Source organism: Zosterops lateralis (assembly GCF_965231275.1).
Source record: "Zosterops lateralis genome assembly, chromosome: 2".
In the NCBI taxonomy this organism is placed as follows: domain Eukaryota; kingdom Metazoa; phylum Chordata; class Aves; order Passeriformes; family Zosteropidae; genus Zosterops; species Zosterops lateralis.
In genome coordinates this window covers 90,687,239-90,789,438 of record NC_139763.1, presented here as the reverse complement: position 1 = coordinate 90,789,438, position 102,200 = coordinate 90,687,239, and the positions used below count along the sequence as shown (strand labels likewise).

General features: G+C 37.8%; 1 protein-coding gene across 1 annotated transcript; it reads right to left on the bottom strand.

Moving 5' to 3' along the window:
- Positions 1-1,681: 1,681 nt before the first annotated feature.
- On the bottom strand, positions 1,682-90,766 carry SPAG17 (sperm associated antigen 17). Its single transcript, XM_083855265.1, has 48 exons — positions 90,656-90,766; positions 82,190-82,330; positions 81,336-81,410; positions 67,370-67,501; positions 63,098-63,269; positions 60,802-60,996; positions 58,313-58,494; positions 55,527-55,682; positions 54,849-54,936; positions 53,776-53,864; positions 52,747-52,884; positions 52,550-52,663; positions 50,974-51,124; positions 49,097-49,327; positions 47,050-47,138; positions 46,276-46,398; positions 44,594-44,748; positions 39,969-40,048; positions 38,250-38,332; positions 36,740-36,973; positions 35,359-35,470; positions 34,698-34,823; positions 32,582-32,695; positions 29,974-30,206; positions 27,238-27,358; positions 25,118-25,446; positions 22,632-22,740; positions 21,157-21,338; positions 20,721-20,865; positions 19,414-19,568; positions 18,832-19,008; positions 17,924-18,042; positions 17,620-17,750; positions 16,283-16,410; positions 15,733-15,915; positions 14,008-14,121; positions 12,546-12,591; positions 10,796-10,889; positions 10,283-10,336; positions 8,852-8,954; positions 8,137-8,233; positions 7,167-7,262; positions 6,887-7,038; positions 6,259-6,425; positions 5,334-5,394; positions 4,045-4,189; positions 2,768-2,905; positions 1,682-1,789 (listed from the first exon to the last, which is right to left on the bottom strand). The coding sequence occupies exons 1-47, from the start codon at positions 90,746-90,748 to the stop codon at positions 2,769-2,771; spliced, it is 6,351 nt and encodes a 2,116-aa protein (XP_083711391.1). The 5' UTR covers positions 90,749-90,766; the 3' UTR covers positions 1,682-1,789; position 2,768.
- Between the last annotated feature and the right edge of the window lie 11,434 nt (positions 90,767-102,200).

Here is a 102,200-nt window from a genome sequence, read left to right as displayed (position 1 = left end):
ACTTAGGTTGTCTCTTACTACCAGTTATACAAAAGGCCAGCAGTTCAGTTGGTCATTCTCTAGGCAGCACCTCAGGTGTAACAACCACACCTCTGCTGTTGGTAAGTGACTTTGTCAGGGGATGATGTTCACTTGCCTCTTCAGAGTCTGGGTAATTCACAGGAGCACATTGTGCTCCATTTCCAGGTGGGTCTCAGAATCTGTAGGAATGGGAACTTCCATACAGCTCTGCCAGTTGTTTCCAGGTGCCCCTATAATTTTATATTTGTAGAGCTATGGATGAAACTTGTGATCAAACAGCTGCACTCAAACATGTCTCTCTCCTGACTTATGCTGTTCTATTTCATTTTATTCTGTTCTTTTCCTTTTCTACTCCCAAAATAGACCCTCATTAGAGGGATTACTAGGAGGAAGAGGAGGCACTGTGGGATGATACATTTTGTTGGTAAAGTCAGTTGACATCTCTTATCCACATTATCTGCTGCTGAAATGGGCCAACCTGCTGGAAAAACAAGTATTACAGATGGAGAGGTGGCTGGTGACACCACAGTGCACTGTCAGCTGATGTGACTGAGGAGAGAGATGCCAAAACCAGGTACCAAAAAGGGAAGGCTGACTGTGCCTCTGTTTACCTTAATGACAGGGAGATAGGTGTTATGGATGCTGTGTAATGAACTGCTGTTTGATGATCTCCTGGGAGGCCTGGCAGAAAAATCATGGCCACAAGCACATGAACTCAGACTGATGAGAAGGATGTAAATGGTAATATAGAAGAGTAGCTTGGGATGCAGAGTCATTTTACAACGATGAAAGGTATCCTCTGATCTAAGTTGGAAGAGGTGGAATTCTTTCACTTTTGTCTCTGCTGTCACTGGTATTAGGGAGGAATCCTTGGAGAAAAGGTCTTTTAGGTATTGGAAATTTATTCTCTGCCTAGCTGCTGACACAGGCTGTCCTCTTGAATTTTCCCTCTGGTTCTCAGGTTTGTATCACTTGTGATGGGTCTGTACTAATGCAGGACTCGGGTGGCTACTGACAGAGCCCAGCATGTGCTTTAAATGGAAGAGGTCTGTCCTGTGCCAACAGTCCTCTGATAGGAATTTTAATATCCTTGATCTTTCTTTTAGTCATTGCTGCATAGGTGGGAACAAGGAGGGGGAAAAGACCATCTCTAAGTGGCTCAGTCTTCCACTCTGAAGAGAGATGAGCAGATGAACATTTGCAGGTGCTCATGTGTGACTTTGAACAAGAGGGTACAAGAATCCCTCTCTTGTCAAGTGTAACTTCGTGTACTCAACCCCCATCTGGTATTTACAGCTTATTAAAGGTAGGTGAGCACACAGAAAGTTAAGCCTATGATTGTGAAAACAAACAGAAACTTAGGAACTACAAGACCAGAGTAGGTCAGCAGCTCCTGAAGAATCACAGTTGACTGTGTTGAAAGCTGGTGCATTCCCAGTACTTGAAAAAGATTTCAGGTGCCTCAGCACAGGTTATTAGAAACCTAATCCCTTTTAATAACAAGCTTAGTGAGAACCATGCAGCACTGCTCTGTAGTAGGATTGAAATACAGCAATCTTTCCACTGTTTGCATTTCAGACAGCCAAGTCAGGAGATTGTGCAACTTTTGGACCACCTTTCCCAGTAACAGGGAAAAGGCAAAATATTTATTCTCATTTAATCTGATTAAATAAATGAAAAAATTACACTGGATGTTTCCATAAGGTTGGACTAAAATCTACATATTTCAGTGTTGTTGATCCTCATGCAGATCTTCTAGGGCTTTAACCTGTAATGGAAGAGGACAGAAAATTAACATGAATGGAAAGAATAAACAAGAAGAAATAAGAAATCCCAGCTCCACCTTTGTACAGTTGTTGAACCAAACCCAATTATGTCCAGATTATTTGCAAGTGTTGAATGAGTGCTCTGATTGCTACAGACTGGCTTGAGATTTGGCCTTTTGCTCTTAGAAGGGAACAACAACATGAGAGAGAGTTCTTACATGGGCTTTAAGTAGATTAGGGGTATGCTTTTATTGCACAAATTGAATGGCATAAAAATCATAACCATACATTCAGGATGGGCAATCTGTTTAGGAATAGTCACTAGGTCACTGTTTGGACAGTGCTGTCAGACACATGGTGTGGTTCTCCGGATGTTCTGTACAGGGCCAGGAGTTGGGCCTGATCCTTGTGAGTCCCTTCCAACTCAGAATATTCCGTGACTCTTCATACAGACTGATTCTGTAAGGATACAGAAATGTGCTGTATGAATGTGTGCACAGGGTTGTGTGTATTTGAGCTTGTCACATTGAGGCTGCGCTATCTGTAAGACTCCTGTCCATTATTAGACTTGTTGTCAGTGTAAACGGATCACCAGTAAGATTTGGTTTTAGAAGGTGAAAAGTGTTAAAGAGAGGCTGATTTATTAGGGCTTAATTGTAGTAAATCCAGCTGCCAGGAGCCTCAAGGACTTGTTTAATGTGGAGACAGTAAGTGAAGGATTTGGGACAGGACTGAGGAGGTTCTGCTGTGAGTGCCTCCACCGAGCTGAGCAGTTGTAATAACCTGCAGTTCCCTTGTAGTGAGTGCTTTGGTTGATGAAACACCATCCAGTGTTTCCCTTCTCTTGTCACAGTTACCATGTCAATGTGATAGGTGCATCATTTGCATGAGTTTTGTTCAGGATGCCACTGATGAAATGAAGAGTAGGTAAAACCACTGTACTTTAATTTACAGCTGGTGTCACTGCATCCAGTACTTACACTAACTACAAGTCTTTCGTGGGAGTGTGATCCGTAACCGTGGCTTGGAGCTTGTAGGAAGTGCCTGGACTGCTGTTGCCATCCCTCCCTGGGGGAATCCTTCTGGGCGGCACTCGTACCTGCCACTGGATAACACAGGTGGAATACCACGCTAAGGACCTTTAACCATTTTGGTACATTTTGAAAAGTAAAATAATGCGTGAAGGTAGGAGTGAATTCTGGGAGTAAGGGTGTGAAACATCTTGAATCTGGACTAGTGGCCTCAGCTCAAAGATTAAAGGAACAGGTAAAATATGGGGGAAGGGCACATGTTTTGGAGGCTGGTCTGCAACTGTCTGAGGATTAGGTGAGTGGGAACAGAAGAGCAGCTGGTTTTGCTGCTATGCCACTGGTCCTGTCTAGCTCTGCTCTGCAACTATAGGCATGGAAGGTTTATTTGGGTCAATGCAAAGTAAATTTGGGGAGTTTCAATGTCACATCCCGAGCATATAAAGCCTCAGAGGAGTTGCTGTTAGCTGTTACTCTGGTCAGGCTCAGAGTATTCTGAAGTTCTCCTTTCTTTGGTAAGGGTGGTCCTTACTGTGAATGAAGTTTCTGGCATGTTTATCTGTAGCTTGCCTTGCTATTTCTTTTATAGGTTTCCAGAGGACCCCTTCTCCCAGACTTCTAAGTGTAAATTTGATTAAATGTTAAATAGAATTTCACTTGGAGCACAAGGGAAGTGGAAATAATAGCTCTTCTCTTTTACTATGCTGCTGTCATCAGTTGCAACAACTGAAAAGCTCACTGAACCTGCACAGGCTCATTTCTGACAGCATTCATGCACTTCTGTGCTTGCATCTTTGCTGCTGCAGGGATTGTCTCATTTGCCTGTGTTGTGTCGGGATGATACATCATTTTGTTTCTCATGAGGTTGTACCACCAGATGCTACCACAGATTCAAAAACGTAATAGTGTATTTTCATGAGGGGTGGTGGGAAAAAGTTCCTATTATTTTCATTTATTTTTTAAAAGAAACATCTTTCTGAGTTGCCATTCTTCCTTTCCCCACTTTTCAAGCCATGTTATTCTGATGTAAAATGCATTTGGCATCAGAATCCTAAACTGTTCGTTTGTTGTGCTTTTGAACACAGCCATTTGTGTATTTCTGAAAAGGACAGTAAAGCTTGCTACTGCAACAGCCTGCACTGGAAACAATGCCTGAGGCTCCCAACAGGAAGATGATCCCCAGGGTCAATGCTATGAGGTGTGTGTGAGAAATAAGACAACAAGGATATTTGCTTTCACAGGCAAGAGAAGAGTCTCAGTTTCTGTCAAGATTTCAATATCGTGGGAAATTTCTTCAGGGCCACCATCATCTTTCCCTCCAAATAGCATGGCAAAAATCTCTATCTCCAGTTCAACCTGCAAGCCTGCTGCCACCTAGGAGAGACAGAGAATGACTCACAGGTAAGGTGCAAGTTTCACACATGGTCCCCTCCAGCAGTCCTTGAAGCTGGTGGTTGATGCCCCAAGCCTGTCCGTGTTAGAGGCATTTGGACAGTGTCCTTAATATTATGCTTTAACTTTTGGTTAGCCCTCAAGTGGTCAGGCAGTTGGACTAGAGGGCCATTGTAGGTCCCTTCCTAATACTATATTCTGTTCTAAAAAGAACGGAAAGATAGGGAGGTGCAAAAGGGGCAGATGTGAGGAGAAGAGAATGGAAATTATTCCACCCATCTAGATGGATTTCTCCAAGGCCTTCGACACAGTCCCCCACACCATCCTTCTCTCTCAACTGGGGCCTTTAAAGATCCTTCCAACCCACACTATTCTATAATTTAAAGTACTGAGTTGTGGCTAAGACTCTGGACTAGGAGGTTTGATTTGCATTCTGGCACTGCCTCTCTGCACAAGTCACTGCTTCTTGATTCCATGCATTGGCAAGATATTGCATGGATGGTATTACATGGATGCCGTGTGGACTGTGGCCAGCACTATTTATTCAGAGATAACATGCAGGTGAAAACAAAGTCTGAACAAAGCCAGAAAGCATGAAAGCTTCCTACTTAATGGGGTAATTTAATATGTTATGGTGCTTTGCTAGATAAAAAACTTAAAGTGGACAAGAGCTGGAAGCAGGAGAAGAAAGGGGGGATTGAGGCAATAGTTTATTTACGAGGTTCAAATGCTGAAGGTATCAGGACAGGAAGTGAAGTCTAGGCATAAGATAGAACAGATATAACAAACACCCTAAGGAGAAGGAAAAACTCAGAGGCAGTGGTGAAGTGATCCTGTTAGCTTTGAAAAAGCTCTCTATAACCTCACTGCTTGACCTGTTGCTTTTCACTGAACTTAACATTTTTATCCCTCTGCATTCTGGCACAGGCTGAGACTGGAGTGCATGGGGTGCTTAGCTGAGGTGGCAGAAGGATAGTGAAAGGCCATCACTTCAAATAACTTTAAACAAAACTGAGTATCCTGGCAGCTCTATTCCCAGAGAGCTGCTGTCCCAGAAAGGTGCCCTGAGGAGCTTGAGGGCCAGCTGAGTCTAGAAAAACCCCAAAAGCTCTCCTGTGTAACCTACAGGTCCTGGTGTGTACATCACTCTCAATCCTGTGTATGGAGGTGGCTGCTTCACCCGAAACCTGTCAAAAAGAGAAGAGAATCAGTTTGCCACAAACTGTTTCAGGCAGGAGAAATCACATTTAGGAAGCAGACTGCCTGCTCTTCCTCTGCTTTTTTAAATGACAGCAGAATTTCTTAGCTCATCCTTTCCATCATAATGTACAAGTTGGACTACAGCAGTATTGCTGGGCTTCTCTCCAAGGCTCAGGTTTCTAACAAAAAACCCCAAAGGAGCAGATGAACGGGCCAAAGCAAGCCTTCAAAGAGTTTGTTAACACTGTCTGCTCCTTACAACAGAATGTGAAACAACAGCATTTTAAACCTGCATATTCAAAGGAAGCTGAAGTCCAGACAGCTTCTTGGCAAACACCTGTCGCAGACCCAAAAGTCCATAACAATCTGTATTTAATGTCCTTTGATGTGATCCTATTGTAGAAGGCATGATACTGATATGAATTTTGTGCAAATAATTTTAAATTAAATGGTACCAACTAAAGCAGAAACTTTGCTTCCTCATTTCTTACTGATTGTTTCACATCTGAGATTCAGTCCTTTTGTGAATGCAACTTCCTACTGTTCAGATTTTTAAAGATCATTAGATGACATATGACCTTTACTTTTGCTCTGGAACTTATCCTGTGGATTTCATTCCTCCCTGAAAAACGCTTTTCCAGCAGGCCCTTGCACCAGAAGCTGTTAAAGGAAAGGCAGTAGAAGATGCATTCCTAGGATATGGCTCCATCTTATGGAAAGTTCTGGCAGACCTATAAAGTGGCTGTCAGAATTCCTAAGCTTTCTCTGGAGTGGTGGCTCCACAGAAACTGTACTTGATTTTTGTCAGGATCTATTTGGTAGAAACCAGGGTACTAAGAATTCAAACTAACCTTGAGAAGTTCACACCAACATTCTTCATGATTACCGTGGTTGCATAGACGCAGCCTTCCTTTAGCACTCCAAATGTCACCCTGGGTGGGATGAGCTGGAAGCTGGTAAGATCCTGTCTTGTTGCAAGAGAAGATATGCTGACCTTTCCTGAGGCAGGATCTTCTATCTTTGCAAACAAAATATGAGACAAAGAGAAGGTTGGCGGCCATTAATTCAGGTAAAGAATTACTTAACCTATATTTGACTTCTGTCCACTCACCCTGAAGAATTACAAAAAGACATCCCAATTTGAGTAAAAACTGAAGCAGCATTTTGAACACTGTCTGAAAATTTATACTGGTTTGAGTTTTCAGACGTATTAAGCCACTGAGGTGTCCTCAGGGAAAATGGGGGAAGCTCTGCTCTTTTGGAAACAGAACTCTCATGTACGTGCCTGACGCAGAATGAGTTTTTCCCATCATTTGAGAGGAAAGATACTTCTAGAATTGCCAGTAAATATAAATAAATTGCAACTGCCATGTTCCAGTAAACAGATTCAAAATATCTTCCAGTATTACTCCAGGGTGAAGGTTTTATGGAAGATAACTCAGAGGATATGAATCTTGACAAGAAAGATGCTATTTTTACCTTTTTATTTGGTATAGTGGGTGGTTTTTTCCCCTGAAGGTATAATGGTAATATTACTTTCTCTTTTCTTGTCTGTCCTGTAACATCCACCATCAGACTTGGAACTTTATGCTGAGGGAGTGTCTCTTCTGCTCTTGCCTCCATGTTTAGGTCTGGAAGGGGAAGATTTCCAAAAGCATGAAAAAGTGACAGGTGGGTTAAATCTGTATTGCAAATATTGTGTCAAAAGTTATAAAACGATACCAAGCTGCTCCAGCTACATTCTGGAAGGCAGGTGTACCTGGTGTGCTGCTGGGACCATCATCCTGTTTGGAGAGATCCTGTAGTGGAAGGCCAGATGAAAGTGACGGATCACTTGTGATATCAGGAAATTCAGCTGCTCAAAGGAAATTAATGGAATACTGAGTCAAGTGCTTTTTATGATCACCATAATTTTCATACACATGTGAAACAAAATCACAGTCTTTGGCACTTTAATTTAGACAATCTTGGAAAGATGTCTACATGACCATGAGAGGCTGGGTAAATTTTGCATTTGGCATTTTGCTTTACTCAGCCACAGAGATCTCAAAAATGCCTGTTGTATGATTAGTCATTCCTTGTTCTCTGGCTAACTAAACTATGAGCCATAAAGGACTAAAAGACAATCCAGCACAGGTCTTATGGTGATTGAAAATGAGGAAATATGGAAATTAATGGGGGTCTGATAAAGCCCCACAGAGGACTGTTTTCCTGATATGAATCAGGAATGTGTATGACTTTTAATTTCACTGTATGATTTCAGTAACTTGTCAGGGCTCCTTTTCAAACAGAACTGAAGTATTCCTCTCAGTTCTGTAAGGCTCAAGCCTAAGATAATGATTCCCTCTTTCACTGCCTCCTGTCATGGAGTCACTGCTTTCCTCCTATATCCTCCAGTCTATCCTTAGCCTGCATGTTTCCTATTCCATATTGCTTTTGCACCAGTTCCAGCTTACCACTGAATTTCAGAAGGAAATCTCCCATATTTTTTCCTACAGTCACACCAGTTTTTTTCTAAACTTGGCTTCCTTGGTTCTTGCTCATCTACCCCTAACTATTGTTTATTTGATAATTTTTTTCTTGAGCGTTTTTCATCTATCCACTCCTCATTCATAGCCCAATTCTTCAGCTTAGCATCCAAAGCTGATGGTTCTTCCACATTCAGTGATGTCTGTAAGGGCTTCTTCCTCCTGAAGAAGATACAAAACCAATGCCAGACAGTCGATTACCTTCACTGGGCTCTCCTTCAATCCACAGAGGGCAAGTCTCACTTTCTTCTTTTTCAAGTGGAGGAAGTTCCTTAGACATTGCTTCCAAATCAGGAAACTGGAGAAAAGGAGGAAAGAGTGTTTAGGTTTCTCAATTAAACACCTAGGAAAAACAGCCAGCAGACACCCTCCTCCTGCTGCAGAGAGAAAAAAAAAAAAAAAAAAAAAAAAAGCAATGCAAAGAAAACAAATACGTAGAACCAAAATGGTGAGTATAAAAGAGATATAAATAGTTACATCAGGTTACAACCTGTATTTCTGAGTAGGCTTTATGTACTTACAGCATTTACCAGGTGAGATTACTGTAGGAAAGCCTCCAAGATCACCTCTAAATTAGGAATGTTGGTTTTACTTATTCCCTTTCTAATAAGCAGGGAGAGGGGTTTGAGGGTAAGTAAAAAAAAAAAAATGAGGTTGAGCTTTGTTCTGAATCAGGCTCTCTCCAGAGTTTATGTAAGGAATTTTATAGAGTTTGTACTCAGGGAACATGTACCATCTTCAAGATACACTTCCTTTACAAGGACATACAATTTCCAGTATTAATTCTGTCACGGCTGTTTTTTGTAATGGTTTCTTGAGATAAACAGAGGCTGAGATATAAACCCAAAATTGTCTTTGGGAATATAGGAGATACTAGCTGGCCTAACAAAACTCATCCAGTTTTCAGCTGCATTACCTCTTCTTGGAAAAAGTCCTTGCTGAATTCAGATTCAAAATATGGAGCAAATATTCGGTTTTTTATTGCTGCAAACGTAGACTTCTGTTCATCCAGTTCTTTCCTAGGGATGTTTTTCAACATTGTTGGTAAGGAAGACAAAGAAAAAAACCGCTGTTTTTCAGTATTATGCATTAAGAAATGGAACTGGTAAAGGCAAGTGGCATTTTTTCCCTGGTTCATCACAAGGAGTAACATTCTTGTAATTGGCAAATTTTTAAGAGGTGGATTGTGAATTGACTGGTCTGATCAGAATGCACATGGGCAGTGAGTTGCCTGCCATGAAGAGCTCCTCCTCAGAACATGCTCCATTTTTCTAAACCTCATGGAACATGTCTGGGACTGCCACTGGTGTCTTTGCCACCTTCCAAGCTAAGGTATTCCAGATGCATTGCAAAAATTTTGAATACAAAACTCATCTAATTTCCTTATTTTATCCTAGAAAGATAAACTTGACAGCTCTGTGGATACGAAAGAAGGTGTTCAAACTTCTGAAAGTAAGGTTGACCAGAGTAAAGATCAGTCATGTTGCTAAATCAGCTTGATTTAGCCCTGTTTTACACTACTAGAGTTTCACTGACTTGCAGGGTCTAACATCAGCTATGAAATTATCACTTCTAATCATACTGAGAGTTTTAACAATGGTTTTAGAGCCAGAATTGCACATGATGTTTTTGGGTGCTGGCTGTTCAGATTTATATACTTAAATTAATTTTAAAAATAGGACAAAACAGTGTGAAATGATATATTAAAAATATAACGCTGAAAATCTAAAATGCTTTTTTACTTCATGCAAGTCAGAACATAATTAAGAAGCAATGTAGAAAGCCTCATGTGGAGTGCTGTGTCCACTTTTGAGCTGTCTGATGCACAAAAGGGCCACAAAGATCATCAAGGGTTTGGAAGACCTTTCATGTGAGGAGAAGCTGAGAGAGCTGGGATAGTTTTGCCTAGAGAAGCTTTGAAGCACTGCCACGTGAGATGTGTCTGGGTTTCTATCTGAAAAAATCAACTTTTATTTGTGGAATGCCTGAATTTTAACCTAAAGCATCAGCATTTGAAAATATTAATATACAATATTTTCCACACTAGTGGCAGAACCAGAAATGAAACACAGGGATTCTGACTTCAGTCTTGTTTTGCATAGTGTAAGTTAATAGTAATTAATTTCCCCTCCCAAAACCTAACAGCTGTTAGGTTTTGAGGGGAAAAAAACAAAAAAAGAAAGAGACTAAAACCATTTACTCAGCATTTCAGTTGAGCAGAAAATACCCCATTATTTGAAGGCAAGCCACTGGACCATCACCCAAGACTTGGTGAAATCAGTAACATTCTTGACAAAAGTAGACTAAGCTGGCTCATAAAAGAACTTGATCCTACTAATATTATTACCTGTTCTGTTCTATTTTGCTTTTCCACTTAGAGGGTTGTGTTACTTCTTCTGGACTGAATCACCCAGAACAAAAACAGAGAGAGAACAATGAGAATGAGAAAACTATTCGTCTTCTATGAATACAAAAGTATTTACAAGATAACCCTGGAAAGAAAATGCTTTTTATGGAGTATGTTACATAAGCCCTTCAAGTGACTCCTGACTCAGACTTGCATGGTTTGCACAAAATAGTTTGCCCATATCTGCATTTTTATTAGATCATTCAATCCAAGAAACATCTAAAATCCTTTCCCAGCAAACTTTGTGTTATCTTTCAGATAAGGAAAGAGAGACATAGAGCAACAAAATAACCACAGGACAAGACAGTAAAACACCATATGTATCTATGGATCCAAGTCCCATTCCTAAATACAGTCAGTAAAGCACAGTGCCTTCCCTGTGCCAAAGGCTGCCCAAAGGTTTCACTCTTTGTGTCATTTCCATGTGCACCAGTCCTGGCTGCTCTGTCCTACCTGTACTGCCCATCCTCTCTGTATGCAGGGCTTCTCTTTTTGCGACCCTGGGCGGCAGGAGCCACTCCCTGCTCGTACAACTCGCTCACACGGGCTGCAAGGTGAAGGGTAGGACTGAATGGGCTGAGCACTGATAGGTGTCATGAAGAAAAAACATCAAAGGATATGTTTTTAATGCATCTTTCTGCCACTCTATGGCAACCTAACAGTTTTTGTTACTGTGAGGGAAAAGGCAGAAAGAACTTCATTCCAAAATCGAGATCAGAATATTAACAGATAAGAAATTGAATTCAGTATTGAAAGGACATGAATCAGTTCACATTCCCACTCTGCATTTTCTGACATATCCTTACGCTCTTTCAAGATACAAATACCTGTGCATAGGAAAAGTTGCTGACATTGAGCCACTTTCTAACTGGGATGGTCTGAGGTCTCTATCTACAGCTGAAGAAAATAACGTGGACTTTCAGGGATCCTTATTACATTTAATTTTCTTAAGCTTGCTTGTGCTTAATTGAGGCTGTGAAACAGCCATAATCAATATTTTCATGGAAGGAACTACTAGTTCAATATGTATCATGGAGAAATGCCAGTCTTTCCACATTTAATATTGTGACCAGCTCTGTGGCTTCATTAAAGAGTTGCCCTGTCCTCTGACATGTTTTATAAAGTGTGTTGTTTACTTTATACATTGAAGCTAAATCATGGGTCCAAAGAAATTTCCTTGGCTGAAAACAATTTTCTGTGGCAAAATTTAGGAAATGTGAGTATTTGAGAGATATGATCCTATTAGACTATGACAATATCTGTTAGTGTTCTGGGAATTAAGTAAGTTCAAACTTTAAAATGGGGTGCTGCTTTTTTTTTTTTTTTTTTTTTTTTTTTTTGTGTGTGTGTGTGTGTGGTTTTTTTTTGGTCAGCTTTTTCACCATAAAATATGATTCTATTTTTCAGTTTTTTCTATTTTTCCTTATTTCAAAGAGCTTTTCTTTCCCACTATCTTCTTCATTAGAAATAATACATTAAAATTGCAGTGCCATTTAAAAGGAAACTGTTCAGCAAGCATTTGTTGCAGCAGTTTCTGTTTACTTTGCGCAGTGTGAGGTTTTTTGACAAGTAGAAATATTCTTGACGAGGTATGAAGGGCAGAAAACACTTTAAAGATGAGCATCACTATGGGATGGAATGGAATGAGTTTTTAGATGGAAAAGGCTTATGGGTTTTTATAAAGAAACAGACATCTTAATTTTTATTTGTACATATTCAAAACATTAATAAATGTTAATAAATATCTTGTGAGAACTTTAACAGAAATTCATTATAAATTGCTCCATCTTTTCCCTTAGGTAGGTGAATGTAACCCCAACATGTGATGGTTTGAGATTAGATTTTTGAAGTGTAATAAATAACCAGGATTTACTCAGTTGCTTTGAAAAACTTGTCTGAAAAGTTGTTGCTTGCATAAAAGTAGCCAAGTATTGTCACAGGTCTTGTACCTAAGAGAACTCATTACATGTGGAAATGTGGGTCAAAATGTCAAATACATATGTCTAAAACCAGGAATTTTTTTTCAGAGGTACTGGATCATTGATGCTAACAAGTTCTAATCACCTGTGAGAGTCACACAGAAGCATGTACATAGCACATAGATGAATTCACCTTTATATTCCCTCTTTAAAAATATTATAATACTTTAAAACTTATTATGATATTTTAAATATAAAAAATACAGGCATTCAATTTTTATTACCTTTATCACTGAGCTTTTCAGTTGACTTCTCCCAGTCAGGGACGGACTGCAATGAAAGAGAAATGAAATGAGAAGTGAGAAATGAAATTCAAAATAACAGCATCTTGTTCAAAGGGTTTATATTGTAAATAAGTGCAATCTTGTTACCCCCATACATTGTCAGGTATTTCAGTGTGTTAGAAAATGTAAGCTGGGAAAAAAAAAAAGGAAGTACAATTTCCCTGTTCTAAACAGGTATTTGTTTCCTTCTTGATGGATCTTATATGGTTACTTTTTATTATACTTATACTTATATGGTTACTTTTTATTATACTTATACTTATATGGTTACTTTTTATTAGCTCAACTAAGCTAATTCTTTCTGCTAAAAATCTGAAGATATACTTGTATTAAACTTACATTCCCAACAAGTCAAATGGGAAGTGTGTTCAGGAATTTGCAGGCTTTGTTACTGAGGAGATCTCATGTGTCTGGCTTACAGTAAAGTGAATGAGGGTTAAGAGGCTCTAAAGTGCTTCCTTTACTCTCATGCTGTCTCTGAAGCAGTTAACTGGAAACCAGAGTTCCTGTCCCCAGGCAGTCTGGGTTGTTACAGAGCCACTGGGGACTTGGGAGCAATGTGACACTGATTCCTGGGTCACAGCAGGTGCACAGTGAGACTGCTGCTCACAAAAGGATTGTTCAGTGTGAAATCTATAACTGGAAAAGTAGCTAGGACAATCAACAGTAATTAATTAGTCACGGGACAAGTTCACTGGATCTGAGCAGCACGTGAGCTTCAGCACCTGGCTCTCATTGAAGTAGATAAATGTCTGCCTAGAGGATAGATGCAGATGGAGTTACTGACAGATCATTTCTTTGTCCCTCTTTCCATAAAAGCTGTGATTCGCTTCCCATTACCTATTCCTCTCCTTTTTCTTTTTGCCCTCTAATTATCCATGAAAATACACAGATGATATTAAAAAAAAAAAAAAAAAAAAAAAAAAAAAAAAAAAAAAGCTGCTCAGCAGTAATAACAATGTTCCTCCAGACTGTTTGTGTATTATCCCAAAAGCAGGGTTTAAATTCTTACTATGGAGGTGGCTGTGGTTGAAATAAAAGTCTCCCATGTGCAATGACAACAGACTGGAAACATTTTCATCCTGATGTTGGGGGATATTAAAAAAAGCAAATTACTGGAAAGTAATTTTGGTCTGTGTGTTTGGGAACATATCACTCAGTACAGCCAAACTCTTGAACTGTTTTGAGCATTGCTTCCCTTAATGGCAGCAGTGCCCAGCTGAATTTAGACCAGCTGAAGGCTGAGATGGCTCTGCTTTACCATTAATCTACAGCAGAACTGGCACTGTGCTACTCTGACATTTGCTGGTTTATTAATGGAGAATGTGCTTCAAGGCTCACAGTTCCAATGCAATGCAAGAATTTTGTTGAAAGAAGTAGTTAAAATTTTGATTTTTCTTACTGTCATGAGTTCAAGGAGACTTGCAGCATTCTCCTTTTCCTCTTCTGTTCTTGGTTCTTTCACATTTGTCTCTTCCAGCTCATCTTCCTGCTTTAAGATGTTGTCTATATATTCCTGGTGAAACAATGTAAAAGAACAAGAAAGATGCAGATGTAGACATTTACATTGATATAATCATACCAACTGCTACAGAAAAGAGCACTTTGGTTTTCCCACATTTCTTTAAACCAGTTTGATGGAAAAAAGGGTTTTAAACACACCACTCTGCCAGAAAGTTACATGCAGTACAGAACTTTACTAACAGACAGGTTTGCAGAAACAATCTGTTTCCAGTGCCAGTTCTTTTGCACTTGTTTATATCTCTTTAATCTTATAGGAGATGGAGAAAGGGAGAATAATATCTTGATTTTGCTCTGACAAAGTGAGGTGTGGCTAAAGATTTAAGATACTTAATTCTGGGAAAAAAATAATTAATTAAATACTGATTTATGGGCAATGAGGGTATTTTCATTCCACATTCATGCAATTATTACAACTGTTTTTTCAGTGCTAATAATTGCAGTTCTTCCTTCCCAGTGTAACAAACAGCATTTATCTTTCTCTAAAAATCAACAGTAGATCTGGGCGATAGAGAGACTTCCCTTGCCATTTTGGTGTGGAACTTTTCTTATAGAGTTGCCTTTGAAAGATCAGTATGCAAATTGAAGCATAATTTTTATACATTTATAGACTGAAAAACTGGTAACATTTCATTCTGATAGACTTGCATATCTCAAACATGTCTGAGCTGGACAGCTGTCAGTGTTTTTCTGTTGCAAGCATGTTTTCTTTGAAATGTAGTGTGGGGAAAAAAATAAATTATATAACTGGTTACAATATGCTACTACCTTCACAAATTTCACATGCTGTTAACTTTCAAATTCAGTCTGTGATGCCATTATAAAAATAGGTTAAATTAATATATTACAGGACACATATATTTTGTTATTCTCTAATTCTTAAGTAATACTGGGGGTTTGAGTCAAAAATCTCTTCTAAGAGAATATTCACAATGTGAATTAAATAAATGAATGTTTTACACCAACACTGAGAAGGATAAAGCTGCTGACTTTTGGACTCCATCTCAGAATACTGGCACAGGAGGTCCAGCTTGCACCCTGCTATGAAGTCACTAATGAGGGATGGCCACAGACTTTGTCAGAAGTCTACACAGCTATTTCCTAGACATGGATAGAGTAACAAAACTCAGACTGGAGCCTGGAAATGTTCTACATTGACTTATGAAAACAAATACATAACCAAGACCAGAGCATGTCTCAGTGACCACATTAACAGCACATTTATGGTGAGCTAGAAATTCTTGTTCAGCTTTATAGATTTAAATTCTTAAGAATTTTGGAAGGAAAATAAACCCTAAGCAAAATAAAAGTGAAGTAACAGATACCAATATTGACAGTAAGGAAATTATTTGTTCGAGTACTGTCTGTGATGTATACTGGATCTCAAGTATTTGCTCACAAACCGAGGTTTCATAAGAGGTAAGTAAAACAATTGAACTTTTTCAGAAGAACACTTATAGCACCTGTCTATGTATAAAATTATTGTTCTTCAAGTGTAGTAGATTTCTTTTTCTCAGGTATATACCACACATTTATCATAGCAAATTTGTCTACTTGTCTGTTCTCTAATCCTTACTGGAAGAATGAACAAATGTGGTTGAAATACCTTGAGGGAAAGCTGCAGTTTTTCTCTTAGTTCACCACAGAGTGGCTTATACTGGAATAGCTGGCGGATTTGCAGTTTTTTGGGACATTTTCGCACAGGGCTTGGCAAGGGTGCTGCTCCAATGGTGAGACCCTTCCAAGCACGCTCTCTGGTTGGGGGACCTCTGATCTCCCTCTGAACAGGCTGGAGCAAACAAAAAGAGCAAGAGGCTACTTACAGTACAGAAATACGCAGCTATTGGCAATGTGTCTCAGATGAAAAGCATGTGCTCTCTTTATAGAATCATAGACCTAGATAATAAAACCAGTAGATTCCTGGGAACAATTTATCCTAAAACATCTTCATCTGGTTAGATAAACTCCCTCTAAAATTGCTATATCCCCTCACTAAGTGTAAAAGAATGAGACCATAAATTCCCTGACACAGGCTACCCTTTGCTCTGTCTGCTTAATAAACGGAATCTAATATTCACATTGTTCAGAGCTTCATTTCACCACAGAGACCAGCATCTACTGATTTAAAATGAAAGACAGTTTTGAAACAATTATACCTTAGGAGGAGAAGATTCTTCCTGAACCTCTGTTTGAAGATATGGAGGAACAATACTCTCTGGTTCTTTCTTCATTACCCAGGGGGACGCTTCAGCCATAGGGTGGAGGATAGTAATACTAAAAACACCTGGTTTAAAGACACATTTTGCTAAGAATCAGTTCAAATTAAGAAAATTTATAGACAAGTGTAGGTCTCAGACCTACAAAAAACCCATTTACCTATCTACAAAAAATCTTATTGCTAACAGATAAAACTCCATGTATCTGTGGGTACAAATAATATCAGATCATTGAGTTGATTATAGAATAGTTGTACAAGTTCAGATTACTCAGCCCACTTTTAACAATGACCTGCTTATGCTACTTGCTTTGATTCTTGGTTAACAGCTCAGTTGTATAGTGTGCTACTATTACAAAAGACAGCTGGTTGTAAGTAAACTTTTTTGACTGGGATTTTGACTATGTAGGTATGCTCTCTGTCTTTCTGATCTTTTCACCTTCTGCATTTTTCTGTTTCCCTCCATGTCTCTTTTTTTTCTTTTTCCCATGGCAGAATTATTTCAGTTGGTTTCTACAATGGGGAACCAGTCATTTGTGTGAACAGAAGTACATCTAAAAATGTGCCACACCTTATAAGAGTAGTAAGTGGGAAAGCTGTTTTATGTCATATGCTTATGACATAAATCTATGAGAAATATGTCTTAGGACTTTATGGCTTGAAGCAAACTTCCCTTATCATCCCCTCATATCCAGGGGAACCATACTTTCCTCTCTTTTAAAGTTACTTTTTGTTAGCATCCACCTGTTACACCACAGTGTCTTTTATAGAAACACAACATCTCCAACTAACTTTACAATGACAACCAACAATTCCAAGATGTACCTTCTTGCATTGCTACTACAAGGTGGTTGGTGCCATGTAGTGTTGGCTATTCCACTCATGTCTTTTCAGCTTTTTAATACGTATTCTTTCCAACAGATAGGCTAAGGGTCAACATCAGGGCATCACTACCCTAATTGCTACATCATTAATGGAGATTGTGATACATTCAATTTTATAAATGATAAACACAAAGAATATATTTATTTGATAATCACTTTTATTTGTGTGACTGAGAGTGGATAGAGATATGCCATCTGTTTGTTCACTTATCTCTTAACAGTGCCCTTCAGTTAATTCTCTGCTTCCCAGAGTTCTCCCTCAAACTCCTTTCTTTCATTCCCAGAAGTGTGGACCCTTATTTACAGGGGTAAAAACATTTCCTGCCTAAATAAGAGTTTTGAAACTTTGGAATACTTTCTATTAGTAGTCTGTCAGAAAAGAGAAGTTTTCTACCTGGCTGTTCTTGTACAGGATCCTGCAAGACTGCAGTGGCAGGATCACTATAGGCCTCAGCCACATACTTGTGTACATCCTTTTTCCGCAGGAGCTCTGTTCCAGAACCATCTGGAGAGATGATGAAAAACCTGCGCAGCCAAACACAGATATGGGACTGTATCAAGAAAGCAGAACTCTAATGTGATGGCATCAAATGTGCAAATACAGAGTACTGAACAAAGGGAACACCAATTTATGACCCTTGTACAAATACTGTATAGTAAAGAAAAGAGTGTAAACCTATGGATGCAGTGCAGTTTACCTGGGGGCATGCTCATTATAAGTGATAGGTGTGTTAACCTCATCTGCTTCTGAACTGTCCTCCTTGCCATCAGAGCCAATGCTGGGAATGCACACATCTGTGCTGCCATCAGCCAGGACCTATAGCAGAAATTATGTGAAATTACTTGAGTTAAGAGATCCTCTTAAAACAGTGACTTGCTGGTGAACTTTAACATAACCTAGCCCAGTGAAAGAGACAGAAAAAAACATTTCATGCTGAGCAACTGGAAACTCATAGGAAAAAGAAATAAAGAGGAAAACTGAAAAGACAGTAAAACCATCAAAACATTTCTAGAAAGACAAACTGTGCCATAAATACTAATATCACATGCTGATATTTAATAATTGCCCAAGGGCTGCTACATGAAAATACTTACTCACTGGTCAAGCCAGGTAACTGTATATTCCAGACAGCCATTGATGTATACCTATGGAGTGAACTTCTACAGTATTTTCCTTCTTGAGAATACTATGTGCTTATTAACTAATGTGACATTAACATATTCAAACAAGATAACTAACAATGACCTAAAAAGGAATAATAATGCCTTTTTCAGGACATAATTTAAATAAGGGTGATTCAAAGGACAGTCCATGAACTGAATCTGACACACTCAGTTTTTAATCCTCACTTGCAGAGCTGATTTTTTGCTATACTACAAATCATGTTAATTAATGGAACTTTATGGGTGAGCTAAACTGTATGCCATGTGTTCTGTTTCAGTCTCTCTAAAAAGGGATATGTATTTAAAAAAATTATACCCATCACTTGGTCAAGAAGATATCAGAGACCTGACTTTAAATTTTACAAGGTTATAATTTGACTTTGAGAGAAGTTTATAAGCTAAAATCAGAATGCAGAAACATGTTTTCTTCCATGTATTTTACCTTGAAAGTATTTCCTTCAGGATCTGTCATTTCACAAATAGTGCTGGAAGTGTGTTTCATAATGTATCTCCCTGCTTGTTTCTTTTCTTCCTTGCTGATGAAATCAAAAGCTTCATGGCTATAAACCACTGAGCAATCTTCATCAAAGTAAAGAAAGCCTCCCTTGCTGGGTAAAACCTATGACAGCAAAAAGGGAAGAGATTCAAATCCTCAAAGGTGAAAACTTTTAAATAGAAGTACTGTGAAAATTAATAACAGATACAAATCAAGAGGACAACATTTAGACATTCAATACTGAATCATCCAGTTTAGAGGAATCAAAGGGAGAGAAAGAAGGAAAATGAGGTCCAAGAGGTATGCTGATCTGAGTCTCTGTCGTATTTAACTTCAGGGAAATTTAAGACTGTGATTTAAATATACGGTACATTTGTAAGTATCTAAACATTGGCAGAGTATGAAAGAGATGGATTCACAGGATTAGTGAAGACTGTAGAGAACAGAGGTAATCAAGGTGAGAGCTGCTAATGGCAGGGAACTTGGAACACTTAAATGTCATTGTCACAAACTAAAAATAACTCCCACCTGATACGTTCCCTGTGGCTTTGCTAGAATAGATGTTCCATCTCCAAAGAGAGTATAACAGGTACCATTCTTACAATTTGTTATGACAGTAGCAAACTCAGGATTCTCTACTCGTGTACCTTTGACCTTCTTTGTGATGGCTTCTGAGGGTGCATCTAAGAATTAATTCAGAACAATGAAACAGGAGCACATGCATCATGGAAATGTCTTAGGATTCAATTTGCCTTTTCTCTCATAGTGCTGGATTTCCATCTCCTCAGTGCAAGACCTTAATAAACTTCACAGCATCCTTTATCACATATTTTTATGTTATCTAAACAATACACAACCTTTGAAGTTCTGGACTACGAATTTGATATTGGAAAACCCAACAGCAAAAAATATCCGTAACCATCTGTAGCTGGCCAGGAAAGTACACTCTAATGTATCAAGTATGGTACTAACCATAAAGATCTGGGTATTTGTAATATACAAGTTGGATCACTGAAATTCTTTGTGCCTATAATACAAGCTCTAAATGTGAAGAAATTCCTATTCAGCAACACAAATCTTGGAAAACAAATGAAACAGAGATGTTAATCTGGTTATTGCCTTTCCATTGAAGAGACAGATCAGTTCAAGTGATTTTGACTTTTAAAATCCCACAGGGGGAAAATGTTCCTGAACATTTTCTGCTAACACAATAATGGTCTTTTCCTAGACTGTGTCTGAACAGTCCAGACACCCACACGGTAAATGTCCCCTTCATTTTAATTAAGGAGGGCAGGACTTGTCTTGCAAATGAAGCAGTCATACAGAATACAACACCAGCCAGAAGAATCACAGATGACCTTTAGCCCCACTTATTTCAGGCAGATATAAGTTTCATTTTTCTTGACAGGAGATTTTCCACAGCCATATTCAGGTATTTAGTATCTCCAAGGTTGTTGAGTCCATGGCTTCACTGGGGAATATAAGGATGCCTTGGTCCTTACATACCTCCTCAGTTAGAATTCAAAGCAGCTTCCTTGTTATTATTAGGCAGCTGGAGAGAAGGCAATGAACACACTAAAACTCTGGCACTGTGGTCTCATGGTGAAGGAAAACCATATATGAATGAAAGAAGGAAATTTAATTGCTTGCAACAGTAAAATTTTTGCACCAAATATACTGCTGAAAGAAAGCAAACAAACTAAGCCCAGACAGCACTTGTGGATTTGTTATCTAGGCAACTGGTATAAGCCACCTTTAGTATATATTTTGACAACTTTCTGCTTCACAAGATATGTGAAGTGCAAGAAAAGTAAGAGCTCCCCTTTTGATGTTACCTGTTTCCACACTACCCCTTCGTACAGAAAGGTCTTTACATTTTTCATAAAAAGTTGTGATCCTGGTACCATCAGCATACTCTACTATTCTGTTACCACGCGGCTTCTCAACAATGATCACTTCATCTTCTCGTACAGTCATAATCTGAAAGAATGAAGAACTTCTCATTAATATTGGCACTGTAATACTTGTGACAGCAGCAACAACAATATAAGGCATCAGGACTGAAGCTCTGAAGAAGTTTGACTACCACATCTTCATCTACTTCAGACACTGAGGAATCATGTTTTCTTCAAAATCTAAAGCTACTGCATTTCTAACAGTGCAACGTAGGATGTTTTCATGTTTTCAAAGAACAAATCCTACAACTTGTGTGATGGCAGCCCTGTCCCTTAGCTTATAGACAGTGCTATAGTCACACAAAAGCAGTAATACCGTTCCATCATCTGGGCTTGTGGCCTGATACATTAAGAGTGGCTTCAGATCCATTCTTGTTGCACCCTCTGTGCCCACTTGAATGCCTAATGGAGTTGTTGTTATCCAGGTTCCTGCCTTAGGCTGTGCAGACTCCTCCTCCTTGAGTAAGTGTAATAGAGTGTTCTTGTCACTGCGTTTTCCTGCAGAGACAAAAATTTCTGTATCAGACCTGATATTCTCTAAGGCAAAAGACAAAGCCAGTAAAGTGCAGAGTCGGTGAACATTGCTTTCGACAGAATTGCAAAATGAACTATTAAACAGGCTAGAAGAAAATTCCAGCTCCTGCTACTCAAAGACATGCTCCTGAACTAGCCTTATTTAATGTGCTTCCTTACAGAAAAAGTAAACAGCATGCCAATGCCATCACTCCTATGGTGTATCAGAAGAAAAGGATGAAGATCTCCTTATGAAAGGCAATTGGAGAGATCTTATTATGAATGTTATAGAGAACTCTCATCTTCTCTACTTAAGAAAAATAAATTAGACTAAGTGTATGCAAAAGACAAGAGCATAATCCAGAGAGCAGGCTGAAAGATTTAGAGCAAATATCTAGCAAAAAACCACCCCTAAACTTAAAAAAAGATGAAACTAATCACTTGAAATTTGTCAAGAAAAAGCAGAGGAGAAGAAAGGTGGGGAAGGTGAAGAAGTGATCATAAACGACAAGGAATAAAGGACATACACTGGTCACAGATACTGAGAATTCATATTAGAAAATGGTCAGAGTTGTTCTCATCTTTGTAGTTATATGAAGGAATATCCTAAGAAAACAGACTGGACTTGACTCAAAAAGTCTCTTTTTGAGACCCCTTTCTCTTTGGCAGCAATTTTTATTCACCTATTTCCAATAAATTGTATATCAATATGACAGAATTATTCTGTGTACTGAGTAATACTGTAGTGATCTTGGACTACACTCTGAGGTATAAAGTAAACATTATTTGGTTCTTTCTCAACCAAAACAAAATACAGTAAGAATGGCTGTATTACCACCAACCACAAGACCATACAATCAACTGATAATGACCATAGTAGGTACCTTGAAATATCTAGAGTGAGAAACAAAAACGTATCCTCTGTGAGAGAAGCATTTCTTAATACAAAGACTAAAAACTCTAAGACAAAAGTAAGGATTTAACACTACGGTAGTTACAAGGATTTCTTTTAAAAGACTTCATGTTCACTCTGATACCAATGAACCTCTTACACAACTTTTTTCTTAGATTAGAATCCTACCATATTAAGAGAAAAAGAAATTTGGAGTAGGAGAAAAATGATTTGCTATGAAGGTAACATAGCAGCGTGCAGCAGCTGAGTACAGATAAAATTGCATTTTCACACTGTCAGAATTTTCAGACTAAAGAAATATGCTCTTTATTAAGTATCATCAGCTTTAATAACTTTATATCTGTCCAAAACAGAAGAAATGTTACCTTTCTTAGTGCTGTTCTCAGATAAATGGTCTGATTCTGAAATCGTAGGTGGTGGTAAGACAGGACCAGAATCAGGGCTCTTACTCACTGTGCCATCAGCAAACAGAATCTAGAGAAAACAAGGACATACTAGAGGTTAAAATAAATTCAAACACCATTAGAAAGTTTATAAGAATGTGTCACAAATGCTATAGTTACTAGAATACTGTGGGTGATGGAGAGGAAAAAAATAGTCTCTCAGAATGAATACAAGAAATAAAGAAGCTATCTTGAACAGAATTAATAGAACAGACTATTTCATTACAATGATCACCTGGTCCAACTGCCTGATTACTTTAGGGCTGACCAAGTTAAAGCATCTTGTCAATGACATTGACCAAATTAAACACTCACAACCTTGGGGCATCAGCCACCTTTCTAGCAAACCTGTTCCAATGTCTGACCACTGTCTTGGTAAAGAAATGCATCCTTATGTCCACTCTGAAACCCACTTAATGCCCCTTTGAGCCATTCCCATGTGCCCTGTCAGTGGATCCCAGTGAGCAGAGATCAGCACCTCCCTCTGCACTTCCCCTCTCAGGGAGCTGCAGAGAGCAAGGAGGATGACCCTCAGCTTCTGTCTCTCCAAAGCAGGCAAGCACAGAGTCCTCAGCCCCTCCTGGGGGCCCCTGCCAGCCATTCCACTGGCTTTGTTGTTCTCCTCTGGACTCACTGCAGGACCTTCCCACCCCTCTGGCGTGGTGGTGCCCGGCCCTGCTCCCGGCACTCCGGGTGAGGCGGCAGCAGCGCTGAGCACAGCGGATGATCCTGCTCAGCTCTGCCCGGCTGTGCTGCCGTGTTTGATCCCTCCAGGACAAGGTTTGTGCCCTCTGGGCTGCCCGGGCACACCCTGCTGACTCTCACTGAGCTGCTGCCGCCAGCACCCCCAGGGCCCTCCCAGCAGGGCACTCCTCAGACTCCTCTCCCAGTTCACACTTGTGCCTGGCATTACTCTGTCCCATGTGTAGGATCTAACGGTTGGTTTTGTCGAATTTCATCCCATTAGTCACTGACAGAAGGAGTGCTATTTGCTGCAGTTCACAGATGTGGGGGGACTCTTTTAATAATAAAAAGGCATTATAAAAATAAGGATTATTCTTTGACTAAACGGTCACAGGTTAATGATTTTTTTTTGTAGCAATGATAATGCATATGTATTGACATATTGATCTGTACTGAGATATTCCACATGTCTAAGACTGCTATTAATTTTTTTTTGCCATTATGATAGTCAAGGAAAAGAAGTCTTGGTTATTTATCTAATTACAGCTGGTTTCTGAGATCCATTACACTCAACTGTTGTCACGCTTATTCTCTGTGTGTCAGATAAACTCTAGAATTACTCCAACCGTCCCTAAATTAATTTATAAATACAGTATCATGTAGAAAAGAAATGAATAACATATAGAAACAACTCTCGAAATTGTTACTGTAAGGAATTAAATATTTCTTATTTTTTGAATGCTTGTCATATGCAATAAATTTCTGATGATTCACAGACAGTAAGTTAATATTAAGAAGGATGCACTCAATCTTTTTAAACAAAGACTAATATAAAATCATGCTAGGCATATAAAATCTACATTTTTCTATCAGAAAACAATTTGTTGAGAATATACAGACATACAGCAGCTAGTTTCCCTGCATATTTCTGAAATGGATATATTTCTAGGGAATCCTGGCTAAATGTTTTAGCATCTAGTGTGATGAATAAATGTAAAGAACTTACACTAGGCATTGTGGTCCATTTAGACAGGAAAAAGAAATTCAGGAAATAAGGAATTATTTTGACAGATTCTGAGTCAAATTAGATGACTCTTCATCTGTTTGCTAACTACATGTAGAGTCTTAGAGTTAAAAAAAAAAAAAAAAGTTGCTTGTAGATTGATTACTGTATTTTCAAAGATAGCCTATACCACCTAAACCGTACCAAAATCCTATTCAACCTAAATATGTGTAAACAAAGCAGGTACTTAGGAATATACAGACTTTTTTTCCTGAAAATTCAGGATACCTAAAGGTATCTGCAGGACTGAAGAACAGTTTAGGTCTTTTCTGGATCCCATGTAAGTGTTTAAACTGAAAAAAAAAATATGGATGCTTTCATATTGCCAAAAATACTCAAAGCTGAACATAATACACGCTTCAGAAGCTTAAGTTTAGGAATGTAGTTCTCTGAACCATATTCTGCTATATCCTAATCACAAAGTTGCCTAAAATCTCATGCTTGAAATTTTCATACTTAAATCTCCCTAAGTTCTGACTCTGAACAAAGCCAAGAGTATTTTAGTCTTGACATGGCAGCATAATTCAGTATTACTTAACTCCTTCATCTATAAACTGGACACTTCTCAATCTCAGCAGATAAAAACAAGCTTAAGGGTAATCTTGCATCACCTTGAAATGTATTAAATTGTAATGCTTGCAATGAATTCTACTGAATATACCTGGGTAGATCCATCCATCATGTACTTTATGACAGTTCCTTGACTAGTGATGACTCTTGACACCTCTTGTTCTGTTTGCCTTGCCGGAGGTGAATAAAGACGAGAGTTCTTTACCATTTGGGGATAACTCTGTCTAACCATAATGTCCACAAAAGGCTGCTCAGCCTGTTTACTTTTGGCGTCTTCATGCTTTTTTTCACCTTCTGTAACCTGATGTTCTTCCTCTCCATTTTGCATAACCTCTTCCTCCTTTCCTTCATCTGCTTTGGCCTCACTTTCTTCTGCCATCTCTTTCCCTGCTTTAGTGGCAGTGGCTTCACCTTTCAAATCTGAAAGCAAACTTCGAATTACTTAATACTGCATAGCACACAATCAAGCAGTGCTACACACCCAGCATCATGGTGTCAACAGAAGATATACAACTTTAGCTGAGTAAAGACTAACCTTCCTTGACTGAGTCTATAATCCACAGAGTAAAAGACAGACTGATTTTAGAGCAAAGTTCAAAACAGTCACCTACTCAGAGACTCTGCATCCTCTTGTGAAGGTGGCTGTTTTTCCAATTGAAAACAAGGGAAATTTGAAGATGGATTTATTATGGATGCCAAACTTTTGGAAGACTAACATCAGGTGAAAAAAAAAACCTCAACGGAGTTTCACCAAGCTTGAATTTGTATAAAAACCCAAGTAATATATTCTGTCTGCCTGAGCAGGGAAGTTCCTTAGATTAAATGATGGCAGTGTTTGAGTATGCTAAGGGGTATAATTATGGTAATTTTATTGAAAGACTCCATGTAAGTGTCAGTAATTGCTCTGTTCACCTCAACTACTCAGCATTTCAACTTACGCTTCTTGCCAAACTATGTATGTTTGAGAACACTGTACATTCTTTACTTCATACCAGATTAATCAGAGTGCATTTACTGGGCTGTGCAGACTTGCTGTACATAGGTATTAAATGACATCTGTATATGGCTGTTTTTAAAACTAACTAGATGACAACAAAATTCACATTTGACTGCTTCAAAACCTAACAGCATGACTAAAAACCCTCAAGATTTACAACAGTTTACAATATGCAAAGATGAACCTAACACTGATTTTCAAAAACACTGGAAAAAAACAATTATTGCAGAATATTTGTTAGGCACAGAAGCTCTAAAGTATCTATATACCCCATCAGTCTTCTAAAGGAAACCCAATGATAAGGGCAGAAAGGCTTATTGTGTTTTCTCTGTATGTACTGGGTGGCATAAACCAAATGACTTCTGTGAAATGATTCCTGTTTGAAACTGATTGCACTTTTAGAAAAGCAACAACAACAACAAAAAGATTGTAAAACATTCAGTAGCAGAGACTCCATCACAGTCTTGGTTAGTTTTTCAATCATTCTTACCATTTATGAGTGTAATATTCTTACCAAATGAGTATAACTTAAATCTAGTATAAAGTCCTAGTTTTCAGTGTCAAGCCCCTGAAAACTGTAATAACTTTGTGTACCGTGTTTACAAGCTATCACCAAAATTCTGTTTCCTTGTTCTTCCAAGGCTGGCACCAGTCACTCTTTGACCTTTTCTTTGGTAATTCAATGGAGTTCTCTGCTGAAATGAGCTCATTGTAATATGCATCCTCTGATGCTTTAATCATTCTTGGCATTCTTCCCTTTCAAATTATTAACATTTTGACTTGGGGACTTAAGTACATATGCTTTCAAAGGAATTGCAGATACAGGTAATTTAACCATCTTCCCACTATCACTCAAGATTCCTCAATATATATATATTTATTAATTGAATTTGCTTGTTTTTCTTTAGTATTCCAATCTCTACGCATATTCAAATGATTATCCAACATGACTCCCAAGGGCTTTTTAGGGTGCATCTTCCTTTCCCTCAATCTTTTATGTTCAAGAACTTGTGATTGTAGATTTTATACTTGTTTGAATAAAACCATATTATTCATGTTGCAAATACTGTTAAATAGGTATTATGACAGACTTAGCATTCTGACATGTTAAAAACATTAGAGTTACATCTCAACTCATCAATGAAGAAATAATTTTCTTCTGTAGTCTCAGCTTCTCTTAAATTCCTTCCTTTGCAGTGTCTCAGAAAACTAACCTTGAAATCTTTCCCCGAAGAAAGTTAATGCAAGTCCATTTGGACAGGAAACATTCAAACTCGGAAAAGCAGGAGCATCTGACACTTCTTGTGTTTGGGGAATTTGTTCTTCCTTTTCAATCTGCAGAATGAAAAATTAATTAAGTTTTACATTTTAAAATAATAAAGAAAAAAATAGAGTTCAGATTTAGTCTGTACAGCTCCCATTTTAACAATACTTTTTTTTAAAGTGCTGTCTACCACTCATATTTGACATTTTCAGAGTTTATGGATTCAGAAGTGGAAATATTAGTTGTTTTCTTTGATTATGCTATCTTCTTTCATTCACCTTGAAGAATCATCCCCTCAAAAACCTGTGTAACAATGGACTAACTATGCCAATATTCATAAGATGAAAAAAGTTTTGAGTTGCAGACAGGTAATAGAGAGAACTTGTCCTGGTATTATCCCACATTCTTGCTTTTTAGGAATAGAAATATAGGGGGGAAATGGCAGATCTTTTGCCGCCTGTTTTTCAGCATAAAAGATACTGTATATTGTACAGTTAATTTACATAATATTACTGGTGATTAAGGCTACTCTAAATATCCTCAGATTGTAGTCACAGCATCATGAGGTAGAAGTCACAGAACAGGGCAGAAGTAACCCTCAGTTGTCATCTACTTCTCCTTGTCTAATGGTGAAAACAATAATCAAGTATAACTAAACTGTCAGCAAAAATTCTAATGTAATGTATTCTAAAATTTTCCAGGGCTGCAGGTTTCCTGGTAAATTATTCCAGGGCTTTTACCTTGATTAACCTTACTGACATTTTCCCATTGATTGACTTGAATCACTACTGCAAAAAATTAGTTAATTTCTAAATACTTCTGATGATGATTCAAGCTCACATAAGAGATGATGGGGTTTTTTAGGTCCTTATAGAAGGCTATTCTGTCTCTCAACTCAAGATCAAACAAACCCAAACCAATTCTTTTAAATCTTCCCCACTGGTTAAGTTTTCTAGATCTGTAATCTTTATGCTTTCCTTAAAACTTTCAGTGTGGCCCATATTTTTCTTGCAGCGCAATAGCCGTAACTGGACACAATACTCCAACTGAGACTCTGCCAGCCCTAAAAGAAAAATAACTACACATATTTAGCAGGGTATACTCCTCTGTATTCACATCTCAGTGGTCTTTGCCCTTTTCACAGGAAGATGGCATTGTTGACTTACAGATAGCTTGTGATCCATGACAACTCTCAGACCTTTATACAGCTGTCACTGACACCACTGTTATTCATTCTCTAGATATATAATGATTATTTATATATAATTGGAGAACCTACCTCCTTACTGAATTGCATCCTATTTTGCAGACCATGTCCATGTGAATTTGTCAAGTCAGATTTGGATTCTAATCCTGCTCTCTGAAACACTTGCAGACTCACACAGACAGGTGCTGTATGCACTAATATGGGCACTCTTTATCCAAAGTAGTTCCAAACCAAATAAAAGCCTTTTGGTTTAGAAGTTTAGAAGTCATCCTGGCAGATTTTTAATTTTAAGGCTATTTTTCTATAGGATTAGTTTGTGCCACACAATTGCTGTATGCTTTTGCTGAGTGCTGTTTAGCAACTCCCTACACTACTTTCCATACTGAAATTAAGTAAAGAGCCCTTTTTGTGCATATGCACAGAATCTGTTTTGCAACAACAGCCACAGTGTTACTTCAACCACAAGGTAGTAAAACTACTCCAGCTCAGAAATTCAGAATCTGCTTTCCAAAGATTCATTCATTCTTTCCAAAGACCTGTACTGTGATAGAAGTACTTCAGTTAAAGGAAAAAGTAACTTCCTCAGATTGCTGATCCCTGGTTTGTTATCAGCTGGAGAGACCAAATTATAGAGCAAGATTCTGCAAAACTGTCTTCACTGATTTGCTGGTTGGTTAGATTTTTGAATATGGGTTTTGGGGAGCACAAAAGATTCTATTTGGTTAGACTAAAAATTTAGCAGTCCTTGCAGCTGAGATATTAATAATCACAGAATGGTTCAGGCTGGAAGGGACTTTAAAGATTGTCAGGTTCTAACCCCCTTCCATGGACAGGGGCAGTTTCCACTAGATGAGGGTGCTGAGAGCCCCATCCAGCCTGGCTTGAACACTTCCAAGGATGGGGCATCCACAGCTTCTCTGGGCATCTGTTCCAGTGCCTCAACCACTTTCACAGTAAAGAGTTTCTCCCTAATATTTAATCTTAATCTTTCAGTTTAAAGCCATTCCCCCATGCACTGTCACTACATGCTCTGGTAAAAAGTCCCCCTCCAGCTCTCCTGTAGCTTCACTTAGGTACTGGAAGGCACACTCTAAGGTCTTTCTGGAGTGTTCTCTTCTCCAGGCTGAAAAATCCCAACTGTTTCAGTGTGTCTTTGCAGGGGAGGTGCTCCAGGCCCCTGATCACCTGCAGTGTAACAGCTGTAACTGTAAAGCCAAAATTGGCAAAAATATGTGGGCCATGGCAGACTTGCTGCTTTACATCATGGAGCCATAAAGGCTAAGTCCATTAACAGCTGCCACACGCACACCTGAGAACAACTGAAAGAGTAAAACATATTCTTAAGAGCACCACAAATTGTTATGAATTTGTAAAGGTACAGCTCAAACCCATCCGAGAAGAATATATGTTTTTTTACAGAAGTTCATGCATTTGAATTTTTGTTCGTTTCTTTGGATTGGATATTGTCTCTTTTCTCACCTGTTTTCCTTCTTGCTGTACCATATCATCAGGTGATGAAGGTGCTAGTTTGTTACGGTTTCCTTTGACAGAAGCTTTGGAAGAAGCTTTTCCTGATTTTCTTCTCTCAGACTTATCTCTTTTCCCTGAAGCTGGCATCATTGTAATAGGAGAAGCTGTTCTCGGAATTACAGTTGGAAGATGAACAGAAGGGATGTCCAGAATTCTTGCTAAGACAAGATCTGCTTCATCATCTAAGGAAGGGAAAAGCAATATTTTCAATGTAATTAAGTTTCATAAATGTGGCCACATTTTATTTTTAAGAAGATTTTATACACTAAATTTTACCTTAGAAATAATAACGTCAGAGGGGGAGTTTGTTATTTCAGATAGAGGGACTAAATATATAAGAGTATTTAGAAAATCTGCACAGACTGACAACTTATCAGCCTAAAAGACATCTTGAAACTATTGTTTCCACAAGCTGTCACTTGATCATCTCCTCAAAAATAAAAACCTACAATTTAAAAATTCTTTTACCTTCAGAATACTTAGAAGGGAGACATTCTGAATCTAGTATTTAGTAAATGATCACTGTGTTATTCTTTATCATGGGCTGATTCAGCACAGAGTGGCTCTAGAAATTTTGTACTACATAGGTCTATTTTACTATAATTCTTCCGAAAGATTCTAACGATCGAGACTTGATAAGACTCTTGCAATTCTTGAAGCCAAGGATTAGGACAGCCTGCTAGGCATGCCAACAGGAAGTATTCATGTTGCCTTTCAAAACAACTTCTTGAAAATAAAAGAAATACAAACTTAGATTTTCTGTAATTATTTCAACAAACTGACACTTCACTTTCATAGAAATTTCACCTATGCCTTTATTTTGGTTGCCCCTAAAAATGAGAACGTGGTATCTGAGGGTAACAATGAAAGGGAGTGGATCATCAAGACTGAGACAAAGGGCCTTTAGAAATCTTGAGAGAGATGTGAAATTCCAGAGGACTGTCTGTTAAGGAAAGTTTCCTTCCTTTTATACACACATTCACATGTCTAGGACATGGAATTGTATCTCTCATAATTTTGTCAAGACATAAAGAGCAAGAGCAGAGGTTCTATATTATCCAGAATCAAAAGCCCTGCAGGTCCTCAAGCAGTCCCAGCTTCATAAAGAGACAAGATTATTTCTAACATAAATGATTGGAAGTTAAGTTTTGATAATGCTGGAGAAAACAAAGAATAAATCAAAACTTGAAGAAATATTAACATTTCCTCCCCTCAAAAAAAAAAAAAAAAAAAAAAAAAAAAAAAAAAAAAAAAAAAAAAAAGTTGTATAAAGCTGAAAAACAACTTGAGGCCTTTTGTCACATTAGCTACCTTAAAAGGAAGATGAAATAGATAAAGTGTGAAAAACAGTAAGAAAAATGAGAATTAGAGAGTTTCCAGAAAACTATTTCAGTACTGCAGGAAAAAAGGGTAATTTGCACACAATTTAACTGATCAGTGGTGAGAAACTGCAGATTTCATGGTATACCCATCCTGTATTAGGGATGGATGGCATATGAGAATCATCTAAGAGAATATTTCTGGTCAGAATTTTTCTGAGCACTTACAATACAAAGACCCATGGGAATTTGGCATAAGCAAATAATCATAGAAAAACTGCAATCAATCAAAGAATGCCAGTTAGCAGTGCTCTAAAGCTCAACATGGCCAGGATTATTCTAATGTAGAATAGGATTATGGTGAATGTGAAAAAGCCTAAACATCACAGCTGACATGTAGGTGTTTAATCAGACATGTCTCTCTTTTATGACAAAATCCAAGTCTTTGCAGGCCACTATTGTGAATGCTCTCTTGGCCCAAGTCTAAAAAGTATTTTTTTTAGTAATTAATTTGTAAAATATATTTGAACAATTAAAACTGACTGTAGAGTTGAATGGTTTACCACAGTCCACACAAAGATGCATTCAATTAAATGTTTTCATATTTTAAGAGCTGCAAAATGCTGGAATTATTTTCTGATCAGAGAAGGGCTTCACTTTTATCCATAAAATGGTTTCAGTGGCCTTTCAAATGTAATGGAAACAAAAAGCTCTTGGTAAAAGCAGACACTGTTTTCACTGTGGTTTTCTGAAGCAATTACTTCCAGTTGGTGAATGTGTTTATTGAAGGGCTGAGAGAAATCCCTCATTTATCTGCACAACTGCAACCTAACGTCCAACTCCTAAAGTAAAATGAAAGTTCCATAATCGCCTATATAAGTTTACAAAAATATTATTTCTTGGAAAACTAAGAAGACTCCTCACCAAATCACATTTTCTTTGGCTCAAATTAATTGGCTGATTTTGCTGGGCTACTTAATAACAATACTTGCACTGCTCTGTTTTCACAGTAAGCAGAAAAGCTTGGAGACCTCCCTCTATTTTGAAAATTGAATCATAGAATATTCTTGACAATGTAATCTCATTTTGAGCCTTGCTGAAAATTCCCTACCATGTAGTAACAGCTGCTGAGAAAGGCAGAATTGTATGCAACAAATTATTGGGTTAAGGAGTGTATGAAGGGAAAAAAAAATTCTCCCTATGGTTCTCAAATATCCTATTCTATTTGCTTACTTTACCTGCTGTCTCCCCTGTAGGTCCATAATAGCTCAGAGACAGCTGGATTCCATTTTCCAAGGTGGCTGAAAAAGATCCAAACTTGCTCACAGCTTTCTTTTGATTTTTCAATTCTCCTTAAAAAAAAAAAAAAAAAAAAAAAAAAAAAAAAAAAAAAAAAAAAAAAAAAAATTAAAGATAGCAACACATACCAGAACCACTTGACCTGTAAACCAATGGCTGGTGTGAAAAGTGGAACCTCAGTGAGGATGACTAACCTAAACAGGGCAGGGAAAACCAACATTCCATTCATAGGGTACTATATAATAGTCAGTTTTGTGCAATGCACCTGTGGTTTTTTATCCAGAAATAGCATTCTAATTAGCTAGGTGTGTAAAAACAGTTTAATAGCAACAACTAGTGTAAAGTCTTATGGAATTTAAGCAGCAAAAGAACCTAGTTCTGGAGTTATGGATCTTTGGTTCTTGGCTGACACAAAAGTTGAACTGCCCATTTCTATTGCATGTGGCCAATGCACTAATAAACATCACTGTCCCTCACATGTTGTCACAGGCACAGGAGCCGAACTTCAATTATCCCTGAAGGCCCCTTCCAACTCAGAATATTCTGTGATTCTATGTGTGTCCTTTGAGGAGAAAGTAACAGAAAGGACAAAAACTTGAGAAATTAGATCCAAAGACAAGTCTGGAATTTGTAAAAGTGGATCAGGAGTCAAACTCACATAGAGGTGCAGATCAAGGTGTCATGAGTATGTCATGGTGAAAACCACATGAACTAGGCAAGATACACCTCCCAGACACTGGGTCCTACTTAAGCAGCTACTGCCTTAAAGAAATTTCTGTTGGTAAGAGAAAAACTTGGGATTTCCCATATGGGGAACAGCTTCTTAAAGTGGTGAGGAATAGCAGAGAAGATTACAAAAGAAGGTTAACGCAGGCCGAGCTGTCTCACAAACTCATCAACATGGGACACATCCTGAGACCTTGTCTGCTCCTATTTCTTGTCTGTCATTGCAATGCTTATTGCTGAATACTACCTGTAGGATGCTGTTTTGGAATTCTGACTGCTTTACACATTTACCATTGTACCACCCAGCCACTGTCAAGTATCAAAGTGGATTGATTCTTATCTTCCCTACCACCTTTCTGTAAGGTGCTCCTGTTTACATGTGAAGAAAGCCTCGTACTTGTGCCCAGTGAATGCAGCTTGTCTCAGATACACACTGGTGATTGCCAGCACTGTCTGGCAGACCCCAGAATGATACAGGTCAGCTGTCAGTGCAGACGAAAAAATTCTTGTCTGTGGAAGGGATTCTGTATTAATTTTGTATTATAAATTTTGTATTAAGACAACCTACAATTATATTGCTGGTAAGCCAAGGGGAGAATCAAAAGCAGGATGCTTTCTAACACTGGTGAAGTTGCAAAGAGCTAATATGTCTAAGTTATCCTTTTCCAATACTCTTCAGTTTGGTGACAGCAATTCCATAATGTTTTTGACAAACACAGACAGAAATTATTACAAGCTGGTTTCCTTCTTGAAAACACTCTCACCTGGGTTCAGAAAGGATTTGGATTCAATGCTTTCTGAGTATTCACAGTATGTCAACCAACAGTAGAAGTTGCTGGATTGCAGAAAGATCTATTTTCAAAGCAAAGGTCTTAAGGAGGCAGTAGTGCTATGTCATCCGACCCACAAAAGGAGGTTCACATCAAAAGAGGAAATCTTCCCTTGCAAGGGCAGATATTTACTTTGGTCACAATGGACAGGATTCAGTTTTCATCTTCTTAGGCTTTTTCAGGCCACTTTAAGACTCCATGAATGAGTCATCCACTATAGAAGAAAACTATTTTCTTAAGGAATGGTGATTTCCTTGCTTTGGAAAAGAGATTGGTTTGCACATGTTGACCTGCACTGTGCTTCTACATCTTGCTAAGACCTTTCTATACAGTACTTAAGTCAGCCAACTGGATTTTTACTTTGTTTCATGGCACACTGACTTTTCTTACTCTTTGCCATTAGTAACGATGTATTTTCTATTAGTTAATAAGTTTTGCATCCAATTATTAAATATGTCAAGCTATTAACTCTTTATATCAGTGACATCAATCCACTGACCTGATCTAATTTGCCGTTCTTCATTAATTTCTTGCTCTTCAGCTTCTTCGAAGTTTTCCTTGGGGTCTGTGATATGAATGAAGAAGTTGTGGTTGTCTTTTACGACTTTCACCTTTATCAAAGTCTCTGTAAAGCAATGGAATACTATTATTGCTTCCACCAGGCTTCAGAACTTATTTGCACCCAAATAAACAGTGCACCTGCAACTTTAAAGCACTCAAAAAAAGAAAATTGCTCATAACTGGACTGAATCATGTAGTAGAAAACCATGGTGACAGAATTAGGTTACTTGAGTTTAGACTAAAAATTTAAAAATTTCTTGATAATTAAATTTGAGAGTCTGCAGAAGAATCTGTTGCTTAGATATATTGCATTTGACTGGAAAAATAATTTGAACATTCTAGAAATATCATGCATCAGTTGCCATTGAACAAATAAATATGAACTAATTTTTCTGCATTTCTGGTTTTCTGGTACTTCATTTATCTATCAACTGTTAACATATTACAGGTAACTGCAAATATCAGTAGTGATAGAGCCTAATATGTAATTTCTTTAACTGAACTTTCACTGTTGAGACATGAAAAAGCATTTATGGATTAAGAAATTATTCCATCCGTTCGCACTGAGTCAAAGCAAAGCATAAAGAAAAAAGAATCACTTTTTACAAACTCTATCTTCTCTACTTGAATCTGTCCTCCATCAGATGGGAAAAGATATTGATTGGTTCCTGATACTTGAATGATATCATCCCCTGTATTGTAGCCATAAAACTGGAAAAAAAGAAGTTAAAATTATCTGTAAATAAGAAAGGCAGAACCCATTAAAGGTAAATGAATGAGAGATCATCAGGTTCACACTGTACTGCTCAACACCTTTTGCTTAGATATTTAACTAATGTAATAAAACCTTGAGCAAATATCTAGCATGCTCTTGCCATATCCAAATAATTTCCCAGTTATTAACTGAAGTAACTTGTTACTTTGTTGATGTGAAAACCTTAATGGAAACTGAAGAGTAGCAAGTAGATCAGTGGGTTAACATACAGTGTGAGAGAAAGAAAAGTTCTGATCAAGTACTAAGAGATGACGTACAATGCCATGGGATCACATAAAGGGCAGGTAAAGATTTAGCTTTCTACACTCTAGGTTTTAGAATTCAGATACTGTAAATCTAATTAGATTGCTATGGCTTCCAGAGTGCCACAAGATGGCAAAAATTACGTGACTGTATTTAAATAAGTCCAGACTGAAATGTCATCTGTTTCTGAGTTTGAAGTCTGTACTTAAGCAAATTTAGACTGAATTATATTGATGTATGGAAGTTTTGGATGCACGACAGGCTCTGCAAATATAAGGTGGTGCAAACTGCTGAAAAACTGTTTGAACAAGATTAGTGAAGGGCTCCCTCTGTTAGCGCAACAGGCAGAAAAAGGGGAGCTGCTGTCTCCATTGAACTGTCTAGACATGAGTTCCTGGGATTGCTAGGGACATGAAGCACAATTACAGTTTAGATTTCATGTGCCTTAACCTCCAAGGGTGAGCTGAATGCTACATTTCCTGTTGCGCAGATGCCAATGGAGTTACTTTCTGAAATACAGGAAAAATACGTATTTTAGATTGGGTCACTTCAAGAACATGAATTTTGAAAGAGGAAATGTAAGAAATGATGATTTCTAGTGTGGACAGTCAAAATTTCAAGTATGTCTAGTAGTTACTTATTATGGAAGATGGGACGAGTTTTTATGTTCCTCTTTCCTATCCTCTCCCACAAAAATCTCAACATGATTAACTTATGTTTGTGTTCATGTCATATTACATTTAAAAATAATTAAATAATCTGGTGGAGGATAATCTTGAGCATCAAGAACTGCTTTAAAAAAAATTAGAAAAGGATCTGCTGCTAAAATAATGAAGGCAACAAGAGCCAGTTAGGCTTAATTTGCCCTGAACTCAAATTTCACAACAGATAGCCTTGCTGTAATCTTGACTCTATATATAGTTAGTGCTTTTCTAATGTGGTATAATAATAGAACTCCTTACCTTATAAACTTTCTCAGAACATGGTTCAGGAATGCTATGATCCTCCTCAAGTTCAGGGGCTTTTGCTAACTCATTTTGAGATTTCTCTTCCGGTATTTGGTTTGATTCCTTCCTTTCTTTCTCTTTTACATCTGATCCTTTCTTTTTACTTTCTAATTTTCTTTCCTTTTCTTGTTTTTCTTCCTTTTCTTTTCTTTCTTCCTCTCGTAATCGGTCTTGCTCCATCTTCCAAGCCTACATTCAACATTAGGAATTAAACACTCTGTTTATCTTTGTACTACAAGAAATTTCATATATGCATGCTGAAAAGAGTAGAAGCAAACAAAACCAAAATAATCGACGTTCTAAGCTAAGACACATTTCCAAATGTGTCCTAAGTCTTACAATATTATACACCAAATTTTGGATAAAATTACTGATTCATTCAATCTATAGCAGCAGCCAGTGTTGACAGCCACAGGACATGAATCAGGTTCATAGAATATCTGTGTAAGATAATTCATATCTTACACAGTCACAGGAGAAGATTTTGAATCATTTGAAAAGTTGAATACTTTTCCACAATGTTTACCACCATGCATCACTGGTAGTTTATTCCCCAAATGCAACTGAGATGAAATGATTTTATTTTTTTTACAGAAAGAGGAATAAGGTGTCAATACCAAAATTATCAGCTTGCATCAGGAAGACATTTGAGATTTTCTGGAGTATTTAGGGGTTTGTAGTCCAAACATATGAAAGCAGAAGCATTTCTGGGAAAGAAATGGCAAGCATTGAGAGTTACAAGTCAGTGGTTAGCCTCAATTGAGCTGAGGCAGTTAACCTCATTTCCTATCTAGATTCCATATCAGGACTTGAATTGCACAGCATTATACACTGTGAGGAAGATGAGACATATTATGTCTGTGAAGAGTCAAAAAAATGCAGGGGAATACAATATCAATAAAGCCAGATTTGGGCAGATTAATGGATAGTACCAATGCTAAGACCTAAACAACTGTGTGCTTAATGCATACCTCAGCCAGAAATGTAAACCTGGGCAAGTCCATTAATCTGTAGTAAATGGTCATGGACTAAATCTGTAAAATGGGATTCTCTGCCATAAGGGAACTCTGAAGTACCCATATTTACATTCCCTAATTTCAAAGAGCTGAAGGCCAGTTGGGTACACAAGAACTCCATGAATGTGGATCTTAGCTTTTCATACCTTTAAAATCAGAAAACCTCAGTAAATAGTAGGATATCGTCCCTAACTTTTGTTTTCTAGTATTGCAACTATAAACTGCTTTGGAATGCCTTGTCTAACTCCAAACAGTCTTCCCTTAAGAAAACAACACAAGATGACTCACAATCAATAAGGAATAAATTAAAGAAAATAACATATACAAAGAATAACAAAGAGCAGAAACACTAAGAGGACTCAATCAAGACTGTAAAGAACAAAGGCTTACCTTCCTACGAAAGCAGTGCTACCTAGTCCATTTCAGAAACATACATATTTTTGCCTCACCTTCAGAGAATCTTCTCTGATAACGAGACTTTCTTCCTTCTCAGACTGAGACTCTGTTACATTCTCAGGTTTGGACATGTTGGCTTTGAAAAGTGAAAGGGAGAATAACTGAGGTTATAAATATGGGAAAACAGAATAATTTGTAAAAATAGGGGGGAAAAAAGATGTGCAAGTAAATAAAAATGTATATTTAAAAATAGGGAAAGTGTAAAAGTACAATAAAACAAGCCTTAAATATATTTAGAAATAAAATAGAAAGTCTGTAAGTGAGAAGATACTTGATTCTCATAACTGGGGACCAAATACAATAAATAATATATCAACAACATGTGAAGGACGGTCTCTCTGCACCTTGCTATTGAATGCTTTGCTCTGGCAGTAGGTTTGTTTTTAACTGAGCCAGAACAAGCTCAATACCAGAGTCATAGACATTGCAACCTTTCAGGTCAAAAAGCCCCAAATAAATGCTATCTGAACCTTCAAACCTCCACTAAAGAAACACTTACCATATCCTTCGTTTACTATTATGGCTTTATAGCATCTATGACTTATGAAGAGAGTATCTTCTAACAAGTGTAGTTTTATACTATACTTGGATACCCCATATTTGCCTTCTAAAAAATATTATTTCAAGTACAATATCAGAAACTTCTAGTCAAATTGCTTTGTATGATAAAGTAGAATTTGCAGCGTCAGTGAAATTGGAAACACCTAAGGACACTGTTGCCCATCTGTATGTTTCAGCTAGAGGTGATTATGTCCTTTCAGCAAGTGACCTACTCTATGAATCATAACTGCCACGAAGCACCACATGGGCAAGATTCAATCTAGCTCCTGTGACAGCTAGATATGTACAAATTATGATTTAGTAGTGATAACTGTACTTTCTGTTTCCAAACTATAATCGGAGGTGTTAACTGGGTTGAGGATTAATGTTTCTATTTTTGTAAATGCTAACTGTTAGTCCAGGGTTGTTTCAAAGTGCATTCTCAAAAAAGGTAAAAAAGCAAAGGTTAAACATAAACAAATCGTTGTTAATACCATTTAAATACACAAGTAGACAAATTTTGACAAAAGTTCTTTTTTGTCAATAGGGGTTTTCAGATTCTGCTGCATGCTGAACAGTTATTGTATGAACAGCTTACAATTTTCACTACCCGAAATGTTGATTGTAATTCAAGTTTGCTCTGCAGTCTTGTCAATTCAAGTTTCCAGTTTTAGCTTCTAGCCCACAGCTTTGGACTTCCAGCTTTTATCCTGCCCTTTAAAAAGGAATTTTCCTGAACCCTGTTGCCAGCTTTAACTACTGCTTACCCCTTCATATATTCAGTCATCTGAACAGATTCATATTTGTATGTAATCCTTAATCTCATTAGATAAGCACAGCTATTGAAAATGTAAATTGATACTAAGGGTGTCAGTTTTCAGAACAGAGAAAGATGCAGAATGTATAAATATATAGATTTAATTAATTCCAAAACAAATTTATGCCTATATAGATGTCAAAACAGGGTCATCCTATGAAAAAACATGCAATTCTGCTCTGAACAAATTTGTGTTTCAGCCCTTAGAGTGAAAAATTAATTTCATAGAATAAAATCAAAAGATACCTACTTCTGGCTTTCTTAGTAAAGCTATGTTTTTTGACAGCACTGGCCAACAGTCCAAGAGGGCCTTCTGCTGTGGCTTTTTCCAATATAAGAGACTCTATTTCCTTACCCATCTTCTCTTTTTGGTATTTAGCTTCTTCCTCTTTCACCCAGTCTTCAATTGAGTTGGCCACCAGCTCAAGATAGTTCCTGAAAAGCAGAATATCCCTCTATTAACAGAGCACGATTTTCACTAATGTGACTTCAGATCAAACAACATCACTTGGCTTCTCAGTGTCTTATACAAGTATTATTCTATAATCTTTGAGACAAGACTTGTATTTGACAGGATTTTTCTCAGTTTTTACAGGATCTGGTACTTTTGCCTGGTTGTTGTTATACTTGAAATTTTGGTTATCCTTTCTGCAAAGAAATATAAGAAATTTGTCTGCCAAAGAACACCTGCTCCTAAAGAAAAGTCCAGGAAATCATAAAACTTAAAGGCATTCAGTTCCAAAAGGTTCAGACTCATTCTCATCCTCACTGTTTTACCACTGAATAACTTGTTTTCTTAGTTGCTCTTGATGGATGTTGATTTTTAGAATATTTTTCATTTATTTGTTCAGAAACTGAAGTGTTACTGTATATAACACAAGCTCTTTATTGGTGTGACAAGAAAGATGTTTGGAAATTGTCATCCAAATCCAGATGAGAGAATCAGTATTCTTAATTCACACCATAACCAGCCATAACCATGAATTAAGAATACTCACAAGTAAAAATTAAGTTGAAGTGAGAACTGAATGACAAACTGATCCAGAGTCTGCTGCTGGCATCTGCAGTTGCATTGTCTCATCTTTTAAAGGTGTCTGAAAGACTGCTAAAGTAGCTCACTGTGAACAACTGCTTTCAAAAAAGGAGGAAGCCTTGGAGTCTTATATGCAAGTGCCACTCAACCCCTCTTTCAGAGTTTTATCAATTCTTGAAAGTAAAATTCTTCATGTGTGCAAAATTGAAAGGAGCTTTTGAAGAATGCATCAGATTCAGCTGCTGAATTTATTCAGCATTATATTTTGTATTTACAAGTTTAAGATGATTCAATTATATTCAAAAACTCTATGTGGAGTAGAGGCTTTTGGGTATGAACATGTAGACAATACAATCAATTCTTGACCTCATGTCAGTTTTAATTGCAGCAGTTTTTATTGCAGCAATATGTCCAAGAGAATTAACTTGTAGGTCATGTACACAGGCTGGAATACACAGTTCAGGTACAGCTTCAAGATACACAAGTCTCTCCCACCTTCTGCAATGTAGGTGGAGTCTGCTTTGGGAATCTTGCATGGAGAAACTGTTGATCAGTAGGGAGAGGGTTATTCTGTTCATATCAGAAGAAAAGTGTACAAGCTATAAAAACCTATGGTGTTGAAAACAAAAGGCAAAACTAGCCTGGAACATAGAGTTACCAGTACTGGAATAACTTGAAGATGAATATATGTTATAAATAAAAAAGAGACTATTCGTGTGGAAAATATTTTAGGCCAACGAAAGAGTCATTCAAAGTCTAAAATACACATTCTATTAATATGTATTCTGATGTCACAACTGCCAATGTCTGACTCAGAAGCATTTCTTAGAAAGGATTATTCTTTTCCAGTAACTTGTGTAATGTGTTTACTATGAAACTATAAACAAGTGTCATTAAGACTACCTTTGAGAAAAATAATGGTTTTGATAATGCCTGAATTCATTTGGCTTCCTGATAGAGTGGCCATTCATTCTAATCAGAATTAAAATATTTTATATACACAGTTATCATTGCAGGTACATGTATCTATGCCTTTGGATTCCCTTACTCAGTGGCATCCATTAGATTTCACATACAGCCTCCTGCTGCCTCCCTTTAAACAGTATAATCTCTGAATTTTTGGATGTTCTACATGAACTACAGGACCTACAGGATACACATAAAGAAGAAGGAAGGTAACTGGGATCTTCAGGAGGAAAAGCTGATGCAACATCAGAAATTTAATTTCCTTTTTGCATGGGAATTTGCTGTAACAGGACTCACTGCAATCAAAATGAAATTATTTTGTGATTCTGTAACCAACTGATTAGCAGATAACAGATTTATATTCCACATAGCAACTATGAAACAACCTCACAAAGATGGTCTGTAGTCTATAAGCCGTCACAATAAAGAAGTAACAAGTGAACACAAATAGAGAACTCTTATCAGAGAGATTGTCAAGCACAGCATCTATTGTGCATTTGTAACTCTTCTGTGATGAGTGTGATTCTGAAAGCTATACCAAAAATTAGAATGATAGTAATTTTAATAAAATAAAAATCAAGAATTTGTCACTAAATTCACTAGGAGTCCATTATTTCATACAAAGGTAAAAACAAGCAATAACACTCTTAATTAATAAGTAGAGTTTGTGCCTGTTTCTGGTGACTCAGCATGGTCTGGAAGCTAACTGCAGGCAATAGCTTGAAGCACTCCAGGTATTTAATGAGTGTCTTCCACAGAAGTGTTATGTTGCTTGGAAACATACACTAGTAAATGTTTATTATGCCTTGTCTGGAAATCTGAAATGATCTTTAGCAATAAAGCTGAATAAGGTCTGAAAATGTGCTGATTATTTTGCAGAGTATAGGCAGGTATCAATGTCACAAAACAGAACCAAAAGAGGACTGATAGCTCTTCAAAAATTCTAAGCAGCATATACAGCAGTGATGTTGAATATGTCTAGGAAGAAAGAGCAAAGCCAAACTAGCTTGTTAGCGTTCATGACGTTTTCTTTAGGAACTCCTTGCTGCTTTGAAACAGAACCTGGTATAATATCACTGGACAAAGAAGGTAGAAGTTATCTCTAATGTCTAAGCCTTGTTTCCAGGTGATGTGGAAGAGTAAGAAGTAGAAAGCACACAGTTATTTCATCCTCAACTGAGCTATAGTGCAGAAAACATGCATTTCTCTTTTGGACACAAAATTAGCAGCTTTTCTTTTGCAGGTATCAAGAGCCTTTCCCATCTCTCAGTTGGTCTTGATCTATTTCAATGAATGCCTTTTCAAGGTGACCAGCCAATCTGTGGTTTTACAATCCCAGAGATGAACAGTGGTTATTTCAAGGACAAATGCTTCCTGAGGAAGTCTAATACCCCCCTCTGCTCCTACAGCACCAATATGCTGTTGGGATGAGGTGTTACTCAGCGTATGCAAACACCAGGTGACATGATAGATGTGCTGGGGTGTGTGACCTGCTCTCTGGTGTTTGTTTCAAAAGTGTATGGGGTCTCCTATGGGTCTCATGTCATATGTGTCAACTCTGCCCAGAAAACTCAAATATACCAGGCAGCTGAAGTGGCACCAACTGCTTAGGTTTAGGAAACCTGAATGAGGCATTTAAAGTCCAGTGTCACAAAGAAATGTAAGAATGGCTGGCAGAGGAAAGAGCTCTGGGTGCCAACAGACTTCTGTGTTACAGCCCTTGAGACCACTGACCCTATGCTTGGGTCTGTCTGAATGCAAGACCCAGTTGTACTTGAACACACAATCCTCACTTATCTTTTGGGGAAGATTTTAGATGCTATATAAATGCAAAACCCCTGACCAGACATTTAGTGGATCTGCCCAATAAAACACAAAACAGCCAGCATTTTCTCCAAGGAACTTTGAATTTCTGCTGGTAAGTATCTTCTGGTCCTGGTCCTAGTCACTGCTAATCACAACAGCCTGTTTTCAAATTTAATGCCGGGAAAGCTGAGATGGACCTACACAGAGTTCCTTGACTGAGAGCAAAGATACAAAATACAACACAAAATACAGCTTCGGGAAGGCACATTTTTCCTATTTAGTATCCAAACCTGTTAAAATATATATAGGTGTCAACAAAAGTTTACTGTAAGAAATCCCATTATTTGATAAATGAGGCACTACACTTAGAAAAGGATACCTGCAGACAAATGGAGAGGAAATATTTTTATACTGGATAATTTGTTTGAAATTTTAATTGATAAATCTAATTAATCCATAGAGCACCAGAGTGACATAGTTAAAGATACCTCAGCTGCCTCTCTGTGGCATTTTTACATATCAGTACATGGACAGTTATTCTATTTTCAATCAATTATTTGGAATAGTAGTTGCATATACATCATCATTTATATCACTGCTTCAGTGCAAAAATGTGTTGCAAAATAAATACCACTAACAAAAGAGCTAATAGTGGACATATCAACCACTTGCACACCTCTAACTGGTGAGCAGATATTGAAAAGGATATTGAAAAAGATATTGCAAATGTGTTATTCTGTGAAAAAAAAAATTTGTTATTAACAAAGGGATTTGAACTTCTCTTAAAAAAATCCTATTAAATCACTCAATTTAGGTATATTTAGTTAAAAAACTGGTAATTATATACTTAGACAGAATTAATTTTTTTACATTCTTCACCTAAAATGTCCCCAGTACAATATTCTTGATGTGGTACTAATAATACAATTTTGTATGTATGTGTACATTATTTACATTTTTATTTTTGGTGATAAGGAGCAACATTCTGCATTGTTCATACTGCGAAAAGTTCAACAGAATTCTTTTGATACAGCACTGCTTTTGACCTGCATGACTTTCTTTCTCAAAAATGTGTTACATAGCCATATCTTAATGTCAAAGCTTTGCCCTAAGCACACCCATGGAGGCTTTAATTGAAAATGACTGAATGAGACAGGGAAGATAAAATCCATTACCTGAATCCAACATCAGAGTGCAGAGCAATATCCCAAGCCTCTTGGCACAGACGATGTTGATTCATAGGATTGTGAAAAACCATTAATAAAGAGTTATCTTGGGTATGATAAAAGGAATCAATACATCTATATTCTTGGGATGCTGTATGAAGAACCTGAAAACAAAAGAAATAAAAGTACATCCTCCCTGCAGAGGGTAGCATATGTGCTCCAGAATACTCTCCTACAATATGTACTCAAAGCATTTCGATTCCAGCAACCTGAATTGCTCAGGTAGGTGGAAATTGAAACTGCATTGCTATTCATGTTGAGAAGAGATACCAACTATGCTTCACCTTCTGACTGACCATGAATGAAAAAGTTCAGCTACATAAGACCCAAATGAATTAAAATATTAAACAATTACTTAAACAAGTTTAAATAATAAAATACTCAAATAAATAGTATATAAATCCAGAATTATCATATACCAGACGAAAAGAAAACTAATTTACTTTTCTTTATCTCAGTTGAGTTTACTTGGTATTCACTTTGCTATACCATGACCTGCACATCTTTGCCATGATCTACATTATTCCACTCTGCTCTATACTGCCCCATAATTTTCAATATTTATACTGCCTGCAGGCACAGCCAGAAGAAAGTCTTCTTTTAAACTACTATTTTTCAGAACTATGCAACTGAAGGGTCTAGAAGGATCTGTTCTATGATATTTCCAGGAACAAAGGTGAAGCTGATGAAGTTGGTAGATCCCAGAGCCCTCCTCTCTACCCTTTTTAAAGATCTGTAAAATGTTTCTCTTTATCCAGTCATCTGGGACTTCACCTGACTGCCATGACTTTTCTTTTAAAAAGCTTCTTTTTGGCTGCAATAAAATGCTATCTTTTATTACTTTTACATCAATATCTTTTTATTAGACTCACTAATTTTTAATAGTTGAAGTAGTATTAGCTATTTATGTTGCATATGAAGGGATTCCCCATGCATTGAAATGCATTACCAGACTTTTAAATTGTCACACTAAAGTGATGCTGCAAAAGTCCAGGCAGCACTTTCTTCACCCATGTACAGCATGTGTCAGGCTCAAATAAGAATTACAGCCTATGAAGATCAAGGCAGCACAGGAACTAAAAATCCACTCCTCCCAAGAGGATGCTTCCCAATTCAAGCCAACTACATTTGAATATATCTTTCAGATTTGTCATTCTGTCTTTCTGCAAGATCAGTTTTAGTGTTTAGCTTGCAAGATTTCTATAAATTATACTTCTAGCTCTTGAGAGGTGAAGTGCTGTAACAACCAAATTTTCTATTTGCCCATAAAATATACACTGCATAGGCATTTGCAAAGTACATTTTCACATCCACTGCACTGAATCCCAAAACTGCCACAGAGGATCACCCCTAAGGGCAAGGTAGTTTTGTCTCCACCACGCTTTCAGCTAAGAGACTTGTTGTCAAATAGGACAGCTCCAGTTTGGCCAAACAAGGAAATAAAAACCCATTACAAACGAAATTTTATATGAAGAACTGAAAGGTGGCTAAAGCACAATGAGTTTTGGTAAAAATGAAAGATAAAACTGAATAAATTACTGAGCAGAAAAATACTCTGAACTCCTCTACTACTACTTTATATAGTGCTCTGAGGGAGGACTGTATACATGAGGTTGTCAGCTCACAGATACCTGACGAAGAACATGTGGTTGAAAATGCTCTTCCAAACTCCAGTCTGTCAAGCAACGCCTCTGTGTCTTTTTTATTTCTTCTAAAGTTGGTTCTAGGCTATAATTTTCCTGACTCGCCTCAAACTACAACAAACCAAAATAATGAATATCAACATTTCAGTGACAGTATTAAATTGACTGTAATTTTGTTGGATTAATAGACAGCACCCCATGTTGCATCACAGTTAACTGCATAATGATGCATATGTGCAGACCCATATGGCACTGTTTAATAAAAGAGAATTACTCCCAAGCAAGTTTGGTCTTGGGCTTTTTATGACAAAATAACCTAAATACTTTTATTATTAGCTTATATGTCTTTGAGTTCTGTAAGCAATTATGAGTATTCAAACATGTCCTATGACATGATTTTAAAATTGCTATGTTTATTATGGGATGCATAGCAGACAGGTGATTCTGAAGATGCCAAACTACACAGTTTACTGTGTGATTGTTTGACAATTTCTTTTAAACTTTCACATTTGTATTTGATCCTTGATATTCAGGAAAACCAGCACAGAATTACCATTAACAGCTTCATTGAAACCCATCACCATGGAATTCAAAGAAAGTGATTTCACAGTGATTAAAAGTTATGTCAGTATTTGCCAAACTTCACAAAATTAACATTTGTGTGCAGCATTGCAAAGGAATCCTCAGTAACACAGCCTGGCATAGAGCAGTGTCATCTGTTGCCTCACGTAAAGCCTAGCTGACTCCATTTCTCACACTTGCCATATCTGAATAAAGACGATCCAATTCTACATTCAAAAGAGGACCACTGAGATCATCTTCTTCATCTTCATCACTTGATTCTGTATGCCCTGGAAATTGAAAGCAGAATTTAAAGAATTGTTCCAGAAATTTTAGCCCCACTGAGGGCTGAATTTCCTTAGTCTTCCCGACGAGATTGATATCAAGTTGAAGCTTCCTTTTGTCACACTTGTCCTATAAATACATGATCAGCTCTGCTATGCTTCTTTACTAAGAGAGCACTTCAAAATCTAGTGACAAGTTCCAGATAATTAAATCACATTTTAAGAAAAAGAAAAAAGAAGATGACTTTCTAAAACCCACTCAAATCATCCTTTCTATCTGACCCATGCCAGCCCACTAAAAATACTCTCAGAAGTATCCTCCAGATTTATTAACAAAGAACCATTTTTCTTCATACTTTAAAAAGCAGTCCTTTGCACAGATGACATTAAAATAAAAGGCAATATCAATTGTTTTGGAATTTTCACACATCTTTGACAAATGCAAATTTTAAATGAATTTGGTTTATACAGATCCATAAGCTACTGACAGAATATTACTTCTCCTGAGGATCTGACCAGTCATTCCATTGTTGCAATGAGCACCTGATATGAACAGCATCACATGAGGACTTTTATTTCTATATTCTCTTAATTAAAAAAAAAATCCTTTAAATAGAATTCTTTATTCCCTAAGTTAGGGCAGAGATCATTAATACTTGATCAAAATTCTCATATACAAGAAAATTACTCTTTCTGGTGTAAAATACACCACAAAGTATTTGTTTGTAAGTGTCTTATAACCAGCTCAGCTTCCAGACATACATCTTTATGCTCTGCTTCTCTTGGAAATTACTACTTTTTACTGAGTGCCTTTAGAAGATTGAAGAAACCTGAAAGCAAATGTTTTATCTTCCTAGTATTTGCTTTTGTGCTGCAGAAGTGCCAAAAATGTTGTGTTTTAACTGCAAAATGTAAGGTTGTGACTAGAATAAAACCAAAATAAACCAACACCCCAAATGTTCCCAATTCAGAAGAAAAGCAGGTAAGAAGGACTAATTTTTGTCTGCTCCAGCCTTCTAAGGAAAGGATCCCATCTAAGCTGCTTGCTCAGACATCTCTATTAGGAAATCATGGACAACATCACAAAGTACTGCATCCAGCTCTGGGGTCCTCAGTGCAGAGAACACATGGAACTGTTGAAGTGGGTCCAGAGTAGGCCCAGTGAAGGTAATTGGAGGGATGGAGAATCTTTCCTGTGAAGACAGGTTCAGAGTGTTCAGCCTGGAGAAGAGAAGCTCTGGGGAGCTCTTCTTCTTGTGGCCTTGGAAGAGACTTCCTAGTAGGACCTCTAGTCATAGGATAAGGAGTAATGGTTTTAAAGGAAAGGAGGATAGATTCAGACTAGGTATAAGGAAGAATTTTTTACCATAAGGGTGGTGAAACTCTGGAACAGGTATCCCAGAAAGGTGGTGGATACTCCATCCCTGGAAGCACTGGAGGTCAGACTGCACTATGAGAAACCTGATCTAGTTGAAAATGCCTCTGCTTATTGCAGAGGGGTGTCAGAACAGATGACTTTTAGAGATCTCTGCCAACCTAAAAAATGATTCTATAATTCTGTGGTCATGAACCTAAAGGTATAATTGCTTAAACTGATCTAATTTCTACTTTTCTTGCATCTTGAAAAAATAATCACTTGTTTTTAATGTTGCTTTTTGGCCAACACATCTCGTTTAATCAGGCCAACAACTTCTCCTTACGTTAGAATCTGCAGAAGAAAATGTAGAACTTCAGAAAATTCATTCTGCATCATCTACAATTGTTAATGCTGTATTACAAAATAGCCTTTGTCTTTATTCTAGTATACCTACAGAGTTACTCAATGTACAGTTATATAATACTTGAAAATTTGTTGACTTGTATCAACAGGAAGAAAGATCACATCCTTGCAATAGCAAATGATATGGTAAGACAAATAGTGGATTCAAATTCTTCATGAGTAACATAAACAGAAAGCTTTTTACCAGAGCCTCTTGGAGATTTCCCATTAAACTTCTTTTCCATAAGGAAGCGTTGTCTCAGCTGTCTCGCAAACATGGCTGGATTATCCCAAGGGATATAAGACACTTCAGAATCACCTCCAATCCTACATCCAGAGCTCTCCAGGAAACCAGAGTCACTCAGCTCACTCAGCTTCAGGCTTTCAAAAGTAAACACTCTGAAAGCTCTTTCTACTTCAGCCCAACTCAGAAGTTCTAAAAAAGAATTATAATCATTAACTGAAAACGTCCTTACAGCTCAGCAGAAAATAAATACAAGACTATTTAAGTGTATTGTTCTTGGCAACTCTGCAAAAGCCAACAGTGATTTCCTTAATGGTACTGGATCAACTTATGTGGGTGACATTTTACACTGCATTCAAAGCTGAATGCTTCCAAATTGCAAAATGATATGCCTATGTATTAATCCATCTTAAATGAAGTGGTTCCTACATCTGAATACCTTCTGGCCCATTAACTTTATAGAAATGATGTTGATTTTAAAATATTGAGTAGACTTTATCAGGCCAGTTAGCAGTTAGCTATTTTCAGTTCATGAAATGTTTCCATTATCCATAACTTCTCAAAAAAGTATCATTTTTTTCCTCTTCAGACAGAATTTTACACATAATTTAAAGAGAAGTATGCAAGGTGCAAAGGCAATAATAAATCCTGTTTATGCTTGCATGTATCCATGTCCATATAACAATGATAATCATGCAAAGGGCTGAAGTTTAAGATAAGTAGCACATTACCAAAATCACATAAAGAATATCCTCAGCTTGAAGTGTTTTTCTCTTTAGGGTGGTTAAGCACCTAAGCACATCATATATCTTGAGAATGTTGGATCTCTCATTTTCTGTTCAAAGTAATCATCTTTGATAAAAGCAAAGGCTTTGCTAGCTAAGTTACTAGTTAGGAGAGTTTGGCAGTACAGTATGGCCCAGTGAGGATCATCAAATTTAAGACCCATCAGCTGGAAGACTATAGCAATAGTGAATACTTTAATAGCTCACTGTCCAAAATGTACATACCAGCAACTAGAAAAAACACAGCAAAGTGTAAATTAATCCAACATAGGGAATTCAGGATGAAAGAGCTGGGAAAGTACCTTCAAATCCTGTGCCTTATATGATGACATGAATGTAACCAAAGGGATTTGGATGTTTATTTTTCTTAATAACCTACAGCAGACTTTTGATACAACCTAAGGGTATTTATGTAGTCTTTGAGATTGTTTCCCAGTGTATGTCATGGTGGCAAGCACACTCCAAGAAAAGATAACTGCAGAAGTGATTATGGTTGGAGAAGTGAATGTATTCTTGGTTTGATAAAGCGACTGTTATAAAGTAGTTTTATTATTAACACCAACAGCTTACACAGAATACTTTCTAAAAGCTCTACGTTGTTCCATAAAAATTGTCTACCTAAGATATAAGTTCTTTACCTCCAAAAGTGAGTTGCTAAATAAACACAGTTTACATCAGTGTCTCTCAATATGCATTCGACATTCTAGGATCATAATTGCCATTTTTACAGCTGGTTTTTTCCCTCGGATTTAGTTAGTGTTTGTATGTTTGCAAATATAAATAAATAAATAAGTTCCAAGATACTTCCAGCTCTTAGTTACACAATATTTAACACTCATACAGTCGTTCCCATTAGCCATGAAACTGAGGTCTGAAGTTAGGGTTAACTTGTAAGTAGGCTATGATTATATATAAGCAAGAATGTGAAAATATGAAATTCTGCAAAAGTTTTTTTGGCAGCTTAAAAACTTTGTCTCAAAATTCCTCCTATTTAAGAGGATCATCAACCAGAAATAAAAAGAATGGAAATTATATCAATGAAAATCATTTTACCAGTAGTAAAATAATGCATGAGCTCATGAACTCTGGCCAAGCGTTTAGTGTTGTTTTCAGTTGAAGGAGAGGTGAAATGGATAAGTTCTGTAAGAGACAGTTTATCCATCATTTCATGCTCAATCTTTTCTGGATTGAAGTTCTCCTGGACCTGGAACAAAAATCAAAGTACCAGAGTTAAAGTAAACTTTCACACTATCAACTTTCCAAAAATTATGTTTGAATAAAGAAGTCTTTCTACAGCAGAAGACATTAGCATGTTCTTAAGTCAGCTGGACATAAATTTGAACATGTGCCCAAAGTGTGGGTTTGAATCACAGTGTCAGATACTGTACGCAGAAAAACATTAGACACAAAAGAGAATGACTGACAGCATAATAACAGACATTTGTTAGAAGTTATTTGCCTGTGCTAGCTAGCCTTAAAAATACAGAAATACGTACTGATCTATTCAGACTGGCAGCAGGTACCTTCCATGTATCTTTCAGCTGCTCTGGGCTACTTCTCATAGTAATGAAATCCATAAACTTATTGATCAGTCTGTGATTAGAGGCATCCCTCTATATCCAAGGATTTATTTTTTCAGACATAGTGGTATCTTTCAGTTTCACTCTTTTTAGTATTATACACTTACAGTGCCTTTTTCTTCAACTGCATATTCAAAATGTTTGTCTTCTACTCTTTCCTCAAACATTGGGCTATATCCTGAATTTTCTCTTCAGCAAGTATATAAAATACATCAAGTGTATGTCTGCTAAGAGCATCTCTTATGTTGATTACTCAGTCCTTCCTTTTGCTTGAATACATCCAATGTATCAAACTTGAGTTGTTTCTGAATAGTTTTAACCAATGGTTGTCAAAGTATTCCCCAGATAATTTGTAATCCATGAAGCCAGGCAGAAACACCTTAGCTATGAAATCTAGAATTGTATAATCCCTTATATTATCCTCAATTAATTTTTAAAATTTAATGGTAAAACTACATCTTGCCTTTGGAAAAATTCAAGACATTCACAGTGGCTTTTTGATTGAGAAAGTCTGGGAACTCTTACTTTGCAATAATCCCAAACTATGCAGTCTCTGAACCTTTCTGCCTTAGAATCTGGCAGTATCTTGGTTACATATTGTGCTGCAACTATTTAGCCAACCTGAATACATTTCTTGTGTTTGTTAATAACTGCTATGTATTTTCTTCTTCTTCTCAACATTTTAGTATTCAGTCTAGTCTCCATGCTTAATCACCATTAGCAAGTTAGCAACTCATTTTCTGTAGTATCATCAGTGTTTAACAGCAAGTCAACATATCTCTCATCTATGCCAACGGCTAAACATTCTCATTAATAATCCAAATAGATCACTGAAATCAGTGTGTTTGTGCTCCATGTTTATGAGGTGTCCTCCATCAGTAACTCATTGCTTCTAAAGTAAACTAAACACATGTTGGTGGGTCCATCTCAGAAGAAAACAGACCTAGTCCTGTTTTGGAAAAACACCACTCCTCCCCTTGTAGAGCATTGAGCATTCATTGCCTGTGAACTTTGGAAATATTTATATATATAAATAGGTTGAATTGTACCTTCAGCAGGTGCAACCGCTGAGCCAGGGCATCATGGTAGTTAAATAAGAGAGGGTACTGGGGGGTGACAGTCTCTTGTTCAACGTATTTATGAGAAAAGTAGTCATACAGATTCTGTTTAAAAAGAAAAGGAAAAGGTATTAAACCCCAAAAATGAGATTTGTCATTTTAGGAAATGAACGAAAGACAACACAAACCTTTTTTTCACGCATAGGAAGTGAAAGAGAAGGAAGGACAGAGATTATATGATCTGCAATGGCACGATGCAGCTCATCTGCCTGATGCTCTGATGCCATCAAACTTGGTGGTGTAAGGTCTCCTTCACTTGCAATAACCTGGCAAATATAGTATATGTTAGCTTCCATCACAGTATGACTGCTGCTTAACTTTACCAGAAATACCAAGTAAATCCTGCTATAAGCTAAGCACACATCCATAAATTCTGTCAGGGAAGAAAAGACAAATTTTTTCTACAAGTAGGAAAAGTACAATTTTCCAAGTTAGTTTCTGCACAAAACAAAGATTAAGGAAAACAGAATTAAATGTTTTTCCTGTTGATTACTTTTGAAAGGATGAGATGAAAAATATTTCTAACTTGAAATGTTAAGAATTGTAAGGAATGCAGGTAATTAAAAACTAATTGTCTATTAGGTGTTGGACTTTGAGTATTGTTACCTGAGTTTATTTTCAGACTAAAAGTTATAAAAAGTAAAAAGCACAATATTATGCTGAAACTTTACTCCTAAAAGAAGCAGGATTTCTAAATCATGTTGTGTGTCTCTTCTAAATCATAGATTGTGCTTGAACTCAACAGAAGTCAGATTTGTCTAGCACTGACGCTCTTACATTAGGCTTGACCTAAGACCTTTGAACTGAGTAAATCAGCAAAAGTTCAGTATCAATAACACTGCTGTAAGACATGAGAAGTTGTTATTGACTTAGACAAGAAATTGCACTTTTCTCCTCATTTGATTATATCTGTAGTCTTCAAAAATTAATTATGGAATAACACTGAATATATGTATATATATACAGGGTAAGTGCACAATATGAAAGAAAATCAAAGTTTGGAGTTTTGACTCCATTGTATTTAACCTCCTTGCTCAGTGCCTCAATGCACAGTCTCATATTTTGGGTTTAAACAGATGGATTTATTGTCTTTGACAATTCATTACATTAGGTCTAGGCTGAAATAGCCACAAAAATTAAAAAGAGAACATTCCCACCTGTTCCAACATGCAGCTCAGCATTAAGGGTACAGAAAAGTACTCCTCAGGAATTTGACTCAGCAAGTCATTGTAGTACCTCATGTCCACTGGAAGAAACAGAATAGAAGTTTCTTCACCTAGTATATTAAGAGATGAAACATTGAGATATGTTTGTTCAGAAATGACAATTTATATTCCAAGACAGTTCTGCAAGTTTGTAGATAATACAAAATTGGGAGGAGCTGTGGACTCTCCCAAAGGCAGGGAGGCCCTGCAGAGAGACCTTGATAAATTAGAGGGCTGGGCAATTATCAACCTTATGAAGCTTAAAGCAGAAGTGTTGGATTCCGTGCCTGGGTTGAGGCAACCCTGGATGTACAGACTGGGGAATAAGATGCTGGAGAGCAGCACCATAGAAGGGGACCCAGAGGTCCTGTTTGATGGTAAATTGAATATAAGCCAGCCATGCCCTGGCAGCCAGGAGGGCCAAGTGTGTCCTGGGGTGCATCAGGCACAGCATCGTCAGCCAAGCAAGGGAGAAGATTGTCTTACTCTGCTCTGCTTTGCTCTGGGGCAGCCTCACCTTGAGTCAGGGGAATTTTAGTTTGGGTATTAGGGAAATTTTCACCCAGAGGTGTTTGGGCACTGGAACAGGCTCCCCAGGAAAGTGGTCACAGCACCAAGCCTGAGAGTTCAAGAAGAAATTTGAAAATGGCTTTGGACACATGGTGTGATATCCTATGCAGGGCTAAGTTGGACTCTTTTGAGTCCCTTCCAACTCAGAATATTCTGTGATTCTGTGAACCTTCAGGCAATATTTATTAAAAAGAGTCTAACAAAGTTAGAGGTTGAACAAAATTACAGAGATATTTTAAATCTGACTGTGACTAGGAACACATAGAAAATGTGATTTTCTAAAGAACTTGATTATCACCACTGCAGTTTTCAGACACTTCCACAATATGTCCACAAAGATTCACACCATCTTCAGCTCACTGCACAAATCATTTTGAGGACTTGTGCTGTCAGATGAATGAATGGTTCAACAGAGTGAACAACTACAGATGGATGTCTTAATCCTTTAAACATACTCCCTGACAAAACTACTGTTGGTGGAATTTCTTCTGATTTCCCTTTTTTCTTCGTAGGTGTCATTGGTGGTGCTGGTGATGGTTGTTCCTGAGTGAACAAAAGTTAACATAAAAAAATTAGAAAACATAAAACAAATGAGTATTGCACAAATAGGTGGGAGAACTTAATTTTGTTTAGCTTTGGTTACTCACCCTAGACTATATGCTAAACTTTTATATGGAAAAAGATAGTAAGAATGTAGTGTATGTTCTAATAAGCTACTTTCTTCAGCCTATTTAGGCTTTTGCCTACTATAAATAAAATAAAGAAATTTATCTTGCATAGAATTAATAATTTTTTTTGACAGTTCACAGATCTGCAATATTGCATAGTAGCTCTTTGCAGGCATATTGATTTTTTCAGACAAAAGAATGTATCATCAGACACTAAGAAATTTTTACACCTGTGATACTTTATGACTGTAGGATCCTTCCAATTTCTTTTTTCTGTTTCCCCAATGTTCAGCTATTTTTTCCCCATTTTTGGGCGGTTTAAAATGCTGAAGACAAAATAACAAATTTCATTCACTGAAAATTACTCACAGTGTGATGCTCCAAGGTGAATTTTTAAGTCAAAATTAAAGACAGGGAATTCTACCCTATAACTAGTTATTCTCAACAAGAAGAGAAGGGTCTTGCCTCAACTGCAGGTGGTGGTGTTGATTTGCTCTCTGGTAACACAGACACATTAAAAAACTTGGTGTTTTCCAAGTAGTTGCAATGCTGTCTTCTCCAGTCCAGGCAGTCATAAATCAAACAAGCAATGTGTTCAAACAGCACAGTACCAAACGCAAGCTATGAGAGAAAATCAGATACAAAGGATGAAGTGTAAGTATAAAAGTGTCATGTAACTTAGTGACAGGAGTCAGTAGCTCTTAAACCAGCAGATCTACATCTATTTATAAATTTTCCAAAATACTTTTTTCTCCACCAATTCAATATGTTTTATAGAATTATTCTAAAATCTCTTTCATTTTATTTGCCTTAACACTACCACAGCACTGTATGGACTGTATATTGCCTAAATGTTTTAGTTCTTATAAAGTCTAGCTTGTCTTAACTGTAACTGTTCAAGGTCTGCTGTCTTGCAGGTGGAACTTATGGGTTTTTTTGTATGGGAAGGAATGAGAGAGGAAAATTAAAGTATTCTGTAACATGTGTACATTTTTACTAGTATCAACCTGCAGCATATGTGCAAGCTCAATCATTTCCCTGCCCTAGAAGGATAAAAAATAAAACCCCAACCAAGTAATTAATATAACCTCGTATTATTTCCTTTCTTTCTGTTTCCCTTTGAAAACAAAGAAAGTCTTAAGAATGGCATTCTGAAATCTACAGTTGTGAGTGAAGGAATGTCAGCATACTGCCCAAATGTCCAAAGGGAGAGTGCTGTATCTGCAAAAGTCTGACAAGGAAAGAGTCATGGTTCTTGAGGTCATGTACTGTGGTTTTCACCAAAGCCTGGGAGGAATAAAAGGAATAGCAACTACTATTTTAAATATTAAATGTTTTTGTACAAATACCAAAACCCTGTTGGAGACCACATGAAACACTCAAGTTTCAGCAGCTTTAATGGATGTATTCTTCCCCTGTACATTCTGGACTTTGTGAAAAGGATGAAATTATTTTAACTTTTAGACAATTTCTGTAAAAAGCCCTTTTCTCAGTGATTCTTTCACTTTTGTGAAAGTAGGGCAAGCTGCTTGTACTAAGAAGTTTGCCTCTAAGAGGTGGCATCGAATGTCTCAATTTTAAGTTTCCTAAAATACAGCGAAGGAGCACAACTGACATTAGGCACTAAGAAAAATAACAAACCCTTAAGAAGTATTAAGCATCTGTTTTCATCAGCTCAGTGCTTCTTTGTAACACTGGGATTTGGCAATCCCAAATTACTGATAAGTTATGTAATACTTCTCTCCATTTTCATAACATCTGAAGGCTAGAAGAGACACTTGGGAAAGAAATTCTATTTGTGAAAGCATAATGTTCATTCATTATGTAATTATGCACCTTTGTTTTCCCAATTCAGTATTCTTCTGAAGAATGGGTTAGTACAACACCTTTTCATCCATATATTTCTTAAGGTATCATTAAGCCCATAAAAGTTTTATATAAAATATTGGAGTGTTTTCAATGGACAGTCTTTTAAACAAAACAAGATTTTTTTACAAAGTCACAAGCAACAAAACCCAGTGCAATTCAATGGGATCCAAGTAAAGTTTAGTAAAAGTAAAGCTTGGACTCAGAGATTCTCCAGCAAGTCCAAAAGAACAGACTTAAGTCATCCACCTATGATTTCAGAACTTACATGCTCTCCACCTGTTTCTAAAAAAAACTTACAAATTTTCTTACTTCTGTAGGGCCCATGAAATTATAACTCCAATCTGTTGAAATCTGTTTCTGTGACAGATGTTTTTTCCTTTATTTCAGCTATAATATAGGTGCTTGCAGGATATTCAAAAGTAGAAACAGTTCCTTGTAACATGTGATTATACGGAAGATAAAAACTCTTTTCCCAGAAGAGGCTTGGCGCAGTAAGATTATATAAAGAGTATAATGATAAGTAATATTATAAGGAGCAAGCCCACATGATTCCACAATTAAGGCATTTTCAATGAATGCTTTGGAAACCACTGTGAGTTGTTTGTATACAGAATCTACTGTACTATAAATAAGGGTTAGAAGAATGTTGTTTAAGCCTAGAATGTCCTTTAATCCTAATAATACAGACTACAAATGCAGTAGGTTAAATTATAGCATGTTGCCTTACGTTATTTTGCTTTAGCAGTTTGTATTTTTTTACTGCTTACACTGTAGATTGAAAAATTTTACCTCGCTATACATGAGAATCTAGGATGGAAAATATTTCTAATGACTCACTTTCTCCTTCAGTGCCTGGTAATAGTCCTGACTCAGGAGGCTATAATGAGTAATGAGTTAAAACAATGCTTTGGACAAAAAGAAGCAGTACTAAGTATGATAAAGCAATATCATGTATCATAAAGTATTCTTGCATTCAGACATTTTTTTTTATGTGACTATTCTGAGGTGCAGTAAGTAGGCCTGATGTTATGAAGACAAAAAGATAACTTCTCTGTTATTTCATGCACACATATGACTCTCAAATAAGATGCAAACTGGGTCTATAAAGATGCTGAATAAATTTAAAACTATTTTACAACTCTACTGCTGTGGCTACAATATTAAGAAGCTCCAAATCAGGCATTTTTATTCAAAGGAGTCCTTGTAAACGAATGCTGAATAAAATTGTTGGATACATAGGAAATAATTTTTGTTTAAGATTGCAAATGTACTAACTACTGCTGTTCTGTTTCAGAGAAGACTTGAGATTAAATTCCTAACGTATTCTTAAAAGTTACAAACCTTAAAGCATGCCATGCACTGTAAAAACAGAATGTACTGACCAGCTTTTCACTGTCTGACCAACCAGAGGGAAAATCACTTTCTTTAACTAGGTAATGAAGCCTGGCAACTTCAAAGAGGCTTGATCCATGCTTTCCACTGCTCAGAACGGGCTCCAGGAATTTCCAAAATGTTTCCAGCTCTTTGTTAGCCTCATCTTCCTTTCTTTTCTCTCCTTCTATATCTAAAATATATAAGTATTTGACAAATCATGGTACAATGTCTCCCTTCAACATAAAGCACAAATCATGTATTAGTATTCTCTAGCTATTGTTAAAATATTTCTATCCTCAGAGTCTCAGCAAATATCTGACACCCAACTTTGGGACTGAAATATACCCCCACCTTATATCTTGCCATCATCTTCTATTCCAAGTAGTGTCATTGATCCTGAAAGAGACCTGTGGGGGTCATCTAGGAAAACTCATCTGCTCAAGCAGGGTCATCAAAAGCAGACTGCCCAGGACCATGTCCAGATGGCTTTTTGAGTACCTCCAAGAATGAAGACTCCATGATTTCTGGGCAATCTGCGACAGCATTCAGTCAGTCTCACAGTAAACAAGTGTTTCTTTGTCTTCAGGTGTTTCAGTTTTGCCATTGCCTGTTGTCCTGTCACTGAACACCAATGAAAAGAGCCTGGCTTCCTTTTCTTTGCACATTCCTTTCAGACATTTATACACATTGATGAGTTCCCTCCAGGCTCTTTCTTCTCCAGGGTAAACATATCCAGCTCTTTCAACCTCTCCTCATATGAGAGATGCTCCAGTCCTTTGAACATACTTGATGGACTCTCTCCTGTACTGAGGAGTCCAGTACTGGACACAGAACTCCAACTGTGGCCTCATCAGTGCTGAGTGCAAAAGAAAGTTCAAATCCCTTGACCTGATGCAGCCTTGGATACCATTAGCCTTGTTTGCTACAAAGGCACAGTGCTGGTTCATGTGCCATCACCCCATAGTCCTTCTGTGCAGAGCTGTTTCCAGCCAGTCAGCCCCCACCATGAACTGGTGCAGGACTTTGCCCTTGCTGAACTTTATGAGGCCCCTGCCAGACCATTTCTCCATCCTGTTGAGGTCCCTCTGAAAACCAGCATAATTCTATGGTGATTCAGCCATTCCTCCCAGTTCTGAATCATAAGAGTACTTGCTGAGGGAACCATTCTGATCACTAATGAAGATGTTCAACTGGACTCATACCACCAATCCCCTCTGACACCCTCTAAGTCAGAACATTCAGCCAGTTTTCAATCCAACTCAGTGTTTGCTTATCTAGCTTCTTTAGGAGAAGACTGTGCCAAAGGTCTTACTGAGTCAGGAGCAGACAATATTCACTGCTCCCTCCTCCTCTACTGAGACAGTCATTTTGTCATAGAAGGTTATCAGATTGGTTAAGAATGACTTCCACTGGCAAATCCATGCCAAATAACCAACTCCTTGTCCTTCATGTGCCTGGAAATGTTTCCAGGATTAGCCGTTCTATCACCTTGCCAGAGACTGAGAAGAGTCTGAGTGGCCTTTAGATTCCTGAATCATTCCTGCCGTTTCTGAAGATAGGAGTGATGCTTTCCTCCAGTCTTTAGGCATGTTTTCCAATTGCTGCGTTTTATCAAAAGTAATTGACAGTGGCCTTGCAGTGACATCACAGCCAGCCCCTCAGTATGCCTGAGTGAAACCCATCGGGTCCCATGGACATATGTGTGTCCAGTTTGTTTAAGTAGTCCCTAACCCAGTCCTTTTCCAGCAAGACTTTCCCCCTGTCTCTGGGGCCTGAAAATGCCAAAGGCCATTCATGATCATAAACCACTATTTCTTCTTTCAAGGTTCTTTAGCCAGTCCTTACAGGGAGGCTGTTTGCTGGACTGAATAGAGTTTACTGGTATCTTTTTTTGTACTGTAGAGTTCATAATTCTATTCTCATGACAGCCAAGTCGCAGGGAATAGTCACCTCCCTTGACCTGCTGGCTATGCCACTGCAGCCCAGGATAGTCAGCCATCACTGATGACACATATTTAGCTTGCTGCTTACCAGGATTCCAGTTCAAGAAAGGTGTTATAGCCTGGGGACAGCTGAGTACAATTACAGGGCAATATGCTGTGGCATTTTCTTCTGTGGCTGGGGACACAGTCTCAAAGCAGCCAACTGTCCACTCTCCTTGAAACTACCAAATGAGCCAAGTTTTCTTACCAGTACACTTCCTAACAACTCACAGAAGTATGCATTTGATAAAATGTTGTTCTTTGGTGACTACTGTGGCTGCAAACTCTGCCTGCTTAGTCAGTCCCTCTGTCTACTACTCAATTTTTGCACTAGCAAATCATTTGGTTTGGTGGCCAACCAATGGCAATACCACTTTGGCACTGGCAAACACAGCTGCTCATAGGTAGCATGCACAAACACAAGGCATGGAGAGGGAGAAAACCACAGCCAGAACAGTCATTCTCTGGATATAAAATTATGTCCTTTCTACATTTTTTTTAAATGACCAGATTACCTGCAGATGAAATAGAAGGTCGTCTTTTAAGTTTAGTTGCTTCTAAGTATATCTGCAGTGGTGCGTAATTCTCAGAAGAAATTTGAATTACATTTGAAATGTTAATCCCAAGGTCAGCCAAGACAGGCAACAACTGAAGATTGGGGAAACCCAGAATGATAAAGTAATGATGAGCACCATCATCTGGTTCATCATCTGTTCAAAGCACAACAAAAACAGATTAGAGTAAGAAAATTCATCAGCTAAACAAAATAATTTTTTTTACTTCACTATATGGGATAATGCCAATGAAGGTCAGAGAAACAATTATTTTATAAAATCATTGGGAAAATTACATATAAATTCAAAAATTATGTGCATAAAACTCAGATCTTCTGCACCAAACCACCTAGAACAGAGCAGGAAGAATAAAAGTCAGAAGTAATAATTGTTTGGAGAAGGACCAGGAGAAAAACTGCAGAAGCTGATTATAATCAGAATGTCATAGCAGCATTTCTGTAACTGCTCCTCTCAAAGGAGTTTAGTGTCAGGACATATCCACATGCTCTAATGGTAGTTTAAACTATCCTATTTCATCCTGCATAAAGCTGGACATGGAGCATACATAGAATAAGTTACTGTGTCTTACATGAAAGATTACCCAAGTCATAATAATTTCAAAGGATTAGCTGCAAGTATCAGCTGACTCACTGCTGACTCCTTCCTACCCAGCAGGTTCATGTTCACTAGATGTACTTCTTGGCAAAATCCTCATCAGCTGGTAATACCAGCTCACACTAGGCCTTTGACAGGGGCATATTGAAATTAATATTGAAGCGCAGATAAGAAGTTTCATTGAATGCCTGTTCTATTTGGGCTTATCAATTATGTAGAAATATGCACATTTCAATATTAAAGCAAAGCATTAAGCATAATATAAGTACAAATTAACTCTCTAAAAGCTCTGGAGTTGTGTAGTTTCCTTTCATGCCTTATGGAGAAATACAGGTAGTAAGACAGGCATCAGGTGATTTAACTCATCCAGTACAATTATTTATCCTAAGTTAACAGAAACTGCCTGCTGAAGGTCCTGTATCTCTCCATCAATGCTGAAACACATAGAGTTTGTGCAGACAAACCTGCACTAAAAGAAAACCACAGGTTTATACTCTATTTAGCATTAAGATCCTTTCTTATGCTTACTGACACATCACATGCCCAAGTGCTTTACTGACTCCTCATCTTGTGGGACTCATTTATCCAAGGAAGGAAAAAAGGTAGCCTGGCACTGGCATCTGCCTGTGCTCAGATATATCATAAATGCTGCTACTACCTGGAGCAGCAGGCTCTCTGTTGCTTGTAATAGTAGCTAAACATACAATAACATAGGAACTTAGATAGAGACTGACTTAGGAAGTCCAGGATGTATATTGCATAAAGCAAAAATCAAAACCAGTAGAAAACTAGCTTATTATTTCACTTGTAGTACTGAAATTGAAGTACATAAATTTAAGTCTCAGTTACTGCAGGAAGAAAATATATAAGCACATACTGGACATTAAATAATTTTTTAAAAGAAGACAGGTGTCTGCATAGTCACTTACAGAGATCCAAAAATTCCAGTGTATACATGCTGAAGACTGCTTGCCATTTGAAAATTATTATTATGATTATGCTAATAATCATGACAAGTGGATAACCATCAGTCAGTTCTAATCATCAGTGATTAGTCCATATGCAAAAGAGGAAAGACATCAATGCAAGTAGTCTCAAGATTACTCAAAAGCAGAAATGTTTAATTTCAGAAAGGTGACAATGTATTAGGGATGAACAATAAAATGGTTGCTAGCTAAAGGCATGGTCCTTATTTTTTTATTTTTTCCTTTCTTTATACAGCTATATTAAAACAAATATAAAGAGGGGAAGCTTAGATTGGATGTTAAGAAATGTTTCTTCACTGTCAGGATTGATCTGTCATCTCTGTTTTATAGTATAAGGAGAAAGCCACCTTTGGATACTGACACATTTAGTTATTCTGAAATCTTTCTGTAGGCTAAGTTTTCTGTAGGATTTGAGGATTTGTTTAGCTACTTTCTTTTTCATCTTACATATGCCCAAACATTTTGATGTCGACATGCTACAAAAACTTATCTGTATTTTACTTCTTGGACTGCACAATCCATCCTAACCCGGAGCAGAACACAGTGCCCTCTTCAAATACAAAGTGGCAAAGCTTTCATAGAGCCAAATAGATCTTGACTTTACAACATGGAACAAAACAAAGTACTTCAAAGGTTTATCATCATATATTACATACCAATATATTTTTTCTCTTCCACTTGTCCTCGTTGTTTCAGTTTGGTGTCCTTTTTAAGAGAGGTTGGTGCTGCTGACTTTTTTCCTTTACTATCTTTTCCAGGTGTCTTACCAGGAGGTTTAGCCTTTTCATTCTCTTTCTGTTTCTCTTTTTCTTTTTGCTGCTGTTCTGCCTGACAAGACGAATAAATGAAGTTCTCATTATAGCCTTTGTGAAGAACAAAAGTCAGGTATTCAATTTTTTTAATACTTTTCCCTCCCAGCTGCTATAATATTCATGTGGTGGATCTGTCTTGCACATCCTGCTTTTTCCTACTCAAACACATCATTCAGTTATTTATATGTTTTTACTCAGTCATAATGCTAAGAGTTCACATTAAAAAGGAACTGCAAGAGGTAGGTAGATAGTATACCCACCAAACAAACAAAATGTATACAGGTAGAAAGATGAGTAAAAAATCCCTGTGCCTTAGTTACTTCCACTTGCACTTGCATGAACCAGAAACCTTCCTTGGACTGAGGGGAAATACGGCAAAAATTCAGTATCTGTTAATATCTTTAATATCCCTGTTAACACTCTTGACTATAGTGTAAAATGGCACCAGGACTATTTTTCTTTGATGTAAATATCAGTCTAATGCAAACTAGAACCAAGAGTTGTGCATTCATTTCACACAGGATATTACTCACCCATTCTCATTATTTTCAAACAAAAACACCTACATAAAGCTCTTCCCAGTAATTTAAGAGTACAGGATGAAAAAAGGTATCCCAAAGCCTCACACTACAAATCCAAAAAATTGAGAATAAGTCTAAAATTAAAACAATCAAAAAATATTAAGGTAAAGTAGGTTCTGGAAGAAACTCTCCACCTTATTTTTGCCCAGCAGAAATACATTTGAACTATGTGAAAATTATGTTTCAGGATTATAAAGCTAAATAAAATAAAATAAAATAAAATAAAATAAAAATATTAACTTAACTTACAGTTACAATCCTGCTGATGTCACTTTAAAGGCTATTAAAGCAATTAGGAAAGCCCTTCGTGCAAATGAGAGAGGGCTTTTAATGCTATATAGTTGCTTTCCCTCGATCCAGCTGGAATGACACCTTAAGTTTTAGCTTTCATATTTTCTAGATTTTGTACTGCATTAGTATGTAACTCTGAACTTCACATAAAGTGTTAGCAAGTTCTCTTCACAGTTTAGTTAGAGAAAACAATCCTTTTTCAGCCCAAGAACCAAGGACACCATTGCAGCTTCAGGCCCGAGACGTATAAACAGTGAATCGTGGAAAGCAAACTGGGAGGATGGGACTTCATAACCTGAAGCTGTAATTGGACAACCCAAATATGTAAATGGATCAAAACTTATAAAAGTGTGAAAACTTGTGATCTGTCATCCATCTTGGGTGTAGTCTCAGCCAGGCTCTTGTACTGCCCTAGGTGTGTCCTGTAAAGGCCTTTTAATAAATAAGTACTTAATTCCTTTAACACCGTCCAGCCTCTGTTTCAGGTAGTCTCTTTAGGCATCAGAAAAGCAGACTTTCCAGCTGTGGAAGTTGTACTTAGTTCAAATTCAAAATCAAACCAGAAAATCTTTTCCTGCTTTTCCCTTCCTTCTTGAATTTCATTTCTGTAAAATTTAGAAATGTCTTTGACATATTCCTGAAACTATTTCCATTGTGTAATGAAGGATTTGGAGGCCTTCATTATTTTCTTTCAAATTTGTTCCACCTTTGACATTTCAAATTAGAAATTTTGATAGTACTTCTTTGAATTCTAAGCTGAAGAACACACCAGACAGATGATACAACCATCATGCCACAAAGTTCACAATCAACTTCATCTATTGCATCTGAATCATTTTAAGTAATTCTTAAATAAGCAGAGACATTTCTGAACTTGCCAAGATTCTAACAAAAAACACTACTTGACCTTAATACTTTAGCAAGTAAAAGCCTTTCCCTTCTTGGACTATTTCCTTTGCCTTTCAATGTCATATTTCTCCTTCCCTACAAGGTGCAGCTTTTTCTGGAGTTTGTAATAATCCACTAACTTCTGCAATTTTGTTATTTTAAGCTTCACATTACAAAATTTTACTACCTCAAACAGTTTTCTAATTCAGAGACACACCTCTTCTGCATAATAGTTTAAATACGCACACGTGTCAATTTATGACAAGCTCCTGCTCCTAATGAAATACAAAAATTTACTAATGCCCTATTTTTGGTTATTTACATGGTATATTAGTTCTGCTGATCCATTCTATTAACTGTATCTATTTAGGAAAAAATCCCAAGGACAGATATGTTTGCTTTCTGAGAACTGATTTGTGAGTAAAATCTTGTTTTCAACACCCAGATTGTTGGCAACAGAACTTGCATTGTACAAGCTAGTTGGAAAGGATTAAAAATTTTATGGCAGCCAATTTAGAGATAGAACTCTAAATTAGAAGTCAATTTCTGCCCACTCTGTACTCCAGAGCATTCTCATATCCAAGAGCCTTCCAATTCTTGACTCTGTCCTTGTGTTTTCCTGTCAAACACTGATACAGATACAATTCAAAGGAGGTGACAACTTTTGCAGACAGTTTGGCTAAAACAGGGAGGTAAGTGCTAGAGACTCTTCAGCCTTCAACATTGACTATCCTCAAATTAACCAGGGAAATAAAATTACAGTTAGAAGACTAATTTTGCTAAATCAAAGCTCGAAAGACTCCATTTTAATATTGCCATTAAACTTCAAATTTTTGTTTGACACTTTACTTACAAGAATTGATTGCTATCTAAGAGAAAAGCCATTTCTTCTCAATTCACTATTAACAATCTATTCAATAGCTTCAGCCTCTCAATTTCTTTTCAGATTGAAAACACATTATTTTTCCCATATTCTTCATATATTTCTGTCATTTAAATTATCATGTTCCAATAAATTGACTTCTGTGGGAACAGGACACAATTTAATGAATCACCTAGCATTTAATGTTTTTGTGATTCATCCACCAACTACTCCTACAAATAAAATTGTTGCTAAAGAAATTTACAGACTTTCCAGCTATACAAAATCCATTAAACTATTTTCTGCTTGCATCTTTTACATACACAGATTGCTTAGATTTCCATGTCATCACACTCCACATTATAGCTTTTGATCAATTAACAGGGTAAACTTAGTGCAGCAATTATATGACTTTCTGATAATTAACTGACTTTCTTCAGTTTCATGAATGTTGGAAAAGGACTATAGCAAAACCAACTGTTCAGTAAGTTGTTGAAATGTACCACTGACAACTCCAAAAGATTTTAGAAATAAATCAGATGTCTGATCTGTGATCCTGTGCAAGCTTGGTGAAATTCCTCCTAGAACACATAAGCAATCTGTTCAAGACAATCTTGGAGCTAGTAGTGACAACCTTGGAGACAAATGGAAGCAAGTTTTGGGAACACTGGAAAATGTGGCACCTGGTTCTGAGAAGCAGACTTCAAAATATGTGCTGTATTGAGAGAGTTCAGGGGAGAGGAACGTACATAACAAAAAACGAACAACCATGACACATATTTGGGTTTGTTTAGTTAAATATGTAATAGATTCTGTAGAATGGAGTGTAATGTTCCCATACACAGGGAGAACTGAAACAGGTTTAAATGAGAGTAGGGTTCGTAGGATCAGAAACCTTTTCCAAATGCATGTGTTGCAGAGATGGTTCAGAAATATTACAGATTGCCATGGAAAAGCAAAGATGCAGCACTGGAAAGTTTCAAGAAAAGGTTCAACAAACATCTGCCAGGAACAGTTTATGTAAATATTATCCTGCCTTGATGCGAGAGGATGGAAGAGATAACTTCTCCAAATTCTCTCCAGAGAGGAGATTCATAACAAGAACTCCCTCATAGTCTGCTCTGTGTCTATCCTTGATACCTCCCAAGTAACAACCTCTCCTACCTTTACTTCAGCAGGGATACATTCAGCTGTTCCTAGCTCTGTTTTCTATTGGTCCTAAGACTCAGCTAAGCCATTACTAGCTCTCACTCTAGCAAAGACTTCTTCCAAAATACTTTTGCTTTCTTTTTCCCCCCACATTCTCATTGGCATTTGAGTAATTGAGAACTTCAACCACAAAATCTAATCAACTTAGAAAAATATTTCCAATCACATTTCTGTTTAATTACAGTTCTAGAAAGCCGAATATGAGAAGAAAGCTGAATTTATGGAAGCAACACCAGAATAGAAGTGTCTTCAAAACCGTAATGTTCCTAGGGCATACTATAGTACCTTCTTTTCCTCTTCTCTTCTGCTCTGGTCCTCCTGTTTGAGACAAAGCAATTGAAATTTCAGCAGCTTTCCAGTTAGTGTTACAGGAATTTCTTCACCCTGGTCCAGAAAGACTTTGGCTAATTCCATCACCTGCAAAGGAAAAAAATCACAACAAAACTACTACTCCCATAGTTTTAATACTGTACTCCACTCATATTTATTTGCATGCTGAAATGAGGAAGTGCTAGCTCACTTTGTACCATGTGTGGGTCAAAATGGCCACATTTCTAGAAAAAACAACATATCAGTAAGACACACCATTATTCTTTGGTTCCAAAGACCTCAAATAAAGTTATATCAACTATAGTATGAGATAAAACTAGAATGGAAAAAACCTTCTATGATTTATGAGAAAGACAACAGACACAGAGTTCTCACAGGAAAATGTAATTTTCTTTAGGTTTTAAACAAAGAAACAACATTAGGCAACTACATATTATAAAGTAATAAATTAAAAAGCATGTAACAGCAAATTAAGGGCAATAGTTTACAAAGTGACCAGTGTCTGAGGGACTAGCACGAAATGAAAGATAAAAACTTCTTGAAGGGAATTTGAGAGGGTCTGTCTTGGTGAAAACACACCCCCTCCCTGTGTAATTCTGATTCTGTTGGTATGCAGCCTAATTGGGGTGAAATAAGGCTATTGAGTTTTCTTAGGGTGATGACAGCAGCGGGAACATACAGCTGCATTGTCCAGATGTGTGGCATTGACAGGCTGTTTTATGGCTATGTTTTTTACAGCTTGTTTCCACTAAATTTCATACAACTCACTAACATCTGGGCCGTTTTCCTTGGAGCCTCATAACCACTTTATTTACTGCGAAAAAAATAAAATAACATAAAAATACTGTTAAAAAGTTGTTATATGTTTCTTTTCACTTGTGCTGTGTCTGTAATAAAGTTCACCTATGTAGGAAGCGCTGTTGAGGAATAATATAACCATAATATTTTCTTACTTTTGTTTTTAAGCAACCATCAGTTTTATTTATAACCATGGACCGAATTAGGTGTTACTCAAATGTTCTGACATGTTTCTCTTTTCTCCTCATGGAGCAATTACAGTTGGGCACATATGGCGTCAATTTTGCTTGCTAACACTGAGACAATGAAGGTGCACACTGCATCTCATTGAACTGTGTCTTGTCTAATGCAAGCATCACCATTAGCTTTGAGCTTCCATAGATTCTTGCCTAGTTTAGAAATGTTCACTTCTCACCTAAATGTTGCCACTAAAATGCTTCTCTGAATAAAGCAAAGCCAAATCAGAATCCGGACTATTTTCTCCCAAATTATTGTTTCATGCAAATGAAAGCAAGAAGCAGAAAAAGAAATGTCTTAAAGTTCAGGTTTTTCCCAAGTCACATAACAGGGAGACAAATCAAAACATGCATTTTAAAACCCTTCCAAAACAATCCTGCTCCTGAAACATTAATAAATCTAATGATCTTAACATACACAAAGGAAGATACATTATGACTAAAATGAGTTTTGCTTTGCATGTTTTGTACTCAAAATAAGACTGGTCACTAGCTCAACAAGCAAATTATAGAAGGCTTCTGGAAAGACCCACTGACATCAGAGCCACAGCAGAAAATCAAGGACATGTTAAGAATAAGATTTAAAAATTACCACAGACTGTGGGCACAGTAGAATCGACTAGTTATTAAAAAAAAAAAAAAAAATCACACAGATTTAGGCACACAAATCTGTGCTCTGAAATAAAGAGAGTTTGGTAGAAATATCATAGTCATTTCCCTTAGAGAGAAAAGTTCTCATAAGGTTTTCTTTTTTTTTTTTTTTCAGAATTGATGTTAACAGCCTCTGGAAAATGATGCTTCTCGCTGGCCTAATGTAGATGAGTTGCACATTTCTTGAAACACAATAGAGGGGAAATTGAGGGATTCTGGAAGGATTCCTGAAAAGTGTATATATAGTAACCCAGCTCAATGGCAGTTGCTGATTTATTGTTCATGGAAGAAGAAAAAAGTGCCTAGATTCTTAAAGCCCATTCTTCCTGAGAATTTTAAAGTATTTTACCAGTCAAAAGCAGTGCATAATCATTATTCCTACTTTGCAGATTTTGTAGAATACAGGAATGAATACAGACTTGATGAAGTAGAGTGGGTAGGAAGGACATATTTTCTTATGTTAGCCATGAGAAGTATAACCAAAACTATTTAACAGGAATACATTCCATGATTATGAAAAGAGGTCACACAAATAAAACAAGGACAGAATGAGTGCACTACATTTGGCAGTACAAAGAAAGCAAATATCTTTTCATGCAGAAATGTAAAATATGCTTTATACAGGAGGAAATTAAAACCAATCTTAAAGACAGAACATAGATCAACCCATGCACAGTAGATAAAAGAAATTAAATTTATTACACGTCCATATTTACTTTATCTGTGATCCTGTGAATTACGCAGGCACTTGGCATAAACATCTAAAACTCTACAGAGCCTCAAGTGAAAAAGAACTACCAAACAAAAACCTCAAGACAAAACTGGGTAGGAATACAGAAGGAAGTTTTTCGGATACTATGGAGTGGATTTGTTTACAGATTGGCTATACTTCATCCCACCAGTGACGATCTTTTTCTTATGTGAGAAACCATGGAAACTTGGATGGACAAACTTAGTTAGGTAGGGCCTCTTTTCCTTTAAAGCAAGAGGAAACTTAGCATTCCTCACACAGCAGGGGTCACACTGGCGAAGTGCAGAAAGGCCTTGGCGATGCAGTATTTGATCTCATATGGTGGCAGTATGAACCACGCAGAGATTTAGCTGTCTGGTGCAAAGGGCACGTATTTCCAGCCACTCAAACACTGCATGAGTGCTTGTAAGTGACCCTACACTACTGACAGATGTCAGCGCCACTGAGATAGCAGAGAGGTCTTAAAAGTTAGGGAAACATTTAAAGCCAGAGACTTTGGGCTATCATTCTTTGAAATGCCTCTTTTTCGAGATACAGTACCATTGTGGCTGTCAAATCATAATCAGAAAACCTTTGAAAAAAGATAAATCAGATTATAAACTTTTACAGCTTTAGTACTGTACTTGGCAGCAGTAACATTGCTTGCTATGAAGTGGTCAGCCCACTTCACAGCACAGTTCTCCCAGACCCAGAGTGAGCTTTCTAAAGCCCTGCCTTCCCTCTTGTTCTTGAAATTGTAAGAAACCCAGACCATCACATATGCCTCAGACTCACATACCACTTCCTAAAAGAAACAAAACAGTTTCTAGAAAAACCAAGTAAGTAAAACCCCTTAGTTACTGACACAGTTCAAGTTAATTTGAAGCAAGATAGTCATCAGTCAAGAGGCTCTGAGGATTACACAAGCAAGTTGGTAATTATTATTCAGATGTATTTTCCTGAGGAAAGTAATAAAAGGAAGGGAAAAAAAAGTGATCTTGACTTATTACAATCTCCTGTCAGTCTTATGAGTCCTGCACAAGCAACTTTTAAGAAAGACTAGGGGACAAAAGCTGTGTCATACTGATAATTGTTCTTTCTAAAGAAGACTTCTTTACACATACTATTAAATATTTCTGACTCTGCCAATGTCATTTCATTGACTAAAGCATACTACAAGCAATCATTTTGAAAAAATACCAGGAAGGATCTGAGTTAACAGAAATAACTTTTTTCAGATGACACCTTCAGCGTGTTGAAAGAATTCAGTTTCGCATATTAGACCTAACTTAATTTTAATTCTCAGAATCTCTTCTCACCTATGATGTCAAAAGACCACTTGCTCAATCATTATCTTTCACTAGTGAATTAATGACTCACAGTTCAAAGAGAGCTTAAGGACTCACACAAAAATCAATAAATCAATTGCATATCTGAGCAGAACTCTATATAACACTTATGTATCCATAAGGTAGACTGTAAAATCTAAGATAAGCTAAATGAGTAATCCTTGTTAATCAGTGAAGATGTATTCCAGAGAATAAAAATTATTAAAGTGGATTTGATGACTCCTTCTACCCCACAGAGTCCTTTTCAACTAAACCTACTGAAATGAAGCAATACTGAATAAATATGAACGTTGTTCATATGCCAAATATCTTCCTGTCTATTGTGAGAACATTTCTCAAAGCAGAAGCAAATGGCTGCTTGTACTCTAGAAAAATAACTTGTCACTCATATGAGTAAGTCTGTTTTTTGCCAAAACACAACACAGCTTGATCTGGTTAGCTGAAACCTATTAGAATTATCCATTGCAAGAAAGTCTGTTCTCTAAACCAACCTCTCTCTACAGAAAATCTGCAACCTGAGGGGATATTTTAACTGATTTAATCTCAGGGATGCTCTATGACAATCTTCTAACACACATGTACAGCATTATCTCAGGTACTTATTGTTTTAATAAAAACAGAAATGGTGAATAACCTAATTTCAGTAAAAATGAGAAAATACATAAAAATAAGGAGGGTTTTATTAAGGAGCTCATACAGGAGCTCTCACCATTTAGGATATGCTTCTCCTATGGCTCCCTGACTATCAGCTGCTATGAAAACCAGACTTTAAGGGATACAAATACCCAGTGATTGGAAAGATCAGGCATTAGCCCTGCTATCTCAGGCAGGAGTTCTGTGCACAGGGAAGGTTTTCTCACGTGACCTTTCATATATCTGTTTTCTTTTAACACTGATTGGGGGCAAATAGTTGAAGCAGCATTTAAGTGATTTCAGAAGAACCCCTACAGAACCCAGGCCCTTTAAGAAAAAGAGGGCAGGCCAGTCTGTTGTGATTTGTGCTCAGATGAAGGGATATATTTCTATGATCAAATACTGAAATGTTTACATTTCAGTGGGATGAATCTGCCCAGCAAATCTTTCCATTATGGCACAGAATATTTTAAGCTTCTGAGAAGTAAATTGTCTCCAGCAATTTCAACCAACTGAATCCACACAATGAACACCACAAAGCTAAAATATTTAGTCACGCTTCTCTAACATTGCATCTGGCTAGGAAGAGAACCCAATCAGAGGTAGAACAAAAAGATTAAGAAACAAAATTGCCTCATCAAACCTTGTGCTGGCAGAACCCATCCAGCTACATCTTGACAGAATTTTCTAAGCCACATCAGAATATTTGGGCCAGGTAGTTCCAATGGTCTTGGCACCACAAAACTGCACAGGATCTTTCCTTGTTTGGTCCAGCTTTGCAACAGGGCTTTTTTATTATTTTCATTTATTTATTTATTTATTTATTTATTTTGGTGACGGATTCTGGGATTAGTTTCTGTACTTGAGAAAAATGTCATACCCTTTATAGTCCTTAATGAACCTATTACAGTCCCCCAAGGATTTTGAAGACAAAAAAACAGAAGACAGAATTGCCTTCGGCTACTTCAGAGAGTCCCTCTAACACTCCAAGGATGACATTCTCACAGACATAATTGCTGTTTCCTCTAGTTACAGAGACATCTCAACAAAACCTGCACAGAAAAAGCAGAAATTTGATATTTGCATGTATGCAGCAACTCTTGTAATCTGTGAGGCAAATCCAAACTCTCACCAGTGTTCTAAAGCAGATTTTTAAATACATAGATGAATTTTAAAAGGTTACCAATTGCCTTTCCTAGAAAATAAATGGCCAGCAATTTGAGTATTATGAATGGCCTCAGGTCAAATAATTACAACTAACAGTAATAAAATAAAAATGCATGTTTCTAAAATCCTAGCTTTAGGGTTCTATGAAGAGTCATTATTCTGAAATGAAACTAGAAAATGTGCATGTCAATTGCCCCATGTAAATAATAGAACCCCACCTCTCAGACTGTAGGAAACAAAATTAGAAAACACAGATCATTTTCCTGCTCAAGCTCAAGACTTTTTTCCCCAATTTTAACATTTACAAATTCTGGTACTTCTTAACATGACACATTGTTCCTGGAAAGGGATACTGAACTGTAGACACTTAAATTGACTGCGAACAGCCACTGCCTGGTTCATAGCAACATTGGTTTCATCTCATGGAATAATTAAATCTGAATGGAAGGCATACAATTTGATAACTTAAAGGACTACATAGGCCACTTTATCAAGCAGTGGTATCAGATGCTCTTACAATGGCAAAGGCTGATGTAAATACATGCTAAACCTAAATTAACCAATTCTTTCCCTAACATCCTTTTAAGTAGATTGACCTAAATACTGGGAACCAGTAGGCAGAGTAGTTATACCCTCCTCAGAAGATAAGGCACTAAATAGCTCATTTAGTGGATCATTTATAAAACATCCTATATTCTGTACTATAAACTGGTAGGAGCTTGGTAACAGATAGAAAAGAGCTGAAAACAGATGAGTAGATAATGCCCAGAGAATGATTTAAAGTCCCTTAACCTTCCCTGAAGCCAGTACATCCCTAAAAGGCATATTCATTTAGCAACAATTCCCAAGTGTACAGATTAAACCTCTGAATATCCACACAGTTTAAGGGCCAAGTCCTTCTGCAATAAAATTCTCTTCACTTGCATCCACACAATAGCACTTGACAAAGGCTGACTGGAGAACTGCTCCATTTTATTATGACATTTAGGAGTGCAGTATAAAATTTATTTTGTACTGGAATGAAAAATAAAATTAAGTCTTTCTATCCTTCTAACCATTCAACGTGGCTGCCAAAGCTGTTTCTAGTGTCAAACCCTTTCATAAAAACAATGACACCAGATAAGTTTTGGCTCCTGAGCTGTTCCATTTTACACCAACTTCTAAAATTAATTTCGTTCCATTGCAATGAAAACAAAATCTTTCTAATTTGTATGAGGAAAAGAACTCTATTGACATGCATACATAGAGTAAGAAGGTTTGGTTTTGATAGGGCTATCTTTACTTTTGAGAAAACCTGATTTTGACCATAACCTTTGTTATGATGCTGTGTCATAATCCATACACTTACACAAAAATAGGAAAGTTTTGACTGTATATTTCCCCAAGAAATAAAAAGGCTTTCTTAAAACTACTCCTGACTAGCATTATGTGGGAAACCCTTTTCTTGAGTGCCCCACATCCTGGCAATTACTGAATTTGCTCTTCTCCCAGTGCCAGACAACTCTTCTGAGCTCATACTTGGTGAAAATATTCCTTCTCATAAGTGCTACATCTCTCTCATAAGTGTTATGACATTAAAAGTCCCTTTCACATCAAGGAAAACTCAACATTTTTGATTTTTCAACCCTAGGAGTTTACTATAATGAACACAAATAAATGCATACTCCATGTCCCTAGTGCTACCCTCCTTTTTTTTTTTTTTTTTTTTTTTTTTTTTTTTTTTTTTTTAATTTTTCTTTTTTTATTTTTCTGAAGATGCTGTTAGACATAATGATGAGAGGTTAAAAAAGGGACATAGACAATAGAACGATATAAAGTAATAGAAAAGGCATAAGGTATTTAAGGCCTGCTTACAGGAGGATATGAAAGGTATTTAGAAAGAGAACATCTATTCTTAATTTTTTAAAAAATTAAATTCATGCCACTGGGGTGAATAAGAGAAGATAGTTTTGAATAATTGTACACATGCATACACATTTAAAAACATATATTTTAAATATATCTATTATCCAGCTATAATTACATATAATAAAATAATTATACATAATACAATATACAAATACATGTAACATTTCATAATATAGTAGGAACACCTATCCCAGGAAGCACACACTCAGTTCTGATTTAAAGTGGACCTTCTCTCTACATCATAATGTGATCAGTGCTTCAAATAATCTTACCAGCAGCAACTCTCACTTCATAAGTCTACACTCTACATATTTCTAGCAAAGCATAAATTCACAGGAATGCTTGAAAACTGCTTTACATCCACTGCTTCCTGGCTAAATTTATTTCATTTTTTTCCACTTGGGCTTGTTAATTGTTACGTTTTATTATCCCACAGAATTCCTTAATATCTTGGTTATATATTTTGTGCTGTGACAGAAGAGGAATCTGTTTCATGTACACCCAGAAAACTCAACGATTCTTCTGTATCTGCTACAGTCTGTTGCCTATTAAGGCAAGAAGTACTGTGAACATCATGCAATTTCCCAAGGATTATGGCATCACAATCTTAGGGAGAAAAACAACAACAACAGTAACAACAAACCCAAAGAAAAAAAAACAAACCCAAAACATGTACAGCATAAATAATTTTAAAACAATAACATTCTATTTCTAACCAATTACCTTTGAATCCTTTAAATGAACTGTACAAAACATGAGCCAATTAAGATTTAAGTGCAAGCCCTCAACTGAACTGGATTTTAATGGCAAAACTATGCATATAATGCTTGGCAATAAAAGGATCTAGCTTGGGGATATCTTTGGTTTGTTTATTGAAATGGCACAACTAGTTGGTATCTCAGTATGCCTGGTGATAAGGGGTGGCTGTTATGTATCTTGACAGTAAGCCTGGAGCTTCTCCTGCTTTTATCCACCCAGAGGCTTGAGGTTTTTGAGCTGACACTGCTTCCCTGTTGGCAAGGTGGTAAAATAAAGCGAGGTTTTGTTTGAAAACAATGAGCCATGCAGACCTGGAACAGGAAAATCAAACAAGTCCGGTGTTCACCCAGCGATGACAAAATGTAGGATGATTTCTAGTCAAAATATTGTATTAACTTCTGTTTAAATATTTACAGTTTCACCATGTGATTTGAAATCTAATGTTTGCTTGCTCATCACACGTGAATATCAGAGATAATTCACATAAATCAGATGGGATTACAAGATCTTGGATAGTGTAATTTAAAACTCCTCACTATTTCAGATTCAATGAAGAAAGGAAAAAAAATAATACAACAGATGCCAGCAGAGATAAGGATGAGTTTATTTTTTAACTGTATCAGAGAAAAAAAAAATCATCAACATGGCATAGGTCTGGTATTAAATTGAAACAATAGAAGAATCAATATAGAAGCGGGAAAAGTAGGGCTAATCAGCAATTATTCTGCTTTATATTCAGAAAAAACCCACAGATAATACGGTTGTCTCATTTCAATAAAAGCAATTATTTACAACTGCATCAAGAGAAAGTTGCAAAAAGGCAGCTTGTAAAGCTAGGAATACCAAAAATCAGCAGACCTGGACAACATAATTAAAGTATTAAAACCAGGTAGCTGAGGAACTCTTTGTACTACAAGTACCGACTTTAACCAATTCTTGGAAAACAAGGGAAGTTTTATAGCAAGTAAAAGAGAATACCACACCAATACTTAATAAAGGGAAATTAGAATAATGTATATACTGGCAATACAATGCTGATCATTGCAGAACAACCAAGGAGATGTTATTTCTTTAATGTCCTAAAAGAGGATTCGAAAGGCAATAAATAAACGGCGGGTAAAATAATTATCAATTCTATTTTGGTCTCTTAAAGAAAAAAAAATAAGGAGGCCTTTTCCCAAAAAGAATAGCTTTTTATGGTATGGATGCAATTCTATTTGAAACAGAAAATAAGATACAGTGAAAATCAGAATTGCCTAAGTTCTGTGCTCCTGGATAGGAAGGAAAGAAAAAGAGGAGAAAAACGGCATCATTGTGTTGGCATAATTTAAACCTACACAGGGTATAGGTTTAAAAAAAAAAGGAAAAAAAAAATTCTGGAAACTTTCTACTGCACCAAACACTTCCACTACATCTGAGGTCTGAAGCCTAGGTAATTAATTTACCTTTTCCTTTCTAATATGAATGTCTTCTCCAATCACCTCCTTCTTCTACCTCCTGCAAGTTATGGCAGATATATATACATAAAAAAATAATAATTATACACACACACATGTACACACGTGTGTGTATATATATATATATATATATATATATATATATATATATATATATATATATATATATATATGCCAGTAGAGTTAGTTATCAACCTGGTGATTAACAGCTGAGAAAAACAAACTTACAACTGATTTATGCTGCTCCAGTCTCATGGAATTCCAGGATGAGAATGGGACACAATTTGGATTTGGCATCTGATCTGGTAATATTTTTCAGTTTGGCAACTATAGCAGAAAGTTTTCTGAGAGAAACAACAACTAATTATTAATTCTTGTCTCATAGTAGAATAAAGATTAATAGTTTTAATTACATCTTTTTGGTTACACAGGATGACTTGTCCCAGAGATGAGTGAGAGCAGCATGGAAGGATGCTTCTGATACTAGATTTTAATTTTGCTGGCTTCTCAAGCACAAGAACATGTTTAGAAGGCAACATTCTGGAATCCACAACAAAACAAAATTTCTCTCATCTCTGCCAGTTGTGCCTTTTTCAACTTCCCACAAACCTTTTTCCCAAGCATCTCAACTTATCTGACAGAACCATAAAACTCTTCCATGTCTCTCTCCTTCTGATCCCTCTCTCTCGTGGCTCTTACTCAACTGGTCATTTCCAGCAACACTATTCATCTTCTTCCACTCATCTGAAGGAGTGTCATGAGGCTCCATCTGCTTTCATAGTCACCATGGAACCACCTTGCAGCTCCAGCTTCTTTCCTTATTAGTATGGGACATGATTCTTTCTCAGAAATTCCCAGGTAACACAAATGCAACTTTCTATCACCTGACCCATGACCCAGTAAGTCCAACAAAACTGCAAAATAACTCTTAAAAGATAAAGAAACAAAATTAAGATCCTTTAATCCACACAACTCCTGAATTCAATTTCACCAGAAGTTTCAAGGGGGAAGTAGGGGAAATAACAACAACAACAAAAAAAAATCAGCCTCATGAACAATTCCAGTGTGGAAAATTTAAGCTTGAATTGATTTTCAAAATTCAAAGTTTGGAAACCAGAACATTTGTAAGTACTTAAAAAGTGCAGTTGCCTATCTCAAACACTGTTAGGCCACAGAAAGATTTTGCCATGAGATTAGCAGAGAAGGCAGCGACAGGATGGTGCTAACTCCAGGTCTGGTGGAAGCAAGATCTGGCTAGCACATCCTGGGTAACATACATGGACAAAAATTCCCACTGTGGCAAACTGTGTAAAGAAGCAACTGCTCATAGGCATATCACTAGTCAAACAAAGATCACCCCAAGGTTTGGGAGAGATGGCATCTGTGGCCACCAACGACCACCAAAGCCCCTCTGGATACCTGAAACTTGGACTGTAGACAACCAAAGATAAAGGTGGTATTATTGTCCAGGTGTTATTTCAGACCTAGGGGAAGGTTAACAAAGCCTAGGGAAAAGAATGTATCACTGATAATGGACACAAATGGGGAATCTGTGAGCTACAAGGACAGCCAGCTCAGCAACTGTGCTGAAATCAGCTCCAACTGGATAAAAGGTAATTCTGGCATGGGAAGGTTGTGAACACTGATCCCAGAAACCCACTGACCCCAAAGAAAAGAAAGACTGAGCATGCAGACTAACCAGCATTAGAGGTGAGGTAATAATTTAACCAATAGCGTAAGAGAACTGTGTAACCAACAAGCATTAATTCCTTTGTTTGCTAAAATGTAGAGATAATAAAAAGTTTTGAATGACGTTGGGACCCCCCCAACAAAAAGTCCAGTGTGAAGAAGGACTAACAGGATGCTGCTGGATCCACGGGGGGTGTAATTTTCTACTTGAACTCTCTCTCTCTCCCCCCTCTCTCTTCTATTTCTAATTCATTGTTAAATAAAATCTGTACCATTGACTTTGGCATATGGTCTTGTTGGCACCTAATTTGGGCAGAGGCATCTCTCAATAATCAGATCTTAACAATATTATCATATTTAGTAGTGGCAAAATATCTTTTTACACACAATGTTATTAACCTTAAGGGAAAACTGATCCAACAAACAGGTGTGTAAACAATAAAAAAATAAACATCTTGCTGATTAAATACATATATTTTTAGTTGTAGGTCTTGCTAGAAAAATTGTACATGATAAATTATGAAATATGTTGATATATTACAGGAAGCATAATATTTTCCCTTTCATATATAGGTGAAAAAATTAGTTCCTCAGCATTTTTATGAGAGAATAAGTTTATCATCATTCAATTAAGTGCTAGAATTAGTACAAAATTACCAAGTGGGACCTCCTACCCCCATCAAGTCATGTAAGGGACAGAAAAGGTGTTAGACACCTAATTCTCCTGGATTTGGAAATCTTTTAGCTACATATTTATAAACCCTGCCCTGAGCCTCTTCACTTTGTACAGTAAGAGTGATATGAGATACAAACCAATAAAATTATAGAAAACCTGAAGGGGAATAACTTAGAGCAGACAGCAGTAATTATTTTAATATGACATATAATTAGCTTGCCATATATCATGAGCTGTTTGTTAAAGGTTCTTGACTAGTAGCACTGCAGACTGCTGCACTGAAATTTATTTAAACCCTTGCATTTCAGTGGATGCAAAGTGTAAGACCAATGGCATGGGTAACAAGATTACTACTAACATCAATAATAACCACATTACTACACATGTCATTAGTTTCAAATTCACACACATGTACATGTCATATTTTCAAAGACCATTAAATGTCAGGAATCTCACAGTATCTCTAAAAACGAATATGGAAACTTGTGGAAATGGCAGCACGTTGAATCCTGCCACAGAGAACAGAATGTGGCAATGACAGAAATGCTCCTCTCAGAAGAACTTTTCACAGCCCTGTGATCTGTGCCAACTTTGTATTTGTTTATCTTTGCTTGTGGAAGCTGTGATAGCAGTGAAAGCTTTGACTGCTCAAACTGCACATGGAATGTAAGTGAATGTTCAGGAGCAAACTCTGCCCAGAGAGGTGGGATCTTAATGCTGTGGCAACATGATCGATCTTTTAATTTGCTACAGCCTGAACGGAAACTGAGTCCAAGCAAAAGGTCAGAACAGGCATTTTATATTCTGTGTTAAAGGAGGGGAGGAAAAAATGTCTTTGAGGAGTAAAGTAAGTAGCTAATGAGACACAGCACTGACAGCTGGAATTTAATAAGTGTCCACTTCACAGGGAAAATTGCTCTTAGTAATTAAATACAGGTATCATACAAGACTTCTGTTTAGAGCTAGACTTCAAAATCCTTCTGTCAAGTAGAACTGAAGAAGTTTTACACATCTGGTAATATAAAGGTGAGTTTGCCTGGGAGGCTAGTCCTAAATTAAGAGAGTTAATTGCATAAAATTCACAGTCCTGTCAGCAGTAAATAATTCCAAAGGGACTTGTTCAGATAGCAGCCTGGCATTACTGAAAAACAGACCGCAGCTAAAAAGTACTATTATAAAGTCCACCAAAACCTGAGACACATAAAAAGTTTATTAGTCATTGCATAAATAAAACACAAAGTTGTTTTAGAGGGATCCAAAATTCTTTATGCTCCAGGTCTGTAAGAACTGTAAAACTCTACCTGAGAAAATTTTAAACCATTTTTTTAATTAATAGCAGGATTTTATCGCCCCTCACAAACTGTGAGTAAAACATTAACAGGGTAGGAGGAAGTACTCTTTGTACTAAGCATGATTCCAAACCCTGCTGACATAGCCCATTAGATGAATCAGATTACATCAAACTGCGATTATAATGGGTACTAGCACATAGAATAGTGTTTCATATAGGGGACTGCATACCCATAAATTAAGGTATAAGTTTCTAAATTATTGGGAGCATCTGAGACAGAAGAGTCTGACAGGTTTTATGTAATTTGACACACCACCATCAAAATATGACCAAAATATCCTTCAATAATGAAACTCATATCCCTGAAAATATGTTTTGATCATCACTTAACCAGCAGTTCAACAGAATATTGCTGGTATCACAAAAACAAAGCAGCTTAAATATCTAGATGATTGAATGTTTTTACCAGCTACATCCAACAAATTTGCATTTACTCAAGAGTGAATAACAAAACCACAAGGCTCTACACATGTCAGTGTAAAAGAGCACTGACTCTGCAATACATGTTTTAACCTACCTCATAGTACATAGGCGCATGTACCATCTTAGGCTTTTTTCCCCTTTGTTTTGTTTGACCCCCAACTTCTGCAATCTGCAAGTAAAGAAAGCATTCTACTGTGAGAAGATTTTAGGTTTACCTGAAGTACTTTAGTCATTATTCCCTTTTGCAAACACTACACTCACATCCCAAAACAGAGAGGAATCATCTTATGGCAACCCTGTACCTTAGGGAGGGAGTTTTTTTCATCAGCATCTTGAAGAAAGTCTGTAACAAAACTTTGTTTACAGGGAGCAGAGCAGCTTATACCATAAGCTTTTCTTTTTCCGTTTTTAACTCCTATAAATTAGAGCAATGAAGCTAGTAGAAAGTATAGAGAATAACTCCTATGAGTAGATGAGGGAGCTGGGGCTGTTTAGTCTGGAGAAATCCATTTCTCAGGGAAGACCTTATCCCTGTCCATAACTCCCTGAAAGGAGGTTGTAATAAGGTGGGGCCTTATCAGCCTCATCTCCCAGGCAACAAACAACAGGATGAGAGGAAATGGCCTCAAGCTGTGCCAGGACAGCTGAAGATGGACATCAGGAAGAATTTTTTCATCGAAAGGCTTGTCAAGCATTAGAAAGGGCCACCATCCCAGGAAATGTTCAAGAAATGACTGCATGTGGCACTTAATGCTGTGGTTCAGTTGATAAAGTGGCGTTCAAAGGTCAGACTCAATGATACTAAAGGTCTTTTCCAAACTTATTGAATTAGTGTAATTTTTTAAACTTCCACAGAGTAGTTTATCATTACCACAGACCAAAGAAGGCAGTATCTAGATGTGACATCTACAGTTTGGTTCGTTATTAAAAGTTACTTTCTTGAAATACCTGTCTGTAAACGTCCTCATGCGTTACCACACTGAAGAGCTTTCGCTGTGGCACCTGCACAGCAAGAGCCAGGGCCTGGGTGTGGATTTCATCTTCAATCTTGGTCCCAACAATGAAATTGATGCTAGGCTTCCAGTCATCCTACATTCCAAAATAAAATATTGAAGTAAATATTTATATAAAGTAAATACTAAAACTCGTGCCAACAAAAGTTCTTCTCTGCAGTTTCAAAGAGTAATCTTGCAGAGACAGATTTACGTCACTTTAAGACATATAAAAGATTACTGTATTAATCACGCTGAAATTGCACACAACCCGAAAAAGTCCCGACTACTTTGTCCCAATTCTTTCTGCCATCAGGTGGCAGCATTTTGCTATGGAAAACAGACATGCTTGCGAACAGCCTTAAACCCTTTTGCAGGCAAATGATGCATTAGCACCTCACGAAGATGTATTAACTTTTAAATGGCATTTGCAGATTTGACAGTTCAGATAGCAAACAAGAAATGAATTTTGAATATATGTATTATTGTGATTATTCGATGTAGAAAAAAACCCCAATTTTCAGCTCTCTCATACTGTGAATTAAATATTTTCTGTACATTGCAGCATTACTTTTATGATGTTTTATGAAGGTATATTTACGCATAGTATGACTCTTGCATGGTTTCACTAAATTTTCTGAATCAAGAGAAATTAAGTAAAATTACCAATGGCAAGTTGTACACTACAATATTGATAAGTTAAAAACACTAGCAGTTTTCAAACATTTGCAGTAGCATACACATTATTGTCATGTAAAAAATTTTTCAGCACTAAAGAAATGCAGAACAAGAAAAGACAGGAACACTTTATTTAGTGACGTACATCCACAAAAGCTTAACAATTATGTAATTTAAGCAATTTTTGCTGGTTACTCTCTTTCATATTCCTACTGGAATCCCTTTCACCAAGTCACTATCTCCAGCACATCTACACCTCACTCTAGAGTATTCTTTATCAGTATTAGTGGTGGCTGAACTAGGAACATTTGTAATGGTTGTGGTGTACAGGAATCACCAAATCTACTTTTTTTCAATGCATATCTGCATGTGTAAACTGCAAGGTTACCAATGCAGCTACATAAAGGTAAACATGGAAAGGGATTCAGTCAGGTCAAGGCAGTCCCAGGACAGTCACATTAATCAGGACCAGGCTAAGCAGAGTCACAGTCCAGTGTGCATCATAGCAAGGAAAGACTTTAAGAGATTTAAGATAGGGTGGTAACTTTAGGATATTGAATATTTTAATATATTTATATTAGGTACAAAGTCCTTATGGAATAGGAACAAAATCTGAGCTGAGTTACAGTAAAGTAGGGAAAAGGAGCATTCTAAGAAAAAGACTCAGATAGTAAGAGAAGCATCTTCTTCCAGTTTTACAGTACCCTTCTTCATTTGTTCCTTTTCTTAACTGGTAAAAAGCTGACCTAAATGCCTGCAATTTGAGTAACTGATGGCTTGGGATGGGAGAAAGCCACAGCTGACTTAAGTTTCAAAACAGTGCATGCTTGCATGGTGGGCAAGAGTTTGTCAAGCACTTAAGGTAACAAAGGATAACATAAGTATGCCTCATTTTTCTAACCACAGAATATTCAGAAAAACAAAAAAGATGTAAAGATCACCTGGCTGGTTAAGTGAAACTGCAAGTAGCTACAGATCAGATAACTAATCCAAAAGGGTGCCTACAGCTCCACATACCATGAACTTCCTTATGGTTTATTGCAGCACAAAATAAACCCAAGTTTTTAAAATTATGAAGTGCCAGAGAGATCAAGCATATCACTGATGCTCTAGGAGTGTGCAAACATGGTGGAATTTATGAGTCCTGCTGCACTGGGGCAGCAGGCACTGCTCATTGGAGAACTGGCAGCAGTAGTAGGGACTGCACCAAGTACACTGAATTTCATTGTGCTCTTTTAAGTCTTTCTGCCTAAAGCTGCAAGATATCTACTGGTGCACAGCACTGTGAAAGAGCTCTAGGTATTCCTGTATTGTCAACATACATAGGAGTTGTAGCTAATCTGGTTTAAAGTTATCACTGTATACCTGCCAAGAGTTGGACAGTAAAATTTCAGCATTCTTTGAACAGGAAGTATTTAGATGCCCATGCTTGTGTGGAAATACATCATTTTCCAGGCTCTCAGAACTGAGACTGAAATGCCTTCATGTGGCAGTATCCCGGTGTCCCCAGTACTGACCAGCAGACACAGAATCTTTAGAATAACCATCTACCTGTGGCATGAGCTACTGCAACAACTGTTATCACTCCACTGCCCACTTCAGTGAGGACCACCAAGAGAGGGAAACAAGGTCCAGTAAGTCTCACAGGGAGATGCTGACAGCCCAAGAGCAGCAAGAATCAGGAATGTCAAGTTCTACTCAGGATCCTACGTTAAGCATAGTCCAGCAGCTTTACAGAGCTTACTCCAACAACTTCCTGCAGTTCTTCAGATATATAAAAAAATGTCTATCAGAGAGTTCTAAAACCCTGCCATTCTAAAATCCTGCCTTATGCCTTTAGTTCCTCCTTAAAACGTGCTGACAGTTTGCTGCACACAAATTAAACCAGCCTAGCACTTATTAATATACTGCAACGATAGTGTCTGTGGAACCTGCCTTCCTTATCCTCTCTCTTGATTTTTCCAACCCTTTGTCGCAACTATTCCTAGTTAATTTCTTCTTCCTTTTCCACTCTTTGTTCCTCATCTGAGTTATGCCACTTGTCTTAATGTTTCCCCCACCTGTGACTTGCTCCTCAGCTCTTGTCCTCTGTCTCCTTGTTCAGCTAGTCTTCAGTTTCATTATCTGATCCCACTTTAGACCTTCTCCATCCTCAGATTCCTTCTACAAATTCTTATCCTCTAGCCCATATAAAAATTCCCATGTATTTTCAGAGTTATGGTGGAGCACTGAGACTCTCTTTCACAAAAAGTACTATAAGCCTTTCTAAGAAAAGAAATTCCTTATTTCCACTGTTGTGCCCACCTTCTCAGCAGCCTGTGACAAAGCATCAGAGCAAAACATCAGGGTAGGTCCTGCTTGTGCAAAATGAGTATTTAAAAAAACCAAAAAACCCAGGACTTATGCAAACAAAATTATCGAACTCCAGATTTTTGTTATCCAAGAAGAAATGATCATCAGTGGGCCACATCTCCCCACTGAAAATGTTCTGCTTCAAAGAGACAAGGTGATAAAGCATAGAACAGCTATGAGAATATTAATACTACAGGCAAACCATTGGCTAATACAGTAAAATAAAAGACATGGAATAAGCCTCTACAAGATAACTGGTAGTGAAAATTAATCTTACTTAATTCTACAGAAGTATATGTGGCTTGATACAAGGTCTTTTGCACAAAAAATTAATTATTAGAGACAGCCTATACATCCCTAGTGCTAAATGAAGTAAAGAAACTGCTTTTCTAAGAAAAGTGCAATACCTGGGAATAGGAGCTGGAAGTAGCTAGTAAATATCTTCACAGCAAATAATGACCTACACTTCTCAGAATCATTAATAGCAATGTCATCTATTTCTAGACTGACTGGTTTTGAAGCCCTTAAAGATCATTTTTCAGAAAAGCTGCACACTGAGAACATGAATTGAAGTCAATAGTCAATGTGCAGCATAAATACACAGTTTAAGGTGTTTAATTGATTAGACTATTTTCTGAGGTTAAAAATCTAATATTTTTGCAATACTGGCTTTATATTATCGATCCTGTAACAGTATCCCTAATGTTCAAGGCACTGAAAGGACAGAGAAGAAACAGACCCTGCTTCTACAGCTCACCAGCTAAAATCACAACATAAAAATGTGAAGGAAAAGTAGTAAAATGTATATGGTTACTTTAAAAATATTTTCTCCCTCAATATACAACTGCTCCTCTACTTAGTTTTATTCTTTCAAATGTTATTGTAGTATCAAGGCTTGAGAAAGGATCTGAAAGAGGATAGATTAGTGACCCTAAGGCTACCTCAAACGACGTTCCCAGCTTAATGAACAGGAGGAAAAAAACGATAAAAATAACTACTGGAAAATCATGGAAACAGTCTAGGGAGCTTGCCATTGAGAATTTAACATGAGCACTACAAACTGCACAAATAAGACCAAAATGCAGGGAACAGATATCCTACAGAATCAACAATGCTGGTTCAAATGTGAATTTTAAAAAAAAAATGAAGCTGGAAATGTGGCATTGGCAACTGAATATTGCTTAAGCAATCTGAAACAAATTCCAATTAAGGGCCGGCCACACGGCTCTCACTGGAAAACATCCAGTGACCACCACTGTTACAAATGACACTGTCCTGCTTTTAAAATTCCTGGCCATGTCAAGAGCTGAAATGCACCAAAGCCTCTCGGTGTTAGAAATAACCATCTGTGTGCAAAACTTCTATGTCCCTTAGTTGGAGAGGCTCCAAATCTGCAAGATCGACCTAATTCTGGAAGCTCCATGTAAGCGGCAAATGGTTTTCCAAAATCCTTCCTTTCACAAGAGAGAGAAGGTGTCTCATCTTCTCAGGATTTCGCTCTCAAGGCTCCATTGTGCTCCTCTGTAATGGGATTTTTTCCAATATTAAAAACCAGTACACATAGCCTGCATATCTTCATCACAGCAGTATTGGAATAGCATAGGTATGTTAAGAAAATATCTAACTTTAATTAATCTTGAAGAAAAAAGCAGATGTAACACACAATTTTTTTTCTTCATTTTTATATGTATATTGTTTTCTCTGCTTCATTTCCTAGACACAAAAGAGCAGCTGTTCTATGGTAAGACATTTGAACAAGTCAGGTATATTTATTTTTTCAGTACCAGTCTCTAGATCTTTTTGGCTAAGTAAAGGATCAAGCAGCCATCTTACCCTCCTCCCATTTCCAGACAATCTGGTTATTTGTCATTTTCTTTTTGTGGTACTTAGTGTTGTGGGGTTTACTATTTTTTGTTTGGTTGATTTTTGTTTGGTTGGTTTTTTGGGGTTGTGTGTTTGTTTTGTTTGATTTTTTTTTTTTTTTCCCCCTTAGGACAACAATCAGTAAGTTAATTTCATTACAGCATTAGAGAATTTTGAATTTACCTGTAAGGGCAGAGAAGAAACATTTGAAAACTCAAGACTCAAAACATCTGAGCATCAAACATATCAGTGATTTATGAACAATTAGAGTAGCAACTCTAGCACCCTCTACTTTCAACAATGAGAGAGCTTGAGCTGCAGTAAATACAACTGGCATTACTTGGAAAGGTTGTTTATCAGGAGTTTTGTGGCCTTAAGGTAGGACATCACTGCTTGGAAATCTGCAGACCCACTTCCATTACCTGCTGATTGACACACCTACATTTACTAATGGCTTTTGTTTTAAAGAGCCTGAGCTTTTGCTGTACAACATGAGAGAATATCAAAGCTCAAGAGAATGTTAACTCTTCTCTGAAGAGGAAGTAGTATGAAAAGCAATCAAAAGTGGAGCCTTCCTATTCAGAACATTTTTAAAGATTTCACAAGGTTTAAGTTCAATTTTCAGGCTCTAAAATGCCAATAAAGTGAGAGAAATCATACAGAACATGGCTTCCAGCTGCTATGCTTAGTTATACTAGTTAATAAGAACAAATAATAAATGACAGTTATTTTAATTAAGGGCTGTATTTGCCCAGACTTCACTTTTCACTTAGCAAAAATTGCCCTTTAGCTACTTAACACATGCTAAGTTTATAACTACTTAAAAATCCTAATTTATATTTTGTAATTTAATTCTGTAGTGAACCCAATCAAAATAGATGATAAATATCTGAAGGCAAATACAGTTTGCAACTCCATGTTCTTCTGCACAGCACATTACAAACAAGAAAGAAATACATAAACTATAATGTGAGGCTCTGGAAAATCCATATTTCCTCTGTATGTGTTTTTAAGTTGTGTGTTTGCCAGTTTTCACAGTGCATTTAGTAAAAGCAATTATTTGCTTAGTAAATACCATTTAAATCATATTTTCGTTAGTATACCTGTTCATAAAAATCTTAACAGCACTGGTAAAATGCTTTTCATAGATTGAACTAATAAAACAGTGCAAGTCATAAACACATTAAAATGTGAAATTTCACCACTCAGTCTATCTGGTACAATTTAAATCCAGTTCTAGCAAACTCCCTTTGCCTCCAACAAAGGGAAAGAATATTTTTCAAATTGATACAAGTAAAAGATTTAAAAATTCTTTACATATGAATTATGAAGAGAGATATTTATTTACTTGATAGGAGTTCCTGCCATCTCCAAAATCATTTCAGATTCATATGATATTCACATACAATACTGAGGACGAGTGAGAAATAAGTTTTGTGCACTATGTCTGGTGAGATCTAAAATTCAAGCTGCTCAACACTCTCTTTTACAGACTGCTTTCAGTTCCTTAGCTTTTTATATTTGAGTTTAAACGGTATGTTATATGATTACTGGGGTAAGGTGGCTGGGGGAAGGGAAAGTGTGGTTAGACTATGTGCAAAATGAGATCTGATTTTTAAAAATCATGTTTATCCCTTAATAAAAACCCCTATGTGATTAAGTAGTTAAGATATTCAATGCCCTCTGTGTTCAAGAGGAAGGAATTAAATTTGGCAGCAGAGCTGTGCTTGTGTCAAAGATTTGCTTTTACAGAGCATGTTTATTTACATTATGTACACCCACATTTGGCCACACTTGATGGATCTTGATTCACACATGCTCAGAAGAGATTTGCTGGCATTTGACAGTTTTGCACCGAGTGTGCTCTTGCCCATGACTGTAAGAGCTGAACAAGAAAACTCCTGCAGTAAGAAATTTCAGTGGCTGCCCAGCATCTCAGAATCCTGAGTTCAAGCTGACTGCAGCAAGGGGACAGTTTTTCCCCAAGTTCCCAAGGCTCTCTCTGTGAGCACGGCAGAGAAAGTGAAATTAGCTTAACTGGAACAGAAAGCAGTTAGATGATACCAGAATTACGGAAACAAGGAATCTCAAGTCAGCCCCCGTGGGTATAGGCATTACGATAATCTTTAATTAGGTGATCACATACTTTTTCCTACAGAATTCTTGCCCCATTCAGTGAACACTCAACATTTTTTTTCCATCTGCCTCAATGTGTGGTCCAGAATAATACCAACTCTGACATTTCCTAAATTTTGAGCATTTTATTTCCTACCTTTAAAAATACTTCAATATAATGGCTTGCATTTAAGAAATGTAATAAATTACGTGTAGAGGCAGCAGGGCATACAAAGCACTTCGTTCAGTGAATTCACTGCACAGTATCCACAACCACAATAAACACCACCATAAAAAAAACATAATCACTAATTGGCACCTTGCTATTAAGCACTGGAGGAAGACCAGGAACAGAGTGGGTGATGGAGATTGAGCCTTCACTCCATCCTTACACTTCAGGGAGGTTTCCCAAGGGTAGGGACAAGATTCACAAGTAAGAAAGGGCTCAAGCACTTTAGAACTCTACTGAAAAATCTGTGTTCTAGGGAAAAATGGGAAACAACAGCCTAAGCTATTCAAAAAGTGGTCTTGTTTGGATAAGCTTGTATTAAATGGTTACTACCAAATAAAAGTAAAAGCAAGTAAATATTTAAGAGATTTTTTTGACATCTGTGGCTTTTTCAGGAAAAGCAATTAGCCAGTTTAAAAGCCTCCTCCTGAATTAAAAGTTCCTCATATTTAACCAGTGCTGCTGGCATAAGGAAAAAAAAACCCAACAAAACATAAACTCACATCAGCTAAAACAAAAAACTGCCTTTTTTTTTTTTTTTTTTTTTTTTTTTTTTTTTTTTTTAAATAGGGCACAACAGGAATCCAGAAAACAAGGAAGCCACGGAAGCAATTTGTCTCACTTGCAGAAGCCGTGCTAGATAAACACATGTGAGATAAATATTATTGTTTGCTAAACTACCGCCCTACTCTGAAACCAAATTCTCTCTTGCAAGTTCGAGATTTATGAGAATTACATTGCTTACACAGAACCTGGAAACCTAAATATGCCTTTAGATCCTCACACTATGTAAAAGGAAAAAAAAAAAAAAAAAGAAAAAAAAAAAGAAGAAGAAAAAAAGCGCCTTTTAGCTGCACACACACTCAGGCAGGAAAATTACAGCTTCACATTTTCAACGCTACGGTTAATGCTGTGTCAGCACCTCCATCAAACCTCGTTGTTCAGCAGTTTATAAAAAGTTCACTCCCAGGCGAAACTTGGCACCCTGAGCCCAGAAAGGAAAGTGCCGAGGGGAGGGAGGAGCGAAGGGAGACCCGCAGGGCCAGGCTGGGTGCCGGGGGCAGAGGGACAGGGGGCTCCAAACACCGGGACCGCTCAGGGCCCTCCCGGGGCCACCCTGGAGCCCCCTGGAGCCCCTTGGAGCCCCTGGAGCCGCTCCCCTTCCCCCGCCGGCTCTGCCTTCACCTCCTCGAAGGGGGCGGACACCAGCGCGGCCTCCCAGCTCGGCTGCTCGGAGACCGATGAATCCCGGACGGATTTGGGCCGCTTGGGGCCCATGGCGGCTCGGCAGCCCCAGCCCCAGCCCGGCCGGGCCCAGGCGTCGCCCCGGAGACGGCGCCCGCGGGCGGAGCCGGCCCAGCGCTGGGCCCGGGCGGCGGCGGCGCTTCCACGGGCTAAGGTGGGGGAGCCGGGCCCACTCGGCCTCGGGAACGGGCATCATCAGCCTCTGTAAATATCTAAAGGGGTGTCAGAGCATGGGGCCAGGCTCTGCTCGGTGATGCCGAGCCACAGGACAAGAGGCGATGGGCGGAAAGTGATGCACAGGAAGGTGCGCCTGAATGTGAGTGCGGACTTTGAGCACACACTGGAACGGGCTGCCAGGAGAGGTTGTGGAGTCGCACTCACTGGAGATAGGCGAGAAGCATTTGGATGCAACTCTTGTGCCGTGTGGTTCTAGGAGCTCTGCTTAAGCAGGGAGGCTGGACCAGGTGATCCACTGCGGTTCCTTCCAACCTGTAGGATTCTGTGGATTCTCTTGGGGCTCTTGGGTACTTTTATCATCAGTTTTGAGACACTGAGGCACCCCCATCACAGCCACCTGAAGGAGAAGCCTCACCGAGGCTGCCTGGGGGGTGTTGGGGCGGCACAAGGACACCAAGTGACCCATCTCATCCCTGAGGCACCAAGTGACACATCTCGTCCCCCAGGGCACCAAGTGACCCATCTCATCCCCAGGGCACCAAGTGACACGTCTCATCCCCAGGGCACCAAGTGACCCATCTCATCCCCAGGGCACCAGGTGACACATCTCGTCCCCAGGGCACCAAGTGACCCATCTCATCCCCAGTGCACCAAGTGACACATCCCCAGGGCACCAGGTGACACATCTCATCCCCGGGGCACCAGGTGACACATCTTGTCCCCAGGGCACCAAGTGACCCATCTCATCCCCAGTGCACCAAGTAACACATCTCGTCCTCAGGGCACCAAGTGACACATCTCATCCCCAGTGCACCAAGTAACACATCTCGTCCTCAGGGCACCAGGTGACACATCTCATCCCCGGGGCACCAAGTGACACATCTTGTCCCCAGGGCACCAAGTGAGACATCTCGTCCCCGGGGCACCAAGTGACACGTCTCATCCCTGGGGCACCAGGTGACACATCTCATCCCTGGGGCCACTGGCAGTGCCCGTGGCGGGCTCTTAGCGTGGCCCTGAGGAGGGTGAAGGAGTGACCTCCAGGCTCTGTGGCGGGGCAGGGTGTGCACAGGTGTGGGCAGCCAGGCCTGCTCCTGGCCCAAGTGGCTCCCCAAATACTACCATATGTTACTGCACTGGGAGCAGAAGGGGAGAGCGAGGCACTGTTGGGAGAAAACAGGAGAGCTGCCAAGATAAAGAATTCATTACAGAGGAGTCATGTCGTGATCTCACACTGGAGACGAGTGAAATATTCTGTGTGATTTAACATTTGGTGAAAATACCCCAAACCACATGCTGCCCTTCCCCCACTCCCTTATAGGGACTAGGGTTGCTCAGAGCCTCCAAATCTTTATTTTATTTTCGTCAGAGCTTAAAACCCTGCTGTGCAGTGTGTTACTGCCTTAGTCAGGACTTCATTCTGGGATGATACTGAGCTAGTGTGTGTGCTGTATAAAACACCTTTTATTACATAGCTTTAGTGAAGAGGTAGGAATTTAGCTGCATAGGGGATGTAACAGGCAAGTCTCTCATCATTTTTGTTTGCATAAAGGTATCTTCCCAGCGTTTGTAAATAGCAATGCAGTTGGTAACATGGGAAAACTGCACAGTAGATTTGCCAACATCCATTAACATTTCCCCCCAGCCGATCTCTTGGCTGATGTTCGTTTTTCTCTTTTTGAGTTTTTCTTTTATTGTCCAGAAAAAACAAAAATCACTTGTTCAAAGAAACAGGCTGCATGACATTCCCACCCTATCCTTGTTCTTCACTAAAGTCTAGGACATACAGCCTGTGACAGGTGGGGTGCACTGACAGAATATGGAAAGGAGAAATGGGGCAGGATCACCAGCTGATGTAGCAGAACAATAGAAAGGTTTAGGGTCAAATGTACAGATAGCGTTGCTAAATACCCTAACTGTGAAAAACCCATCAGGTTTTTCATGACTCAGTTTTCAGGAATAAATATAAATTTTGGGAGGAGTGACAGGACAGGCTTGTGTACCCAGATCTTGATGGTGTGACTGGAATGTGCATTCCCATGACTTTGGTGGGAGATGATAGCTGTTTAATTATACCCATACCTGGATCTTTATGCTCAGATCATTGTAAGGTTAAAAACCAGAGACTGGTGTTAGCCAACCAAAAGCTCTGAGAACACAAATAGTAGCTGTGAGGACCATGAACTGGCCTGTTTATATCTGCTGTGAGTTTGTTTGATGCATAAGGACTATTTGAAGGAAATGGTTTTGCTCTGCTGCTTACCACCTTAGTAAATACATCTTGATAACTTGTTGTTGGATGGTGTAGCAGATACCAAGTCCAGCTAAAGTAGGACAGCTGATCACTGGAAGTTTATACTCTCAGAAACAAAGGAGAGGAGTAAATTGTATTTATGGTCTATTACAAAGGGTTGTAGCATATAGTCCTAAAATGGGTTATGCATTGCTAAAGTCAGGTGAAGACATCTTCTGTTTGGCTGCTTGTCCCTGTCCATTCTGTGCTGCCAAAGATGCTTGTAGGCCAAGCTGTGAACCACATTACTGAAACCCCCTTGGTTAAATCCTGAAACAGACAGATAAATCAGAAATACTGGGAAACTATGGCCCTTCTTTCCTCCAAAAGGACTGCACAACACCCAGCTGCATGTTTTGCAGCTGACTTCAGCTGACTTCTGATAACTAAACTATGAAGCTGCTGCAATCTCAAAACTTGTATTAACAAACCTGAATATAATTCAGCTATACTGATAAGCCTCTGGTTGGAGGAATAGGCAGATTTCAGATTCGGAGAGACAGTATGCAATTTGGGGTACATTCTGCAGAAAACAGGAATGTGCAGATGTAAGTTTGACATCTCCACGAAAAATTTGGTCTGGTGCAAGAGTTAATGAGACTATCTGTGATGGCTTTGTGTGTGACAGGAATATTTATGGTGAGATTTTCAGGGAGAGTGGCAACCTAAAAATGCCAACATCAGCCTTTAATTTTTTTGGCTGATTAAAAATCACCACTTGTGAATACATGTGTGGAGTAACCTAAGACATGAATTTACAGTACACTTGCAATTCTGAATAATGCTCTGTGTAAATAAAGCATAGTTTACCTTTCCCCGGGAGACAGGTTAACAAGGCTGTGCATTATGAGTTTATACAGGAGGATAAGACAGCATGCATGGTTACTACTGGAATACTTGTGTACAATAACATGTCCTCATGCCCACAGCTGTTAATAGTAGTGTAGAAGTAGTGTTTAAAAATGAGGTATACTCTTTACTTCCTTCAGGAAGAGAAGGAACATTGGTTGCCTTTGCTTTTAGGGCAACTTAAACAACATTTGCACTTACTTGTTCTTCAGTAAAGAGGAATTGTGGGGAGTGGAAAAACATTACTAGTTGTACATGTAATTTCTTCTCTATTTGATATTTTCTGAAAGACTGTGGCTGACTAAAGAACCAATAAAGGTTTTGATTCTTATTAATTAAATCTTGATTAACTGAGAGGGGAATTAATTTTAATCCTGCTTGTTTTGTTTTAAAAATGTGCTTATTTTAAATGCTTGAAAATTATTTGGAAAAAATGATCTTTTCAGTAAGAACCATCACCTCAGCTTTAATTGGGAAGTAAGCAGAGTCTTTTTGCTTGAGTCCTTAAGAACACACTTAATTGCTTTGTATTGCTTTCATAAGATTTAAGTGTTGCTGAAGCAGGGAGGTTTCCTGAATTATGGCTTCAGAAAGCTGTTTCAGTTTTAGAAAACTGGCTAGAAAAGTTGTCTAGAACAGTTAACATGGCCCTCAGCACTGCTAAGGAAACAGCCTTTCATCCTCCTTATAGTTCTAAAAGAAGAAGAAAGGTATTAAGAAAAAAAAAATAAAAATGCACACTTCCTCCCCCTTAACCGCTCTGCCCCCACATGAGAACACTGTTCAGTCCTTTTTTTCCCTCGGAAAGGAAGAAGGGGAGGAACATAAAACTAATTTTGCTTTCCTTTCCAGTTTCATAGCACTGCAGCATCTGGGCTGGGAACAGCTTTTGCTTGAAGTTTGCAACCCCCCAGGACACAAAGGTCTCACGAGTTACACAGATTTGACAGCTATAGCATGTGTTACCACAGCCTCCCTGAACTCTCACATGCCAAGTTGGATGTAGGAGGTCTTTGCCTTCAATTGCTGCTCTGGCCACCAAATGATTCTTTATAATTTATTTCTTAGTGTCTAAATTTGTTTATATAATTTGCATAAATCATCCCACATGGGCTGAATTGGTCTTGTGGATGTGGAACAAGTATCTGTTTTGGCTTTAGGATCTAGAAAGCTTATTTCTACATCAGTAAGTTGTAAGTGTAAGTGCCCTGAAAGGGATAAAGGTTAAGCCAAGTGTAAATATATTAACATATTCCTCTTCTGAATATGACGTGCTGCTCCTATTTTTCTCATGCCAAGGGTCAGTAACTTCTTCATCAGACTGAGTTCTGATCATGAGACAATAAAACAACTTCTCCTTCTCAGACTGTAATGGGCATTCCTGATAAAATAAAGGTTGCTAGATGCTTGCTGAACTGAGAGAACTTGCAGGGATGGTCAGAGGGAAAGGCAACAGCTGGATTGTAAAGACAATGCAATTCAGAAAAGTCCATCCTCCACTTGGCAGGGCCTGCTCTCCAGTGCTGGGCCACCCTATGCACGCTCTGGGCCTAACCTGTCTAAGCTGATCTATCTAATAACATGGCCAAGAGCAAGTTGTAGATATTCCCTTCTCCCTCCAGCTCTTGCATTTATTGGGTGCCTGGCCAGTCAGCGCTTTTTTCTCTTCACTCAAATGTTTCCAGTCAAGATGAGTTATAAGTGTTTGTAGACTGTTGTTTATCACAAGTATAACACACAGAACAGATCATATTTTCTTTATACAAATATGTTTAGATTTAGGACTCTCCACCAACTTTGTTTTACTGGGTAAAAACACCAAAACTTGCAAGGCCCTGCATTTAATTTTGGAAAAGATGCTTTCTTAGTCTGCTCTCCCACGTGCATGCATATGCAAGGAGAATGTTTTTCCCTCTCTGTAGCAAATGGCATAAGGAAGAGCTCAAAATGAAATCCATTATCATCTGTCAGTAAAATAACTTCCAAATTCCAGCTGGATCCTGTGCAACAGTCTCTTTAAAGAAAGACTCCTGCATTTGGTATGGTAGTTCTACTGTCTTTAGGTAACTGAATTTTGGAAGTAGTTCAGTGCTATCAGCCAGGGAAAAAAAATCAAATCCAAATTCAGGTATCTCCAGTTTTATTCCTGCCCCTTTCCAAAACAGATCACAAGTTTTTATATTTCTCCCTAAAGGAAGAAATCCAAAGAAAACACTCTCCCAGTCTTCCAGAAAGCCGAACTCCCCTTCTCCACTCCATTCTCCTGCATTTTCAAATCCTGCATCGTTGCATGCTTTCTTCTGCCACAAAAGGAGTAGTTTCCCTAAGGTTATTAAGTCTTTCGTAGAGATCTGCTTCTGTAGCAGTCCTTACTCCCACCACCATTCAGAAAGGGTGACTTGCACAGCAGTGCTGAGCACTAGCTGCTAACATTTCTCAACAGCCAAACAAAGCAAAGTCTAAATAAGTAGGATTTGAAACATTATGCCATTACTCGTGGAAAAAAAAAAAGTTTCTAATCTATTAAAAACAAACATTAACACTATGGAGGGTTAACAGACTGGAGCTGTATGCCAGAGTTTGTAATGAAAATATTGATGAAAAGACATGGAAATATATGGTGTGTTTATTTTTTTAAAAAACAAGAGATTATTTTTAAAAATAAGTGTAAGCTGTACTAGAATTGGAGTAACTAAATGGCTACGGTCATACTTCTTTGGCCTTGGTAGTGTCATTCAGTGAACTTTTAATTGGATAGTTTTTAACTGGATTTTCTTAAGGTGATATCTAATGGCAGAATAACTAAATTGCCATATTATAGACGATACCAAAACTGTTGCTTTATTTCCCCCTTATTTCTTTCTAAACCATTTTCCTGAGCATATACACCCCCTAATAGATCTGGTTCAGTGAGCACATTTTGGAAAGAACTGCATGGAGCAATGACTGTTTCCTGCTCTGTTTTGGCTGTCAGTCATACTAGTGCCTAAGTCTGCTTTATAGAACAGCCATGATGAAACTTTCCAGTCCTAGGACTATATCACAAAACACTATCATGCCTTATGGTGTTATCCACTAAATCCTTTACTCTCTCCTAAACCTGAAGTGCAGCCACTGTCTCCTTCCTGCAGACTAGAAAAGCATCCTGTGCTGCTCTCTTCCCCACCTGCATCGTTCCTACTTCACAAGCTTTTCTTATCCTGCATCTCCAGAATTCAAGCTGGACCGCACACTGTGGCACCATAAAGAGTCAAATCCAGCTCTGCCCAGCAGGAGCTCATCTTTCACCAGCACCTCTCTTCTGCCAGTCCTTGCTGCTAGACACAGCTGCTCTGTGTGATCTGAGCTACACCTGCCAAGAACCCCATCCTGTGAACTCCAAGCACAGTGCTCCAATGAACATATTTATGCAGGTGTGGTCCTCTTCCTCATCAGCTGTGCTGGAATGTCTCCTCTCTTGCTCTTTATTGGGCACCCCACTACCACCATTTCCCAGGCAATTATATGAAATAAAAGATCATGGGAAGGCTGGCTTCTGCGATAGCTGATGAGATGAGTTCAAAGCCTAAAATTTGTGAGCCCTCCTACAGAAAGTCCAGATAATTCCAGAACTTACTCACTCCTGAGGGAATCAGGATCTAGCCCTGAACTTGTATAGTGTCCCCTGCAACTGTTGTAGCCCCTGTTACTAGGAAAAGGATAGTGAGAACCAGGTGATGGATATGAACAGGCTATTGGCAATCTCTGCCTGCCTGGGCCTCGTCTTGCACCCTCCTAGCAAGACAGTGAAAGTTGGAAAGTATTATGAAATGTGGCTTCATGGAGTAATCTGCAAGGGAGTAGCATTATTTGGCTTCTTTGGAAGGACACTGTGCAGTTATGTGAAATAACCGCAAAATAAGACAGCCCCACCAAAGTCCATGTGTATATCCTTTGTGCAAGATTTTAGCAAGTCTTAACAATATGAGAAGTTGAAATAATTTGTGGTGTCTTTTTTTCTGCCAATGACAGCAAAACCAAGGCTCTGTCAGAGTGATTTAATTCTCAGAAAACTATTTATTTAAAGATCAAATTAAATAATTTTAGGATAGATTAATAATATTTTCATCCCTATCAGATGCTAACCCTTGCTTTAATGTAAAAGCTCCACACATTACTGACAGATGTTGTATAATAAATAAAAGTTATAAAGATTTGGTAATGATATATCATCAACATTGGCTAGCTTCTGCCTTGAGTAGCCATTCATATGGATTCAGTAAGCTGTAAGCAAATAAAATGTGGCAAGTTTTTTATATTATGTCATTGCAGAGTTTGAGTTCAAAAGCATTTCCAATTAGCGCTTTTCTTAGTTAACAAACTCTGTTAGCATTAATTCCCATCAGTCAAATTCCTTGACTCACATTAATAACAGTCAAAATGAAAAAGCAGGCCTTTTTCCATCTCTCTTCATCTCATTACTTCAGACAAAGCAAAACATTTACTGTGGCAGGGCTGCAAAATGTGGAGGGCCATTAATGGAAAAGGTACGGTACATAACGAGAGTCTGGCCATGCTCCAGATGCATTGACTTGCTTGTGCCAGTGCTTTCAGATCATGCATCCTTAATGCCTAGTTTGTGTCCAGTGATTTTTAAGAGAGGTAGTAGTCAGCATTTGAAAATAATGTGGAGAGATTTGAGATAAACAGTTGAGCTCAGCAATTTGGCCCAATGTAGCAGCTATGGTGTTTAATCCCGAAATTCTCAATGGCACCCTTAGGCTTGGAGTATGTAAATGTTGTAAAGTCATTGTGAAAGTCATTGAGTATGTCAAATTAGGACTCTGAGCAAAATGAAAGAAAGCAGATTTCTTAGTTTTCTTTAAAATATAAGTTACATGCCAACAGAAAGCTTTTTTTGGTGAAAACATACTTTTTCACTTGCCTTGAATTATCTTGCTTTTCTTCATCATCCCACAAAATCCTCTGATGACTAAACAATAATAATTTAAAGAAAAACACTGACAAATTAGTTATTTTTACTGCAAACTCTCACCAGTAAATCTTGAGTGGCATTACTACCAGTGTGGATCAATGAACTGTAACTTGTCTGGTTTCCATTAAGACAAATAGCTAACATTTGCAAGATTTAATTGAACTTTAATTTTTTTTTAAATTTTGTAACAGCAAATATTGTCTTCCTGGACAGAAGGTTAATTAACTGAAATTGAAAGTCTTCTAGTGTAATGTTGTTTAGACAACACTAGAAAGACAGTGAAAATGAATCACTCCTAGAGCTGTTTTCTTTTCAGAGGTTATGGAATTATATTTTGGAGATCATAACAGCTTTTGCAGAAAACGTTCAATCATCACTTTATGTTCCTTTTTAAAGCTCAGTACTTGAGATTCCTAGGTGGAGCAAATATATCTCTGTTGGTTGTTTTGTGGCAGTAAGATAGCTGTGGGAAAAGCTGATCAGTTCTGAAGTAAGGAAATTATTGGCTTCTAAAGCTCAACACTTACCTCATTCAGACCTTGCCATCAGAGTTCAAGTAACTCTAGATGGTTTGAACAAGAGGCTGAAGCCCAGATCTGTAGGCACTGAGCTCCCCAGACATATTGAGCGACCTGAGTTTTTGTATCTACCTTGCTCGTCTTCACCCACATGCCCTGGATCACTGGAGGTATCCTTGCCTCTGATCAGAGTGCTGTCTGATAGGGAAAAAAACAGGGCAGACTGGGGTGGATTACTCTTCTATTCTGCCCAGAATGACTGGCTTAGCAATATGCAGTAGGTATGATTGTCAGCACTTCCATCCAGTGGTTCTAGTAGATTTTAAGGAAATGTTAGTCAGTTGATTCACTCCATGTTTAGGATCCTGTTCAAATCAGAGATTTGGAGATCTTTCCCGCCAAGAACAGTGGAGTGCCCTGTAGGAAGCACTGTCCTTTTTTGCTTTTCAGAACATGTCAAAATGATGGAAGGCTTCACAGTGCCATAAACCAATTTTTTTTCCCTAAGTGTTCATGATAAAAGACTATTGATGATGCAGCTTGGCCTTTGGGAGGCATTCCTCAAGGCTTCATTTATTGCACCATTGATATTTCCTTAACTTGCCAGGAACAGAGTGATCTTCTGAAAGAATGAGTACATTCCTGATCCTGATTTTATCCATAGAAGTAATGTGAAGGCATGGGAAAAACAAAGGAGTGACAGAGCTCAGAACCTTGGGAGCCACTGTATCACTGCTCCAACACACGAACAAAGCAGTCTGTACAGCTTGAGGTGTGGTGACGGGTGAGAATGCACTAAAGGCAGGCATTTGAGGCAGGCATTTGAAGAAAATAATTCCAATTCTTTTAAAGCAAATGCACCACAAGTGGGGCATGGCAATATTACCATTTGAGACTATGCTGTGTTCAATGTCTTTCTAAACTGAGATATCTTTACCTGCCTTAACCTGTTCATTTGCCCATCCTCCTATGCTGGTGTCTAGATCTCCACTTATGCATTTGGAATTTAAAGAATTGTTGAAAGGAAGGAACATTATGCACATAGTTTCTTCCATTTGTTTTCCTCAAGTCAGGGGGGAAATATAATTTTTTTGTGTGTTTTGAAAGGCTCCTGACCTAGATGGGAAGGCCTGGAACTCACTTGCATTAGACTTTTTAAAAGAACAGCATATCAGCTGGATAAAGATCAAATGGGGGATATTTTGCCCAGCTGCTTTCTGGGTTATGTATGAGAATCAGATGTGGTGTTTTTTTGAGTTTTTTTTTCCTAAGTGCATAAGACACTTGTGTACAGTAGTAGGTGTGAAACATAAATTTAAGAAAGAAAGAACAAGACAAAACAAAGCTAGTTGTAATATTAAATATCCATATTTTCAGTGTGGTTCAGTATGCATTTGTAAAGCTGGAGCCTGTAAAATTCAGACAAGATTCATGAGAGCAGTGGAAGAGCAAGACTCTTCTCTAAGCTAGCAAATGCTCAGTACTTTGTATCTATGAAAAGAAAAGTACAAGGAAAGGAAAGCAAACATCAGTTGAGATTCCATCCTTCAGGAACAGGTATATGTGTTACAGCACTTCAGCTGGAGCAGAAACAGTGGGAGGTGTGCACATGCTGAATCATGAAACTATAGTATTTCCTATCTTACCATTTGATTGTTTCAAACTTACACTCATGACCCAGAACTCTGGAAAATACTCCAAATTGTGAAAATATTCTAACAAATCTGGTGAAAGGTAGACTTGTTACCCGAGATAGAGCTTATGGTAGAGACCTCGATTATTGGCTAGATGGCAGTAGAGTTTATTTATGTTTTGATGTACACTGTGTATCATACCACTTCAAGATTCAGCTTACTGTACTAGTGGAAAAGTTTCTAATATCACAGATCTACTTGTCCCTGTGCTAATACTGCTGTGTTCTGTTACACTGAGCAAAAAGCGATTTTCATAAGGATAGTTCACAGTTTGTCTCCAACCTTTCTTCATATTCGGGGAATGCAAAACCAAGCACTTGTCCTTTTTCAAAAATAGATTTCTAATTAACATTATACAAATCAGCCAGATGGCTACTGCTCCAGGGCAGTGAAAGCTGTTTTCTCTCAACTTCTCGGTAGACTCCTAGTTTGTGTGTTTCCAGTGGTCCCCCTGCTTGGTTTGTACAATAGAGGGTTTGGGCAGGATATGGGCTTTGGTTTGCTAGTGTAGTGATGTAGGCTTATGATAACTATTCTTAATGATGGGGACAGGAGTAGCTGTGCAAGTACCAGGACTTTTGTGTCTACTCAGGGAATATTATTCAAGATGGTCATTTAACTCCTCCAGCAGAAGAAGGATCCTGTTGCTGTTGAGAGTGTGTCTCCACAAAGTCTCCACGAGGCAGGGTGTCTGCAATTGTGGAGATCTGAAGTTTAGGCAACACAACATGTAGGGAAAGCTCTGGCAGCCAATCCCTGTGATTCCCAAGAATGCTAAGAAGACCAGTGGTTTGCAGACCACATAAAGTACACTATGGCAGGATTCCTGGAGACTGAACTTGTACAAGCCCTGTGGTGCAGTGCCAGTCACCAGCCCACCAGATGCTGGCAGGTCAGGGGAAACACAGACCAGCCTGACCCAAATATCTTTCAGAGAATCAGGCAACATGCTGATGCCACCACTGAGTCACAAACCACC

Coding starts and splice junctions, on each gene's coding strand:
- SPAG17 (XM_083855265.1), bottom strand. CDS start 90,748: ATGGGCCCCAAGCGGCCCAAATCCGTCCGGGATTCATCGGTCTCCGAG. Junction 19,569..20,720: donor AAGGGGTAGTGTGGAAACAG/GTAACATCAAAA, acceptor ATTAATTCTTAG/ATGCACCCTCAGAAGCCATC. Junction 19,009..19,413: donor AGCCACAGGGAACGTATCAG/GTGGGAGTTATT, acceptor TTGCTGTCATAG/GTTTTACCCAGCAAGGGAGG.